Source organism: Thamnophis sirtalis, unplaced genomic scaffold, assembly GCF_051295495.1.
Source record: "Thamnophis sirtalis isolate CommonGarterSnake01/CBP01778 unplaced genomic scaffold, rThaSir2_p1.2 scaffold_2, whole genome shotgun sequence".
NCBI lineage: Eukaryota > Metazoa > Chordata > Lepidosauria > Squamata > Natricidae > Thamnophis > Thamnophis sirtalis.
In genome coordinates, this window is record NW_028261382.1 from 10,033,630 (window position 1) to 10,176,881 (window position 143,252).

General features: G+C 45.7%; 3 protein-coding genes across 5 annotated transcripts in view; 1 reads left to right on the forward strand and 2 right to left on the reverse strand.

Annotated features, from left to right (window-relative positions):
• Positions 1–1,450: 1,450 nt before the first annotated feature.
• On the reverse strand, positions 1,451–92,937 carry HOMER2 (homer scaffold protein 2). Its single transcript, XM_087704251.1, has 9 exons — positions 92,621–92,937; positions 57,061–57,217; positions 27,270–27,401; positions 17,886–17,978; positions 16,996–17,135; positions 13,801–13,957; positions 11,939–12,049; positions 3,919–3,999; positions 1,451–2,734 (listed from the first exon to the last, which is right to left on the reverse strand). Exons 1-9 carry the CDS (start codon positions 92,740–92,742, stop codon positions 2,546–2,548), a joined length of 1,182 nt encoding a protein of 393 aa, XP_087560377.1. The 5' UTR covers positions 92,743–92,937; the 3' UTR covers positions 1,451–2,545.
• A 16,134-nt stretch (positions 92,938–109,071) lies between these two features.
• On the forward strand, positions 109,072–119,509 carry RAMAC (RNA guanine-7 methyltransferase activating subunit). Of its 2 annotated transcripts, none has more exons than XM_087704252.1 (4): positions 109,072–109,152; positions 111,569–111,716; positions 115,304–115,480; positions 118,936–119,509. In XM_087704252.1, the coding sequence occupies exons 2-4, from the start codon at positions 111,580–111,582 to the stop codon at positions 119,135–119,137; spliced, it is 516 nt and encodes a 171-aa protein (XP_087560378.1). In that variant the 5' UTR covers positions 109,072–109,152; positions 111,569–111,579; the 3' UTR covers positions 119,138–119,509. The 2 variants fall into 2 exon arrangements, with proteins under 2 accessions (XP_087560378.1, XP_087560380.1); XM_087704254.1 differs by having other exon boundaries at positions 109,087–109,148.
• An 18,155-nt stretch (positions 119,510–137,664) lies between these two features.
• The window catches only part of CUNH15orf40 (chromosome unknown C15orf40 homolog), a 5,745-nt gene continuing 157 nt past the window's right edge, over positions 137,665–143,252 (reverse strand). Inside the window, exons 2-5 of one of the 2 annotated variants that reach the window (XR_015695423.1) lie at positions 141,387–141,513; positions 140,359–140,486; positions 139,623–139,780; positions 137,665–137,753 (exon numbers count right to left, since the gene is read on the reverse strand). Coding sequence is in view for 1 of the 2 variants with exons in the window: in XM_087704255.1 (XP_087560381.1) it covers positions 139,688–139,780; positions 140,359–140,486; positions 141,387–141,513 (348 nt within the window). In the remaining variant the exon portion in view is untranslated. Of the gene's footprint in view, positions 137,754–139,511; positions 139,781–140,358; positions 140,487–141,386; positions 141,514–143,252 lie in introns of those variants that run through there. The other variant, XM_087704255.1, reaches the window with a different exon arrangement.

Consider the following 143,252-nt stretch of genomic DNA (forward strand, 5'->3'; position numbering starts at 1 on the left):
GATGGAATTGAATCTGTTGATCAACCTGGAGGTCATGCAGTTGCAAGAGGACCAGGTTTTGAAGGTCTGCCCTCCAAAGGGCAAAATTCCTATCATAGATAGCTGGATAGCCAGTTACAGATAGAAGATAGATAGATAGATAGATAGATAGATAGATAGATAGATAGATAGATAGATAGATAGATAGATAGATAGATTCTATACACACACACACACACACACACACACACACACACACACACACACATGATAGATAGAGATGATGGATAGATACTAGATATAGATGATAGATAGATACATAGATAAATAGATATAGACATACAGAGATAGCAAGAGGCATAATAGATAGATAGAATGAAAAATATAAAGAGATACTGGAGATGATAGATAGATAGATAGATAGATAGATAGATAGATAGATAGATAGATAGATAGATAGATAGATATGATAAACATAAATAGATATAGACATACAGAGATATAGACATGCAAGAGGCACAATATACAGATAGAATGAAAGATATAGAGATACTAGAAATGATAGATAGATAGATAGATAGATAGATAGATAGATAGATAGATAGATAGATAGATAGATAGATAGATTGATAGATTGATTGATTGATTCTACACACACACACACACACACACATGATAGAGATGATGGATAGATACTAGATATAGATGATAGATAGATAAATAAATAGATATAGACATACAGAGATAGCAAGAGGCATAATAGATAGATAGAATGAAAAATATAAAGAGATACTAGAGATGATAGATAGATAGATAGATAGATAGATAGATAGATAGATAGATAGATAGATAGATAGATAGATTAGATAGATAGATAGATATGATAAACATAAATAGATATAGACATACAGAGATATAGACATGCAAGAGGCACAATATACAGATAGAATGAAAGATATAAAGATATACTAGAGATGATAGATAGATAGATAGATAGATAGATAGATAGATAGATAGATGATAGATAGATAGATAGATAGATAGATAGATAGATAGATAGATAGATATAGACATACCGAGATAGCAAAAAGTACAATATATATATAGATAAATAGAATGAAAGATATAAAGAGATACTAGCGATGATAGAAAAGATAGATAGAAGAAAGAAAGAATGATGATAGATAGATAGATAGATAGATAGATAGATAGATAGATAGATAGATAGATAGATATGGAATTGAATTTTAAATGCCACATCCTCAAAACATGTGTTCTGTCAAGAAACTCCAATTTCTTACTCTAGCTACACAGCTGCTATACTTTATAGTTATTCTGTGTGAAGAACAAGATTTTCCACCTTATTTTCCCTGTCTCCTATCATTTTGTCGCTGTGATGTTTATTAGATATTTTAGATCATCATGAGTAAATCTACTTGTTACAAGCTAGGCAGGTCATGAATGTTCTTAAAAAAAAATGCATCCAAAAATTCTGCTCCAGCCTTTTGTGATGGACGGTGGTTCCTGGGCCACTCCTGAAGAGTACCTCTTGATCCCACCTTCATTATTTGGGGGGAATGCGTTAAAAGTTCAACTATACTGTAATAGCTAATATATCATCCACACTTCTCGAAAAATTCACCTGGGGCATTGCAAAGTGCACATTCATTCTGTCCAAAGTGACAGGGGAATCTTCACTTAATACATTGTGATCTAAAAAAAAGGGGGGGGTTAAGTGCACATTATTGAACATGGCAAATCCTCTAGAAAAAGGCATCGCAGGTATTTCACAGAGGAGCAGGAGGAGGAAGGAGGAGGAGGAAGAAGAAGGAGGAGGAGGAAGGAGGAAGGAGGAGGAGGAGGGAGAGTAGTATGAGGAGGAGGAAGGAGGAGGAGGAACAGGAAGGAGGAGGAGAGAGAGTAGTATGAGAAGGAGAAGGAGGAGGAAGAAGGAGGAGAAAAATGAAGGAGGAGGAGGAGGAAGGAGGAAGAGGAGGAAAAATATGTTGCAATACGGACATTTTTTAATGTGGCTTTTCTCATTTACTCCTTAAGGCTCGGAAGATCTAGTTGCTACTCTATGGTTGCTCCTAAAGTCCCTGTTCCATCTTCACCGCTGTCTGCACTATAACATGAGGCATAAATCAGCAGCAGCTGAACATTTTGGAAATGTCTCTATTCTACAGTTGCAAGCAGGCCTTATATCAAAATCCCCACAGCAAGCGAAACTTTACTTTAAGGTAAACTGAGGTTCAGATCTCCTGAGACAAGAGAATTCCCACCTTTGTTTTTAGAAACCCAGAATGGGCTAGAGCAGGAAGATTTACAAAATTGTCGCCTCTTTCTTTAAAGAAAGGAAGGAAGAAGCAAGGAGAAAATTTCAGAAGGAACAAAAGAAGTGAAAAAAAAAATCTTTAGCTCTCTATGTACAAATCACATTGTTAAGGAAGAACACCCATCTTTTCACGTTTTGTAAAAACATATACCTAGGTTTAGAACATGTACACACACACACGCACACACATACACACCAAATATTTTGGAGTGGGGGAAAAATGGCTGTCCCCTAATTGTCGACACCCAGTTTCGAGAGTCCTTGCCGGAAATCCTGCAATTCATCTATCTTTCCATCTAGTACATCTAAAAAAGTTTGTAACTCCGTCTTCAAGTTACTCTGCCTGTGTTTGCTCTCTTCTACATCCGTCCGTAGAGCCCTGACTTTCTCTTCCAGATCTTTATTCCTTTTCTCAGCCGCCTGCAAAACAGAAAATTCGTTTGAAGAAGAACAGTATGACAAGATAGCCTGCAGGCCGCTATATCTCCTTCCGCTTTGCAAGGCAATGTTTTTTTTGTAAACAATCTGCAATCAAATTCCCTACATTCGTTTTAATCTGAGCAGAGCATAGAAACATGCAGATGTCGTCAACACAACTAACCCCTTTGCAAGGAATTGTGGTTGCAATTTCTTTTGCAGTTGATTACAATTTATGTCATGCGCTCTGCATGTGTCCTCCTCATCCTCATCTATGAGTCAACGTGTCTTGTTTGTGAATTCAAGTTTTTAAAATTTAAAATCAATACACTTAAAGTTTTATTGGTTAATATGAATAAAGGCAGTGATGCGAATTAATGTCCTCCAAGGTAATGGTGGGGGATGATGGGAGTTATAGCTCAGCGATGCCTAGAGGGCTAGTTTTGGGGCAGCAGATTCGGGCAGTGAAGAGGTTGGGGAGGAACATGGGCCAGTCTTGGAATCTGGGGAAGGCTCTGATGAGGACTCTGTGTCGGAGGCAGAGAGGGGGCCAGAGCCGTATGCCAGTTATCAGAGTCAGACATCAGTGAGGCAGATGAACAGCTGGAGCCTGTTCCCAGTGTGCGCATGCGCAGAGTTGCCAGACGAAGGGAACAGCTAAAGAAAAGGGGTTGACTTGGGAGAAAGGCCACAGGTGGACGATGAAAATCCCCTCCCAGAGGAAATAAAAGAGGGGCGAAGGGGGAGTGGAGTTTGCAGGAGATAATTAGTTTGCTTAATTGGTTCATGACTCTCCAAGACTCCTTGCCAAGTTCTACAGATATCAGCCTGGCAGCTCTCCAAGCCAGATAAGGTCTGTGACTGTAAATCCTCCCTAGAAAAACTTTGCTGGATGTGAATGAGCAGAATTCACAGTCAATTAATCAAAGGGTTTTTTTGTTGGGACAAGGAGTTTGTTTCATGCTCTTGGGAAGCCTCGGTCAGAATAGCTACCTATTCTCAATCTTTACTCATGGAGTTGGCTTCACCGAGAGCCTATTTCATTCTCCCAACTTATATCAGAATGAATCAAACTCCTTGGCCCTGTCTCCTGCCTATTAAGAAAAAGATATTGGCTGTAGATTTGAAGCAATATTTTATTTAAACCGCACAATGTTTTTTTACCAAAGATTAATAACTATTCGTACCTGCAATTTCTGAGAAACCGTTTCACATTCTGTCATGAGCTGAGGTATAATTTCACCCTGTTTCCGTAGATCTTCCAATTCCTAGAGAAATATGCATGCCACGAAATTATAATCACAGACACCCTCACCTTCCCTCTTTCTTAAATATATACAGTATTTAAGGCGTATTTAAGGCGAAGAAAGCATTAACACCTGAGTGCCTGGGGAAGTTTCTACTGTCAAAGGAAATGAATCATTAAAATGTTAACTTAAGGGGAAAACATGTCTCCTTGCTGTGCTTTACTGCAAACTTAGCAATAATTCCAACATTTAATGATACCTTCTGCTTTAATAAATAGTCCAAATACGCAGATATGTTTATGCATTAATATGTTGTGCTACCCTCGGGTGGCGCGGGGGAAGAGAATGAATTTAAATAGCAACATCCACTCCAAGCAAAGATTTTGCTGGAAAATAGGGTGATTCTTAGCTTTCAAGGCAGTATCTTGAAGAAGGGAACCAGAACGGTTGGAATGGAAGGGATTTCATTGAAAAGTTGCTCCATTACCAATGTTTGGATGGAATGGCTCCTGAAAAGCTCTTTCCCAAAGAAATCAGCAAATCAGCACCAACCAAGTGGATAGCGCCAACTAGCTATAAAGTGTATTATAACTGCAAGATAGAAGGTAGGATTTTTAAACAGCAGGGGAATACTCTTTTTATTTATTTATATCCTGCCATTGTTATTTTTTATAAACAACTCAAGGCAGCTAATATCTACAACATACATTCTTCCTCCTCCTATTTTCCCCACCACAACAATCCTGTGAGATGGGTTGGGTTGAGAGACAGAGGGACTAACCCAAATCAGCCAGCTGGCTTTGATGGGTAAAGTGGGACTAGAACGCAAGGTCTCCTGATGATTGGCTCAAAGCACCCAGATGGCTTTCATGGTGAGGACGGGACTAGAATACATATCTTCTGGTGATTGGTCCAAGGTCGGCCAGCTGGCTTTCGTGGCTAAGGTGGGGCTAGAACTCACAATCGCCTGGTGATTGGCCCAAAGTCACCCAACTAGTTTTCATGTCTAACTAAGGTGAAACTTCCTTCCTTCCTTCCTTCCTTCCTTCCTTTTTTCCTTCCTTCCTTCCTTCCTTCCTTCCTTCCTTCCTTCCTCCCTTCCTTTCCTTCCTTCCCTCTGCCCACTGCCAGCAGTTTGATTCTCACCAGCTCAAGGTTGACTCAGCCTTCCATTCTTCCGAGATTGGTAAAATGAGGACCCAGATTGTTGGGGGCAAGAGGCTGACTCTGTAAACTGTTTAGAGAGGGCTGGAAAGCACTGTAAAGCAGTATATAAGTCTAAGTGCTATTGCTGTTGTCCTTCCTTCCTTCCTTCCGTCCCATCCTGTCCTGTCCCGTCCCTTCCTTTCCTTTCCATCCTTTCCTTCCTTCCCTCTGACAACTGCCAGCAGTTCGATTCTCACCAGATTCAAGGTTGACTCAGCCTTCCATCCTTCCGGGGTGGGTAAAATGAGGACCCAGATTGTTGGGGGCCAGAGGCTGACTCTGCTTAGAGAGGTCTGTAAAGCACTATGAAGCAGTATATAAGTCTAAATGCTATTACTGTTGTCTGTTCTTCCTTTCCTTCCTTCCTTCCTTCCTAACTTCCTTCTTTCCTTCCTCCCTTCCCTCCCCTCCCCTCCCTTCCCTTCCCTTCCCTTTCCATCCTTCCCTCTGCCTTCTGCCAGCAGTTCGATTCTCACCAGACTCAAGGTTGACTCAGCCTTCCATCCTTCCAAGGTGGGTAAAATGACAACCTGATTGTTGGGGGCAATAGGCTGTCTCTGTAAATCGCTTAGGGTGGGATGTAAAAGCACTGTAAAGCAGTATATAAGTGCTATTGCTATTGCTATTGCTATTGCTATTGCTATTGCTATTGCTATTGCTATTGCTATTCCTTCCTTCCTTCCTTCCTTCCTTCCTTCCTTCCTTCCTTCCTTCCTTCCTTCCTTCCTTCCTTCCTCTCTGATTCCCTTTCTATATATAAGAATATCTGCAACCAAGGAGGAAGGACAACGTTTTCTCTCTCTCCTGCTACCTTCTCCTTCTGGCCTTGCATCCCCACTCAGGAAGCCCCGGTTTCGAACGGGCTCCTTTCACCCTGTCCCACTTTCTGCGGGGAAATTCACACCCTGGGCTTGTCTTGCAAAGGCGAAATTAGCTTTCTGTCTGGCACTCGCTGGGGCTTGCTAATGCCAGGGCGGTGCCTGAGAAGCAAACACAGGGCATACCTTTGCCAACAAATGAAAAGGCAGCTTATCAGATTCACGAGTCTTACAAAATACTATGACGGGGCTGGGTGTGTTTCCCTCCCCTTTGAAGCTTATTTGCAGAAGATGTTTGAAAGTGGGCATCAACCTCTATACACCTGAATTGATTCGGTGTACAGGTAGTCCTCTCCTCATGACCGCAACTGAGCCCCAAATTTCTGTTGCTAAGGGAAACATTGATATAGTGATTTTGGCTCCTTTCTTGCCATGGTTGCTAAGTGAATCCCTGCAGTTGGGAAGTCAGTAACATGGCTGTTAAGTGGACAAAGTCCTTCCCTCTGGACTTTGTTTGACTCCCGGGACACTGCAATGATCATAAATATGGCCAAGACTCTGAATTTTGATCATATGACCAAGGGGATGCTGCCAAGGTCATAAAAATAGTGATAGGTCCCTTTTGGCAGTGCTATTGTTGAGTTTGAACGGTGCTAAACGAAAACTGTCGTAAGTCGAGGACTACCTGTATTGGAAGTTCTTTCACTCAGTGAAGCAGCTGAAGTGATGTGCCAGTGCCTGGAGGCTGTCAGGGTCTGGATGGGAGCGAACAAGCTTGCACTCAATCCTGACAAGACCGAGTGGCTATTGATGTTGCCTCCCAAGGATGGTCTTGACATTCCACCTCTTAGCCTGGGGGGCGAAGTTATTCACCCCTCGGAGAGGGCCCACAATTTGGGTGTCCTCCTGGATCCACAGCTGACATTAGAACACCATTTGTCGGCTGTGACCAGGGGGGCCTTTGCCCAGGTTCACCTGGTGCACCAGTTGCGGCCCTATCTGGACCGGGAGGCACTTCGAATGGTCACCCACGCCCTCGTCACCTCAAGACTAGATTACTGTAATGCACTCTACATGGGACTGCCCCTGAAGAGTGTCCGAAGACTACAGCTGGTCCAGAATGCAGCCGCGCGAGTGATAATGGGTGTACCTAGATACACCCATGTTACACCTATCCTCCGTGAGCTGCACTGGCTCCCCATTGGTCTCCGGACCCGCTTCAAGGTGCTAGTTGTTACTTTTAAAGCCCTACATGGTATTGGACCTGGCTACCTGAGAGACCGCCTCCTGCCATTCACCTCCCAGCGACCAATAAGATCACACAGGTTGGGCCTCCTCCGGGTGCCGTCGACTGGACAATGCCGGCTGGCGGCTCCCCAGGGGAGGGCCTTCTCTGTAGCTGCACCGGCCTTGTGGAACGAGCTACCCGCAGAGATTCGGACCCTCACCACTCTCCCGGCCTTCCGTAAAGCGACCAAGACCTGGATGTTCTGGCAGGCCTGGGGCTGTTGATTAATTTCCAGCCCCACTTGATGGAATGGATGTTGTATTAATTTTAATATTGTATTTTTAAAATATTTTAAATGTTTTTACTTTGTTGTGAGCCGCCCAGAGTCCCAAGGGAGTGGGCGGCATACAAATCTTATTAAAGTTGAAAGTTGAAAGTAAAGAGGCAGGTGTTGTTCAAAATACCAGTGCACCAAAACCTAGAACACTCCTGGTTTACACGCGCTTCTTTTCAGCAGCTGAAAACGAAGGCAAAATTTAGCAGAGATTCTCTGGGGAAAGGTTCAGTCTGGTGTGGGCCGCCAGTGGCCAGCAGAGCTGGCAGCAGATTCAAACAGTGAGGAGGTTGGGGAGGAACATGGGCCAGTGCTGGAGTCTGTGGAAGACTCGGACGAGGACTCTGCGTCAGAGGCAGAGAAGGGGCCAAGGCCACCTGGGAGTTATTTGCTGCCTCCGGAGCCTCCAGAGTCTGACATCAGCGAGGCAGAAGAACAACGGGAGCCTGTTCCCAGTGTGCACATGCGCAGAGCTGCCAGAAGGCAAGAACAATTAAGAAAACAGGGATCGACTTGGGAGTAAGACTTGGAGATGATTGGCCCCTCCCATAAGACGTAAAAGAGGAACGAACAGGATGTGAGCTTTTGCAGGAAGCAATTAGTTCATCTGGTCCGTTCAAGCTTTGAAAAGTTCTGTTTGACTCTGTGCTAAGTTTGGCTTTGCTCTGTATTTGGAAAATTAGGTTTCTGGCAGCATTCCCAGGGAGATAAGGTGGAGTGTTTATCAACATTTCCCCGAAAGACTGTGGCAAACCAAGCAGACATCAGTCAGAACCTTCACAAACTCTTTGTGAAGCCTTGCGGACTGTTCATAGTGACCATAGTTTGAAGCCGTTATCAGCTGCCTTCAGAGTCAGACATCAGTGAGGCAGAGGAACAGCTGGAGCCTGTTCCCAGTGTGCGCATGTGCAGAGTTGCCAGACGAAGGGAACAGCTAAGGAATAAGGGTCGACTTGGGAGTAAGGCCTCAGGTGGATGGTGAATGGCCCCTCCCAGAGGGAAATAAAAGAGGAGCGAAAGGGGAGTGGAGTTTGCAGGGGACAATTAGTTCATTCCTGCATTCTTGCCAAGTATTGCAGCATCTGAAAGATATCACCCTGGCCACTCTCCAAGCCTGATAAAAGTTCGGTAATGGTGAACCATCTTGAAAGTCTGTGGGAGAGGAAAGACTTTGCTGGAGAGGAATTCCCTGTCAATTAAATAAAAGGGGTTTATCGGGACGAGGACTCGGCTTTGTGCTGCTGGGGAAGCTTGGATCAGAACACAGCCCTTTTTACAACCAGAGTGACATTCAAAGAGGAAAATCTGAGTTTGGAAGAGATTCAGAATGATTGCCTAGGACCACATTCCATTATGCTGAGATAATGGCTTTTATATGTAGTTATTGTATAATTAATGCCTTTTATTGTGACTTAATACATCGGGAACAGTTATGTTTTAATGCTTTCCGGTAAATTTGCAGCATGTCTGTTGGGAAAATGGGAAAGGATAAGGAAGAGGAAGAGAAAAATAAGGGATTGTAATTCAAAGGTGTCCTCAAATAACTCCTAGCTGTCACTCCAGCATGGCTAATAATGAGGCATGCTGGGAAGAGTAGTTCGGAAGGATCTGAACAGAGGTAGTATTCAGCAGGTTCTGACCAGTTCTGGAGAACCAGTTGCGGAAATTTTGAGTAGTTCGGAGAACCGGTAAATACCAGCTCTGGCTGGCCACGCCCCTTCTATTCTCTGCCTCCCAAATCCAGCTGATTGGGAGGGAATGGGGATTTTGCAGTAACCTTCCCCCGGCATGCCCACCAAGCCACGCCCACAGAACCGGTAGTAAAAATGTTTGAATCCCACCACTGGTGTCACGTCTCCCATCTCCCCGCCTTCAAGCTTTCACATGTTCTCTTCCCCCATGTCTGCTGTGTCTTTACGACAGTTTTCTGCCATTTACCATTATTAAGAAGTCTTAAGAACAGGGCCCACTTAGCTGATCCTGGATGGAAACACCTGGAGTCAACCTGATTAATCTCCTGCTGCAGTCAAAACTGGCTCAGAAAATTAATCTGCTGGCTTCAAACGCCAGAAATCTTCTTTCTCATCTTCTAAAACTGCTTATTACGGTAGAATAGCATTCAGCTTCTTCTCGTTACTTTAAAAAAAAAAGTCTAGAGCAATAATGTTTAAAAGATACAATACAGTAGAGGTATTATCAAATTGTGGTCGTAAGCCATGATGGTTGTAACCAAGCTAATTTTATAACCTCTTTTGCTGTGGTCATCAAGCAAAGCAACGGTTCGGGCTGAGCCGGTTTTGCTAAAAACTGGAAATAAATGATGGGTTTTGGTGAAACCACCATAAGACGTGGCCACGTGTCTGCAGGACGTAAATATGGCCCAGCTGCCAAGGGTCAGAAGTGTGATCAGGGGGGTGGGGGGGGGGAAGCGTGGCACGACAAAACCGTGCTCGTCAAAATAGCGGCGACAAAACGGCGTCGCTAAAGCCGCAATGTCATCACCACGACGTCATCACCGCGGCGACAACAGCGTGGCAACAGAAGGGCGCTTTAAAACAGTGCGGTGGCAGAAAGCCAATTTAAATTAAGGTAAGGGTTAGGATTAGGTTTAGGGGTTTGGTTTAGGGTTAGGTTTAGGGTTAGGTTTAGGGTTAGGTTTAGGTTTAGGTTTAGGGTTAGGTTTAGGGTTAGGTTTTGGGTTAGGTTTAGGTTTAGGGTTAGGGTTAGGTTTAGGGTTAGGTTTAGGGTTAGGTTTAGGGTTAGGGTTAGGTTTAGGGTTAGGTTTAGGGTTAGGTTTAGGTTTAGGGTTAGGGTTAGGTTTAGGGTTAGGTTTAGGGTTAGGTTTAGAGTTAGGTTTAGGGTTAGGTTTAGGTTTAGGTTTAGGGTTAGGGTTAGGTTTAGGGTTAGGGTTAGGTTTAGGGTTAGGGTTAGGGTTAGGGTTAGGTTTAGGGTTAGGTTTAGGGTTAGGTTTAGGGTTAGGGTGCTGAGTGCTTCGGACGGCGCGGATTTGCCCTCCGCGCTTATGTCAGCGCAGATAAGGACTTTGCGGTATTGTGGGTGAACCGGGGGGAAGGAGGTGTCAGGCACAGGAAGCCAGGATAGAGTTCAAAAGGAATGTGAGTTTATTCCATGCTATCTAGAAACAAGAATCCGAACTGCTAATGGTCAAGGCAAATTGGTGCCAGATAAGAGTCAATGAACTTCAAAGAGAATGGACCTAAGTCTCTTTTGAGGGCATAGGGGCTTCAGACTGATGATGGCTAGACCCCCACCCTCCGGCTCAGCCTGGTCATCTCCTACAGGAGGGTGACCAGCAGAACTTCAAATCCAGGTTGTAACTGCGAGCCGTGGTGACGCAGTGGCTGGAATGCAGTACTGCAGGCTACTTCTGCTGACTGCCGGCTGCCAGCAGTTCGATTCTGACTGGCTCAAGGTTGATTCAGCCTTCCATCCTTCTAAGGTGGATAAAATGAGGAGCCAAATTGTTGGGGGCAAGAGGCTGACTCTGTAAATGGCTTAGAGAGGGCTATAGAGCCGAGGTGGCGCAGTGGTTAAATGCAGCATTGCAGTCTACTTCAGCTGACTGCAGTTCGGCTGTTCAAATCTCACCGGCTCAGGGTTGACTCAGCCTTCCATCCTTCCGAGGTGGGTAAAATGAGGACCCGGATTGTTGTTGGGGGCAATATGCTGACTCTGTAAACCGCTTAGAGAGGGCTGAAAGCCCTATGAAGCGGTATATAAGTCTAACTGCTATTGCTATTGCTATAAAGCACTGTGAAGCGGCATATAAGTCTAACTGCTTTTGCTATTGCTATAAAGCACTGTGAAGCGGCATATAAGTCTAAGTGCTATTGCTAGCTCTAGGCAGATTCATCATAATTTCAAACAGTCGTTAAGCAACCATCATACTGTAACTCAAGGACTACCTGTATAGCCAAAGCCTTTCTTTCTTTCTTTCTTTCTTTCTTTCTTTCTTTCTTTCTTTCTTTCTTTCTTTCTTTCTTTCTTTCTTTCTTTCTTTCTCTTTCTTTCTTCCTTTCCTTTCCTTTCTTTCTTTCTTTCTCTCCCTCCCTCCCTCCCTCCCTCTCCCCTTTGTCTTTCACTGGAAAGCTATGAGACAATCATTCACTCTCTTAACCAAAGCTACCTCAAAGAGTGGTTGAAGTGGTGATAAAACTGGGAGAGCAAATATATCGATTATGAGTTTCTGAAGACAAAGTCAAGCGGGCGCAAGGGAATGAAGGCGGGAACGAGACTGACCCAATGCAGTAATTCTTCCCCAACAAATCTTACGTTGGCATCTCTACTTTCCCCAAAGATTCGTTTTGACCAAGCGTACAATAGCCTTTTCCTTCCGTTCATAGCTTTACCTACCAATTCCTTATCCTGAAGTTCTGTTTCCAGATCCTGAAGACGCCTGCTAAGCTGTGCGTTCCGGTCGCGCTCCTTATCGATTTCGTTGCACTGTTCTTCCAGCTCCGTGATCTTAAAGAAAGAAAACACAGGGCCTCTTTAAACTTTGTCCCTGAAGGAGACTCTCGAATGGAGTTTGAGAACGTGGTGCTATACATCCCTTCTTATAATGAGCCCCGGTGGTGCAGGGGTTAGAATGCAGCATTGCAGGGGGCTAACTCTGCCCAAAGCCAGGAGTTCGATCCTGATCGGCTCAAGGTTGAAAGCACTGTGAAGCGGTATATAAGCCTAAGTGCTATTGCTATTCCTTCCTTCCTTCCTTCATCTCTGATTCCCTTTCTCATTCTCCTTTCTCATGGTGCAGTGGTTAGAACGCACTATTGTGGGCTAACTCTGCCCACAGCCAGGAGTTCGACCCTGATCAGCTCAAGGTTGAAAGCACTATGAAGCAGTATATAAGCCTAAGTGCTATTGTTATTCCTTCCTTCCTTCCTTCCTTCCTTCCTTCCTTCCTTCCTTCCTTCCTTCTTTCCCTTCCTTCCTCTCTGATTCCCTTTCTCATGGCGCAGAGGTTAGAATGCACTATTGCAGGCTAACTCTGCCCAAAGCCAGGAGTTCAAACCTAATCGGCTCAAGGTTGAAAACACTGTGAAGCGGTATATAAGCCTAAGTGCTGTTGCTATTCCTTCCTTCCTTCCTTCCTTCCTTCCTTCCTTCCTTCCTTCCTTCCTTCCTCTCTGATTCCCTTTCTCATTCTCCTTTCTCATGGTGCAGTGGTTAGAATGCACTATTGTGGGCTAACTCTGCCGACAGCTAGGAGTTCTACTCTGATCGGCTCAAGGTTGACTCAGCAAGTTGTTCCACTCATTGTTCTCACTGTCAGGAAATTTCTCCTTAGTTCCAAGTTGCTTCTCTCCTTGATTAGTTTACACCCATTGCTTCTTCTCCTGCCCTCAGATGCTTTGGAGAATAGCTTGACTCCCTCTTCTTTGTGGCAGCCCCTGAGATATCGGAACATTGCTATCATGTTCTACATGGGGCTGCGCCTGAAAAGTGTTCGGAGACTACAACTAGTCCAGAATGCAGCCGCGCGAGCGATATTGGGTGTACCAAGGTACACCCACATCACACCTATCCTCCGCGAGCTGCACTGGCTTCCCATTGGTCTCCGGGCACAATTCAAGGTGCTGGTTATCACCTTTAAAGCCCTACATGGCCTAGGACCCGGATATCTGCGAAACCGTCTTCTGCCACATACTTCCCAACGACCGATAAGATCGCACAGGGAGGGCCTTCTCCGGGTGCCGTCAGCCAGACAATGTCGGCTGGCAACTACCCAGGGGAGGGCCTTCTCTGTAGCCGCTCTGACCCTCTGGAATAAACTGCCCCCCGAGATCCAGACCCTACCCACTCTCATGGCCTTCCGTAAGGCTCTTAAGACATGGCTATTCCAGCAGGCCCCGGGCTGTTGAACTCACGATTGAGTTCCAGCCCCGATCAGACTGGGTGTATGTTGTGGTCTTTTTAATCTATGTTTTTGTGCTTTTAACTTCTATTTTTAAATGTATTGTTGTAAGCCGCCCGGAGTCCTTCGGGATTGGGCGGCCTATAAATTTATTAAACATCAAACATCAAACATGTCTCCCCTAGTCCTTCTTTTCATTAAACTAGACCTACCCAGTTCCTGCAACCGTTCCTCGTATGTTTTAGCCTCCAGTCCCCTAATTATCTTCGTTGCTCTTCTCTGCCCTCTTTCTAGAGTCTCCACATCTTTTCTACATCATCATACATTTTCTACAGCTTTCATTTGCGGCATCCTGTACCTTACTCCGCAGTTGATCGTTTTCGTCTTTGCTGATGGAAAACTGCTTTTTCCAGTGTTCTATGCTAGCCGCAGATTCCTGCAGAGCCGTGGTGAGCCTGGCGTTGCTCTCTCTTAATGCCTGCAGTTCTGTTTCCCATTTCTTCACATTGGAGCTACTGAAGATGAGAAAATGCACACAGGCAGCCTTGAAATTTGTCAGTACAAGCTGAATTGTGAATTGCTTTTTTTTCAAAAGTAACAAAAGAGCAATGCCCTTCCTTGATTCCACCTGTGCAATTAACGGATTTTTCCGGGCTAAACAAAATAAATGAGTGTTATGTATCGCCATTAGGTTCCTCGTTTTGTTGCATTCCTACCCTCTTGCAAATTAAAAGAGGGCACTCTCATGATTATTTAATATTGTTTAGTCCCCTCAAGATGCAAAAACAAAAGAAAAAAGAAAAAAGAACCAGGGTTATCCAAACATGTCTACAATTTGCCTTGTACATTGTAAAGTTAATTTACATCCTTCTCGGAAGGAGGGAAGGAAGAAGAGAAGGAGAGAAGAAAGGAGGGAAGGAAGGAGGGGATGCAGGAGAGAAGGAAGGGGGGAAGGAAGGAGGAAAGGAAGGGGGAAAGGAAGGAGAGAAGGAGAAAAGAAAGGAGGGAGGGAAGGAAGGAGGGAAGGGGAAGGAGGGAGGGAAGGAAGGGGAGTAGGAGAGAAGAAACGAGGGAAGGAAAGAGGGAGGGAGGGAAGAAGAAGTAGGACCGAAGAAGAAGATAAGATGGACCTATGGGATGTTAAAAAAAGCAATCTTCAAGTATATTGTTAACAGTAGGGAAAATTGTTATAAATACATATTATTAATAACAGTTATGAGATCATATAATTGTGAATGTATATATGAAATTGATAAAATAAAATAAAATTTAAAAAAATTACATCCTTTTGGTTAGAAAGAATTCTTGTAAAAGAGGTATAGAATAGCAGAGTTGGAAGGGACCTTGGAGGTCTTCTAGTCCAACCCCCTGCTTAGGCAGGAAACCCTACACCACTACAGACAAATGGTTATCCAACATCTTCTTAAAAACTTCCAGTGTTGGGGCATTCACAACTTCTGGAGGCAGGCTGTTCCACTGATGAATTGTTCTAATTGTCAGGAAATTCTTCCTTAGTTCCAAGTTGCTTCTCTCCTTGATTAGTTTCCACCCATTGCTTCTTGTCCTGCCCTCAGGTGCCTTGGAGAATAGCTTGACTCCCTCTTCTTTGTGGCAACCCCTGAGATATTGGAAGACGGCTATCCTGTCTACTCTGGTCCTTCGTATAAATATGCCCTAACTTGTATCAATCTGGTACGAAATAAAATGTGTGAATCTGTGCACTGTGTAAGGCATGAACTCTTCTCCGAGGACAAAAACTGAAAACAAACTGAAAAACATTTTGCTATGTTGGACTTGTGAAGCACCATATGTGGCCACCAGATGCTGGATATTGGCCCTCAAAAGCTCTTGGAGCAAGCAGAAACTTTCACCGTTCAGAACATGCTCACATCATGGAGCTGCAGTTATCATCGATCTCCCTCCAACGGTGGCATCAAAAATGGATACGTTCCAATTGTGCCATTTGGTTTGATTTTAGGGTCCTACCCTCAATCCAACCCTGCAGGAGGAAAGGGCCTCTCGCCACAGTGGAGAAGCCGATCGTGGAGAAAGTAGAACTTGCCAAAAAAAAAAAAAAAATGGCTGGCTTGACTTGTTTGATTAGGGATAGAAAAAATTGCAATTATTTTTTATTTAAGATTGGTAATCCTCTTTGGATTATTATTATTATTATTATTATTTTTGCTGAAGATGGATAAGAATAAGCTGGTGATTTCCAGACTGAAAGGGGAAAGCATATAGGGAAAAGGGACCTATATTATGTAATTTTGAGAGAAGAAAATGATATTAATAGTCTATAAATGCAATAAAGTTGCTTCTTTAAAGATTTTTTTCCTTTTTCTTTGTTATGGTTTTTTTCCTTTCCTTTCTGCCCCTCCCCTCCTCCCTCCCTCCCTCCCTCCCTTCCTTCTTTCCTTCTTTCCTTTCTGTCATTGATTTCATTGGGTCTGTTACTTGGACCCTTGACACTTTCTTTCTTTCTTTCTTTCTCTTTCTCTTTCTTTCTTTCTTTCTTTTTTATTTCTTTCTCCTTCCTTCCTTCCTTCCTTCCTTCCTTCCTTCCTTCCTTCCTTCCTTTCTGTCATTGATTTCATTGGGTCTGTTACTTGGACCCTTGACACTTTCTTTCTTTCTTTCTTTCTCTTTCTCTCTCTTTCTTTCTTCCTTTTTTATTTCTTCCTTCCTTCCTTCCTTCCTTCCTTCCTTTCTGTCATTGATTTCATTGGGTCTGTTACTTGGACCCTTGACTCTTTCTTTCTTTCTTTCTTTCTCTTTGTCTTTCTCTTTCTTTCTCTTTCTTTCTTTCTTTTTTGTTTCTTTCTCCCTCCCTCCCTCCCTCCCTCCCTTTCTTCCTTCCTTCCTTTCTGTCATTGATTTCATTGTGTCTGTTACTTGGACCCTTGACACTTTCTTTTTTCTTTCTTTCTTTCTTTCTTTCTTTCTCTTTCTTTTTTCTTTCTTTCTCCATTCCTTCCTTCCTTCCTTTCTGTCATTGATTTCATTGGGTCTCTTACTTGGACCCTTGAGACTTCCCTTCCTTCCTTCCTTCCTTTCTTCCTTCCTTCCTTCCCATGTTCCTCTTTTAACTTTTAACTTTTCAAAGCCGAAGAGCCAGTGTTGTCCGAAGACGTTCTTCGTGGTCATGGGGCCGGCATGACTAAACACCGAAAGCGCACAGAACACTGTAACCTTCCCACCAAAGGTGGTTCCTATTTTTCTACTTGCATTTTTTAATGTGCTTTCAAACTGTTAGGTTGGCAGAAGCTGGGACAAGGAACGGGAGCTCACTCCATTACATGGAGCTAGGGATTCAAACTGCCGACCTGCTGACTTTTCTGATCGGCGTCTTAGCCACTGAGCCACCACGCCCCTCCAAAGTTTATAAAAGAGAAAAGAACTCTTTACATGTCCCTAAACAGTGGATAACATTTCCTGATGAAAAGAACAGTAGCTTTCTCCCACTTTCCTCCCCGCAATTTTTTTTTTGTGTGCTGCCAGATCTTGTCACGAGAGTCACCCATGATTCATGAATGACTCTTGAAAATTGCTTCACCTCTGGGCAAGAGCAATCCTGAGTTTGTCGTTTTCCATTTTTAGCTGCGCATCACTGGGACCCCCGTGTGAGCTTTTCTCCTCATCCGTTCCGTTCACACTGGATGTTCGGGTAGAACACGGAGTTTCACGGCCCGATTCCTGCATGATAAGATTTCAAGAGGGCAAAAGAAAAGAAAAAACATCGTAACCAAAGCATTCGTTTCCAATGTTTAAACTCAGCCAATCTACTGGGAATTGTTTTGTTTTTCCCCTCGGTCAATGCTTTAATTTAAGTTCATTTCAAGATCTTAAAAGCTTTCATATAGAGGGAAGGAAGGAGAGAAGGAGAGAAGAAAGGAGGGAAGGAAGGAGGGAATGTAGGAGAGAAGGAAGGGGGGAAGGAAGGAGGAAAGGAAGGGGGAAAGGAAGGAGGGAAGGAGAGAAGAAAGGAGGGAAGGAAGGAGGGAATGTAGGAGAGAAGGAAGGGGGGAAGGAAGGAGGAAAGGAAGGGGGAAAGGAAGGAGAGAAGGAGAAAAGAAAGGAGGGAGGGAAGGTAGGAGGGAAGGAGAAGGAGGGAGGGAAGGAAGGGGAGTAGGAGAGAAGAAACGAGGGAAAGAAAGAGGGAGGGAGGGAAGAAGAAGTAGGACCATTGTAAGATAAGATGGATCTATGGGATGTTAAAAAAGCAATCTTCAAGTATATTGTCAACTGTAGGGAAAAATTGTTATAAATACATATTATTAATAACAGTTATGAGATCATATAATTGTGAATGTATATATGAAATTGATAAAATAAAATAAAATAAAAAAGCTTTCATATAAAAACTTGCCATTTTGTCTTTCGCAAGCTTGACGCGACCAATCAGTCCTTCCCCCATCTTTGAATAGAGAACCGATCGTGACTTACCTGCGAATGGTTACTGGAAGTTTCCATTTTTTCTTGTGACCGGTCTCTGGCCAGTCGAGCGGCTTCCTTCACCTCCTGGAACTTCTCAGCAAACTAAGCGGGAGCACAAAGATCAAAATGTTGCCTTAATTTTTGGATTCTAGAGCTGTGTAACTGGGGAAGTGCATTTTACAGTGGGTTATCAGGGGTGAAATCCAGCAGGTTCTGACAGGTTCTGGAGAACCGGTAGTGGTAATGTTGAGTAGTTTGTAGAACCGGTAGCAGAAATTTTGAGTAGTTTGTAGAACTGGCAAATTCCATCTCTGGCTGGCCCCAGAGTGTGGTGGGAATGGGGTTTTTGCAGTATCCTTCCCCTGGAGTGGGGAGGGAATGGGGATTTTGCAGTATCCTTCCTCTGGAGTGAGGAGGGAATAGGGATTTTGCAGTATCCTTCCTCTGGAGTGGGGAGGGAATGGGGATTTTGCAGTATCCTTCCTCTGGAGTGAGGAGGGAATAGGGATTTTGCAGTATCCTTCCTCTGGAGTGGGGAGGGAACAGGGATTTTGCAGTATCCTTCCTCTGGAGTGGGGAGGGAATGGGGATTTTGCAGTATCCTTCCTCTGGAGTGAGGAGGGAATAGGGATTTTGCAGTATCCTTCCTCTGGAGTGGGGAGGGAATGGGGATTTTGCAGTATCCTTCCTCTGGAGGGTGGGGAATGGGGATTTTACAGCATCCTTCCCCTGGAGTGAGGAGTGAATGAGGATTTTGCAGTAACCTTCCCCTGGAGTGGGAATGGGGATTTTGCAGTAACTTTCCCCTGGAGTGTGGTGGGAATGGGGATTTTGCAGTAACCTTCCCCTGCCACACCCACCAAGCCACGCCCACCAAGCCACACCACGCCCGCCACACCACGCCCACAGAACCGGTAGTAAAAAAAATGAATTTCACCCCTGTGGGTTACATCTTGGTCTCATAAGCAGCTGCTCGCGAACTGCTATAAACGTAGGCATACACAGACATAAGACATGTTGAGTTGTCCAATTCAGAATTCATCTCCATGAATAGGAAAAGAGTAGGAAAGGGGGGGGGGAATAGACATTGGAAAAAGGGTAAATAGATGCACTTTCTGTTCCTCTAGAACCGTGACGGCGAACTTATGGCACAGGTGCCAGAGGTGGCATGCAGCGCCCTCTCTGTGGGCCCGCGAGCCGTCACTCTAGTTCAGCTCTGCCACGCATGCATGCATACCTCCCACTGGCAAGCTGGTCTTTGGGTCTCTGCCATGCATGCACAGAGGTGGGAGGTGCATGCAGGGGCTGCACATGCATGCACGGGGGCAGAGTGCATTCGGGGGGCACGCATGCATCGCATTTTGGGGGTTCAGGCCCTTTGGACACTCGGTCTGGTAAAGGTTATCTATCACTGCTCTATAAGAAAGTGTTGTACAGCACCTTACAGTCTCTAACTGTTTTAATGTAGCATTTGTTGGCTTTTAAGAATTTACCCAATAAGATAATCCGTCATTCAGTTTTTGCTTAGCCTGCAGCTTGCAAACCATGGTTTATGGTTTATTATATGCAAAAACACCAGTAGTTATTCAGCAAATCCTGATTTCCCACCCCTGCCCTGAAAATCTATGAACCATGCAGTTTATTACCACCTACTCTTATTTACTTTTCTGTTGTTGGTACGTGGTAAGGAGCAACACTGCCCCCTCCCCCTATGTGAATGAAAGCCGCACCTTTAGTTCAAGAGTACTACAGAGTATTGGGTTTTTTTGCTGTAGGTTTTTGTCCTGACCCCCTCCTCCGTCCAGTAACCAATGCCGAGACAAGCTTAACTGGAATTTCACAGCACTTTATTAGCAAGAAACCAAAACCTCGGTGGCTGAAAGCCAAGCGTAATAAACAGATAAGAACCTTGGCAGCAACTCAGACTTCGACAGATAACAGCTTCTCCAGCGTTAGGAATGACGTTGAATCCTGCAAAACCAGGCCCCTCCCAGTCTCTCCTTAAATACTATCTTGAGAGGAGCCTAATTACAATCACCTGGGTCCAATTATCTTTTGTAACTGCGTAGCTGCTCTCTATGTCGATCTGCCCGGCGTTGCCGGGCATCCAGGAACAACTCCCTTAGCTCCTCCCCACTGCTCCAATGCATGACGTCTGGATCACACTCCCTTGTCTCCTCCGCACTGGTCCAAGGCTCAGGCTCCTCCTGGTGGCCAACCAGCCTCTCTGCACCCTGCTCGGAGTCGGAACCCTGTCCAGGGTCCTCCACATCCTCCAGAACCGACTCATAGAGCCCCTCGCTGTCGGAGTCTGGTGGCAGCTCCAATGGCTCCTGCTGGGCCACAACAGGTTTTTATGCCAATAAGTATAATAAGTTGCTGAAAGATAAGATCTGGATGCAAATTAGTGCCAAATGCAAAGCCCAAGAGCCACACCTCCAGCTGTACTCTAATGGATACCAGTGGATCTCTGTTTCGCCACAAGACTGGATAATTCCAAATTTAAGAATATTAAGAGAGGCAAAAGCAGGTGTGCAGTATATTGCTGAACTGAAATGGAATATTCTTAAAAGAGGAGAAGAAGGAAGAAAGGAGGAGGAGAGGGGGGAGGAAGAGGAGAAGAAGAGGAGGAGAAAGAAGAAGAAGAAGAAGAAGAAGAAGAAGAAGAAAAAGAAGAAGAAGAAGAAGAAGAAGAAGAAGAAGAAGAAGAAGATGATCATCCTTAGTGCTCTCTGAGCTTGCTTGTTTTTTTACAGATGTTTCATTACCCAAACAAGACAACATCATCAGTGAAGGAGAAGGAAACAGAGAAGGAAAAGAAACAAGAGAGAGGAAGACAAGAAAATGAAGGGATGGAGGAGGAAAGAAAGGAAGGGAAAGGAAAAGGAGAAAGAAGAGGGGAGATATGAGACTGAAAATGAATTGAGAGGAGGAAAAAGAAAGGAGGAGGAGAAGGTAGAAAAAGGGTAGAGGTGAAGGTCAAAATAGAGGGGAGAGGAAGAAATGGAGGAAGGAGAAGGAGGATGAAGGAGGAAAGGAACAGGAAGAGGAAAGAGATGAAGCTGAAAGTAAAGAGGAAGAAGAGGAAAGGGAGGAAGGAAAGGGAAAAGAAGAATGAGGAGGAAAAAAGAAGAGATGAAAATGAAAATGAAAAGGAGGGTAAGAGGAAGGAGAAATGCATAGAACAAATGCAAAGGAAACAATATTTAACCCCCTACTCATCATTTCATGATCCCTCACACACCAACCTACAATGTCAGAGGGAGGGAAGGAAGAGCAATAAAAGAGCAGATAAAATGCAAAAAGGAAACCAAAAACATGTTTTTCTTTCAACTGAAGTGCAAATATGCATTATCATTATTTTTTCCCCTCCCTTTGGCTGTGGGCCTCTTCCACCCCTCCAATTTCTTTCCCACCAAAGCATCCTTTTATTGGCTGTAACAGGGCAGGGCGAAAATGGGAATAAATATTCATTTGAAAGCAAGAGCTATAAATCCTGGCTGTGAATATAATTTGTCAGTTAGCCTTACAGTAACCCTGTGGCTGAGATCACATTTAAAACTTAGATTTGCGGTAATCCATCACTGAAAGTTATTGCTAGATTTGAGGAGGGGGAAAAAAGAAAACAAATATCCTATTTTCCCACCCCCATTATCTTTGCAAAAAACCAGCCAACATGGATGCTGCGTCAGAGCTGCCCTCTTTGCTGTTTCAAGATAATTAAAATTAAATGAAACGAGTTCATTAAGGACATTATTACACGTTCCTAGGTTTGATCATTTTCCTTCTGGGTCATCTTAAACATTCATCGGGTGGTGGGAAGAGAGGCTTTGTGACTCATAAAATAGACATGGATTGTGAAGTGAGAATTCGTCAAAGTGGGTTGGAAAGCAAGACTTTCTTCAAGGTATTATTTCCCTGAGAATGCCATCTCAAGACGGTGGACTGCAGCTCCCATCAGCCCTGCTAATGAAGGCAAAATGCTCCAATATATCATTTTGGGGGGAAGCTGTCGAATGATTTGATAGTTGACTATTTCGTGGTTGCAGAACAGAGGTGCAAAGTCTTGGATGTTGTCTTAAGAAGTGGCGTTTATAAGTCTCTTAATTGGATGCCTGTCAGAGAATGTCTTGGGGGTCGTTGAAATTCAGGCCTGTGTTTCAGGAATGGGTGCTTGTGCATATTTACGAAGCCAGCTTGGTCTGCCCTACAACATTCTTTTTATTTATTTTTCATTGTTGTAAACGGCTTTTCCAGTTAGAGTTGAGGCATGTGACAATGGTAAAGGTAAAGGTTCCCCTCGCACATATGTGCTAGTCATTCCCAACTCTAGGGGGCAGTGTTCATCTTCACTTCAAAGCCAAAGAGCCAGCGCTGTCCAAAGACGTCTCCATGGTCATGTGGCCAGCATCACTAAACGCCAAAGGTGCACGGAACGCGGTTACCTTCCCACCAAAGGTGGTTCCTATTTTTCTACTTGCAGGAGCCGAGGTGGCACAGTGGTTAGGGTGTAGTACTGCAGGCCACTTCAGCTGACTGTTATCTGCAGTTCAGCGGTTCTAATCTCACCAGGCTCAAGGTTGACTCAGCCTTCCATCCTTCCGAGGTGGGTAAAATGAGGACCCAGACTGTGGGGGCGATATGCTGACTCTGTAAACTGCTTAGAGAGGGCTGAAAGCCCTATGAAGCAGTATATAAGTCTAACTGCTATTGCTATTGCTATTGCTATTTTTTATCTGCTTTCGAACTGCTAGATTGGCAGAAGCTGGGACAAGTAACAGGAGCTCACTCCATTACGCAGCGCTAGGGATTCGAACCGCCGAACTGCTGACCTTTCTGATCGACAAGCACAACATCTTAGCCACTAAGCCACCACATCCCTGAGTGACTATGGTATTCACAGCTAATTCTTCTTAGACCCTTAACCCTTAAGAGCAGATGTGGCGCAGTGGTTAAATGCAGCACTGCAGGCTACTTCAGCTGACTGCAGTTCTGCAGTTCGGCTGTTCAAATCTCACCGGCTCAGGGTTGACTCAGCCTTCCATCCTTCCGAGGTGGGTAAAATGAGGACCCAGATTGTTGTTGGGGGCAATATGCTGACTCTGTAAACCGCTTAGAGAGGGCTGAAAGCCCTATGAAGCGGTATATAAGTCTAACTGCTATTGCTATTGCTATTAACCAGAACCAGTACATTTTCCCCTCTATCATTCTCCTCTACCTGAGATTGATTGGAAAAATAAATAACTTCTTGTTTTTCTTCTGAAAAGCCTAAATGAGGCTTCCCGGTTCATCTAAAATGGATCGTGGTACTTTTCCAAGTGATTTCCTACCATTTTCCGTGGCCACCTCGGAATTCTCCATTACCCATAGAAAAGAATATTCGTAGTTCAAGATTTCTCCCGCCAGCATGAGTTCATCCTCCGTACATATTGGAGGACATCTTGTGAGATGGTTTGTCCTCCACATTCACACCGAGTGTCTTCTAAGCCCCATTTTCTTGGATTGCCCTTTGTTCCCCCTACTCCAGCTCAGTCTTGAATGTTACACGTCTACAATTTGCAGGGGTTTTTAAAACAAATAAAGAGAAAGCTCAAGATTGCAGACCTTTCATTAAACCTCGTTGGGTAAAATTGGGGCAATGAAATGTCTGCAAGAAGATAACCAAGCTCAGAGAGCATCAAGGACTCCACAATTTTCCATTAGACACAGTTCCCTCCCGCCTCCATTTCAGTAGGACTACGTAGATTCAGTTCTACAGAGGAATTATTTAGTCTGTCATCTGCACCAAACAAGACAAACATAGACTTCAACGGATAATTAGAACTGCAAAACAAAAACAAAACCACCACATTTGCTACCAACCTGCCTTCCATTGAGGACCTGTATACTGCACGAGTGAAAATATCTACAGAACCCCTCGCATCCTGGACATAAATTGTTTCAACCTCTGTCCTCAAAACGAGGCTTTAGGCCACTGCACAGCAGAACAACTAAACATAAGGACAGGTTTTTTTTCCCCAAACGCCATCACTCTGCTTAAGAAATAATTCCCACAACACTGTCAATAGTTTACCAAGAATGTATTACTATTATTCTTCTCTTCCTTCCTAGTATCTATCTTTCCCCACTTATGCCTAAAACCATGTTGCTTGTATCTTCCAATTTATATTGTTTTATTTGTTTCCTAGTACGATTTGATAGCTTATTAGTAACCTTGACTATCACTATCAAGTGTTGTATCTTTTTATTCTTGATGGATGTATTTTATTCTCCTTATGTACACTGAGAGCATATGCACCAAAGACAAATCCCTTGTGTGTCCAATCACACTTGGCCAATAAAGAATTCTCTTCTAAAGTGGACATAACCTAAAAGCAAACATGGATTCTCCTTATTATTATTATTTTGCATTCAAAATAATTGCTTCTGGACTTTGGGACTTCCAGATGTTTGGAATGGCTCAAGATAGGGTTTTCTGAAAACTATTACCCAATTGCCACGCCTCTCTTGTTGGAAGGGGGAGGCAATTAAATATGCCATGGATTTAATGTTGAATGAAATCAAAACAAGACGTGCAAATGTGAATGAAGACAACTACAGTTTACTGATTGTGGCATAGCTGATTGTCTGAAGTGCAAAAAAACACCAGGCACCATTTATCATATGTGGTGGACATGCAATGAGGCAAAAAGATACTGGAAAATGATAGAATCATGGTTGGAACCAATGGTGAGAGATCAAATTTTGTTCAAACCAGAACACCGGATGGGCATAAGAAAGATGTGCTTTATCTAATTATGTATTAACTGCGGTGTGTATAATTTATTCCCAGTATTGGAAAAAAGAAAATACACCATCAAAGTTAGACATAATCAGGAAAATTTTGGCCTGTGTGCGGAAGCAGACAGGCTGACCCTCAAACTAAAAAATAAAGGGGAATCAGAATATTATGAAGTTTGGAAGAGATTTTATTCTTGGTATAACACAAGGTGACAAGACTGGAACAAATTATAAATAATGTGATTGGATAGAAGGATAGATAATGTATTAAGTAGGCTAATAGCTACTGGATGAGATTATCTGTATATAATGTGATTGTATGGTCAGGTCTGCATTTATATTCCTTTTAGAATTTTGGCCTGCCACACTTTCTCTTATTTCATTATGCTGTTTCTTTAGTATAGTCGATGGGAGGGGGGAATAGAAGGAGTAGGATTGTGGAATGTATTGTTTTCATTCTTTACTAGAAGCCAAGGTCATCCTTTGTCTCCACACTTTCACACCTGACCGGAAGCAGCTGGGTGGAGACGCCAGCGTGGAAAAAGAAGATTGGACCATGTGATGGACTGTGGGTGTGGGGACAAGATCATGAACTTTTAACTGGGTGGGATTCTGATGTAACTTCCAGAGTTGGAATCCCACCGCACAATGCCAACATGTCTGCTTTATTAAATTGGAACTTTAAGCATAGTTTTGCCTTCGACTCTGATTTAATTCTGCATGATATTTGGAATGCTGACATCCGTGGTGCTGCACCGTTTTAAATGTAAAAACAATAAAAATATTATTTTTTTTAAAAAAGAAGCTTTTTCTGCAAAGGTAAGTAGCACAGCAGGGGGGAGGGAACAGCTGTTCCGCGCAATTTAGATTTGCTATAAATCAGAATTCTAGCAAATATAAATCACAGGGCACAGCTGATTGTTGCACAGCTGTTCGTCGGAACTACCGGTTCGCCCGAACAGATAGTAAAAAAATGCTTTCAAAAGTTTTTTTTTAAAGTCCCGACGATCAGCTGTGCTACAATTAGCTGTGCTGCATGGTTTCTACCATTTAAGTTTACTGCCGGTTCCAGTGAACCAGCCCAAACCAGTAGGATTTCACCCCTGATACAGGGAGGAAAAAGCATGGCTAAAGACAGAATATCCATGGACAATGTCTCAGTCCAATGTATTTCACAGGGTTGGCTTTCGGGAGATAAACCTCACCAAGGAAGCATCTGAGTTCCTGGAAGAAAGATGGACTAGGGAACTAACTAAAAGAATGAATCAAGTAATTATCTCCTTCCGTTGATAAGCAAGATTCCTTGATAGTTTTCCACCGATCGTCAGGGAAGGGAGAAGAATTTAAAAAATCAAGTCTACCCCAATGAATCCGTCTTGGGATGGACTAGAGCAGGCGTGTCAAACTCACGGCCCGGGGGCCGGATCTTGCCAGCGGAGCCACCTGGAAACAGCAAAGGACCAGCACGCAGTGCAGTGGTGGGATTCCAAATCTTTTCGTACTGATTCTATGAGAGCATGGCTTGCGCTCCCGCTTTGCGCGGATGCCTAACGTGCGCTTCACATGTATGCGCAACACTCAAAGACCGCGGTTGGTGTCAGCGCTGGTGAGCTCAGCTGTTTGTTTGTTTTTTTGCTGTGTAAATCAGCTGAGCTAAAAAAAAACCACAAGGGACTATAAGACAGGAAACAATGGGGGTGGGAGGACGGGGCCAATCAAGAGGTGGCGCAGTGGTTAAATGCAGCACTGCAGGCTACTTCAGCTGACTGCAGTTCTGCAGTTCGGCTGTTCAAATCTCACCGGCTCAGGGTTGACTCAGCCTTCCATCCTTCCGAGGTGGGTAAAATGAGGACCCGGATTGTTGTTTGGGGCAATATGCTGACTCTGTAAACCGCTTAGAGGGGGCTGAAAGTCCTATGAAGTGGTATATAAGTCTAACTGCTATTGCTATTGCTACTCTGAACTACTCAAAAATTTCTGCTACCGGTTCGCCTGAACCAGTCCGAACTAGCTGAATGGGTGGGTGGCCCTTCCAGGCTCTATTTACACTGGCAGAGGAGTTGCAGGAAGCCGTCGCAGCTGAAAATGGAGCTTGGGAGCCCGTTTTCACTGGCAGAGTGCTCGGGCCGCCACGGGCACCCCCGACACAAGTGACCACACCCACCCTATTCCCCCCAAAGTCAAACGCAACCCTGATGCGGCCCTCAATGAAATCGAGTTTTGACACCCCTGGACTTGAGAAATAAAGAGATCCGCATACAGCGATTTGCAGGGGCAGATTATTCCAAAGAAGGGGTAGAGCATCAGGCATCCCCAAAATAATTAAAATAGAAAAAAAAAGATCATTAGCACCACCCACAAGCCACTTCCCACCCACTAATTATAGGAAATTAATCACCTTCCCAGGGAGAAGTTGCTTGATAATTAAGGGGGGGAAATGGAAGATGTTCCAATTTATCAGTAAGACTCCCACTGGATCCATATGCCTCTTCTTTTAATTTGGTGAGATTATTGCAGTGTTTACCAAAAAGATTTTTTTTAAAAAAAAACCACACACCCTGGCAACCACCGCCGCCCCCAAACGCATACGAAAGTCAACTCCAATTTCCCTACCTTTGTCAGCTGCAGTTCAGAAGAAAAACCCAGGCCGAAGACGGTGTTGGCTCTGCTATCAGCCCACTGGCCAAACTTCTGGGAGGTTTTTGTGAAAGTCATGTTAGGTGTGATGGTGCTGTTTATAATCACCTGAAAAGGAAGACACACAAAACAGACAAAGAGTATATTATTAGAACAAGATAACAAGTATGTTCTTCATCAATGATTTGGATGAGGGAACAAATGGGGAACTCATCAAATTTGCAGATGACACCAAGCTGGCAGGAATAGCCAACACTCCAGAAGATAAGCTTAAGATACAGAAGGATCTTGACAAACTTGAACATTGGGCACTATCTAATAAAATGAAATTCAAGGGTGAAAAGAGTAAGGTTCTACATTTAGGCAAGAAAAACGAAATGCGCAGGTACAGTATAGGGGGTACCTTGCTCAACAGTAGTACCTGTGAAAGAGATCTTGGAGTCCTAGTGGACAACCATTTAAATAGGAGCCAGCTGTGTGCAGCAGCTGCCAAAAAAGCCAACACAGTTCTAGGCTGCAGAAACAGAGGGATAGAATCAAGATCCCGTGAAGGGTTAATACCACTTTATAAGGCCTTGGTAAGGCCACACTTGGAATACTGCATTCAGTTTTGGTCACCACAATGTAAAAAAGATGTTGAGACTCTAGAAAGAGTGCAAGAGAAGAGCAACAAAGCTGATTAGGGGACTGGAGGCTAAAACATATGAAGAAGGGTTGCAGGAACTGGGTATGTCTAGTTTAATGAAAAGAAGGACTAGGGGAGACATAATAGCAATGTTCTGATATCTCAGGGGCTGCCACAAAGAAGAGGGAGTCAAGCTATTCTCCAAAGCACCTGAGGGCAGGACAAGAAGCAATGGGTGTAAACTAATCAAGCAGAGAAGCAACTTGGAACTAAGGAGAAATTTCCTGGCAGTGAGAACAATTCATCAGTGGAACAACTTGCCTCCAGAAGTTGTGAATGCTCCAACACTATAGATTTTTAAGAAGATGTTGGATATCCATTTGTCTGAAGTGGTATAAGATTTCCTCCCTAAACAAGGGGTTGGACTAGAAGACCTTCACGGTCCCTACCAACTCTGTTATTCTATTCTAAGAATGTTAGGCCTGCCTGCTATCATGGGAGCAACGAGTTGATTGCAAAGAGTAAACATTTAAATGAATTTTCAACACCACTCTTGATGGAGCCAGGTGATTTTCGAATCCTGAATTACAAAGAGGAAAATCCTCAGCATCCAGCTGGACCGCAAATTCACAGCGCCTCGATCTTGATGTCGTTAAGCTGGAGTCTATTTTGCCCCCATCCAAATCTCCCCAGCAACAATGAGGCAGGACTTCAGTGTCATCATTTAGTTAGCCAGGGGTTGAGAAGGATCACTGAGTACTATCAATGTATAGATGGTACCTACTGTGGTGGCCAGCCAGAAGCCAGCAGAGCTGGCAGCAGATTCGGACAGTGAGGAGGTTGGGGAGGAACCTGGGCCAATCCTGGAGTCTGGGGAAGGCTCTGATGAGGGCTCTGTGTCGGAGGCAGAGAGGGGACCAGAGCCGTGTGCCAGTTATCAGCTGCCTTCAGAGTCAGACATCAGTGAGGCAGACGAACAGGGCTGGAGCCTGTTCCCAGTGTGCGCATGCACAGAGCTGCCAGGGGAAGGGAACAGCTAAGGAACAAGGACCGACTCAGGAGTAAAGCCACAGGAGGACACTTTGTCTGTTATTACGAACATAATAAGGCCCAAAACAAAAAGGGGATAGTATGTAAACTCATCGCGACATCCCACGGCTATGGAAAGCACATCCATCTAGCTTGAGCTAACTCTCTCTACTTCAACTAATTCTCTATTAACTGGCTCCATTCTCTATTTAAAACTACACACCAATTCTCTTTACCACGAGTCACCGAGAGAAGGATTGGCTGCCGTAAGGCATTCTACAAGGATGCCAAGAAATTGCACATAATTGCACACTTTAATACACCTCCCAGGTTGCCAACAGATGTGCAAAGCCTGAATCGGAACCAATATTCCAGGAAGACATCAAAATTAAGTATATTGCATACCGCAGCTGCTATAATAATTTCTGTACTTCTCCTGATGTGTTTGAAATGACTGCAGTATTGGATGTTTTTCAGTTTTATTTGAAAACAAAGGCAATTGCTTTTTGGCAGTTTGGATTCTACAGGTGTATGCTTTTTTGGTGTGCGTGTGCGTGTGTGTGTGTGTGTGTGTGTGTGTGTGTGTGTGTGTGTGTTTGTAAAGCCTCGCAGCACTTTTAACATTGTGGCATTTCTTTTTTCTTTTTCTTTTTTTTTTTTGCAGAAATCAGGTTTTTAATGTCCTCTTTTGCTTTTTTTCAGTCTTCCTCAAAGGAGACTAAAATCATTTGACATGGAGAATAAAATGCAACAGAATTTCATTATACAGGGAAATCTAAATTGAATGACCCAAAATAAAAGGAAGAGAAGTGTGGAACCGCCATTAATTTCATTTTTTTATAATCCTTATGTAAATTTTCTATAAATTACATAAGATGTATGCATTCAGACTTGGGCTGGTCCGTCTGTAACCTGCTTAACCAGTGTGCATTTGTGTGTGTGTCTGTGCGTGAGACAGAGAAAAATAAAGTCAAGGTTTTAGGTTGTTAAGAATTCTAGGAACGATCTACATATATGGAGAAGGTGAGTGACAGTGAAGGTTATTCTACAGCATTTCTCAAACTTAGCAATTTCGATGGTGGAAGAGATGCACAAAAGCTTTTTGTAACCAGCTGATATACTTTTTACAATATATGTTTGTTTTGGAAATAAGTAAATAAATATTTTTTTTAAAAAAAAAAACTTAGCAATTTTAAGATGTGTGGACTTCAACTCGCAGAATTCCCCAGCCAGCAGGTTTATATGCAGATACAAAACATCTGGCCCACTTAATGCAGATGTCAATGTCAGGGTTCCAAGTAACACCCCCAATGAAAGAAGACTTTGAGGCTTGAGGTTCCTCAAAGTTCCATTTGATTAGAGATGTCATATTGGCACATCTGAGAAAACCCTAATCTGAAAGCTTCCAGGTTTTGCCCACCCCAAAGAAAGTCCAAGCCCCTTCTCCCTGCACCCACATGTTCATTGAATGGTCCAATCAGGCACCATCCAAAACTGGAGATGCCTCCCAGTCACACCATCACAGCTGCAGGGCAAGACGTCCTTGACTCTCTGAGAAAGGAATGTTGTTTTGGCTATATATATCTCACTCCATATGATTTCCCCCCTCTCAGTTTCCTACAGCATTAATAGTGGCAGGCCTGAAGGCCTAATGCAAAAGATTCACATTCACAGGAAATATCCCCCATATTTGTCTATGGAGATTCTCAATCATCCAGGCCATGGTTTGTCCCAAAGGTGCTTTTTCTAAAAGTTAAATGCACTTTAAAAAAAAATCACCTCTCATCTAAGAAGCTTCTTTCGTTCTTAAGAACGAAAGAAGCTTCTAGGATCAGAAGCGAAAGATTTTGAAAGGAAAAAACCCAAGACATTCCAGCTGCCTTTTGGAAAGAGCACTTTTGGGGGTCCACCATCCTTCCAAATAATCAACTTAAGAACTGTGGTGGTGCAGTGGCTAGAATGCAGTATTGCAGGCTAATTCTGCTGACTGCCAGGAGTTCGATCCTGACCAACTCAAAGTTGACTCAGCCTTCCATTCTTCTAAGGTCGGTAAAATAAGGACCCAGATTATTGAGGGCAATATGCTGTAAACCACTTGTTGTTGTTAGTTGCAAAGTCATGTCCGACCCATTGTGACCTTATGGACAACGTTCCTCCAGGTTTTCCTGTCATTTACCATCCTCTGGAGTCCACTTAAACTCATGCCAACCTGTTATTCAACAAAAAATTGGATAAGAACTTTAAAAGTCATATTTTAAGAAATGCTTTATTGCGGGTCTGGAAGAAATATCAATATAAATTAAATGACAAGATACCCATGTGGGCAATTGCTAGACACGCAATTGAAAATATGAATACAGCACAAAAACAGGACAGAATTACCTACAGACAGCTTCTTACCTCGGAAAGGGGGGTATTACAATTAAAATCTTTAGAGGTATTAAAAGAGGAGAAGGTAGTTCAAACATGGTTCCAGTATGGGCAATTACAGGCTAGGTGGAAAATAGATCAAAAAATTGGTTTTATTCAAGTTGAGGATAACTTGTTTAAACAAATAAGAGATCAAAGCTTAATGCATATAAAGAGGATATATAATGTATTAATACAGATGGATTCGGAAACAGAATTAGTTAAAGATTGTATGATAAAATGGGCTCAAAATATTGAGGAACCAATAATGTTGGATACATGGGAAAGAATCTGGGTAAGAAATGTGAAATTTACACAAGCTCAAAATCTGAGAGAAAATTTTTACAAGATGTTCTATAGATGGCATTTAGATCCTAAAAAGTTGGCTTCTATGTATCCGAATGTACAGCCTAAATGTTGGAGATGTGGTTCTCTCGATGCTACATATTATCATATATGGTGGACCTGCCAAAAGGTTAAAGCATTTTGGATAAAAATATGGTGGGTCATGCAAAATGTTTTTAAAAGAAGGATAAAGTTTAGTCCTCAGCTATTTTTACTAGGTATATGTACTGACTTTACAGTGGTAGAGACCAACTTGACTCTTCACCTGATAACTGCAGCAAGACTGTTGGTGGCGCAATATTGGAAGAAGGAAGACTTGCCTACAATTCAAGAATGGACATTGAAAGTAACAAACTTAGCTGAAATGGCTAAAATATCGGCATATCTCAAAGATCATTCAAATGAGAGATATAAACGAGACTGGAAAAAATGGATTGACTATATACAAAATAAATACGGGACTAAGAAATTCCAGTTAGCCTATGCTTAAGATCAGGAATGATTTAAATTGTTTAAAGTTAGTTCAGTAAGAAGAAGCTAAGGTCAATCTAGAATGTCATTAATTTCTTTATTTCTTTTTTCTCAATAGATTTTAGACTGTGTTAGTTAAAATTCTATACCGTGTACGGGTTCTGGGAAGTCGGGGCGGGGGGGGAAGGAGGAGGGGGGGTGGGGGGGTGGAGGGAGGGAGGGGTACACACACACAAAAAAAATTGTACTTCAATGTTTTAATGATTGACAAATGATGACATATTTGTGTTTTTTTTAAAGAAAAAAAAATAAAATAAAAAAGTTCTGTTAAACTCATGCCAACTGCTTCAGTGACTCCATCCAGCCACCTCATTCTCTGTCGTCCCCTTCTTTTGCCCTCAATTGTTCCCAGTATTAGGCTCTTCTCCAGGGAGTCCTTCCTTCTCATTAGGTGGCCAAAGTCTTTGAGTTTCCTCTTCAGGATCTGGCCTTCTAAAGAGCAATCAGGGTTGATCTCCTCTAGGACTGACCAGTTTGATCACCTTGCAGTCCAAGGGACTCGCAGGAGTCTTCTCCAGCACCAGAGTTCAAAGGCCTCCATTCTTTGGTGCTCAGCCTTTCTTATGGTCCAACTTTCATAGCCATATATTTCAACTGGGAAAACCATAGCTTACTAAGTAAACCACTTAGAGAGGGCTGTAAAGCATTGTGAAGTAAGTAAGTAGAAGTATAATCTTTATTGTCATTGTACTTAAATACAACAAAATTGGGTTTAACCTCACTGGTGCAAAATTATAGCAGAAAGAAAGAAAGAAAGAAAGAAAGAAAGAAAGAAAGAAAGAAAGAAAGAAAGAAAGAAAGAAAGAAAGAAAGAAAGAAAGAAAGAAAGAAAGAAAGAAAGAAAAACTAGTGTGTGCATGGAGTGATTTTGGTTGTATTTAAAAGTCTGACAACCCAAGGATAGAAACTATTTTTAAACCTATTTGTTCAGCTGGCTATACTTTGATGTCTTCTGCCCAATGGTAGAAGTGCAAAGAGACACTGACCAGGATTTGAATAATCTCTGAGTATCTTCCTTCCTTCCTTCCTTCCTTCCTTCCTTCCTTCCTTCCTTCCTTCCTTCCTTCCTTCCTTAAAGTGCTATTGCTATTGCAATTTTTCCTTATTTAATACATTGAAAATATTCTCTAGGCTGCCAAACTAATGCCTAGCAAGGAAGCCAGAAACACCTCCCATGCTTGCTGACAGTTGTGTAAAATTCCAGATTGGCTAATACAAAATAAAGGCATATTTTTATTCATTGCCAAAGGAAGACACCAATGGATCTTTTTCAAAAGTGAACGGCAAAGAGGCATTTCCAAGAAGCCCACGTTATACTCAGCAAAGTAGAACTTCTCCCCACCCCCATCTATGCTGGGGCTTTAATACAGTTGATAAATGACAGAAGGGTTCAGGTTAGACTTTATTGGATTCTCACATCCATCTCCCGTTTCCCAGATGTATTGCCAGTTATTGCTCGGGAAGTTCCTGGCACAGTGGAGTTCCAATTATCAAGGAAAGATTTAGCAAGATGTGTTCCACTTTCGATATCTAAGTATCTTCTTACAAAGGGGAGTTTCAGTACGAAGCTCCATGGTCCCAATGAATATGATGTGGCTTCGGAGTCACCAAGCCCTAAAGTTTTTAAATTGCGGGTGAATTGGAAATCATTTATCAATGTAGATCATGCCTTCCTACCTTAAGTGCTTAAGATAAGGTGACCAGACGTCCCGCTTTTGGCGGGACAGTCCCGATTTTTAATAATTTGTCCCGCGTCCCGTGGCTTTTTTTAAAAAGTCCCGATTTTCGTAGAAAGGGTGCCCCGCCCCTTTTTTGGATCCACCACATGGCTTCCTCTTGCAAACATTTGCACTCATTTTTCCAGGTCTATCTTTGTCTATAGTGGCTGCGCGCCAGGAGGGCGGCCTGCGGGGCCGATGGCTGCACACTGCCGAGCACTAGCAGGAGTTACGGGGCGGCTGGCCGAGCGGCCTCGCATGCAGCTTGCCTCGCCGCCCGATGGAGGCTGCCTGGCTGCTGGCGCTGCTGCTGCTAGCGCTGCTGCGCCTCTGCTCCGCCGCCGAAAATGCTACCGCCACCCCCTCGCCGGCTCTTCCCGCCCGGATGCCCACCGCCCAGGAGCCACCCGAAGCCTTCCAGCCCACCCGGGGTGAGACAGCCACAGTGCAGCCGGTGCTGGGCATCAGCCAGAGGGTGAAGATGAGGCCAGGGGAGAAGAAGGACCTGGGCATGCTGGGCTACGTGTTGGGTACCCCTTTGATTCCCCCTCCCACTTTTCTCCGTGAGTATTGAACTAGGTGGTGAGTATTTTAACTTGTTGCACCTAGAATGTCATATCAACTTCCATAGACCAAATTTTTAATCAACCCCCCCCCCCCGGTCAATGGTGTCCCGCTTTACCAATTTTAAAATCTAATCACTTTAGCTTAAGAAGACCCATGTTACCTGAAATAAAAGCAGGGGTGGACTGCTGGGGGTTTGCAGGGGTTTGGGAGAAACTCTAGCTAAGATTCTATGCAGTTTGGAGAACCCCCAAATCCCACTGCTGGCTGGCCCTGCCCACCCCTCTCCTCCCAGGAGTCCCCACACAGTCCGTTTTGGATGCAGGTAAGTGCAGGGAGTGTACGGAGGCTTGGAGAGGGCAAAAACAGGCCTATTGGAAGTTCGGGAAGGCCAGGAATGGGCTGTCAGGCCTGCAGCCATCTTTTCTTTTGGATCTTTGGCCTGCCACACTTTCTATTCTTCTACTATGCATTTTCTATTGTGGGAAAATGGGAGGGGGGATGGTACGGAGTTATATACTATGTAGCCATAACAAAATTCTTTCTAGAAAGCCAAGGTCATCCTTTGTCTCTGCACCGCTGCACCTGACCGGAACTGGATGGGTGGAACTGCCAGTCTGGCAGTGGGAGATTGGACCATGTGATGGATTTGTTTGGGGGGGGGGGAGATCTTGAACTTTCAACTGGGTGGGGAAACGAGGGAAGCTTTCGGATTTGGGTTTTCCCAGATGTGCCAACATGGCTCTCTAATAAATTGGAACTTTGAGCAATACTTTGCCTTGGACTCTGATTTACTTTTGGATGCTCTTTAGAACCCTGACACGGGCCTGTTTCTAGCCTCCAGAGGGCCCAGGCAGTTTTTACCCTCCTGGAGGCTCGAGGAAAGCCTCCAGAGCCTGGGGAGGGCAAAAACACACACCCCCGTCATGATGCAAGAGGCCAACTAGGCCATGCCCACCCAACAACCAGGCAGAGAATCCCTTGCTAAAATTTTTGAAGCCCATCCCTGAATAAAAGCATATATAATTTCACAGAAGATAACTAACATATCATTTGGGAAAACAGCAGTATCAGTTAAAAAGCTAAATCGGCCAGAAATCTGCAGGAAAGGCCAAAACTCCTCCTGAATAAATACTTTCTGTGTTTGACAAAAGAAGTACAAGCAAATATGTCATTAGCTAGGCAACCCTTGGCAGAGAGTCTCAAATCTTGGAAACAGCCACTGGAAAATATAAGTTGTCCCAATTCAAATTTCACCTCCTGCTATTCTCCCATGAAGTGACCTTTGCTTTGGTAAGGGCCTATTTTTAGTATTATGACCTGCAATACGTATTAAACTACATCCTTCTTTGCAGATTTGTCTATCATCTATGCAAACCCTCAAAACGGTTGTACAAATAACAAATTATTATTAGTGAAGAATCAGCAGTGAGAAGATTGCTGGGATCAAAGGTGGGTTCCTACCGGTTCGCACCAGTTTGGTAGAACCGGTTCGTCAAATCTACTGAACCGTTTAGAAGAGGTTCCACCAGTGGACCCGGAAAGCAGGCCACACCTACAGAAGAGGTTCCACCCACTGGTCCTCATTTTACCCACCTCGGAAGGAGGGAAGGCTGAGTCAGCCTTAAGCTGGTTAGAATCGAACTCCAGGCTGTGGGCAGTGAGTTAGCCTGAAGTACGGCATTCTAACCCCTGTGCCACCATGGCTAAGCAACCCACATTAATGGTCAAGGTGTTCAGCTTTCCTGAATCCACCATGTATTCATCAGGAGAAAGTGGGGGAAGGAAGGAAGTCAAGTTGGCAGATGGCTAACCAACAACATCTGCTTCTTCTTCCCGAATGCCATCTTAAGACTGGAACTAAATATAGCGACTCAAAAATCAAGCCAGCTTCCCACCCACGACAACATGCTTAATATCTGACTTGGAGAATCAGATCTGGAGAAGTTGGAGATTCTGTTCTCTTGCTCCACGGAATTTGGATTGGTTCCAATGAAATGTCCAGCCATTGAGCTTGGAGAACAAGTCACATTCTTGCTCACCTACCCTGTTTCCCTGAAAATAAGACCTCCCCGGATAATAAGCCCAATCGGGCTTTTGAGCGCATGTGCTAAAATAAGCCCTCCACCCAAAATAAGCCCTCCCCAAAAATATTTAACCACCTGCACAGCCGGTCCCTGCCATTTCCTAGGGGAAAGGGGGGGGACATGCCCCATGCATCCCAGATGCACCTGCCATCCATGCGGAACGGCCTTGCAGAGGCCACTCCCACAAATGCTAGCTACCACGCCCCTTCTCTTAGTGGCGGTCGCAAAAAGAGCAGAAGGCCCAGAGACGCTAGGGCTGGCAAGAGTGTGCCAGAAACAGAGACAGAACTTCCGGCCCTCTCTGGATCAGCTGATGTGCAGGATTGCGGGCCGAGGTTAAGGGGCCTCCCCCTTAATAAGACCTCCCTGAAAATAAGGCCAAGTGCTTATTTCAGGGGTCAAAAGAAAATAAGACCCTGTCTTATTTTCAGGGAAACACAGTAGCCAAGCCAGTGGTGGGTTCCTACCAGTTTGGACTGGTTCAGTTGAACCAGTGGTAGCTTGGTGGCCTGGGTCACTGGAACCGGCAGCGACCCAGGTCTGCCACGCCCCCTAACCTGTTCTCCTGGCAGTGCCATAGGCTCCACCATCTTGTTTCTTGCTTCTGCGCATGCGCAGAGCCATTTTAGTTGTACTGCGCATGTGCACGCACCGAACTGGCAGTGGTCTCTACCGGAACCCACCACTGAGTTGAGCCATAACTACCGATGCCCATACTGTGTTTCACCCCAAAGGACAGTCTACAGAAGCCACCACAGAAGCTACAGGAAAGGAGAAAGTGTCCCTGGACTGACCTTGGAAATCTAACTAATGTACAGACCTTCACCTTTGTTTTTCCTGGCGTCCTTCCGTGAAACCGAGTGAAGACAAAAGAATGGTGGAATTTACCGACAACTTTCCTTCTTTGAGAGAGACGTTGAGAAGTGATCTGGCACCAAACCAATCAGGATGCATCTGTTGCAGAGGTGGGTTCCTACCAGTTCGCACCTATTCGGTAGAACCAGTTCGTCAAATCTACTGAACCGGTTAGAAGAGGTTCCACCGGTGTTCCCGGAAAGCAGGCCACACCTACAGAAGAGGTTCCACCCACTGGTGGGTGTGTAATGTCCCGCAGTTATCTACGCTTTAATAATGATCTAGTAATATTTCCTTATACATTTTAGGGACCTTTCCTTACATAATTGGTGTTTTCTTTCATACTTTTGGATTTCTAATTTCTGTTTCCGTTAGTTGGCAATTGCTAAAACCAATCCCACGTGAAAAAGTATTCAAAGCCTTCTTGATTTTAATTGTCAATTTATTTATTCCTGCACATTGTAATATTTATTCATTTACATCTCTCTGCTTTTCCACTGTTGTGCAAACACAATTCCAGCAGCTGCTAACATGTGTAAAATTAAATATATATTATAATCCCTTTCAAATAGCCAACAAAATATTTCTGGTTTTAATTCCATATCTTGCTTTACGATTGCTTCTAACCACTAACTTCTGAATAGCTACTTGGACCGACCTAAGTACTAATTCATAATTTCATATCGGGTCACATGGGCGGCAAGCCACTCCCATCCGGTCACATGGGTGGCAAGCCACTCCCACAAAGGAAGCCACACCCACAGAGTAGGTTCCAAAAATTTTTGAAACCCATCACTGATCTGTAGGAGCCAAGGTGGCACAGTGGTTAAATGCAGCACTACAGGCTACTTCAGCTGACTGCAGTTCTGCAGGTCGGCTGTTCAAATCTCACCAGCTCAGGCTTGACTCAGCCTTCCATCCTTCTGAGGTGGGTGAAATGAGGACCCAGACTGTGGGGGCGATATGCTGACTCTGTAAACCGCTTAGAGAGGGCTGAAAGCCCTATGAAGCGGTATATAAGTCTAACTGCTATTGCTATTGCTATTGTTTGGCCAAATCTCAGCACCTGCTTGGGTGGAACATATAACTCCTTGCTCCGTTGAGTTCCGGGAGTTTGGGCTGAGAAAACGCAAGAGCCAAGGTGGCGCAGTGGTTAAATGCAGCACTGCAGGCTACTGCTAGATCAGCAGGTCAGCGGTTCAAATCTCACCGGCTCAGGGTTGACTCAGCCTTCCATCCTTCCGAGGTGGGTAAAATGAGGACCCAGATTGTTGGGGGCAATATGCTGACTCTCTGTAAACCGCTTAGAGAGGCCTGAAAGGCCTATGAAGCGGTATATAAGTCTACTGCTATTGCAAGGCCTCCAGTCAAACTATACCCATTTCCCAGAAGAGGAACGGATGAGGTTTTTCTCTCTGCCACCAATTTTTATTTGTGTTGCAAATTCTGCACTGCAGCCAGCCATCATGGTTATTTTCTAAAGCCACTCCTGAGGCTTAAGATGAACTTAAGAGGCAAGCTTGGAATAGCTCTCTGTTTTATCTATGGGTTAACAAATGTATTGACCATTAAAGAAAAATGAGAATCAAATAAAACAGAAAACCTATCTCCTGCTCTGGTTTACAGTATAAATATTTTAGGACTTGTGAAAAACGGCATGACAGGAAGATTTGATTAGAACAAGAAACAGTTTGTTTAACCACAATTTATTAAATACATTAGGCCCCCAACTGACTGGTTTGGTTAATAAATTGTCACAAGCCTTGATTTATCAACCACATTAATCAAGTTCACATGTTGCATTAAGCTACAAAAAGCAGATGATCATCAAATCTGCCCGTAACTCAGAGCAATATTTCTCAACCTCAGCAATGTATATGAGGTGCGTGGACTTCAGCTCCCAGAATTCCTCAGCCAGCATGGTGGCTGGGAATTCTGGAAGTTGAAGTCCACTCGATTTAAACTTGTTGGGGTTGAGAAACTCTGACTTGGAACAGTGTGTGAGCCAGGAGTTATTATAGTTTTCTAGAAAATATCACTTCCGTGTAGTCAGGAAGCCAGTAGACATAGGAAGTTCAACTGCCTACTTCTCTTTGAAGGAAACCATCAGTTGGAGAAGAACCTTAATAAATGGCTTAAGGAAGGAAACAAATGAATTGATTTAGAAATCAAATGTCTTTTTAGAAGTCAGACCTTGCCTTCGTTGTCATTCACATTGATGAAAATCTCATCCTCAAAAGTTCTTCATGAAATTGTCATTGAATCTAAGCGACTCCACCAGTGGTGGGTTTCACATTTTGTTGCCACCAGTTCACCTCGCGGGCGCATGTGCCCCGTCTGTGTATGCGCCCTGCCTTCTGTGCATGCGCTTTGCTCATGCGCGTGCCTTCAGTGCATGCGCCTGGCCTCAAAAATGTGCCTAAATAGGATGGCGCAGAGCTGGGGTGGATGGGTGGGCCCACTTACCACTTGCCAATTACCTCCCAAAGACCGATTCGATCGCACAGACTAGGTCTTCTCCGGATTCCATCTGCCAGCCAATGTCGGCTGGCGACCCCCCGGGGGAGGGCCTTCTCTGTTGCAGCTCCGGCCCTCTGGAACAACCTCCCCGTTGAGATCCGGACCCTTACTACCCTCCCGGCCTTCCGTAAAGCTACTAAGTCCTGGCTGTTCCGGCAGGCCTGGGGCTGTTGAAGTATCCAGCCCCACTTTAATTATGAATGTTGTTGTATTTTAAATTGTTGTATTGCCTTATTTATCCCCCTTCCCTTTTTATTGTAAGCCGCCCGGAGTCCTTCGGGAGTGGGCGGCATACAAAACTAATAAACTAAAATAAACTAAGAGCCGAGGTGGCGCAGTGGTTAGGGTGCAGTACTGCAGGCCACTTCAGCTGACTGTTATCTGCAGTTCAGCGGTTCAAATCTCACCGGCTCAGGGTTGACTCAGCCTTCCATCCTTCCGAGGTGGGTAAAATGAGGACCCGGATTGTTGGGGGCAATATGCTGACTCTGTAAACCACTTAGAGAGGGCTGAAAGCCCTATGAAGCGGTATATAAGTCTAACTGCTATAACTGCTATAATAAACTAAACCTGCAATTTCCTAATCCTAACCAGCTGAAAACCACCTCTGGACTCCACCACAAAACATTCATTTTATCATTACTGATGTCTTTTTTCTCTCTCAGCCTGTTCATAAAACGTTGTCTTATTTGCTTGCTCTTGCTAAACACTCTTGGGGCAGAAGGGAAACTGGTAATTTTAAAGAGTAATAATCTTGTTGCTCAGTTAACACCTAGGAAATTCATTACAGCAGCAGCATTCAAAATTTAAAGCACCGCAGGATTCTTCATTTATTTTATATTGTACTTTACGACATGTGACTGATTCAGCAACTCTCTCTCTTTAAAAAAAAAAAATCAGCTGGACAGACCACTGGGAAATACACACTATAACCAGAAACGGGTAGTATCATATCGGGCTGAATGAAGAACTGAAGAGGTCACCTTTGCTCTTACAAAGAGAACACTTAGTATTTTAGTATTTATTAATACTTATAGGCCGCCCTTTTCCCTGAGGGGACTCAGGGCGGCTTACATAAAATGAGTGGAAGGGATATACAAACAATAACACATACAATACATGAAGTAAAATAATAAGCAACATTCATTCATCATTCGGGTGGGGGCAATTATCTTTGTCCCCAGGCCTGACGGGCTAGCCAGGTCTTGAGGGCTGTGCGGAAGGTCTGGACGGTGGTGAGGGTACGAATCTCCACGGGGAGATCGTTCCAAAGGGTCGGAGCTACTACTGAGAAGGCTCTCCTCCTTGTAGTTGCCAGTCGGCACTGACTGGCAGATGGAACTCGGAGGAGGCCTAATCTATGTGATCTAATTGGTCGCAGGGAGGTAATTGGCAGGAGGCGGTCTCTCAAGACTTGGGTCATGGCACAAAATTAGCATTGTTCAATAAAAATCTCATGGGTCAACCTGACCAGCATTCCTTCCCCATTCTGTCTATCTTTACCAATAACTCTTCGGGATCAAACTTTCCAGTAGGTACAATCTGAGTAAGTAAGGAGAACAAAATGCTGTCATTTTGATTCCAGGCAAAGAAAGGGCCTCTTTGAAGGCAACTCAAGTGTTGTATGCAGTGGTGGGATTCAACTAATTTAACCACCGGTTCTCTGCCCTAATGACCAGCTTGGTAGGCGGGGCTCAGTGGTCATGTGACTGGGTAGGCATGGCCAACGCAATGTCACTCACATCGATGGGTGCTTGGCCTTAGCTGTTACAATGGAACAAGGATTAACCGGAGAGGCAGTTTCTGTAAGCAGGGCAATAAAGATGAGGCTAGAAATAACACCAGAATCTTTCCTTCCTGCCTTCCTTACAGGATTAGCCCTGTAAAGTGGGGGAAAAAACAACCGGTTCTCCAAACTGCTTAGAAAGTTAACAACCGGTTCTCCCAAATAGGTGCGAACTGGCTGAATCCCACCACTGGTTGTTTGGTGAGGTGGTTTTGCTAAAGAAGGCCTGAATTCTGGAATAGGGATTCGAACCACTGAACTGCCGACCTTTCTGATCGACAAGCTCAGCATCTTAGCCACTGAGCCACCACATCCCTTTAGAAGCCTAGTTTCAGCTCTCGAATCTCTTTCTCTCTTTGGGAAAACGAAACACACAATGCCAGCATGGACCATGAAGAGACACCGAGGGATGTTCTGCATGGCAGCCAGGTGATTCAGAGAACGCCAACATCTGCTTTTCCAAAATTCCACCCCCACCCCCCCACTAAAGTTGCTTCAAAGTAGTTCGCCCAAGAAGCAGAAGGAGCTTTTAAAAGATTTCCTGTGGGTTGCAAAAGGAAGAAATTAAAAAATTCAGGGCAGGGGAAATAAATTTAGCAAGTGGGGGGGGGGAGAGAGAGAGGGGAAAAAATCAGAGGAAGCAAAATCAACACCCATTCTTGTAATTATGAGCAATAGCTACAGCTTGTAGTCAAAAGCAACCAACGTTTGAAATCAACAAGGGAAGAAAACGGGACATTTGTAGATTGGTGATAATGGAAGGGACAAAAAGCAGATTCAATGGGTGTGAATAACTCCTCAGCATCCAAGGGTCACATGCCACTTATTTGGGGGGGTGGGGGGGTGGAGGCCACATTGGATAAGGTAGGCATGCAAAATCGGTGGGCCAAATCACAAATAAATCAAATTTCTGTTTCCTTTCTGGCTGGTGGGTCGGCAGCAGAGGTGGGTTCCTACCAGTTCGCACCAGTTTGGTAGAACCGGTTCCTCAAATCTATCGAACCGGTTAGAAGAGGTTCTACCAGTGGACCCGGAAAGCAGGCCACACCTACAGAAGAGGTTCCAAAAATTTTTGAAATGCACCACTCACACACACACACACACACACACACACACACACACACACACACACACAGACTCACACAGAGAGAGAAAGAGAAAGAAAGGAAGAAAGAAAAAAGAAAGAAAATGTGAGAAAGAGATGAAAAAAAGGAAAAAGGGACAGAGAGACAAAAGGAAGGAAACAAGAGAGAGAGAGAGAGAGAGAGAGAGAGAGAGAGAGAGAGAGAGAGAGAGAGAGAGAAAACACATGGCCGGCAAGCCACTCCCACCAAGTCACATGGCCGGCAAGCCACTCCCACAAAGGAGGCCACACCCACAGAGTAGGTTCAAAAAATTTTTGAAACCCACCACTGGTCGGCAGCTGTACCTTTGTCGTCTTTGTTCAACTTATTTTAGAACACACTGTGATTGGTGTTCTCAAATGAGAGATCATGCCCTGATTTAGGTCATTGTGATTGGAGGAGAATCCAGACACTATAAAAGAGAGAACGAGGCCACATCTATTCCCAAAGCTTAGGCTGTTGTCCAGAATTTGATTAGTCCTGGATGATTAAGCAAACCGAATGGATTACAAGCAATACTCAACTACAGTGCCTGGTCATAAGGCTTATCTGGCTTCCAGAAGTCATGCTGGCTTTCCCCCATGTGGATGTAGGGAAAACAACATCAAAAGGAGTTGGGTTCAGGCAATAAATATCAACGTGAATTCTCCGGATTGGTTTTGGCTTAGCATGTTGCGCGAATGCAGCTGTTATAACTACTAAAACCAAAAGCATGGTTTAGCAATAGCAATAGCACTTATACACCGCTTCACGGTCCTTTACAGCCCTCTCTAAGCAGTTTACAGAGTCAGCCTGTTGCCCCCAACAATCTGGGTCCTCATTTTACCCACCTCGGAAGGATGAGTCAACCTTGAGCTGGTCAGGATTGAATTCCTGACTGTGGGCAAAGTTAGCCTACAATACTGCATTCTCACCACTGCACCATGAGAAAAGAGAATGAGAAAGGGAATAAGAGAGGAAGGAAGGAAGGAAGGAAGGAAGGAAGGAAGGAAGGAAGGAGGGAGGGAGGGAGGGAGGGAGGGAGGGAGGGAGGGAAGGAAGGAAGGAATAGCAATAGCAATAGCACTTAGACTTATATACCGCTTCATAATGCTTTTACAGCCCTCTCTAAGCAGTTTACAGAGTCAGCCTCTTGCCCCCAACAATCTGGGTCCTCATTTTATCCACTTCGGAAAGATGGAAGGATGAGTCAACCTTGAGCTGGTCAGGTTTGAATTACTGACTGTGGGCAAAGTTAGTCTACAATACTGCATTTTCACCACTGCACCATGAGAAAGGAGAATGCGAAAGGGAATAAGAGGAAGGAAGGAAGGAAGGAAGGAAGGAAGGAAGGAAGGAAGGAAGGAAGGAAGGAAGGAAGGAAGGAAGGAAGGAAGGAAGGAAGGAAGGAAGGAAGGAATAGCAATAGCACTTAGACTTATATACCGCTTCATAATGCTTTTACAGCCCTCTCTAAGCAGTTTAGAGTCAGCCTCTTGCCCCCAACAATCTGGGTCCTCATTTTACCCACCTCGGAAGGATGGAAGGATGAGTCAACCTTCAGCCTAGTGAGATTCGATCTGCCGAACTGCTGGCAGCCAGTGATCAGCAGAAGTAGCCTGCAGTACTGCACTCTAACCACTGCGCCACTGCAGCTCATGATTTGTTGAACGTATCTTTGCAGCGTCTTCCATTATACAGGTAGCCCTCAAAGTACAACCACCTTTGAGCCCAAAACCGACGTTGCTAAGAGAGGAAGTGGTTCAGTGAGTTTTGCCCCATTTCACGGCTTTTCTCGCCACAGTCGTTAAGTGAATCACTGCAGTTGTTCAATTAGGAGCCCGGTTGTTAAGGGAACCTGGTTTCCCCACTGACTTTGCTCAGAAAAGATGTGACACCCTCCCCCCAGGACACTGCAACCATCATAAATGTGAGTCAGTGGTCAAGCATCCGGATGTAAACCACACGGTTCCACCACAAATGCGCGTACGACAAAAGCGCGTGTGACTAAAGCGCGGTGACAAAACCGCGCCGTCAAAACCGCGGAGACGAATGAGCACTGAAGCATGCCGACAACAGCGCGCCGACAGAAGCACGCTGTAACATAACCCTAAACCTAACCCTAAACCTAACCCTAAACCTAACCTTAACTTAAATCGCGCTTCTGTCGGCGCGCTGTTGTCGGAGCGCTGTTGTCAGCGCGCTTTTGACATCGCGGTTTTAGCGCCGCAGTTTTGTCGGCGCGCTTTTGACGTTCGTGGTTATGTCGTGCCACGAAACCACACAACCATGGGGATGCTGCAACGGTCCTAAATGTGAAAAATCGTTATAAGTCATTTTTTTCCAGCGCCGTTGTAACTTCGAACAGGTCACTAAGTGAACTAAGCAACTCCCTGTACTATTTAAAGCAAATGCAGTCTTAGTGCAATGGATGAAGTCAACAAATGTTGATGCCAAGGACACAGCACACATATATCAATGTTTAAAATACACATATCGGTATCTCCTTCCTCTTCAACACCATTGGATCAGTGCATGTTCTCAAACACTCAGCAACTATCTATTTATATCCACATTTTAAGCACATCTATTCTTCGATTATGAAAGCACGTGATGTGTGCTGACTGCCAAAGGAAAAAAAAGAACCTGAGATAAACTATTTGCGGATTTGACAGACTTTTTTTTTTTTGAAGTTGCACTAGGGATCTTTCCCCAAAAATATTTCTTCCAGGCTCTGCAACAACTGCTTTAATGCGCCAGTTAGGTTTTCTTTATTTCTGCTTCCATTCAGCTAATGAAGAGCAAATCAACTCCTAAGTTGGCCGTGGCACGACAAAACCGCGGTCCACTAAAGCGCGCCCGATTAAAGCGCGTCGCTGACGTCATCAGCAGCGCGACAACAACGACCGCGAAGAAAAAAGGGCGCTTTAAAAAGCGCTTTTAAAGCAAGCCGATTCACGTTAAGGTAAGGGTTAGGTTTAGGGTTAGGTTTAGGGTTAGGTTAAGGTTTAGGGTTAGGTTTAGGGTTACGTTAAGCGTTAGGGTTAGGGTTAGGGTTAGGTTAAGGGTTAGCGTTAGGTTCAGCGTTAGGTTAAGGGTTAGGGTTAGGGTTAGGTTTAGGGTTAGGGTTAGGTTAAGGGTTAGGATTAGGTTTAGCGTTAGGTTAAGGGTTAGGGTTAGGTTTAGGGTTAGGGTTAGGTTAAGGGTTAGGATTAGGTTTAGCGTTAGGTTAAGGGTTAGGTTTAGGGTTAGGTTTAGCGTTAGGTTAAGGGTTAGGTTTAGGGTTAGGGTTAGGTTTAGGGTTAGGTTTGGGGGGGTTAGGTTTAGTTTTACGCGTTAATTTTAGCTTTACCGCTCACAGCGTGCTTTTTTCGTCGCACTGTGATGATGTCAGGTACGCGGTTTCGTCGAGCGCGCTTTAGACGACCGCGGTTTTGTGGTGGAATCCTTAATTTAGGGAAGGCTGAACTGGGGTTTCTACAGCAGTGCATATTCATTTTTTTAAAAAAAACAACTCAAAATTGAGGACAAATTAAGGACAACGTAAGAGCAGGAGAGGGACGTGGTGGCTCAGTGGCTAAGATGCTGAGCTTGTCGATCAGAAAGGTCGGCAGTTCGGCAGTTCGAATATCCCTAGAGCCGCATAACGGGGTGAGCTCCTGTTACTTGTCCCAGCTTCTGCCAACCTAGCAGTTCGAAACCACGTAAAAAACGCAAGTAGAAAAATAGGCACCACCTTTGATGGGAAGGGAACAGCGTTCCGTGCGCCTTTGGCATTTAGTCATGCTGGCCACATGACCATGGAGATGTCTTGGGACAGCGCTGGCTCTTTGGCTTAGAAACAGAGATGAGCACCGCCCCCTAGAGTTGGGAACAACTAGCACATATGTGCGAGGGGAACCTTTACCTTTAAGAGCAGGATTGAAACCACACCGAACTCCAGCCAAATAGAGCAATCAACAGAAATAATACAAAATGTAATTTAAAAAAGAACATCTATTGATACAATATATACACAGAGCAAGATTGTGTTCCCTCTGTAGGCTGCAAATTGGTGGAAGAGAAAGACCAGAAGCCTCCCAGCATCCCCAAATAATCTCTTCGTGACCCAAATAAATGAAGTTGTTAAAAGCCAAGGAAACCTTAGACTGTTGATATGTCACCACTGATCCCTGGAGTAGATATTACAGGGGTGAGCTGCTGGCAGTTCGCAGGGGTTTGGGAGAACCTCTAGCTAAGATTATGTGCAGTTTGGAGAACCCCCTAAATCCCACTCCTGGCTGGGTCCTCCTACCCCACCCAGGAGCCCCCACGCAGCCCGTTTTGGATGCAGGTAAGTGTAGGGCAGTGGTTCCCAAACTTGGCAACTTTAAGACTTGTGGACTTCAACTCCCAGAATTCTCCAGCTGGCTGGAGAATTCTGGGAGTTGAAGTCCACAAGTCTTAAAGTTGCCAAGTTTGGGAACCACTGGTGTAGGGCATGCCCGGAGGCTCGGGATGGGCAAAAAACGGGCCTACCGGAAGTTCGGGTCTTTGGATCACATAACCACAGTCGTAACTGCGAGGACCGGTCATAAGTTGCTTTTTCCAGCACCATTGTCACTTGAATGCATGTTAACCCAAGAGCCGTAAGTCGAATATTAGCTGCCTCAAGCCAGTTAAGCTACAGAACTCTTGTGTTGTCCATCACAAGCTTTCTTGGAAAGGAATAAAATATAAGGTGGTCTTGGGTCTTCACACAGTTGCTGCATGTCAAACTCCCTGAAATTCACTGATGTAGCTACAGGCATTAACGGAATAACAAAGTTGGAAGGAATCTTGGGGGTCTTCTAGTCCAACCCCCTGCTCAAGCAGGGAGACCTGATACCATTCCACACAAATGGCTCTTCTTTAAAACCTCCTGTATTGGAGCACTCACAACTTCTGGAAGCAAATTGTTCTATTGATTAATTGTTCTAACTGTCAGGAAATTTCTCCTTAGTTCTAAGTTGCTTCTCTCCTTGATTAGTTTCCACCCATTGCTTCTTGTTCTACCCTCAGGTGACTTGGAGAATAGTTTGACTCCTTCTTCTTTGGGGCAGCCCCTGAGATATTGGAAGACTGCTAACATGTCTCCCCTAGTCCTTCTTTTCATTAAACTAGACATACCCAGTTCCTGCAACCGTTCTTCCTATGTTTTAGCCTCCAGTCCCCTAATTATCTTTGTTGCTCTTCTCTGCAGTCTTCCTAGAGTCTCAACATTAGTGTCACACATCTTAGTATTTTGGCTTCTAGCAAGGGCCATTGTGGGTTGAAAAACAGGGCATTTTTCCCATCGCACAATTCCAGTGGGTTGTAATAATGAACAAGCAACGTCTTTTGCAGAAGAAAAATAATATTCCAGAGCTTCCTCCATCATCTGGGAGAAATGAGATCCTGTGGCTGGTACACAAAGTGATTGGTAGGAAGGAGCAAAGGAGAGTAGGATCTCACACGTACAAAAATCAATCTAGGAAGCGATGAATCTGATCCGTCAAAGGTCTTCACACATTCTCACTCGGCACATCCCAGGCCTGCCAACTCAACACCCTCCATCCGCTGCAGCGGTACAGCAGAGTACAAAGACACGCTCCTCGGATGTGACTTTGCACAGAGGTGAATGCTGGGCCTCCTTTTTAAAATAGCATTAGCAATAGCCTCTAGGTTTTGATACTTTACAGCCCTCTCCAAGTGGTTTACAGCAGGGGTTCCCAACCCCTGGTCCGTGGACCGGTAGCAATACGTAGCATGCGAGACCCCGGTCTGTGCAAACAAGCGAAACCCCATCTGTGGGACACAGGCAGCATGTGAAACCACACCTCCTCCAGTCCACGGGGAAAAAAATTCTCCATGGAACGGTTCCTGGTGTCCAAAAGGTTGAGGACAGTGGAGGGATTCAGACGGTTTGTACCGGTTCAAACAAACCGGTTGTTAAATTATCCCCCACCCCACTCCCGCTATCTGGGCGCTGCACTGGGCTGGAATGGAGAAACGGGCAACAGAGTGGTCACCAGGAGGGAAGGAGAAAGCTGCTTTCCCTCTTTCTTCTCTTTGCTTCTCCTCCTTCCCTTGTGCCGGACGCTTGGTAACTTGGTTTCTCCATTGGAGCGGAGAACCCAGGTTCTACGTTGATAGCGGGGCTGGGTAATTTAACAACTGGTTCACTCAGGGTCAGGTTGGCTATCATGGGGGTCTCATCCCGCATGTATGGCAGAGCTGGAGGATGGGGATGGCTCACACCTCCCACCACAGCCAACTTGACCCTAGGCAAAAAGGTTCTTGAATTACTTGAATCCCACCACTGGTTGGGGGAAGGGGCACTGGTTTACTGTGTCAGAGTATTGCCCCCAACAATCTGAATCTGGTTATCACCTTTAAAGCCCTACATGGCCTAGGACCCGGATACCTGCGAGACCATCTTCTGCCACATACCTCCCTTAGACCAATAAGATCGCACAGGATGGGCCTTCTCCGGGTGCCTTCAGCGGGACAATGCCGGCTGGCGATGCCTAGGAGTAGGGCCTTCTCTGTTGCCACTCCGGCCCTATGGAATGAGCTGCCCCCAGAGATCCGGGCCCTACCCACTCTCATGGCCTTCCGCAAAGCTATTAAAACCTGGCTTTTCTGGCAGGCCTGGGGCTGTTGACCTCTTGACTGAGGTCCAGCCCCCCTCTTATTGGGTGTATGTTGTGTTCCTTCTTTTAACTTTGTTGTGTCCTATTGTTTTTAAATTCTTTTTTAATATTTTCATTTCTGTAAGCCGCCCGGAGTCCTTCGGGATTGGGCGGCCTAGAAATTCAATAAATGAAATGAAATGAATCCTCATTTTACCGACCTCGGAAAGATGGAAGGCCGAGTCAACCTTAAACCGGTCAGGATCGAACTCCTGGCAGCCGGCCTGCAAAACCGCATTCTAACCACTGCGCCAACACTTGTTCTAAACTGAAGCACACCAAAAAAAAGGCAGCCAAGGCAGCCTTACCCTCTTCAGCTTTGCAAGTTGCTTATTCCAGCAAAAGGAGAAGCTTCTGCAAAGTTCAACCTTTGCATTCCTCCCGAGGGAGCAAGAAGAGAACTGCTGATGCTCTGTCAACCGTCATTCTTTTGGGTCGCTGTTATTCTGGAGGGATACCAATCTAGGTTAATTGTAATGAGCTGATCTGTACTTTTTTCTTAACATCGTGCAGTAATTGTTATGATCGGGCACTTTCACACCCCCAGTGCAATTGCCCTGATAGCTTTTTTTTTTTTTTTAATGCAAACCTATATAACTCCTTATCAAGGACGGGGTGACTCAGTGGCTAAGACCCTTGAGAGACCGCCTGCTGCCAATTACCTCCCACAGACCCATTAGATCTCACAGGGTTGGCCTCCTCCGGGTGCCATCTACCAGCCAATGCCACCTGGCTATTACCCGGGGGAGGGCCTTCTCTGTGGCAGCTCTGGCCCTCTGGAATGAACTCCCCGCAGGGATTCGGACCCCCACCTCTCTCCAGGCCTTCCGAAACGCCGTCAAAACTTGGCTTTGTTGGCAGGCCTGGGGTCGATGAGTTCCCTTCCCCTCTCGACATGTATGGTTGTGCGACTGTTGTTTACTTTTATTATTTGTATTTTGTCTTTTATGTTCCCCCCCTTTTTTTCCCCTTTGAATTGTTCGCCGCCCTGAGTCCTCCCGGAGAAGGGCGGCATACAAATAATAAAATACCTAATACCTAATACCTACCCTTTGAGCCAAGGTGGCGCAGTGGTTAAATGCAGCACTGCAGGCTACTGCTAGATCAGCAGGTCAGCGGTTCAAATCTCACCGGCTCAGGGTTGACTCAGCCTTCCATCCTTCTGAGGTGGGTAAAATGAGGACCCAGATTGTTGGGGGCAATATGCTGACTCTCTGTAAACCGCTTAGAGAGGCCTGAAAGGCCTATGAAGCGGTATATAAGTCTACTGCTATTGCTATTGCTATTACCCTGAGCTTGTCGATTGGAGAGGTCGACAGTTCGGCGGTTCGAATCCCTGACAAATGTGTCCAGCTTAGGGAATCATCCAGCGAGAATTTGTGATTCCTGCGGCCTCCCAGGCTTCCTATATATCTCACCACGAAGGAATACAATTTCCATTTTTTTTTCATCCTAAACTACTATCTTCAGGGTTTTTTTTCCTATCTCCTTTCTATGCAGATTTAGGCAAGCTTATTTCTACTCTAGTGAGATGCGGAGGCTCAGTGGCTAAGACGCTGTGCTTGTCAATCAGAAAGGTCGGCAGTTCGGCGGTTCAAATCCCTCGCGCCGCGTAACAGAGTGAGCTCCCGTGACTTGTCCCAGCTTCTGCCAACCTAGCAGTTCGAAAGCACGTAAAAAATGCAAGTAGAAAATATAGGAACCACCTTTGGTGGGAAGGTAACAGCGTTCCGTGCGCCTTCAGCGTTTAGTCATGCCGGCCACATGACCACGGAGACGTCTCCGAACAGCACTGGCTCTTCGGCTTTGAAACGGAGATGTGCCCCGCCCCCTAGAGTCAGGAACGACTAGCACATATGTGCGAGGGGAACCTTTAACTTTTTTATATAACTCCTTTTTCTGGACCTTGTTGTTGAAATCCAACCAGGAGGAAGATGTACAGAAGAATCTTGACTTATGCAAACACAGCTCTGCATTTTGAACTACCGCGGCGCTACTTCTAACCAACTACCTAGGGGATGAGATTATGAAAGGCAGCATGCAAATTTGTCCTGGGGCTTTTCTTTCTTCTTCTCCAAGGCTAATAAGACGAGGGCAGGAATGCTTCCTCAGGACCACAGCTGGTGAAAGGGGGATTAAACCACCCTTTACTGCGTGCTGCAGCCCCAGTGAAAAACCAGATGCTATTCATGTATTTATTTAACAGATTTCTAGACTACCTAACAGCCACAGCTTCCTGCTGGGCAAATGAATTCATTAAAAATAGACACAATAATGCCAAACATTATAAATAATAAAAGCAAGCAGTGTGGGGGAGATTTTTTTTTTTAAAGCCACAACTACAGATCACAAACATAGCAGATATAATAAAATGGGCAACAGAAAAAAAACATGCATTCGTTCTGGAGTGGCTTCCTAATATGTTTGGGGAAACATAGATTTCTTTAATTGGGGCTAGAAACACCCCTATTTAGAGTAAGGGTCAAGTGAGCCTTTTTGGGGTGGGTACTCCCCGAAAACTGCTTAGAGAGGGCTGAAAAGTCTTATGAAGCAGAAGGTAAAGTCAAAGGGACACGGTGGCTCAGTGGCTAAGACGCTGAGCTTGTCAATCCGAAAGGTTGGCAGTTCGACGGTTCGAATCCCTAGCGCCGTGTAATAGAGTGAGCTCCCATTGCTTGCCCCAGCTTCTGCCAACCTAGCAGTTCGAAAGCACGTAAAAATGCAAGTAGAAAAATAGGGACCACCTTTGGTGGGAAAGTAACAGCATTCTGTGCGCCTTCGGCGTTGAGTCATGCTGGCCACATGACCACAGAGACGTCTTCAGACAGCGCTGGCTCTTCAGCTTTGAAATGGAGATGAGCACCACCTCCTAGAGTCGGGAACGACTAGCACATATGTGCGAGGGGAACCTTTATCTTTATTCCCCAAATAGCCCAACCCCATCACAAAGCTCCTTTTTTGTGGGGAAATCCACCTTATCTTGTCAGAGGAAGAACTCGATAAAGTCCTTCAAGAGAAGATTCCATCTCCACTGAGATAAGAGCTAAAGATCATAGCTGTGTTTCTAACTGCCTGTAATCCTTTGATTTAGGACCACCAAGGAGCCCAAAACGTCTGTTGCTAAGCAAGAGTAAGTTTTGGCCCCATTTTACAAATCTTTTGTCAGGCCTGCAGTTATATCCCTTTTAGGATCTTTGGCCTGCCACACACTCTCTTATTTCATTATGCTGTTTCACTAGTGTAGTAGTTGGGAGGGGGGAATAGAAAGGAGGAGAATTGGGATAATGTCGGCGTTCCAAGTATCATGTAGAATTAAATCAGAGTCCAAGGCAAAGTGATCCTTAAAGTTCCAATTTAATAAATCAGACATCTTAGCACATCTGTGAAATCCCAATTCTGGAAGTTACATCGGATTCCCACCCAGTTGAAAGTTCATGATCTTGTCCCCACATCCACAAATCCATCACATGGTCCAATCTTTGTCTTCCACGCTGGCATCTCCACCCAGCTGCCTCCGGTCAGGTGCAGAGGTGCGGAGACAAAAGATGACCTTGGCTTCTAGAAAAGAATGGCAACAACACATTCCACAATTCTACTCCTTTCTATTCCCCCCCCCCTCCCAACGAGTACACTAGTGAAACAGCATAATGAAATAAGGGAGAGTGTGGCAGGCTAAAGATCCTAAAAGGGATATAACTGCAGGCCTGACAGGCGGACTCTCCTCAGAAGAAAAACGTTTCCTGAAAAGAGAATAACATCTTTCTTGCCACAGGGATTCACTGCCGTGATTAAAAGTTAGGAATACGTTTGTAAATACGAGCCAGTCGCCAAGCATCTGAATTTTGATTATGTGACCCTGGGGACGCTGTAACGATTGTGTGAAAAACGGTCACACCTTTGTGCCGTTGCAACTGTGAACGGTCCTTAAAACGAATGATTGTAAGTCCAGGGCTACCTGTATGCTGTCGTATATCATGCAGGAGTTGGGTTTTCAAAACTGTCTCTACCCTATGAGTTTCTTCCTCTGTTTTTTTCCCCCCACTTGCTCTACTCAGTATACGGTAAGTACATGTACACATTTATTCACTAACTACACGGCTTCCTTCCATGTTCCATTTCTTATTCAATAGTCTATCTGTCAATATTCTGACTCTGTACTACTGAGGCCGGAGAACTGCTTGTAAAGAAGAAAATGCCATTCATTTCCCCACAACTGGTAGGAAGCTGCTCCCAAGCCATTAAAATTAAATGTAACCTTATTCGTTTTTTCTTTTTCCTTAGCGCCAGAAGCCAATGTAAACACATATCTACAGCCACAAGAAGTTGCTACTCTGCTCTCCAAAATCAAGAAAGCCACATTCTTATTTAATCCCTTCCTATATCCCTGCTTTTACCAAACTGGTTCTGGCTGCCAAAGTACACTGAGAACAATTATTGTGCATGAAGAGATTGCCTACCGGTTGCATCATTCGGTTAACCTGGAAACTGATTCTCAACCTATTTGCTCCCCAGGTTGGAAACAAAACTGTGCAGAAGACAAATAACAACCGTCCAAATCATGAACACCCTACAATAAAAAGATCATCTGGTGAACTGTGATTTTACTGTATTTCACCCTAAATCCCATAATCTTGGATTCAGGAGTGGGCAAATTACGGTTAGGATTAGGATTAGGATTTATTTCATTTATATGCCGCCCTTTTCCCCGAAGGGGACTCAGGGCGGCTCACAACTCAGTCAGGAGGTACAAACAGGGGATTAAAAAGACAAACAAACAATACACAATTTAAAACACACAACAACCATACCATTCAAGAAGGGGGGGGGCAGAAGCTCTTTAGCCCCAGGCCTGTCGGAATAGCCAGGTTTTAAGGGCTTTGCGGAAGGTCTGGAGGGTGGTGAGGGTTCGAATCTCCACGGGGAGTTCGTTCCAGAGGGTCGGAGCAGCCACAGAGAAGGCTCTCCTCCGGGTAGTCGCCAGTCGGCATTGGCCGGCGGATGGAATTCAGAGGAGGCCTAATCTGTGGGATCTGATCGGTCTATTGGAGGTGATTGGCTGCAGGCGGTCTCTCAAGTACCCAGGTCCAATACCATGAAGGGCTTTATAAGTGACGACTAGCGCCTTGAAGCGTATCCGAAGACCAATAGGCAGCCAGTGCAGCTCGCGGAGGATAGGTGTTACGTGGGTGAACCGAGGTGCACCCACGATCGCTCGCGCGGCTGCTTTCTGGACAAGCTGAAGTCTCCGAATGCTCTTCAAGGGCTGCCCCATGTAGAGCACATTGCAGTAGTCCAGTCTAGAGGTCACAAGGGCACGAGTGCCAGCAACATCCAGAGATAAAATCCTGTAAAGATTCTCAGTCATCCAGGTCATGGTTATCCCCAAGGTGCTTTTTTCAGGGGGGCAATTGGACGTTCTCGTTTATTCTTTTGAAGAAGTTTCGCTTCTCATCCAAGAAGCTTCTTCAGCTCTGTCAAGATGGTGGGGAATGGAAGACCTTTTAGCTATGCAATTTGGGATGAACACACCCTTTGAATGGTGTGGGAGTAGGAATGGACTTCCAGAGGAAAAATCGCAGGCTACAGGGACCAGGGGCACCACTCCGGTGACCCTCAGGACACAGATAAACCTCCAAGCGCTCCAACGACTCTCTAAAAGGATGCAAATGACCAGCTGTCTGCAAAGAATATGAATCCTTCCATTCCCCCTTATCCTGTCAGAGCTGAAGAAGCTTCTTGGAGGAGAAGTGAAACGTCTTCAAAAGAAAAAAAACAAGGAAGTCCAGTTGCCTCCTGAAAAAAAAGCACCTTTGGGACAACATCCCGAGATCTTGTCAAGAGCCACCATCCTAAATTGTTAGTCCGGCATTTTTTACATTATTATGAACTTATCACTTGTGCTTATTGATTTGTTAATTTGATCTGCCATCATGTTCGCACGACCGTATAAATCATAATATTCAAAGACTCCTATACACATAAATACCATTAACACCTTTCATTACAATACAATGATAGCGTAATCTAATAATCCAGCCCATTTCTACACACATACACACACACACACTCACACACTTTTCTTCTAAAACTATACACATTCAACCCAGTGGTGAGTTTCAAAATTTTTTCGAACCTACTCTGTGGGTGTGGCCTCCTTTGTGGGAGTGGCTTGCCGGCCATGTGACCTGGTGGGAGTGGCTTGCCGGCCATGTGTTCTCTCTCTCTCTCTCTCTCTCTCTCTCTCTCTCTCCTTCCTTTTGTCTCTCTGTCCCTTTTTCCTTTTTTTCTTTCATCTCTCTTTCACTTTTTCTTTCTTTTTTCTTTTTTTCTTTATTTCTTTCTTCCTTTCTTTCTCTTTCTCTCTCTGCGTGAGTCTGTGTATGTGTGTGTGTTTGTGTGTGTGTATATATGTGTGTCAGTGGTGGGTTTCAAAAAAAAATTGGAACCTCTTCTGTAGGTGTGGTCTGCTTTGTGGGAGTGGCTTGCCGGCCATGTGACCTGATGGGAGTGGCTTGCCGGCCATGTGACCTGGTGGGAGTGGCTTGCCAGCCATGTGTTCTCTTTCTCTCTCTCTCTCTCTCTCTCTCTCTCTCTCTCTCTCTCTCTCTCTCTCCTTCCTTTTGTCTCTCTCCTTTTTCCTTTTTTTCTTTCATCTCTCTCTCACTTTTTTCTTTCTTTTTTCTTTTTTTCTTTATTTCTTTCTTCCTTTCTTCCTCTTTCTCTCTCTGCGTGAGTCTGTGTGTGTGTGTGTGTGTGTGTGTGTGTGTCAGTGGTGGGTTTCAAAAAAAAAATTGGAACCTCTTCTGTAGGTGTGGCCTGCTTTCCGGGTCCACTGGTGGAACCTCTTCTAACCGGTTCGGTAGGTTTGACGAACCGGTTCTACCGAACTGGTGCGAACTGGTAGGAACCCACCTCTGATTCAACCTCACTTACTGCATTTGGAAAAACACACCCAGAGTCCACTTTCTGCCACACATTTACTTATACCTTCGGTACATTAAAACATTACACACGCCTTCAGATGTTCCCCCCCGTAGCCTGCACATGACTGTTAGCGCCAGGAACACATCACGTGATCTAGATTCCACCCCTCTGTTAATGCAGCCTAGTACACGCGACTCCCGTTAGGTATGAGGGGTCCCAACCAGGGGTGGATTTCAACCGGTTCGCGGCGGTCCCTGCGAACCGGTTGGTCGGCGAACCCGGAAGTAAGTAACTTCCGGGAACGGCGAAGGGCCCGCCCGCCCACGGTCCTTAGCCGGTTTTGACGAGTTCTGCGCTTCTACGCATGCGCAGGACACATACAGCGCCTGCGCGATCCTCCAGGAGCAGCTGGAGCGTCGCGCAGACGCTAGTACGCATGCGTGCACCGTGCGCGTGCACGAGGACACCGCCGGCCCCGTTCCAACCGAATCGGTTGGAACGGGGTGAGAAACCCAGCCCTGGTCCCAACCAAGTGACATCCCCAGTTCTACAAGGCACGCCAAAGGTGATCGGGTTTACCTTGGTTCCGTCCACGCTGATGATTCGGTAGCTGTTCCTTGTGCCGTCATAGAAGTAGGAAACGGTCACCGCTTGTTTGCTTGCAGGGACCCAGTTCTTCTTGGTGGCGGGGTCAATTTGGAAGACGTGTGCTCTGGTGGTGAAGATGGGCTGCTCTCTGGAAGAGGGAGGGATGGGAGAGATGGAATGGAGAATGAGTTTGTGACAGGTGAAAATGCCGGCAGTCCAGTGGTGGGATTCAAATAATTTAACAACCGGTTCTCTGCCCTAATGACCAGCTTGGTAGGCGGGGCTCGGTAGTCATATGACCGTGTGGGCGTGGCCAACTCAACATCTCTCAGGTCGATGGGCGCTTGGCCTTAGTTGTTACTATGTCATAAGGGTTAACCGGAGAGGCAGTTTCTGTAAGCAGGGCAATCAAGATGAGGCTAGAAATAACACCAGAATGTTTCCTTCCTGCCTTCCTTACAGGATTAGCCCTGTAAAGTGGGAAAAAACAAAAGGAGATTTCTTCTAACAACTGGTTCTCCGAATTGCTTAGAAAGTTAACAACCGGTTCTCCTGGATAGGTGCGAACCGGCTGAATCCCTTCACTGCTGCAGTCCTACCTCCTGAACAAGGATTTTGGGTTACGTCAACCCTAAAATATGGGTGGGAGACAACAGTTCAGGATAAAAACTCAAGAGTAAAAGCAAAAGAGCCAATGATTCTGAAAGTAGTCCTTAATTTAAACTGTTCATTTAGTGACTTCTTGAAGTCACAACAGGTCTGAAAAAGGGACTTATGACCGTTTTTCACACTTACAGCCATCGCAGCATCCCCTTGGTCATGTGATTCAAATTCAAATGGTTGGCCACTGACTCATATTTATGACAGTTGCACTGCCCCAGGGTCATGTGATTTCCCACTATGCAACCTCCCGACAAGCAAGGTCAACGGAGAAGCCGGATTCACTTAACAACCTTGTTACTAACTTAACAACTGCAGATGTCTACGGAGAGAATCTCTCAAGTCATCCAGGTCCTGGTTGTCCCAAAGGTGATTTTTCAAGAGGCAACTGGATTTTCTGGGGTTTCTTTGAAGATGTTTCGCTTCTCATCCAAGAAGCTTCTTCAGTTCTTCATCCAAGAAGCTAAACGTTTTCAAAGAAAAACCAGAAAGTCCATTTGCCTCTTGAAAAAGCACCTTTGGGTTAACAACTGCAGTGATTCACTTTGAATAGAATAGAATAAAAATGAATAGAATAGAGAATTAGAATAAGAATAAGAATGAATATAGAATAGAATAAGAATGAATAGAATAGAGTAGATAATAGAATAGAATAGAATAAGAATGAATAGAGAATAGAGAATAGAGAATAGAGAATAGAGAATAGAGAATAGAGAATAGAGAATAGAGAATAGAGAATAGAGAATAGAGAATAGAATAGAACAGAATAGAATAAGAATGAATAGAATACAGAATAGAATAGAATAAGAATGAATAGAGAATAGAGTAGAATAAGAATGAATAGAATACAGAATAGAGAATAGAACAGAACAGAATAGAATAGAATAAGAGTGAATAGAGAATAGAATAAGAATGAATAGAGAATAGAATAGAATAAGAATGAATAGAATAGAGAATAGAATAGAATAGAATAAGAATGAATAGAATAGAATAAGAATGAATAAAATAGAGAATAGAATAGAATAACAGTTGGAAGGGACCTTGAGGTCTTCTAGTCCAACCCCCTACTTAGGCAGGAAACCCTACACCACTTCAGACAAATGGTTATCCAACAGCTTCTTAAAATCTTCCAGTGTTGGAGCATTCACAACTTCTGTAAACTTAACAAGTGTGTCAAGAAAAGTCGTAAAATGGAGCAAATGCTACTTAACAAATGTCTCACTTAGCAACAGAAATTTTGGGCTCAATTGTGGTCCTAAATTGAGGACTACTTGTATTCTGAGACATCATCACAATATGATCCCAATGATTCTGGTGTTTTTTTTTTAATATTTCCCACAAGATTAAGAAAAACCAAATGCCACAGACAAATACGTCAGCTCTGTCGCTCTTATTTCAAACTTCCAGCTGTTTCTGAATTCACGATTTCTTTGAACTGCAGAAATCCTCCTCCTTCTTCCTTACTTGTATAAGATAATCTTCATTAATTTCTAAGGCTTAGAATGAATGCAGATTTTCTCTTATCTTAGCTTTCACACCATGCAAATAAGCTCACACATCCAGCTAGCCAAACGTGTTTTTTTGAAGGGTCTATCTTTAGAATCTGCCCACTAACTGTGTGGCACTGCCTGTACAGTACTGTAAATCTCACTATATTACTACTGGGCATGTCACAACACCCAGAATTCATGCTCTCGCAAATTTTTGTACCACCAATTATTTCAGGTCTCTGTACTAGCTGAGTGTACATTTCAGTTTGCATCCCAGATTCCTGTTTGAGGCTGCCAATTAGGTATTCTATGAAGTTTGCATCACTGTTTTTTTAGAATAGAAAAAGAGAGTTGGAAGGGACCTTGGAGGTCTTCTAGTCCAACCCCCCTGCTTAGGCAGGAAACACTACACCACTGCAGACAAATGGTTATCCAACATTTTATTAAAAACGTCCAGAGTTGGAGCATTCACAACTTCTGGAGGCAAGTTGTCCCACTGATTAATTGTTCTGTCAGGAAATTTCTCCTTAGTCCTAGGTTGGGTCTCTCCTTGATTAGTTTCCATCCATTGCTTCTTGCCTCAGGTGCTTTGGAGAATAGCTTGACTCCCTCTTCTTTCTGGAAGCCCCTGAGATATTGGAAGACTGCTATCACGTATTGTATTATTGTATTTGTATTTATTATACTGTATGCTACCCTATTCCCGGGGTGGACTCAGGGCGGCGAACAAACACATGGGGAAGGGGGCAATACAAAAACAAACGAGACAAACAGGATACAAAGACAAATTAAAAACTACACAACAATCAACAATTCGAGTGGGGCTGGAACTCATCAGCCCCAGGCCTGCCGGAACAGCCAGGTCTTGATGGCTTTGCGGAAAGCCTGAAGGGTGGTGAGGGTCCGAATCTCCACCGGGAGATCGTTCCAGAGGGCCGGAGCAGCCACAGAAAAGGCCCTCCCCCGGGGGGTCGACAGTCAACATTGGCTAGTTGATGGTATCCGGAGGAGGCCTAATCTGTGGGATCTGATTGGTCGAAGGGAGGTAATTGGCAGGAGATGGTCTCTCAAGTACTCAGGTCCGATACCATGTAGGGTGTCACCCCTAGTCCTTCTTTTCATGAAACTAGACTTATCCAATTCCACCAACTGTTCTTTGTATGTTTTAGCCTCTAGTCCCCTAATCATTTTTGTTGCTCTTCTCTACACTCTTTCTAGAGTCTCCACATCTTTTTTACATCGTGGTGACCAAAACTGAATGCAGTATTCCAAGTGTAGCATTATAAAGTGACATTAACACTTCACGGGATCTTGATTCTACCCCTCTGTTTATGCAGCCTAGAACTGTGTTGGCTTTTTATCTTCTTACAGAAGGAAACCTTGAGATTTCCCAACTACAGAAATGATCAGCTTCACACATGCTTACTAAACCTGGATCGAATGTCGATCAAACTACAGAGGAAACCTTCAATTATCTCATCTACCTTTCATCTACCTTAACAATAACGAGTGATTTACATAAGACACTACTTTAAAAACAAGTCATATTCTGCTTTTTTCATAAAGTGGGACCCAGGCGATCTTTGGTATGTTTTGATTCACCAAAGCTTCAGAAATTAGCTCTTGAGCACCCCAGAGTAGAACGAAGGTAAAAGTTCTCCTCGCACATATGTGCTAGTGATTCCCAACTCTAATGGGCGGTGCTCATCTCCATTTCAAAGCCGAAGAGCCAGCGCTGTCCGAAGACGTCTCCGTGGTCATGTGGCCGGCATGACTAAATGCTGAAGGTGCACAGAACGTGTTACCTTCCCACCAAAGGTAGTTCCTATTTTTCTACTTGCATTTTTTACTTGCTTTCAAACTGCTAGGTTGGCAGGAGCTGGGACAAGTCACGGGAGCTCACTCCATTACGTGGCGCTAGGGATTTGAACTGCCGACCTTTCTGATCAACAAGTTCAGCATCTTAGCCACTGAGCCACCACGTCTCACTAGAGTAGAATTAAGCTTGCCTAAATCTGCATAGAAAGGAGATAGGAAAAAAAAAACCCCTGAAGATAGTAGTTTAGGATGAAAAAAAAAATGAAAATTGTATTCCTTCGTGGTGAGATATATAGTGAGCCTGGGAGGCACCAGGAGTCACAAATTCTCGCTGGATGATTCCCTAAGCTGGACACATTTGTCAGCCTAAACTAAGTCACTGTGTGGTTGTTAAGGGAAAAGAATAAAATAAAATGAGACTCGCGGAGCTCCTTCGAAGGATGGCAATGTAATAAATGTGTCAAAAACATTTAGGATCAAAAAAACATGAGGCTTCTACAACCGTCCTTTTTCAGGAAAAACACCCAACCATTTGAGAGACAGAAGGAATTCTAGAAGAGTTTAAGAAGCGCCAATTGTGAATGTATATGTTGTGGCCCGCCAGCAATCAGTGGAGCTGGCAGCAGATTCGGACAGTGGGGAGGTTGGGGAGGAACCTGGGCCAGTCCTGGAGTCTGGGGAAGGCTCTGATGAGGGCTCTGCGTCGGAGGCAGAGAGGGGGCCAGGGCCGTCTGACAGTTATCAGCTGCCTTCAGAGTCAGACATCAGTGAGGCAGACGAACAGCTGGAGCCTGTTCACAGTGTGCGCATGGGCAGAGTTGCCAGATGAAGGGAACAGCTAAGGAGCAAGGGTTGACTTGGGAGTAAGGCCACAGGTGGACAATGAATGGCCATTCCCAGAGGAAATAAAAGAGGAGCAAAAGGGGAGTGGAGTTTGCAGGAGACAATTAGTTCACTTAATTGGCTCATGACTCTCCGAGATTCCTTGCCAAGTTTTGCAGATATCGGCCTGGCAGCTCTCCAAGCCAGATAAGGTCTGTGACTGTAAATCCTCCCTTGAAAGACTTTGCTGGATGTAAATGAGCAGAATTCACTGTAAATCAATAAAAGTTGTTTTTGTCGGGACAAGGAGTTTGCTTCATGCTCTTGGGAAGCCTAGGTCAGAACAGTACATCAACGAAATGCACGCACACACCAAAATCATTAGGACCAACCCATTAAAGTATCCAGAGTCATTTGGCCAAAAAGATCGGGAGGCAACCCATGCCAAACTCTTCCACCAAAGCTGCCACCGAATTATAACCAGGGGACAACTTTGGAATGTGTCAGAAGGAGGATATTACTCCTAGAGACGCTGCAGGATGTGTCCCTGTTAACGGCATTTAATTCATGTCATTTAATTCAATCTAAATGCAAATTAAACTATACCCCTGGCCCTTTCTGAGCACAATCCTTGGCAAGCTGCTCGGAGATAACTGGACCCTTGGCCCAAAAAGATGGGACTACGGAACTATTTCTGACAACTAGCGGGCCTGAGCAGAGAAAAGCAAAGCAAATCCATTTCGGAAGGAAGGGAAATCTCTGTTTATTCGCCTTAAGACGTTTCTGGATTGGTAGCTGAAAGGCTGCAGAATGCCAAATTATGGTGAAGGCCAAACCAGCAGCCATTTTGCTAAAGGATGCAAAATCATCCCTTCACTCCGATTTTCTCTTGTGGAACCCAAGTTAGATTTGGAAGACGAATCTAATGTACCCCTTTTCTGTAGCCTTCTTTCACTCTTTTGGTTTTGTTTTTTTAATTCACTCTTCCATGTGAATGAGTCCCGTTTCGGAGTTTTCGCACCATACGTTAAAAACAGGAGCCCCCAAACTTGGCAACTTTAAGACGTGGTGGACTTCAGATCCCAGAATTCTGTGATGAATTCAGGATATGGCTGCTCTGGCTGGGGAATTCTGGGGGTTGGAATTCACTCGTCTTAAATTGGCCAAGGCTAAGGACCCTTGCATCAAACCATAAATGCGATTCCCTCAATAGGCTAACCCTCTTCCCCCAAAGTGACGAAGCCTGGTGCTATCCAACCTCACCATTTTTATAGACATGCAGCTGCTAAATCTTTCAGTGATCTGATTAAATAGGCTGTATAACAGTGAGAACAGTGTCGGAAAGATGTGATGGTTGTATCGACGGCATCTGATAGCAGTCGGGGTGACATCAAAATGACAATACGTGTGCCGTGACATCATCCCACAAATGTTGAAGAAATCTATGTCAGTGGCCAGATGATTTCCTGAGCTTCTGATGCAAATAAGTCATGTAAGTTATTTTCATGATATGCTGGTGCCATTTGCTCCCCTATAACCCAGTACACTGTCAAGGCCCCCATCAGACCCTGAATCTGCGGGGGGAAGATGAGCTGGAACTGGAGCCGACAGAGATTGAGGGGGCAGCTTCGTTGGCAAATGGGGAGGAGCAAGGCCAGTCAGGCCAGGGTCTATCAGAATTAGTATCGCTTGTAGGTGTTGTACCATAGTTGCAGAGCCACGCTGAACCACACAGGAGAAACAAACTCCTAAAACTCCATAACATCCTGATAGTGCATAACATAACATCCTGAGATGTGCCCTACCAATGACGTCCAGGATTTGACCATATATAGACAGAACTTCTCTGAGCAGTAGATTAGAAATTGTACTTTTACAGGCTGTTTTTAATCACATGCTATTGCTCCTCCTGCCTTTGTCCTATCTCAATAAAAGGGGCTCTCAGACCCTCAATCTGGGTCGCTCCATCCCGAGAAAGATCGTGTCCTGTCTTTTCTCCACATTGGCCTCATGGACGAACCACGGGAACGTTACATGTAGGCAGGGAGGAACAGAGGCAGGATGACCAAGAGAAGGTAAGCAGTGAATATTAGAGACAGAGGTCAGGCGATGAGCAAGGACGACCCTCTCCTGATCCGTGAGGATGGAGAGTGGAGAGAAGGCGAGAACAGCATAGACTGACCCAGCTACCTGGGAGGAAAGTGCCCTGCTCCTCTTCACAAGGCACAATAACAATAACAATAACAGTAGACTTATATACCGCTTCATAGGGCTTTCAGCCCTCTCTAAGCGGTTTACAGAGTCAGCATATTGCCCCCAACAACAATCCGGGTCCTCATTTTACCCACCTCGGAAGGATGGAAGGCTGAGTCAACCCTGAGCCGGTGAGATTTGAACCGCTGAACTGCTGATCTAGCAGTCAGCCTGCAGTGCTGCATTTAACCACTGCGCCACCTTGGCACACCCTGAGGACTGAGACTTAAAGAGACACTGTAGGGACGGGTGTTTGTTGGGAACAAACACTGAATTCCTGGAGTGTTGAGTGCCTGGATTCTTGGCATTCTTTCTAGATTTCTGGATTACTTGCTATGCTCCCTTGCTTCCTGGACTCTTTAACTTGCCCTGCTGGATTTATTGCTGTGCAGCCATGGGATTCACAGTGTTGGGCTGGACTATTTGCAACAGTGGTGGGTACGGTGCAACGGAGATGGGCGTCCACCACATGTGCAGCATGCACACAGCATGTGCATGCATACTTACTGCCTGTCATGCTCCGTGGCACTCCAGCTGCTCAGTGGAGCATTGCGCAGGCGCCATACCTTCTGTGCACATGCCAGAAATCCCCGATCGGCTCAAATACAGGTAAGGAGGGCAGACGGGGGACGGGCCCTCTGGAGCACCATACCAGAACGGTACCTGGTGCTCCCAGCAGGCACCGGTATGTGCATACCGGGGCATACCAGTCGTATCCCACCACCGATTTGCAGCTTGAGGTGTGTGTATTTGTCATCACTTTGCTCTGGGACTTGCCAGAAAGGTGGGAGCCTTTGGGGAAATTTGGAACAATAAAGCGGCGGGTTGAACTGCCAGCTGCCTGTGTTATCTCGGTGCCCTGCCCCAGGTCATCACATATGCATTTATAGCAATAGCAATAGCAGTTAGACTTATATACCGCTTCATAGGGCTTTCAGCCCTCTCTAAGCGGTTTACAGAGTCAGCATATTGCCCCCAACAACAATCTGGGTCCTCATTTTACCCACCTCGGAAGGCTGGAAGGCTGAGTCAACCCTGAGCCGGTGAGATTTGAACAGCCGAACTGCAGAACTGCAGTCAGCTGAAGTAGTCTGCAGTGCTGCATTTAACCACTGTGCCACCTCGGCTCTTCTCCTGACCCTCTCACTGCTCATTTTAACTCACCATGTCCATCTTGACATCCAAAAGATTGTCCCCCAAGAGATTGAGACAAGTGGGGGCGGAGGGGGGGACCTGTATCTACTCTTGATTTACACCGACTGGTAAACGCTCCCTAAGGTGCCTGGATTTCATTGTTCTATTCTTCCCTGGAGAGGCCAGAGAATGTGACCTTCAGCCAGCCAACGGCACCTCTGAGCAATCACCTTCTCCCCATGTTTAGCCGTGGAAGAAGAGGCTAAATTTAGAACCGTTTGCCCATTACGAAGCTATGAAAACACATAAAGACCTATACAACGTCCTGATTTAAAGCAGCCAAGAATGCATTCCACAAATGTTAGCCGCCTAATGGATGAATCTTAAGCTTCGATTTGTGCCTAGCAAAGTTCTGGTTCATTGAACTAGAGCAAAGGGGTGAAAAGAGTAGCTTTTTGTATTATTGGTCTGGCTCTCTTTCTCCAAACATATTGATCCTCACAGGTGAAGAAAAAACAGGGAGGCAAGCTCAACCCTTCTTCTTACCAGCAAGACATCAACCCCAGGGATGCAAATCATTATCAACATCATCATTTAACAACCCCATAATCTCTTGTGGGGTGAAGGAAGCTAACAGAGCATTTTTTCCTAACCTCAGTGGTGGGATTCAGCAGGGTTCACACCTATTCGGGAGAACCGGTTGTTAGCTTTCTAAGTAGTTGGGAAAACCAGTTGTTGGAAGAAATCTTATCCCCCACACACACTTTATAGGGCTAATCCTGGAAGGAAGGAAGGAAGGAAGGAAGGAAGGAAGGAAGGAAGGAAGGAAGGAAGGAAGGAAGGAAGGAAGGAAGGAAGGAAGGAAGGAAGGAAGGAAAGAAACATTCTGGTGTTGTTTCTAGCCTCATCTTGATTGCCCTGCTTACAGAAGCTGCCTCTCTGGTTAACCCTTATTCCATTGTAACAGCTAAGGTGAAGCACCCATCGACCTGAGTGACGTAGAGTTGGCCATGCCCACCCAGTCACATGACCATTGAGCCACTCCCACCCAGCTGGTCATTAGGGGAAAGAACGGTTGTTAAATTATTTGAATCCTACCACTGCCTATCCCTAACCCTAACCCGAACTGCTAGTGCCAAACTCTAGATGGGCCCCACTCATCCAACCTGGCTCCAAAATGTCCTTATGTAGCCTCATTTTTTACACCGCGCGCATGCATGCAGGCCACATGTATGAGCAAAGCCCATGTGTGGAAGGCCGCAGGCCAGAGGTGGGTTCCTACCAGTTTGCACCTATTTGGTAGAACCGGTTCGTCAAATCTACCGAACCGGCTAGAAGAGGTTCCACCAGTGGACCCAGAAAGCAGGCCACACCCACAGAAGAGGTTCCAAAAATTTTTGAAACCCACCACTGGTCCTTGGATATGATTATTCTACACTATCATGCTCCTATTTATAAAACTCAGTGTCTCTGTGAAAGGTAAGGATGACTACTGCGTTTGTGGTGCAATCAGAACATGGCGTGTGTTGAAGTTGTTTTAAGGCAAACCAAAGATGCCTTTAAAAAAACAAGTTTACATCCTATTCTTATGCATGCCAGTGCTGTGTGTGAGGGAATTTAAGGTGGTTCTGACAAGTGTCGTCGGCATCTTCATATCCGGTCACATGGGTGGCAAGCCACTCCCATCTGGTCACATGGCTGGCAAGCCACTCCCACAAAGGAGGCCACCCCCACAGAGTAGGTTCGAACAATTTTTGAAACCCACCACTGCCGCAGGCATGCATGGAAGGTGTCAAAAACGAGGCTACCTAGGACGCACCCACAGTTGCAAACCGGTGGTAAACCTAAGTGAATCCCACTGTTGGGGGAAGGAGTATTTTCCCACTGCTGCCTTCTCTCCTTGGAAAAAGCCCCCACCCCAAGTCTTTCCTTCAAATCATCTTCCGGAAAACTGCTCAAATATGGCTGTTCCAACGAGCCTTGGAGGTTAATATCTGTGCTTCTCCTGCCATCTGTTTTGGCAGAATGCTTTCTCCGTTTTCTGTTCCTTTGTAACCAGCATCACAGTGAGGATTTGGGGCTCGGCTCTTTTTAAGACTTCGGCTTTGGGGGTGGCTAAGAAAGTGATGGCTGTGAGATAAGTAAATCTCTTCTCTACATGTGCGGTCAGCTGCAACTCCGATACATCTGGAAAACACATCGAGGCTGTGGGGGGGTGGGGGTGGCTGAGATTTGCATTCATCCCCATTTCTGCAGTCAAACAAGGCTGGCAGGTGCTTTAAAATATGCTGAAGCTGCTTTGACTGCAGAAAAGGGCAGCCGAAGACAAACCTGTACAGACCATGGGGCTGTTTCTTAAGTTTGGCAACTTGAAAGTGTGTGGACTTCAACTCCCAGAATTCCCTGGGAGTTGCAGGAGAGGAATTCTGGGAATTGACGCCTACACAAGTGGCCACCAAGGGCTGGTTCTGTGAAAAAAGGTTTTGCTGTGGACCGGACGGAATGTGGCTTCACGTAGCATCTCTCGTGGATGCGACTTCATTGGTTTGTGCAGCCTGGTTTCTGGAATGCTACACCCTGGTGCCGGTCCATGGATCGGGGGATGGGGGTTGGGGACCCCTGGTCTCAGTGGTGGGTTTCAAAAATTGTTCGAACCTACTCTGTGGGTGTGGCCTCCTTTGTGGGAGTGGCTTGCTGCCCATGTGACCGGATGGGAGTGGCTTGCTGCCCGTGTGACCGGATATGAAGATGCCGATGACCCTTGTCAGAACCACCTTAAATTACCTCACACACAGCACTGGCATGCATAAGAATATGATGTAAACTTCTTTTTAAAAGGCATCTTTGGTTTGCGTTAAAACAACTTCAACACACGCAATGTTCTGATTGCACCACAAACGCAGTAGTCATCCTTACCTTTCACAGAGGCCCTGAGTTTTATAAATAGGAGCATGATACTGTAGAATAATCATATCCAAGGACCAGGGGTGGGTTTCAAAAATTTTTGGAACCTCTTCTGTAGGTGTGGCCTGCTTTCCGGGTCCACTGGTGGAACCTCTTCTAACCGGTCCGGTAGATTTGACGAACCGGTTCTACCGAATAGGTGCGAACTGGTAGGAAACCACCTCTGCCTGGTCTACACATCTTCAGGTTGTCTAGATTGAGAAACAGTACTGTCCAGGACAGATTCAAACGTTGTTTAACTTCCAGCGGTTAAACATTTAACTTCCGCTACCTTTGCAAGTGATTTGAAAGACCAAGGGGAAATAACCAGGTTCAAGAATTACTACGATTACTACTGCCGCTACTACTATGCAGAGGTGGGTTCCTACCAGTTCGCACCTATTCGGTAGAACCAGTTCATCAAATCTACCGAACCGGTTAGAAGAGGTTCCACCAGTGGACCCGGAAAGCAGGCCACACCTACAGAAGAGGTTCCAAAAAATTTTGAAACCCACCACTGGTCCTTGGATATGATTATTCTACACTATCATGCTCATATTTATAAAACTCAGTGCCTCTGTGAAAGGTAAGGATGACTACTGCATTTGTGGTGCAATCAGAACATTGCGTGTGTTGAAGTTGTTTTAACGCAAACCAAAGGTTGGGGGAGGGAATGGGGATTTTACAGTATCCTTCCCCTGGAGTGGGGTGGGAATGGAGATTTTACAGTATCCTTCGCCTGGAGTGGGGAGGGAATGGAGACTTTACAGTATCCTTCCCCTGGAGTGGGAAGGGAATGGAGATTTTACAGTATCCTTCCCCTGGAGTGGGGTGGGAATGGAGATTTTACAGTATCCTTCCCCTGGAGTGGGAAGGGAATGGAGATTTTACAGTATCCTTCCCCTGGAGTGGGGTGGGAATGGAGATTTTACAGTATCCTTCCCCTGGAGTGGGAAGGGAATGGAGATTTTACAGTATCCTTCCCCTGGAGTGGGAAGGGAATGGAGATTTTACAGTATCCTTCCCCTGGAGTGGGGAGGGAAGGGAGATTTTACAGTATCCTTCCCCTGGAGTGGGGTGGGAATGGAGATTTTACAGTATCCTTCCCCTGGAGTGGGAAGGGAATGGAGATTTTACAGTATCCTTCCCCTGGAGTGGGGTGGGAATGGAGATTTTACAGTATCCTTCCCCTGGAGTGGGGAGGGAATGGAGATTTTATAGTATCCTTCCCCTGTAGTGGGGAGGAAATGGAGATTTTACAGTATCCTTCTCCTGGAGTGGGGTGGGAATGGAGATTTTACACTATCCTTCCCCTGGAGTGGGGAGGGAATGGAGATTTTACACTATCCTTCCCCTGGAGTGGGGAGGGAATGGGGATTTTACAGTATCCTTCCCCTGGAGTGGGGAGGGAATGGAGATTTTACAGTATCCTTCCCCTGTAGTGGGGAGGAAATGGAGATTTTACACTATCCTTCCCCTGGAGTGGGGAGGGAATGGGGATTTTACAGTATCCTTCCCCTGGAGTGGGAAGGGATTGGGGATTTTGCAGTATCCTTCCCCTGCCATGCCCACCAAACCATGCCCACAGAACCGGTGGGTAAAAAATAATTGAATTTCACCACTGTCCTATTCCACTCTTTCCCATTCCAATTATCCTTAACAGCACAAAGTTTTAATTTCAATTCGCTGAACTGAAGTGGGAAGCAGCTGAAGTGTGGGCTGAAAGAATGAGCAGAAACGTTTTGGAGGACTGGATCTGATTCTCAGACCACAGATTGTGCACCAGGGCTCCGTTCAGCAATAGAAAAATGACAATTCCTGCATATGCTGTAGAGAGTTCACAAGTCTTACCCACATTTAACACGACATTTCAATATGCCACCAATTTTTCATGCTTTTTTTATTTTTTCTCTTGTACACTTTTTTTTTTACAAAATTAGTAGTGTGGATTAGGTATTCACATGCCTACTCTATGAAGCCAAGAATATCTTTATTGTATATGGATGCATTCCGATGATTGGAAAATTTGAAAAAAATAATAATTAGAACCCCTGGTAGGACAGTAATATGTCTCTTTAGCAAACTAGGTTCCCTTATCTTCTGCGGAAAGGTGATTTCGGGATATGCCATCAATCAATCAGAACAGGGAAGGGACCTTGGAGGTCTTCTATTCCAACCCCCTGGCTCAATTGAGACAAATGACTGTCCAGTCCAGAGCAGTGGTGGGATTCAAACAATTTAACAACTGGTTCTCTGCCCTAATGATTTCTTCCAACAACCAGTTCACCAAACTGCTCAGAAAGTTAACAACCGGTTCTCCTGAAGTGGTGCGAACTGGTTGAATCCCACCACTGGAAGGAAGGAAGGAAGGAAGGGAGGGAGGGAGGGAGGGAGGGAGGAGGGAGGGGTGGGATTCAAATATTTTAACAACTGGTTTTCTGCCCTAATGATTTCTTCCAACAACCAGTTCACCAAGCTACTCAGAAAGTTAACAACTGTTTCTCCCGAAGTGGTGCGAACTGGTTGAATCCCACCACTGGAAGGAAGGAAAGAAGGAAGGAAGTCTTTCTTTTCTCTAGATCAGTGATGGCGAACATTTTCAGAACCGGGTATCCAAACCAGAACACGCATGCATGCGTGCACCAAAAACCCAAAGACCAGCTGGCCGGTACCCATGCGCGCACTGGCCTGCTGGCCTTTGGGGTTGTGCCACATGCATGTTTCCAGCACATGCATGTGCATCAGCCAGCTGATCTTTGGGTTTCTGCCACATGCATGTTTCCAGTGCATTAATGCACACAAGCCAGCTGGTCTTTGGGTTTCTGCCACAAGCATGTTTCCAGCGCATGCATGCGCACCAGCCAGCTGGTTTTTGGGTTTCTGCCACATGCATGTTTCCAGCGCATTAATGCACCCAAGCCAGCTGGCCTTTGGGTTTCTGCCACAAGCATGTTTCCAGCGCATGCATGCGCACCAGCCAGCTGGTCTTTGGGTTTCTGCCACATGCATGTTTCCAGCACATTAATGCACACAAGCCAGCTGGTCTTTGGGTTTCTGCCACATGCATGTTTCTAGCGCATTAATGCACACAAGCCAGCTGGTCTTTGGGTTTCTGCCACATGCATGTTTCTAGCGCATTAATGCACCCAAGCCAGCTGGCCTTTGGGTTTCTGCCACAAGCATGTTTCCAGCGCATGCATGCGCACCAGCCAGCTGGTCTTTGGGTTTCTGCCACATGTATGTTTCCAGCACATGCATGCACACCAGCCAGCTGGCCTTTAGGTTTCTGCCACATGCATATTTCCAGCGCATGCATGCACACCAGCCAGCTGGTCTTTGGGTTTCCTGGCGCTGTGCGCGTACCCACAGAGAGGGCTCTGCGTGCCACCTCTGGCCCTCCTCCCATAGGTTCACCATCACAGCTCTAGATTAGCCAAACCCAAATCCTGCCATCGTCCTTCCTATGCTTTAGTCTCCAGGCCTTTAATCATCTAAGTTGCAGCTCAATTTCTCATTTGATTAACTGGTGAGGTTTTACACGTTCCACAACCCTGAGAACATTGTCTGGAGCAACGATCTAAGCGGAACTGTCAGCTTTAAGGAAAGTTCTTCAAAGAAATAATAACTAAACGCTCCAATCCTAATCGCTGCCTAGCTGAGCTTCTTGCAAATGCTAAATTCTGGAAAGGCGTTTAAAGAAACGCGGGAGGAGTGCTGACTATGTTTTAAACTTGGAAGGCTTCGTTGCAGTTATGCTAGGGTGCAAACAAGATATATATTTTGTTTTAAGATGGCCCAAGGTCTTTTATTTATAACTCCGCGCTCTTTCTGTTTTAATGCTAAGATCACCTCATCTTCACCCACTTTGCTTATTTGGATATAGACAAAGAATGAATGCAATATTGGACTAAGAACCAGGCAAGGTGCCAAAAAAAATGCTAACCAGTACATTTGCATTTCCATAGCAACCCTTCACATGAAGGAATGCACAGAACGGTGAAGTTTTTAAAAATAACCCCGCACTCCGCCCAAATATGCATATATACATATTGTGTTTTAAAAATATGAATTGACATGAGCAGTCCTTCTTACCCTGTCTCTCCCACCCTTGCTGACGGTCCAACCAAGAAGCGTCAGGACCACAAGGCACCATCCAGATGAGGTCAGGATGGGAACCATTGCATGAGGCTGAGAACGAATAGATGCTGTTGATTTTAAAGGAGGGGGTTGGTGCAGAGCAGGGGTGGGTTTCAACCGGTTCGCGGCGGTCCCCGCGAACCGGTTGGTCGGCGAACCCGGAAATAAGTAACTTCCGGGAAGGGCGAAGGGTCTACCCGCCCGCCCACGTTCCTTACCCGATTTTGACGAGTTCTGCGCTTCCACGCATGCGCAGGACGCATACAGCGCCTGCGCGATCCTCCAGGAGCAGCTGGAGCATCGCACAGACGCTAGTACACATGCGTGCGCTGTGCGCGTGCACAAGGATGCCACCGGCCCCGTTCCAACCAAACCGGTTGGAACGGGGCGAGAAACCCACCTCTGGTGCAGAGGTGGTATTATACCGGTTCGGGAACAGTTTGCCCAAACCGGGAGCGGAAATCGTGGGTGGCTCCACCCACCCCGGCATCCCATTTGGGTCCTTTTTGTTTTGCTAAAAGCACATGCATGGAAGGTTGTGCACATGCGGAGAGGTCAGTGGTGGGTTCCAGATCCTGGTGCAACCAGCACAGTGCAATGGGGCCCTGCGTCCCCTACATGCATATGTGCAGCACGCGCATGAGTCCTTACCTCTGCGATGCCTCCGCGACACTCCAGCTGCTTGGCGGAGCATCGCACGGGCACCGTACGCCCTGCGCACTGGCGCGGAAGCGCTGAAGAACTCAAATACAGGTAATCTGAATCTATCTAAGATGATCAAAGGCCTGGGGGCTGACACATACGCTGGATGAACGGTGGCAGGAACTGGGCATGGCTGGTCTAGTGAAGAGAAGGACCAGGGGAGACAGGATAGCAGTCTTCCAATATTTGAGGGGCTGCCACAGAGGTCAAGGGGGTCAAGCTATTTTCCAAAGCACCTGAAGGCCAGACAAGGAACAATGGATGAAAACTGACCAAGGAGAGAGTCAACCTGGAAATAAGGAGGAACTTTCTGACAGTGAGAACAATCAACCAATGGAACAGAAGTTGCCTTCGGAAGTCGTGGGGAGCTTCATCACTGGAGGCTTTCAAGAAGAGGTTGGGCTGCCATTTGTCAGAAAGGGTATAGGGTCTCCTGTTTGGGTGGTGGGGGGTTGGACTAGATGACCTTACAAGGTCCCGTCCAACTCTGTTACTCGGTTAAAGCAAAACTCTGTTAATCTGAATCTATCTAAGATGATCAAAGTCCTGGAGGCTGACACATACGATGGATGAATGGTGGCAGGAACTGGGCATGGCTAGTCTAGTGAAGAGAAGGACCAGGGGAGACAGGATAGCATCTTCCAATATTTGAGGGGCTGCCACAGAGAGGAGGGGAGTCAAGCTATTCTCCAAGACACCTGAGGGCCAGACAAGGAATAATGGATGGAAAATGAGCAAGATTCAACCTGGAAATCAGGAGAAATTTTCTGACAGAGAGAACAATCCACCTGTGGAACAGAAGCTTCATCACTGGAGGCTTTCAAGAAGAGACTGGACTGCCACCTGTCAGAAATGATGTAGAGTCTCCTGCTTGGATTGGGGGTTGGACTAGATGACCTAAATGGTCCCTTCCAACTCTGTTAATCTGAATCTATCTTTTTATTTATTTATTTTTATTTTATCAATTTCATATATACATTCACAATTATATGATCTCATAACTGTTATTAATAATATGTATTTATAACAATTTTTCCCTACTGTTGACAATATACTTGAAGATTGCTTTTTTATCATCCCATAGATCCATCTTATCTTACAACGGTCCTACTTCTTCTTCCCTCCCTCCCTCTTTCCTTCCCTCGTTTCTTCTCTCCTACTCCCCTTCCTTCCCTCCCTCCTTCCCTTCCCTCCTTCTCTCCTTCCCTCCTTCCTTCCCTCCTTCCTTCCTTCCCTCCTTTCTTTTCTCCGAATCTATCGAAGATGATCAAAGGTCGGGGGGCTGGCACATACAATGGATGAACGGTGGCAGGAACTGGGCATGGCGAGTCTAGCGAAGAGAAGGACCAGGGGCGACATGATGGCAGTGTCCCAACATTTAAGGAGGTTCCATAGAGAGGAAGGGCTCAAGCTATTTTCCAAAGCACCCGAAGGGCCAGACAAGGAATAATGGATGGAAACTGATAAAAGGAGAGATTCAACCTAGAAATAAGGACAAAATTTTCTGAAAGTGAGAGCAATCAACCGATGGAACAGAAGTTGCCTTTGGAAGCTGTGGGAGCTTCATCCCTGGAGGCTTTCAAAAAGAGACTGGACTGCCATTTGTCAGAAATGGTGTAGGGTCTCCTGCTTGGGCCACGGGGGTTGGACTAGATGACCTATAAGGACCCTTCCAACTCTGTTAATCTGAAGACCCCCGTCATCCGTTGGGCCAAAAGCGTGGAAGAAATACCAGCTCCAAGGCTGTTTCCGAGACAGGTACAGTGAGATGGGGAGGGGTGGGGGGGAGCTACAAGCCTTAAGGGGAATGTTGTTCCGGTTGTGTAGAACACTGTCAGAGGAGATTGTCTCATGCCGGAGAATGAGTTACGTCTCAGGGCTTTGCCTGGGAAAAAAAAAACTGTCAGCTTTTAATCAATGTCCCAGATCCCTGGTCAATTTCATGCAAAGCCAGACTGACAAGAAGCAGCCGTGACTCATTTCTTTAAAAAAAAAATAATGTCTGTGCACCATCACAACCTCAACTTCACCCTGCTTGCTGACTAGGAGTTACGTGTGAGTTGTAATGCCACCCATTAACAAGGGCTGCAGGAGGCTTCCGTAAGTGCCTCTTCTCCGGCCAAGACCTGCTCTGACTCAGCTTCCCAAACACGACAAACTTTCTGAAGTTAATTCAAAGTTTCCTTTATTTGGAGTGACGGCAAAACGTTTCTTTCTCACCACAGGCTAACAAGTCCACCCAGCTGGAAGATGAATAGTTTTCTGCCACAACTATTCATCTCCGCCCCCTGCCTTTTAGCCCCAGAGCTAAGGTGGGGCTTCACTAGCAGCGGTGGCTCTTCTGTCCCAAGGACCGGCCCATAGATTTACACTGCTCTCCTCTCCTCTGCCACATCTATTCATTTCTGCTCCTGCCTTTTATCCCCAGAGCTAAGGTGGGGCTTCACTAGCAGCGGTGGCTCTTCCGTCCCAAGGACCGGCCCATAGATTTACACTGCTCTCCTCTCCTCTGCCACATCTATTCATTTCTGCTCCTGCCTTTTATCCCCAGAGCTAAGGTGGGGCTTCCCTAGCAGACGTGGCTCTTCCGTCCCAAGGACCGGCCCATAGATTTACACTGCTCTCCTCTCCACTGCCACATCTATTCATTTCTGTCCCTGTCTTTTATCCCCAGAGCTAAGGTGGGGCTTCCCTAGCAGACGTGGCTCTTCTGTCCCAAGGACCGGCCCATAGATTTACACTGCTCTCCTCTCCTCTGCCACATCTATTCATTTCTGCCCCTGCCTTTTATCCCCAGAGCTAGGGTGGGGCTTCACTAGCAGACGTGGCTCTTCCGTCCCAAGGACCGGCCCATAGATTTACACTGCTCTCCTCTCCACTGCTTTCTGTGCATCAGGCATGATTCCTCCCCTTCCTCAGCCACCTCCAGACCTGGGGGCTGTTGACATTCCATCTGAGGGCTGGTGGACGGCCCAGATGCCGTCTCTCTCTCTGTCTCTGTCTCTCTCTCTGTCTCTCTCTCTCTCTCTCTGAGAGCTCCATTCCCTCCGCCCCCTCGGAGCTCTCAGGTTGCCCTGATGCTGACCCTGATTCCCACACTCCTCCTCCTTTGATTTGGCTGCTGGAGGGGCCGGTGGGCGACAGGCCACAACCCGACCACCTAGCCCAGGAGTCCCCAAACCCCAATCCGTTGTCCGACACTGGTCCGTGGCATGCCAGAAACCGGTCCATGCAAACAAGTGGAAGCCCCATCCGTGGGATGCAGGCAGCACATGAAACCACGCCCCCTCCAGTCGATGGAAAAACCTCTCTCCATGGAACCAGTCCCCGGGGCCCAAAAGATTGGGACCCACTGAGCTAGCTTAAGTCAGCCGAGGCCCCAAGAGCACAAGGCAGACATATTTCCGAGTTGTGAGGCTGCCTGTGGCCGAAAGGGAGAACATGCAGAGGCCTATTTATAATTCACAGGCAAGCCTCTAAGGGCTCTTCGTAAAGCAGAAGCATTAACAGAAAAGCACTGGTTAAGGTACCAGCCACACCTGAGGCCCAAGAGAAAGATGGCACGAGAGGGAAAAAGTCTGAACTGCGAGCAAAGATCAGAATCAAGCCATCTTTCCTGGGAAAGATGCTTCTTTTTCTTTGCTCTTCTGTTCCCAGCAATACCGTGTTTCCCCAAAAATAAGATAGGCTCTTTTCTTTTGACCCCTGAAATAAGCCTTTGGCCTTATTTTGGGGGAGGTCTTATTATTTTTGAGGTTCAGGAAGCAGCAATCTGTGGCTCTGGAGCCACATGTGGCTCTTTCATCCCTCTGTTGTGGCTCCCTGTTGCCAGTCGGCGCCACAATTTTGAGAGGATCTTCCGGTTGAGCACGGCCCGCCAGGAGGAGGCTCAATGGCAAGGAGCTTTTTCCGGTCAGCTCCACAATTGATAGAGTTTTTAGTTAGGATGGGTAGAGGAAAAAGAATGCCATGCTAGGAGGAGACTCTATGGTGGGGGGAACTGGACTTCCGGTCAGCTCCAGAATTGAACGGGGGGCTTCCGGTTAGGAGCTTTGTGGCTCCCTGTGTTTTCCTTTCTGTGGGAAATGGGTCCAAATGGCTCTTTGAGTGTTTAAAGTTGCCCTGGGTTAAAAGTACCTATCTTGGTTACCAACCAGAAAAACCTTCTGAATGTCTCCAAAACACGACGGGCTCAAAATGTTCTCCATCACCTGAAGGTCTGAACGACAGAACGTTCAGGGACTCAGGCCCGTCAATATTGTTTTGCCCACTCAACATGTGTCACTGGAAAGAGGAACGTCGGTGCTTTCAAATGATAAACCCCTTGAGGAAGAAATTATGTCCTTCTCCCAATCCTGGAAAGTGACTCTACTCCAACTGCCAAAGGAAAATGTCACGAGGAAGTCATCCCGATTGTCAACCTGCCACGTTCCTTTGGCGCGGAATGCCGCCTTGGAGTATCTCTCCTTTGGCTCCAAACTGGGTTATTTTCCGGAGAATAGAACTGGCAGGAGGAAGGACGCATGTTGAGTAGTGTTCCAAAGCAAGGGGTGCATGGGAGGAGACTCGCTTTGCACGCAAAAGATCCATCCAGTCTTCCGGTGTCTCCAGTCCCAGGAGAACCAAAGGGATACAGCAGTGGTGGGTTTCAAAAGTTTTTAGAACCTCTTCTGTAGGTGTGGCCTGCTTTGTGGGAGTGGCGTGCCAGCCATGTGACTGGGTGGGAGTGGCTTGTCAGCCATGTGGCTGGGTGGGTGTGGCCAACATGTAAAATGTGGTGAAACTCACTTAACAACGCTCTTGCTTAGCAACCAAAATGTTGGCTCAGGAACTCTGGCGTTTGAAGCACGCAAGTCTTAAAGCTGTCAAGTTACAAGACCCTTGCACCCCTAACCCTTTAGGAAAAAAACCCAGAGGTGTTCAAAGTTGACAGCTTTAAGACTTGTGGACTTCAACTCCCAGAATTCCTCCTCTCGCTCTTCATCTTGATGATGTGCGGACGGGCGGGGGGAGGGAGCTGGAACCAGTTCTAAACGGCACTGTAGATTTGTGGAACCTCTTCTATAGAAGAGGTTAGAACTGGCAGGAACCCACCCCTGGGATACAGGTAGTCCTCGACTTACAACAGTTTGTTTAGGGAGTGTTCAAAGTTGCAACAGCACTGAAAAAAGGAACCTTTGACCAGTTTTCACACTTACGATCATGGCAGCGTTCCCCATGGTCACGCGATCAAAATTTAGCCGCTTTGCAACTGGCTCATGTTTACGATGGTTGCAGAGCCCTTTTGCAACCTTCTGACCAGCCATGTCAACGGGGAATCCAGAGTCACTTAACAACCACGTTACTAACTTTAACCGCTGCAGCGAATCGCTTAGCGTCGGTGGCAAGAAAGGCCGTAAAATGGGGCAAAACTCACTTAACAAATATCTTGCTTAGCAACAGATGTGGATCAATGTCCAGCCCCACTTAGACTGAATGGATGTTGTGTAATTTTAACAATTGTATTTCTTTACTTTTAAATTTTTAAATGCTTTTTTATCTGTCTGTAAGCCGCCCAGAGTCCCAAGGGAGTGGGCGGCATACAAATGTTATTAAATTGAAATTGAAATTGAAAAGGTGTTTAGGGGGTAACCTTGCTTTATGTGTAACATGAGGGCCCTCCTTGAGTCAGGGGATATACATGTAAACATTCAAAGTCACAGAAATGGGATGAAAAGCCCATTCAAAGAGAAACCTCAACGTCAAACCAAGGTTTTTGGACTCCTACATGGGCAAAAAAACCTTTTGCCTTTTGGACCAGTTCAAATCAAATCAAATCAAACCTTTATAATCATCAAAAGTTACTCAAAACACAAGCACTATACAGATAGGGCGAATTTCAACTGAGGAGACGTTACTTCCATGAAGGAAAGTTTAACCTTATAAACTTACTCTGAAAAAAAAAAAAAACAGCTCTGTATTGCTGTATTGCTAAAACCTGCTCAGTTTTATTTCTAGCAATGAAATGAGATTTCCAAGACAGTTTGAAAATGAAAGCAAGTTAAAACTTTGCTTATCAAAGCTAAAGTTTTCTTTCTTGTTTAGCTTCAGCAGAAATAGAAGCAAGCAATCCCATAGTTCACAGTAGACCCAAGTCCTCCAAACACAAGATTTTCTTTGTTTAAGATGACGTTCACCTATTTTGATTTTGAGTGCAGTATTGAACTGGTGAACTGACATCTTTTTTTAAAAATCAAGTACTCCTTTTCAGTTCAACACTCTTCGAAATATACTTTTTTATTTTCCATTTTCATAACATACAATCACATGTATTACATAACCAATATCCTATTGTATTAAGTAGTAATTACATCAGTTCCTCTTGTCATCAACACCCAGAAAGATAAAAAAACCATTATTAGCTCTTCTGCTCTCCATACACCTCTTTCTTCTATCTCTCTCCTACCTCCTTTCTTCCCTCCGTCATCCTTTCCTACTCTACTTCCCCTTCCTTTCTTCTTCTCCTCTCTCTACATTCCACTCCTCCTTATCCTCCTCATCTTCCCCCCTTACCCTCTCTCCTATCCCTCTCTTCCCATCTTTCTTCTCTCCTCTGTTTCCCACTCTTCAACACTCTTCAATCTCTCTTCCCTTCAGCTCCTGGAATGCCCCCTTTTCTGCCCTACAACTAGCATGAGGGTTGTTCACAACTCAACTCAACTTTATTTATTGATTAGCCCTTGGGCCATATCAAAAGTGCAAAGTTCCAGAAACATATTACTACCAATATTTGATAAAAGCAATTTAAAATGGAATTGGATAAAATACAATTTAAAATGAAATTGGAATAAAATACGATTTGAAATGAACCTGGAGTCAAATGCAGTCTAAAATGTAGTTGGAGTAGAATACAATAATTTAAGATGTAGATAACATATGATAAAATTATATTTCGGTATCACCCAATCAGTCTCACATATGCAGAACTTAACCGAACCATTTTGCTTAAATATTGTGCTGTGTGAAATGTTATTTTCCGGTTCTGGCTGAACATAAGGTAAGTTGTTTTGATGTGGGGATCCCAATGGGTCCTTTGTTTGGTATATAGATCAAGGTAGCTGTCTCTTATCCACTTATACAGGTAACAATTAAATAGGATGTGTGCCAGATCTTCTACCTCTTCTACAAATGCAGAGACGTTCATTGTAGGGTATAGAATGGGATCTCTCAAATCTGACCATTGTGTCGAGCTGCTCAAATCTCGCTCGGGTAAATACCTCCCATAAGGGCTGTTCCATTTCAATGATCATATCTAAGGCATTATTGAATAACATTCCTCAAAGGTATGCAGAAGAAGAACACACTGCTAGCCTTGGGTTTCTAATAGGCATTCCTGAATTTACAAATCTGCTCGGCTGTATAGGTTCCTAGGAGCAGGATTAAATGATAGTTATAGCAGTTAGACTTATATACTGCTTCATAGGGCTTTCAGCCCTCTCTAAGCGGCTTACAGAGTCAGCATATTGCCCCCACAGTCTGGGTCCTCATTTTACCCACCTCGGAAGGATGGAAGGCTGAGTCAACCTTTGAGCCGGTGAGATTTGAACCGCCGAACTGCAGCTTAGCAGTCAGCTGAAATGGCCTGCAGTACTGTACTCTAACCACTGCGCCACCACGGCTCTGATGAAATGATGTTTGTGTCACGCACAAAACACAGTGGGCAGACCAGCTGTGGAAGATGGGAGAGGCTAGTCCTGTTGAACAGCCAGTCTTAAAAGCTAGTTCCAATTATGATTAATTTCAGCTTGAAGCTTTGCTAAAATCCTCAGGTTTAAAAAAAAAAAATTCCTGGAAAATGCAAATCTGAATTCTGATTAAGGTAAAGGTTCGCCTCGCACCTATGTGCTAGTCGTTCCTGACTCTAGGGGGCAGTGCTCATCTCCATTTCAAAGGCGAAGAGCCAGCGCTGTCCGAAGATGTCTCTATGGTCATGTGGCCGGCATGACTAAACGTTGAAGGTGCATGGAACGCTGTTACCTTCCCACCAAAGGCAGTCCCTATTTTTCTACTGGCATTTTTTGCGTGCTTTCAAACTGCTAGGTTGGCAGAAGCTGGGACAAGTAACAGGAGCTCACTCTATTATACGGCGCTAGAGATTCGAACTGCCAAACTGCCGACCTTTTTGATCGACAAGCTCTGCATCTTAGCCACTGAGCCACCACTGATTACTTACACGCAAATAGCTCCACCATCCAATTGTCCAACATGCAGCAATTAGTTAATGTGAATTGACTAATTAAAGCACAGAGGGAACTGGAAATAAATCCGTAGCTTCCAAGTTGCTTTTTAAATATTCAGAAGGATTATCCCTGTGTGGCATTTTACTTTGTCAGCTTGTCAAGGTGTGTGGGCAATGTGGTTTTTTTTAAAAAAATAATAATAATTTGTCTCAGGGACACATGTTAATAAAACCAGGAATGCTGTTTAAAGATTTACCAACCTGGAGTAAGATTATAATCATTAGGTTTCGTTCCAATATACTGTACTTGGATGGTGAAATATACACATTAAACTTATTGTTAAAGTGTTTCGAGCTTTACAGGTTACAGGTCTGTCCCTGACTTACAGTGATTCATTTAGTGACCGTTGAAAGTTACAATGGCACTGAAAAATGACTGGTTTTCACTGTTATGACCTTTGCAGCATCCCCATGATCACATGATCAGAATTCAGACGCTCGCTATCTGTTGGAAATGCAACCAACAGCACGGAACATACTACCATATGTGGTGGATGTGCACATCTGCGAAAAAATATTGGGGAAAAAAAATAAAAGATTGGCTGGAGGAGATTACCACACACCAAACTGAACTAAAACCGGAATTATTTCTGTTAGGAATTATAAAAGGAAATTCTGAAAAAAAAATATTAGATACTTAATTCTACCCATAATCACAGAAGCGAGAATTACATTCGCACAAAACTGGAAAAATCATTACACACCAACAGAAGAAAATGTAATAAAGAAAAATATTGGAATGTGCAGAGATGGATAGGCTCACAAAAGAATTAAAAGAGAAAGAAGAATCTGAATATTACTCCATATGGGATTTATGGTATAATTGGCTAGAGGAAAGGAGTGAAATGCATGCAAATTTAGCACTAGCAACAGCACTTAAAAGTTATGTACCACTTCACAGTGCTTTACAGCCATCTCTAAGCGGTTTACAGAGTCAACCTCTGGCTCCTCATTTTACCTACCTTGAGTTAATTGTAATTGTAATTTAATAAATTTATATGACGCCCAATCCTGTAGGACTCCGGGCGGCTTACAAATTACAAGAGTAAAAATAAAAAAGTTAAAATATAGGGAAAGAGGAAACAGATTTAAAAACAACACACCATACACTCAACCTAGGTGGGGCTGGACCTCGTTCATGGGGTCAACAGCCCCAGGCCTGCCGGAACAGCCAGGTTTTAGTGGCTTTTCGGAAGGCCGAGAGAGTGGGGAGGGTCCGGATCTCTGCGGGTAGATCGTTCCACAGGGCTGGAGCAGCTACAGAGAAGGCCCTCCCCCGGGGGTCGTCAGCCGGCATTGTCCGGTCGACGGCACCCGGAGAAGGCCCAACCTGTGAGATCTTATCGGCTGTTGGGAGGTATGTGGCAGGAGGCGGTCTCGCAGATATCCGGGTCCTAGGCCATGTAGGGCTTTAAAGGTGATAACCAGCACCTTTTTTATATATATATAATTTTTTTTTTGTTACATAGACAACATATACACACAACAATAGAAAGAAAAAAGAAAAAAAAACACAAAAGAAACAAAAAAAACAAAGCCCATCATCACATACAGTATGTCGTTTGGTTACAGGTGTTTTAACATTTATCATTCTTATACATTTATTGTTTCATTTAATAGATTATAATTTAGTATCGTTTCTTATTCCCCTACCTGTGGCAATCCATCCCAACTACATTTCCCCCACACACACACACCCCGTATCTCTCTATTATATATTTAATAGACACAACAATAAAATAAAAATAAAATAAAACACAAAAAGGAAAAAAAACCATCATCACATACAGCATGTCGTTCGGTTACAAGTGTTTTAACATCCACATCCTCGAATAATATTTACCATCTGAAACTTTTCATCTAGTATAACTAAAAACCTCATTTTCATTCTATAATATATATTCAGTTACCATTAGTATTATTTTTTCCCCAGAAAATATACTTATGTTCATTATTATCCTTGTACTTCATACCTTCAAACAGAGATCTTATTCCTTCATTTTTCAACAAAATGTCACTGCATATATATATACCAGTTTTCAATTATTCCCTTATTAAAATTGTTTTATCAGCAGCGGATAACCAGCACCTTGAAGCGCGTTCGGAGACCGATGGGAAGCCAGTGCAGCTTGCAGAGGATAGGTGTAACATGGGTGTATCTAGGTACACCCGATATCGCTCGCATGGCTGCATTCTGGACCAACTGTAGTCTCCGAACACTCTTCAGGGGCAGCCCCATGTAGAGCGCATTACAGGATGGAAGGCTGAGTCAACCTTTGAGTCTGGTGAGATTTGAACTGCTGAACAGGGAAAGAGGGATCCATGCAGGGATGGGTTCCAGCAGTCACTACTGCTGGTTCGATCGTGGGCGTGCACACATGTGCGCTTGATGCACGCTGCATGCCCATGCGCACTGCAATAAAAATTGTTCTGCGCATGCACAGAAGCAAAAAACAAGAGAGAACCGGCTTGGGGGTGTGGCAGACCCAGGCCACCAAACCACTACCAGTTCCAAACTGGTAGGAACCCAACACTGGATCCATGATGTGCCAAAGTCCAGAAATTTGCAAAGCTCATGCTTTTTCCTTTCCCTTCCCAGATATTGAACAGGGAGACATCCTTCTTGGAATCAGCTTTGTTTAACTCTCCCTTTCTTTGACCAGTTACTCTGACAGGTTGGAAGCATTTGTAAGGATAAAATGAGAAGCTTTGGGGAGTCTGGGAAGGAATGAAAGCCGAGGAGATATAAATAATCAAGAAATAAAAGGCGAATCTGTCAGCGCTTATCTTAGAAACAGCAACTTAGCTCAGGTGAGAAGAAAGCCGTGAAGAAGCTTTGCAGATTGTAAGGAAACCTCCGCCTTAATGGACTTAACTATATTAAAAAATCCCTTTTTATGACTCTAATTTTGGGGTAGAGTTAAAGCAACTGGATGGAGTTCAGCATTTACTGGCTGGATGCCCTTCCTGACACCACATGGAGTTCACAGCAGATGTTTTTTTTCTTTGCGCCCGGGGACAGAGAAACATCTGCCGCTACCTAGAATTGAACTCTCAGCCTTCCGAACGGGAGGCTATTAGCTTCACCGCCAGGCCACCACGACGCTCTAGGGACTTTATAAAGAAGGGTTGGAAATTTCTCTTGACAGGTTTTCAGGAAACAGTCATAAAACAGGGCAAAACTCACTTTAACACGTTTCACTTAGCAACAGAAATTCGGGGCTCCATTGTGCTCGTAACTCGAGGACTACCAGCATTTAAAAACAAGGCTTTTTGAAACAAAATGAAAGAGAGAGAAAAAAAACATCATCTGTTTGAGGTAGTCAAGTCAAGAAGCAGACACGCTAAATGTTGCAGGAATGCTTTTTATAAAAACAACCAATTTTGAAATCCTGTTTGTGTGTCTCTCTGTCCCGCCTTATATTAAGCAAATTCAAAATGGGGCTATTCTGAGTTTCTTTCTCACCCTTTTTTTTCCACTTGGGATTTTGTCCTCTTTTTTCAAAATCCCAAGTGTTGTGGCCCGCCAGTGGCCATCAGAACTGGCAGCAGATTCGGACAGTGAGGAGGTTGGGGAGGAACATGGGCCAGTCCTGGAATCTGGGGAAGGCTCTGATGAGGGCTCTGCATTGGAGGCAGAGAGGGGGCCAGAGCCGTATGCCAGTTATCAGCTGCCTTCAGAGTCAGACATCAGTGAGGCAGAGGAACAGCTGGAGCCTGTTCACAGTGTGCGCATGGGCAGAGTTGCCAGATGAAGGGAACAGCTAAAGAACAGGGGTCGCCTTGGGAGGAAGGCCACAGGTGGATGATGAATGGCCCCTCCCAGAGGGAATAAAAGAGGAGCAAAAGGGGAGTGGAGTTTGCAGGAGACAATAAGTTCACTTAATTGGTTCATGACTCTCTGAGACTCCTTGCCAAGTTTTGCAGATATCGGCCTGGCAGCTCTCCAAGCCAGATAAGGTCTGTGACTGTAAATCCTCCCTTGAAAGACTTTGCTGGATGGGAATGAGTAGAATTCACAGTCAATTAATAAAAGGGGTTTTTTGTCGGGACAAGGAGTTTGCTGCAGGCTCTTTTGGGAAGCCTAGGTGAGAACACCAAAGTCAGATTTGTATTCTTTCAGACACTAAGAAAAATGATGGAAGTGGGACAAAGAAACCCCTGCAAAACCATCCCACTGCATTGCCACGATATGTTTTTACCACGTTTTTAATTGTGTGCAAAATGTTAGCAACTCAACCGTCCCAAATTCAAAACGCCCTGTTCTTCATTGCGAAAGTCCTGCTTTGCAACCAAAATGGGAACGCAACTTCAAATTGGGGTGGTTTCACACCCGAAAACCTTCATTTGTTTGAACTGCTCTGCTTGTTTTGAGGCTAGGGGGGAAAAGATCTGATTAAGTCTGCATCATTTTGCCTTTGAAAGCAGAGCTATAGGAACCAGCCAAGCAACGAGAAATCCCAAGGGCTTCTTGGTCACCCCAATAACAAGGCATTCAACCAGCCAGTAAAAAAAATCAAGCCATCCAATTATCTGAATAGACATTGACTTCCGCATCAAGGATCCTTATTCAGGAAACCAATATTTTTTCGTGACCCGACAAATGCGTGCCCGACAACAGCGTGCCCAACAAAACTGCGGTGGTAAAACCGCGGCGTCGACAGCGCGCCCACAAAGCCAGCTCCACAATTGACAAAAGAGCATTGACAGAAGCGCGATTACGGTTAAGGTAAGGGTTAGGGTTAGGGTTAGGGTTAGGGTTAGGGTTAGGGTTAGGGTTAGGGTTAGGGTTAGGGTTAGGGTTAGGGTTAGGGTTAGGGCAGGGGTGGGTTTCTCGCCCCGTTCCAACCGGTTCGGTTGGAACGAGGCCGGCGGCGTCCTCGCGCACGCACATGGCGCACGCATGCGTACTAGCATCTGTGCGATGCTCCAGCTGCTCCTGGAGGATCGCGCAGGCGCTGTATGCGTCCTGCGCATGCGTGGAAGCGCAGAATTCGGCAAAACTGGGTAAGAAGCGGGAGCGGGCGCGCATGGGCGCGCGGGCACGGGGGGGGGCCTTCGCCGTTCCCGGAAGTTACTTACTTCCGGGTTCGGTGACCAACCGGATCGCAGAAACCGCCGCGAACCGGTTGAAACCCACCCCTGGGTTAGGGTAAGGGTAAGGGTAAGGGTTAGGGTTAGGGTTAGGGTTCAGTTTAGAGCGCGCTTCTGTCGGTGCGCTGTTGTCGGCGCGCTGTTGTCGGCGCGCTTCTGCGCTGATTCATCAGTGCAATTTCAAACTCGCGTTTTTTTCCCAGCAGCTTTGTCGGCACGCTTTTGTCAAGCGCGCATTTGTCGGTGAACCATATTTTTTAGCCCTGAGAACCAATTCAGTACTCACACCAGTGGTGGGTTGCAGGTGGTACGCCCCGGTCTGGACATACTGGAGCCTGCCCGAAACACCAGATACCGTTCTGGTACGGTGCTTGAGAGGGCCCACTCGCCCACCCAAGCTCCTTACCTGTCCTTTAAGGCTTCCACGCTTCCGCGCACGGCACGTACAATGCCTGCGTGACACGACACTGAGCAGCTGGAGCGTCGTGGAGGCTCGCAGAGGCTCACGGAGGTGGTAAGACGCATGCGCGCGCCGTGCGCGTTCATGTGGACGACGTCGGGCCCGTTCCAACCATACCGGTTGGAACAGGATCCAGAACCCAGCACTAACTCACACCAACACATGCCTGCACTTGACAAAACAACACAAACTGCAGCTGGCCAGTCATTTTTATTAGGTGTAGTAATCAAGGGATATTTATTTTAGAAAACCTGCCATAAAACAGACGATGATTGCCATTATCCTTAGTCTGATCCAAACGGAAGTGGAAGTGCAATCAAGGGGAATCCAAATATTTGTCAGCTGCCCCTTATTCAGACTTTACGTCTATATTCCAGGAGCTCCGGGCAGAAATAGATTAGACTTGAGATCTCAGCTCTAAAACCCCTAGAGAGCAGGCATTGCGCGTCGCACACTGAGTCATGGATTTTGATCAACAAACCACAATACCTGGATTCATGCAACCACACCTTAAACTGCAGATCAGCAAACAAAACGGGTTCGGCGACTGGCAAAAGTTCACCAAAGAGTCAGTGGATTGACCCAGCATTTCCCCACTCTTAGTTCAACACAACTTTAATGGCCTAGTGCAGGGATCAGCAATCTTACAACACTCAAAGGGCCACAAAGGTCCTAACTGGAAGCCCCCCGTTCAATTCAGGAGACAGCTGTAAGTCCGGTTTCCCCAACAATAGAGTCTCCTCCTAGCGCGTCCTAATTGACAGCCGATCAATTGTGGAGCTGGCTGGAAAACCCACCCCTTGCCATAGAGTCTCCTTCTGGCATGCCATGCTTCCCCCCCCCCAAAAAAAACCCCAGAAGCGCCTCTCAAAATTGTGGTGGCGACTGGCGACAGGGAGCTGCAGCAGGGAGATGAAAGAGACACATGCGGCTCCAGAGCCACGGGTTGCTGACCCCTGGCCTAGTGCCATGATGGCGAACCAAGTCGCCGCCCCAGCTCAGCTCCACCGCACGCACACGCACATCTCCCGCTGGCCAGCTGGTTTTGGGGTCTCTGCCGCGCATGCACAGGGTGCATGTGGGGTGGATGTGCATACGCGTGCGCAGGGGGATGGGGCACTTGCAGGGGGTCGCAGGACAGAGGGCATGCACGGGGGCAAAGCACGCATTGCATTTTGAAGGTTTGGGCACATGGAAAAGGTTTGCCATCACTGGCTGAGCGATTCCCAGTTCATAGCTTTAAAACTTCCTTAAACCGTTGTTTGTAGCAAGAAGAGGCATAAGATCTGAGAAGTGCCCATCCAAATATAAATTGCCTAGGATATAATTCCTACAAACGTAATTGCTACAGATACACCTGGCTAAATTCATATATGTGTGTGTGTGTGTGTGTGTGTGTGTGTGTTTTATTTGTGCTGATAAATAAATAAAGGGAGACTAGTATAGATCTATTTCAAGCTATTTAGCTCTCATCAGCTAGCCATACCCTTACTGGGATTCGATCCTGTGCTGTATTGCAAACGTCTTAGCCATTATGCCACAGGTCTCCTCCTTATCAGCTGAAGCCAGGGAAGAAGGTATATATTTAGTGTCACAACCCCTGGTAAGCCCCAACTATGGGAGGAAGCTAACTGCTTCCATCATCTGTCAATCGGCTTGTCACAAGAGTCCATCACGAGAGAAACCCAATATTTTTACTGTTGCCTTTGTTATATTTGTGTTTTATTTGTGCTGATAAATAAATAAAGGGAGACTAGTATAGATCTATTTCAAGCTATTTAGCTCTCATCAGCTAGCCATACCCTTACTGGGATTCGATCCTGTGCTGTATTGCATCTTAGGCAAACGTCTTAGCCATTATATATATGTATATCTCGCTGATATATAGCTATATATATGAGAGATTCCCAGTTCATAGCTTTAAAACTTTCTTAAACCGTTGTTTGTAGCAAGAAGAGGCATAAGTGGCTAATATAACTGCCTGATATGTAATACAGCCCAGGTTTGATTCCCAATAAGGCTATGGCTAACTGATGAGAGCTAAATAGCTTGAAATAGATCTATACTAGTCCCCCTTTATTTATATTTATTTATCAGCACAAATGCAACACACACACACACACACACACACACACACACACACACTTTTGCAAGCTACCGTGAAAAGTTTGGGAACTGCATTGCTTAGATTGGGGGGGGGGAAAAGAACCAGTTGAGAAGTCAAGAGTCCTAAAGAGAATCTAAAGAGAACTTAATGCTTTTAATGTTTTGGTTGCTGCGCTTTTATGCCATTGTAAGCTACCCAGAATCGTTTTGGATATCGGGAAGCAGATGGCACACAATTTAATTAATAAATAAACTCGAGGGTGACAGTCTGCCGTTAAGTTTTCGTCCAGCACGATGCACAGCTCATTTGTATGCCTGTTGATTTGGAAAGAAATCGGATTGCATCCCAGGGCTACTGCAAGTCAAGTAGGCTCGGCAGCCTTTAACAAGCTGGCATTCTTCAAAGACACGAGGACACGCGCAAGTTCGGAGAACCCGTAGCCAGCTTTGCAAGTCCTGGCTTGCCATAACCGGAAGTGGCAGCCTAATCCCCCAAATTTAGCTAGGATTGGTAAACCAATACCGTAACAACAGAGAGCTGCGGTGCTAAATTGGAATTCTGCAGAAAGGCATTGCCTCAGGGGAGATGCCAACCTTGGGTAGGGGAATTACAAAAGGGAAGGATTCAGTCATCAACCCCTCCTGGACAGAGAGTTAGTAAGGACTCCCCAAAGTCTCCTCCTATTTAAAACTCACAGGGTGAATTCAGACCAACGATGGTGTCTTACTACTGCCTACTGCCAATTACCTCCACTAGGCCAATAAGATCCCATAGATTAGGCCTCCTCCGAATTCCATCAGCCGGTCAATGTCGACTGGCAACTACCCGGAGGAGAGCCTTCTCGGTGGCTGCTCCGACCCTATGGAACGAACTCCCTGTGGAGATTCGTACCCTCACCACCCTCCAGACCTTCCGCATAGCCCTTAAAACCTGGCTGTCCCGACAGGCCTGGGGCTAAGATTTCAACCCCACCCGAATAGTATGACTGTTGCGTTTTTTAACGATGTACTGTTTTATGTGTGTATTTTTTGTCTTGTATTCCCCTCCCCCTTGGATTGTGAGCCACCCTGAGTCCCCCCAGGGAAAAGGGCGGCATATAAATAAAGTAATCCTAATCCTAATCCTAATCTTAGCCTAATCTATTTTACGAAGATGCTGTGGGAATAATATATAGGTAAAGGTAAAGGTTTCTCTCGCACATATGTGCTAGTCATTCCCGACCCTAAGGGGCGGTGCTCATCTCCGTTTCAAAGCCAAAGAGCCAGCGCTGTCTGACGACATCTCCATGGTCATGTGGCCAGTATGACTAAATGCCGACGGCGCACAAAACACTGCGACCTTCCCATCAAAGGTGGTTCCCATTTTTCTACTTGCATTTTCACATGCTTTCGACCTGCTAGGTTGGCAAAAGCTAGGGGACAAGTAACGGGAGCTCACTCCATTATGCAGCGCTAGGGATTCGTACTGCCGACCTTTCTGATTGACAAGCTCAAGGTCTTAGCCACTGAGCCACTGCGTCCCAGGGAAGAAAGAGGAAGAATCATATACCCTCAATGCATCGATGCATATTTTAATGAGAGACTCCAGACTATAACACCACATAACACCTACCCTCCGCGAGCTGCACTGGCTACCTGTTGATCTCCGGGTACGCTTCAAGGTGCTACTTGTCACCTACAAAGCCCTTCATGGTATTGGATCAGGGTACTTGAGAGACCGCCTACTGCCAATCACCTCCACTCAACCAATTAGATCCCACAGATTAGGCCTCCTCCGAGTTCCATCAGCCAGTCAATGTCGACTGGCAACCACGCAGAGGAGAGCCTTCTCTGTGGCAGCTCCGACCCTATGGAACGAACTCCCCGTGGAGATTTGTACCCTCACCACCCTCCAGACCTTCCGCATAGCCCTTAAAACCTGGCTGTCCCGACAGGCCTGGGGCTAAAGACCTTAGCCCTGCCTGAATAGTATGAATGTTGTGCTTTTAATGATGTATTGTCTTATATGTAACTTGGTTTGTCCTCCCCCCCCCCCTGAACTGTGAGCCGCCCTGAGTCCCCCCAGGGAAAAGGGCGGCATACAAATAAAGTATCTTATCTTATCTTATCTTATCTTATCTATGCCCGCTATCCCTATTTCACCCGGCAGCTACTCAATTTTCCCTCTTCCGCCCCCCCTTCCCACTGTTATTTAAAAGATGCCCACCTGGGCTTCAACATTGCATAAACCCATCAGATTCGAGCAATGCTTTGACTGCTGACTTATCTGTGGTACAACTAAAGGGATTCAATCGGATGACGCCTGTAATGTGGGGGTGTGGGAGAGATCCCACCCTTTCGATGACAGCCCTCTTCTCCGCCCTTCTTTCAGCTGTAAGGGAAGCACCTGTCTTCTTCACAGCTCTTTCCAAGCCCTAAGCATTTTTAAAAATAAACCCTGATTGAAGTAAGCCCTGTTTTAACCCTGGAGAAAGGTAAAGGTTCCCCTCGCACAGATGTGCTAGTCATTCCTGACTCTAGGGGGCGGCGCACATCTCCGTTTCAAAGCCGAAGAGCCAGCGCTGTCCGAAGACGTCTCCGTGGTCATGTGGCCCGCATGACTAAACGCCGAAGGTGCACGAGACGCTGTTACCTTCCCACCAAAGGTGGTTCCTATTTTTCTACTTGCATTTCTTATGTGCTTTCAAACTGCTAGGTTGGCAGAAGCTGGGACAAGTTAACGGGAGCTCACTCCATTACACAGCACCAGGGATTCGAACCATTGAACTGCCAACCTTTCTGATTGGCAAGCTCAGCGTCTTAGCCACTTGAGCCACCGTGCCCTCCTGTTTTGACCCTAGAAGGTTGAAATCTGCCGGAAGATGGCAAGGGGGGGCATGCAGCTCCAGAGACCAAGCCCTGAAGTCCAGTTGGCACGCTTGCCACTCCAAGGGTACTCCAGCACAGGGTGCACAGCCTTGGAGAGCTTGCCTTGGCAGAGCTGCCTCCTCCCCGGCAGCTGGCAACAGGAATAACCATCTTTTCTAAAGTTTCTCCATTGCGTTTAACCGTGGCTTGCCACCCCCACCCCCCTCCTCAAAACCTCAGGACGCCTCACTTCTTCCGGAGACTGTTTCAGCACCAGGGACCGTCAGCCAGGGGAAACCTGCGCCCTCCTCCCTCCAGATGTCGATGACCTTCAAGCCCCAGCATCTCTTCCGGGAGTTACCAGCCAGGGTGGTACAACATCTGGAGGGCCGCCGCCGCTGCTTTCCCGCCCGCCCATCTCCCGGGAATCCGGCTCGGATCCCCCGGCGGCAACCCAAGGCAGGCGCTCTTGGAACCGAACGGGAGGGACAGTGTACTTTTCAGGGCGGGATGATGGGAGTTGTAGTGGGTGGAGGGAATTTGGAAAGCCAGGGCTGAGGAGCTCCGCTGGCTGAGAGCCACAGGAACGGCGGTGAAAGCGGACTAAGGGCAGAGGTCTCCAGTTGGGGAAGGCAGCCTCCTGCCAACTCCGACGCAACTCCCTCCCCCGGAGGGTGGGGCAACCGGGAGGGCCCCCCTGCCGCCCAGGCTTGACACCCCCATTCCAGGGTCTGCGCCCCAAGCCGGGCGCCCAAGGAAGCGCGCAACCCAGCGGTTCCCCGCCGACGCGCTCCGGCTCAGACTCACCCCATCTCCCGGCACTTGTCTCCGGCCCCGAAGCTGGGCGGCGAGAGAGCGCTGGCCGGCGGGGTCTCCTCGCCCCCTCGCTCGCCGGCGCCCAGCGCCGGGCGCGTCCCGACCTCACACATCCAGCTGTCCGAAGAGCGCGCGTCCTTTCAACTGGGGACCCGGGCTCGCCAAGGAGGCGCCCCGCCGGCCTGGCTGGACTCTGCCCGCTCAACCCACTCGGGGGTCGCCTGCGGGGAGCCCCCCGCGCCGTCGGGAAGGGCCGGCTGGGCGAAGGGAAAGCAGGCAGGCAGGCAGCGGCTCCAGCGGCGAGTCCCACCTGCTTCGCCCGCAGCCGCCTCCCACTCGCGGGGCGGAGAGAAGCCGGCAGCACGCGGCGGGCAGGCGGAGTCAGGGGCGGGCAGGCCACGCCGGGTACCGCCGCCCAGCCGGGCGCTCTGGCTGCGCTCGATCCTGAAACCGCCACCCCCCCCCCGCCGCGCAGCTGTTTGGCAAGTTTCCTGATGCGTGGGATTGGGAGGCTTTCTCCTCTCCCCGGGCGTTGCGCAAGGGCAGAACCGGAGAAGGGTTTCCTTTGGGGGTGGGCAGGAAACGCTGTTGGGGGCTAATTATATAAGAATCCATCCGATTTGTAAGATGAATGTTTAACAGTGAGTGAGAGATGCATTTTCCTCTCTCTTTCTCTGTCCTCATCACCTCCCGCGCGGTGGGTGTTTTTGTTTTTTTTAATGCATATTGAATAGCAGTTAGCAATAGCAGTTAGACTTATATACCGCTTCATAGGGCTTTCAGCCCTCTCTAAGCGGTTTACAGAGTCAGCATATTGCCCCCAACAACAATCCGGGTCCTCATTTTAGCCACCTCGGAAGGATGGAAGGCTGAGTCAACCCTGAGCCGGTGGGATTTGAACAGCCGAACTTCAGAACTGCAGTCAGCTGAAGTAGCCTTTAAAAGGTGAAGGTTCCCCTCCCACATATGTGCTAGTCGTTCCCGACTCTAGGGGGCAGTGCTCATCTCCGGAGAGCCTGCGCTGTCCGAAGACCTCTCCGTGGTCTACCTGTACCTGTAGGAGAGAATATTGGTAGCTCAGGGTTGAAATGTGGGGTCCTTGATGCTCTCTGAGCTTGGTTGTTGGCTTGCAGAAGTCTCCTGACCCAGCTGGGTAACAGCATCTTAAATCAACCCCACCTGCATTGTGGTTTAACAGTTCTGAGTGATTCCCTCCCCCAAAGAGTCCTTAATGGCCTCAAAGCCCTTTTAATCATTCTTGTAGGAGCTTAAAGGAACAGAGGCCCCCCTGCCAAGATTCCTCATCTTTCTTCCCAGAGGCTAATGGAAAGAGCTAGATTATATTTACATTAGTTACATTAGATTAATATTTAGTCTACAAAATGTTCTCTGGTTGGCGTTTGCCACCAGCAAGAATGGCAAAAATGTTCCCAAACATATCACCAGGGTGTTGGAAATGTAAACAGGCACAGAGATCCTATCATCATTTGTGGTAGACCTATCCACCGGCGAATAAATATTGGTCAAAGATTTTTTTTAAAAAGGTGATTGGAAGAGATGATAGCATAATAAGGATAGCATAATAAGGATAAGCATAATAATAAGCATAAGGAGCCGAGGTGGCGCAGTGGTTAGGGTGCAGTACTGCAGGCCACTTCAGCTGACTGCTATCTGCAGTTCGGCGGTTCAAATCTCACCGGCTCAAGGTTGACTCAGCCTTCCATCCTTCCGAGGTGGGTGAAATGAGGACCCAGACTGTGGGGGCGATATGCTGACTCTGTAAACCGCTTAGAGAGGGCTGAAAGCCCTATGAAGCGGTATATAAGTCTAACTGCTATAATAAACAGACCTAAAACCAGAATTATTCTTAGGTATACTACCGGAGAAATACAGTAAAAGAATTATAGATCTAAAGTTACACGTAATAACAGCAGCTAGAATTAGGTACGCACAAAATTGGAAAAAGGGAAGGACACCTACAGATGAAATGGAAATAAAGAAAATATTAGAAAGTGCCAAAATCGACAGGTGAACAATGGAACGTAATGATAAAGGAGAAAGAGAATATTACTCAATAACGGGACATACGGTATAAATGGCTAGATAATAGGTGCAGAGATTAGAAAATCAGCAATGAAAGAAGATTAACAAATTGGAAACAAATGTAGGCATAAAAATATACATAAGAATATATATTGTAAGCAATAGTATTATCGGATTGTACACATTTGTTGGAAGAAACGTCCTTCTGGGTTCGGCTCCAAGTGGGGGAAAAGACACTGGAGACATGGAGGCTGCTTGGAAAGATGGTTTATTGGTAGACAAGACCACATGGCTTGAGCTCCTGAGCAGAAAAGGTGATCACATGCTTCAATGTTGGTGGAGAAGAAGAGAAGGGCTGAGGGAGGGGCTTGCTAGGCTTTTTATAATCTATTCAGCCCCACCTCTCTGTTTCCTGTTCCTGTGTAAGACATGTATTCTGATTGGTTGTCAGACTCCCCTGGGGCCATGCAGGGTCAACTCTCTAGGCTGTGTTTTGAGTCTCAAGTTTGGTTGAGTTCTCAGATGCCATATGATGAGTTGGGTAAAGGGCTAATACTATCATGCCTTAATCCCATCATGCTGGAGCTGAAGGGGAGAACTCCATGTCTCCAGTGTCTTTTCCCCCACTTGGAGCCGAACCCAGAAAGACATTTCTTCCAACACCATTAAGCAGACTAAGCATGTGCTTAGGGCACCAGGCCCAAAGCGGGGACCACAAAGTTGAGAAAGAAAAAAAAATAAAACCAATGAAGATTTGTACAGTATGCACCAAGATTTGTCATTGCTTAGGGCACCAGTAAACCTTAATCCGCCACGGCCTCTGGGCAACGAAAACAGAGCTTGGGGAAGCCACACACGGCCCACTCTGTTTTCATCCGTGATGGCCTTGTCCAGCCCTCTGCCAGTGAAAACGGAACCCGGGCAGGCCACACATGCCTTCCCCGAGCTCCGTTTTTGCTAGCAGATGGAGCCTCGAGTGATGTCTAGGTGGCCATGCTCTGCCAGCCACGCCCCTTGGCCATGCCCCTTGGCCACACATCCCCAGCCGTGGCCCCTCTGTCCCCCCCGCACAAGGTCAAACAGAGCCCTGATGCTTCCCTTTGTGGGAAGTTATCATCCAGCCCTCTCCCAGAAAAATGAAATATCCTAGGAAATATTGAAAAGGCAGAATATTTCTCTGGATGTGAAAAGGAAGAAACATGTTTTAAAAGACAGAATAGTTGCCTGTCGCTTCCTGCCCATCCCCACTTTGTCAATGGGCCATTAAGAAGGCCAAGCTAGTCCCTTTACACAATAAAGACTTCTCCACTGCAGCTCCAGGGGGAAGGGATTAAGGAACTTTACCCAACTGACCACATGGCATCTGAGAACTCAACCACACCTGGATTCAAAACACAGCCCAGAGAGTTGCCCCTGCATGGCCCCATGGGAGTCTGATAACCAATCAGAATACATTTCTTACACAGGAACAGGAAACAGAAAGGTGGGACTGAACATGTTATAAAAAGCCTAGCAAGCCCCTCCCTCGGCCCTTCTCTTCTTCTCCACCAACATTGAAGCATGTGATCACCTTTTCTGTTCAGGAGCTCAAGCCACGTGCTCCTGTCCAACAATAAACCATCTTTCCAAGCAGCCTCCATGTCTCCAGTGTCTTTTTCCCCACTTGGAGCCGAACCCAGAAGGACATTTCTTTCATCACCTTAACGAAATCAAGTTTGAACCCTAAGTCATTCAACCAGCAGCCTGCGTGGACAATGAAAGTAGCAGAGCGTGGAGGATCTTGTTCCGGTCCGGAAGCTAAGCAGGATTGGGCTTGATTAGAATTTGGATGGGAGTTTGTCAGGTTGCTAAAGGCTAGAGTGGGAAGCCAATAAAAACAAAGCACATCTGAGAATTTCTAAAGCATTTCCACGTTGTTGCCAAGAAAACTGCACTGACTTGTTGGGGAGGTCAGCCGGAATTCAGCTTGACTCGAAGGAGACTTTAAAGAGGTATTCGAGAAAAATATCTTTTTAAAAAAACCTGTTTCCCCCCCCACCCCCCACCCCTTGGTGCAATTCTAAACAACAACCCTTGTACATTCCTGGCACTCCAGAACTTCTCACTCATCAGAAGTTGGGTGCAGTCAGTGACAGCACCGGGTGCACAAAAGCAGCTTTCAAAAGAGAAACATATTTTTCAGCAAATCATGTCTTTCCAAGTAAGGTTGCTTTAAATTCAATTTTTGGTATGGAACCTGTGGCAATCAAAGAAGAATCTCTCGTGGCGACACGCAAGCAAAATCAATACAAAATCATGTTGCAGTAAAACAATAAACCGAGCTGCATTTAAAGGCAGCAGCTACACAAAGAAAATTTAGAAACACCGCAGCCGGATAAAGCTATTTGGAATCTGACATCTCGGAAGAAAAAAGTGTGGGGCAAAATTATTTCTGCCTAGGAGGAAACTATAATCTACCAGGACAACATGCATTAGACCCGTGATGGCGAAGCTATGGCAGGCATGCCAGTGGTGGCATTCAGAGCCCTCTCTGTGGGCATTGGCACCGTCGCCAGTTGCTCTTCTGGTTTCCAGCGTGCTGGTCTTTGCGCATGCCGGAGCACCGGAAATCTGAAGACCAGCTGGCATGAGCCAGACACCTGGTGCTCAGGTATCCAGTGCTCCAGTGCACGCATTTAGTTCTTTGTGTAGGTGTGAGTCACCCATGGCCCAGTTCATAACGGGGCATGCAGAGCCACGCTGAACCACACAGGAGAAAACAAACTCCTAAAACTCCATAACATCCTGATAGTTCATAACATAACATCCTGAGACCCTACCAATGACGCCCAGGATTTGACCATATATAGACTGAGCAGTAATTAGAAATTGTACTTTTACAGGCTGTTTTTAACCACATGCTATTGCTCCTCTTGCCTTTGTCCTATCTCAATAAAAGGGGCTCTCAGACCCCCAATCTGGGTTGCTCCATCCCGAGAAAGATTGTGTCCTGTCTTTTCTCCACATTGGCCTCATGGACGAACCACGGGAACATCGCAGACCAGCGTGCCAGAAACACGAAGACCAGCTGCAGTGGTGGGATTCAAATAATTTAACAACCGCTTCTCTGTCCTAATGACCATCTGGGTAGGCGGGGCTCGGTGGTCATTTGTCTGGGTGGGCGTGGCCAACTCAAGGTCATTCAGGTCGATGGGCGCTTGGCCTTAGCTGTTGCAATGGAATAAGGGTTAACCGGAGAGGCAGTTTCTGTAAGCAGAGCAATAAAGATGAAGCTAGAAACAACACCAGAATGTTTCCTTCCTGCCTTCCTTACAGGATTAGCCCTGTAAAGTGGGGGAAAAAAACAAAAGGAGATTTCTTCCAACAACCGGTTCTCTGAACTACTTAGAAAGTTAACAACCAGTTCTCCCGAATAGGTGCGAACTGGCTGAATCCCACCACTGACCATCTGGCAGGTGAGCGCATGAGCACCAGCCACCTGGTCTTCGGGTTTCCAGCGCTCCGGGCGTGCACAAGTGCACAAACGCACATTCTGGTTTGTGCACTCGGCGGCGAAAAAGTTCACCATCACCGCCTTAGGCTCAATCAGTGTTTCTCGACCTCAGGAATTTTAATCTATGTGGACCCGCAACTCTCAGAATTCCCCAGCCAGCGTAGTTAAACCATACGGTGCTTTCAATATGATGCAAGCACAAAATCTTTGTAAAATGTTAGACCTAGTTCGCTTGAAAAGCCCCGTGACCTTTATCTCCAAGATTAATTGATGCAGAGACTCAAGTGGCAATTTCAGAGGACAGAAAGAGTCGCTGGGATTATTATTATTATTTTTGAAGAATGCAGGGTATCTGGTGGGACAGATTCTAAACATTAAACGTTGAATCCTGAAAGAATTCCAAGATTTTTCTCGTCGTTATGCCGAGACAAAGGCTGAGTTCATGCGCGATGCTAAGTCCTGACTGGATACGTTCCATTTTGGAAGTATGTTGTAATGGGAACCCAACTGAACCACTTCCACATGATCTGCGCCCGTAGAATACCGAGGATCTGGTGGAAGGACAAGGGGCCGGACAGAGAGGTCCTCTCCAGAGCAGGCCTGACATCAGTTCACCCCTTGCTGATGAAAGCACAGACACGCTGGGCAGGCCTTGTTGCAAGGATGCCAGCGTCAGGGTTCCAAATAGCATCCAAAAGTAAATCAGGGTCCAAGGCAAAGTATTGCTCGAAGTTCCAATTGATGAAGAGAGAGCCATGTTGGCACATTTGGGAAAACCCGAATCTGAAAGCTTCCCAGTTTTCCCCACCTCCCATGAGGCCATACAGGGGTAACTTTGTAGATTGTCATTTGAGTCCCAGACTTGTTTGAACCTTGCTGGGTGATGCAATCTCCCTAGTTGCCATGTGGTGAGTTCTGTTGCTAGATGGGCAGAGGGCTAATCCTATCATGTCCTGAGGGCCTTGTCTTAATCCCATCACCCTGGAGCTGGGGTGGAGAGGTAGGGAGCTGCAGGGAGCTGATGTCAGGGTTCCAAATAGCATCCAAAATTAAATCAGAGTCAGAGGCAAAGGATTCCTCAAAGTTCCAATTTATTAAGAGTTGGCACATCTGGGAAAACCCGAATCTGAAAGCTTCCCAGTTTCCCCCACCCAGTTGAAAGTTCAAGATCTTGCCCCCACACCCACAAGTCCATCACATGGTCCAATCTTCCACTGCCGTGCTGGCAGCTTCCACCCATCCAGTTCCAGTCGGGTGCAGAGGTGCAAAGACAAAGGATAACCTTGGCTTTCTAGAAAGAATTTTGTTATGGCTACATATCATCTAACTCCTTACAATTGCCCCCCTCCCCATTTTCCCACAATAGGGAATGCATAGTAGAATAATAGAAAGTATGGCAGGCCAAAGATCCAAAAGAAAAGATGACAGCCAGACCATTGAATTCCCAAACAGCTCCTCTATGGTGAGCTGCCCCAAGGAAAGTGATGGCACGGGAGGCAAAGGAAGTGGTACAAAGACACTGTCAGCATTCCAAATACCATGCAGAATTAAATCAGAGTCAAAGGCAAAACTATCCTTAGAAGACCAATTTAATAAAACAGGCATGTTGGCATCGTGCTGTGGAATTCCAACTCTGGAAGTTACATCAGAATCCCACCCAGTTAAAAGTTCATGATCTTGTCCCCACACCCACAATCCATCACATGGTCCAATCTTCTTCTTCCACGCTGGTGTCTACGCCCAACTGCTTCCTGTCAGGTGTGAAAGTGCGGAGACAAAGGATGATCTTGGCTTCTAGTAAAGAATGAAAAACAATACATTCCACAATCCTACTCCTGTCTATTCCCCCCTCCCATTGACTATACTAAAGAAACAGCATAATGAAATAAGAGAAAGTGTGGCAGGCCAAAATTCTAAAAGGAATATAATTGCAGGCCTGATAGACATGCTGAAAGCCTCTCTCCAGTCCCTGGAAATTGACACCCCCTCCTGGGAAAGACTGGCACAAGACCGATCGACATGGTGCACGCCGATCAAACAAGGATGCCAGACATCTGAGGACGGAAGGACAACCATGGCACAAGAGAAGTGAGCACTCTGCAAAGCCGGAGCGGCAAATGCTGCAACAGCGGTGCCCACACTTATCTGCCCGACATGTAGCAGAACATTTCATGCCCGTAGAGGCCTTACCAGCCACCTGTAGACACACTGTGGACAGCCCCACAATCTGTTAGATGTCAAGGTCCTCTTTGAACAAAATGGATGAACATCATGGGCACTGTGAACCCAACCAATGAAATGTTCAGTTTAGGGATGTTGGGTTAGTCCTTGGCTTGCAACACCTAATTTAGAGACCATTCAAAGTTACTCATCCCAGATCTTCTCATCCAAGAAGCTTCTTCAGCTCCGAGGGTGACTTGTAACAACTCGGTTCCTAAGAGGAAGCCAATTTAAGTGATGGCATCAGAGGGTTTCTAAGGGATAGCAGAAGTGGACTTTTTGATTATGGCCATCTGAATCAGGGGTCCCCAAACTTGGCGCCTTTAAGACTTGTGAACTTCAACTCCCAGGATTCTGGCTGGAGAATTCTGGGAGTTGAAGTCCACAAGTCTTAAAGGCGCCAGGTTTGAAGACCCCCCTGATCTAAATAATGGTTGTCCGCTTCCCAGCAGAATAATTTCTACCGCTCCTAAAAATGCATAAAATCCCACTCGTGGCCAGCAGGCACGTGGAACCTTAAACAGAAGGATAACAGGCCTTCTGCTCACAGTGCAATTTAAAAGGGAAATTCTATCCCAGGCATGATATCACAGTCCACCTCAGGGAAGTTCAGCCGTGTTTCATATCACCGGTGCCATCGATGTAATTACATCCCCTCCTCGGGTTACCAAGCCTTCAGACGTTTCAAGCCTTACTGTGAAGCGCAGCTTGGAACCGAAATATCTAGTTAAAACCGTGAAAAGCATCCAAGACAACCAATTCTAGACTTGGGGCAATTGTACAGGGAGACCTTGATGTATGACGAAAATTGAGCACCAATGCTTCTGTTCTGTAAAGGTTCCCCTCGCACACATGTGCTAGTCGTTCCCGACTCTAGGGAGCGGTGTTCATCTCCGTTTCAAAGCCGAAGAGCCAGCGCTGTCCGAAGACGTCTCCGTGGTCATGTGGCTGGCATGACTAAACGCCAAAGGTGCACGGAACACTGTTACCTTCCCACCAAAGGTGGTTCCTGTTTTTCTACTTGCATTTTTACATGCTTTGGAACTGCTAGGCTGGTAGAAGCTGGGACAAGTAACAAGAGCTCACTCAGTTATGCGGTGCTAGGGATTCGAACCGCCAAACTGCCAACCTTTCTGATCGATAAGCTCAGCGTCTTAGCCACGGAGCCACCACATACTTGTAAACTATTTACAGAGGGCTTTAAAGCATGATAAATTGGTATATAAGTGCTAAGTGCTATTGCTTTTACAGGCTAACCCTGCCCACTGCCAGGAGTTTGATCCTGATCAGCTCAAGGTTGACTCAGCCTTCCATCCTTGCGAGGTGGGTAAAACGAGGACCCAAATTGTTGGGGGCAATATGCTGACTTTGTAAACTGCTTAGAGAGGGCTGTGAAGCCGAAGAGGCAGCGCTGTCTGAAGATGTCTCCGTGGTCATGTGGCCGGCATGACTACCTAAACACCGAAGGCGCACGGAACACTGTTACCTTCCCACCAAAGGTGGTTCTTGTTTTTCTACTTGCATTTTTACGTGCTTTTGAACTGCTTTTGGTAGGAGTCATATAATAGGCTAAGATGGAAACAAGGAGATCATATTATAATTTAGCTGTTCCACACAGGAAGATATTCTTTAAGAGGCCTTCGGATTTCTCGAGCCTCTGTATTATCCAGAATGTTTTGATAGACAAAAGCAACTAACAGCAGAAGAACAAACTAGAATATATAAAGGAAAAAACAGCACTGTGCAATTTTGGAAGAAGCCAGCCTCATTTCCAAGCTAATTAAATAACAAAATCATTTCATGCTGCAAAGTATTTTTTTTTCCCCTTCACATACGCCTGTAATTTGGGTGTTTTGAAATCTCAGCCTCTTGTCACTCAAATCCCCAAGCCTGAGAAAAATTGCAGACATCTGCTTAAAATATCCATCTCTGTGTCATCAGAGATTCATAATCCAAATTCATGTAATGAACAGACGCCTATATTTCAAACCAACTAGACAGTTTAACATTTTAATGCTTCCTTTTTTTACAATTTCGGTGGACATCGTCCGGCGCGCGGGCAAAGCCTGGGTACTGCAAATTGAAATGCTACAGATTAATTTTTAATACCGATTCATTAATTATCTTTTACGTTCGCGGCCCTGAGCATGTGTCTGAGGGTGACGTACGTTATCCATGACCATTATAAATCTATAAAGACCACATAATAAAAACAAAGCAGGAAAAAAAAAACAGAATCCAGAAGAATGATGGACAAATTTAGAGCTGTCCAAGGACAAAACTCACCCCAGATCAAATGCTTGGAAAAACAACAACAGATCTTTCATGCTTTCTAAAACAGTCACGCAGGGTCAGGGCTAACTAAAACCTGGAGCTGATATTATTCCAGACCATGAGAAACGGGAGAGAGAAAGTCTTGTTCCTGAGTCCTGCCAGATGACATCACCAAACCAGCAAGTCCAAAAGTTTGATCTTTGATCCTACTTGATCAAAACTTTGATCTTGTTGGATGGGTTGATGCCATTGGAGGTAGATTGTCTTGTAAGCCATGAAGCCATGAAGATGTTGTGGCCTTCTAGCAGCCAGCAGAGCTGGCAGCTTATTCAGACAGTGAATAATTCAGCCAGTCCTGGAGTCTGGGGAAGGCTCTGCTGAGGGCTCTGTGTCGGAGGCAGAGCGGGGGCCAGAGCCGTGTGCCAGTTATCAGCTGCCTTCAGAGTCAGACATCCGTGAGGCAGACAAACAGCTGGAGCCTGTTCCCAGTACGCGCATGTGCAGAGTTGCCAGATGAAGGGAACAGCTAAAGAACAGGGGTCGACTTGGGAGGAAGGCCACAGGTGGAGGATGAATGGCCCCTCCCAGAGGGAATAAAAGAGGAGCGAAAGGGGAGTGGAGTTTGCAGGAGACAATTAGTTCACTTCATTGGTTCGTGATTCTCCAAGACTCCTTGCCAAATTTTGCAGATATCGGCCTGGCAGCTCTCCAAGCCAGATAAGGTCTGTGACTGTAAATCCTCCCTCGAAAGACTTTGCTGGATGTGAATGAGCCGAATTCACAGTCAATTAATAAAAGTGGTTTTTGTCGGGACAAGGAGTTTGCTTCGTGCTCTTGGGAAGCCTCGGTCAGAAGAGAAGGGCTTTGTAGTTCCAAGAAAAAGACCTCAAACTGCACCCCGAAATGCATTGATACAGCTTGCAGGTGACATTATGTGGATGTACCTTGGTATTTCAGCATAACATGTCTGCGTATGTAGTTGCATGCACTGTTGTATTCTGGAACATTATTAGAGTGGTTGCCAAGGGGAGTCCCCTGTAAAGAGCACTGCAGTGATCCAAACCCAAGGTGACTATGTCATGAGTGACTATATGCAAGAGGCAATTGCTGAAATTACCCCTTCAAGAACTAGGAAATGCACAGTTGGCTTCCATGTCTAAATAGAATAGTATTACAGAGTTGGAAGGGACCTTGGAGGTCTTCTAGTGCAACCCCCTGCTCAAGCATAACGTTCCAGGCCAGTGGCTGTCCAGGTTCATATATAAAGATTATATTATGTCTTTACCTTGTATGTGAAGGGACGCGGTGGCTCAGTGGCTCAGACCCTGAGCTTGTCGATCAGAAAGGTCGGCAGTTCGAATCCCTAGCGCCGCATAAGAGAGTGAGCTCCCGTTACTTGTCCCAGCTTCTAGGAACCTAGCAGGTCAAAAGCATGTAAAAATGCTAGTGGAAAGATAGGGAGCACCTTTGGTGGGAAGGTAATAGTGTTCTGTGCACCTTTGGCATTTGTTCATGCCAGCCACATGACCATGGAGACGTCTTCGGATAGCGCTGGCTCTTCGGCTTTGAAACGGAGATGAGCACCGCCCACTAGAGTCGGGAACGACTAGCATGCATGTGCAGGGGAATATTTACCTTTTATCTTGTATGTATTGTGTTCCCCACTCTCTCTACAATTCTCTCCCACTCTCTCCCACTCTCTCTGTCTCTCTCTATCTCTCTCTCTCTCACACACACACAGCCATTGTCTGTTTTTCTTTTCCAATTGGGTTGAGGATAAGTTACTTCGATTTTTGTTCACCCAGTAGGAAAGTAATGTTCACCCAACTCTTTAAATACGTCCAAGTCCATCTGCTATATACTTGGCTCAGCTTTCCCGTTGCTTTGTCCATCTGTTTTAAGTGTACTTCCAAAATGCCTCATGACTTTTTCCCCTTATGCACACAGTCAACATCAGTTACCTTCAACCTGTCATTTTCCAGATATGTCTGGACAGTTAGCGCTGAGAAATTATTCTTCCAAAATATGGAAAGGACATCACATTAAAAGACAATTGTTCTTGATGGGGGTGGGGGAGAAAATTGCATGGATTTGGCTCATGTATTTTCAGGTCCAGAATGTGATTCTAGATGGATTTTTTTTTCCCTATCCTGCCTTTATTATTATTTTTTATAAATAATGCAAGCTGGCGAAGATATTTAAAACAACTTCCTCATCCCATCCTATCTAGCTGTGATGGCATAGCGATGCCATAGTTCGTATGATTTACTTTTTATATTGAGTGCGATTCTCAGGCTGAGCCTTACTATGCTTCTTTTAAATGTGATGTTCAAATCTTAACTATTAAATAACCTTTTTTTTTCAGGAATGCAAGAAAAAAAGTGAGAAAAGCTTCTATTTGCAACACGTTTACTAGAATCTGATGAGGATGTGTGTGCATATGTGTGTGTGTGTGTTATTTATTATTTTTTAAAGAAGAAATTGAACAAATCAGTAGTAATATAAGAAATTTTCCTAGGAAACGTAGATAGGGGAAATAGCATACTGATGGGCTAGGAATCTGTTGGCGAAGTCCATTTTGCTCTCCAAATTCATGGGGACCTAACCCTAACCCTAAGGGGGTTTTCCCCCTATGCGATTTTCCCGTGTATTTTACCAGGCGAGCTCAAAAAGTCAGCACCCTCCTACGCATACTGATAATGCTATGAAGCCATTGGTGACATCTTTTATAGTATTTCTATAGCAAGAATCACACAACAACAACAACAACAACAACAACGGCATCCTTTGCTTAGCAGAGCATCCCCTGAACATGCTACTTTAACTTTGGATCCTGAGCCCACATTCTGAAATCAAACATATTATTACATTCATTATACTTAAACCTTGAATGAGGGCTTGAACCTTCAGATGTAAATCCTCTCTTATAGAGCATCATCTGTGAAGTGAAGCATCCATGTTCTACACTGGGGAAAAAAAACACCCTACAATGTCGGAACCAGATCTGAGGAATTAGCATCCAGAGAGCAGGTGTATAGGCAACTCAACTCATAGACTTAAATCTTTCCTTCTAATGGTGCAATCAGAGGTGGGTTCCTACCAGTTTGCACCTATTTGGTAGAACCGGTTCGTCAAATCTACCGAACCGGTTAGAAGAGGTTCCACCAGTGGACCCGGAAAGCAGGCCACACCTACAGAAGAGGTTCCAAATTTTTTTGAAACCCACTACTGGTCCTTGGATATGATTATTCTACACTATCATGCTCCTATTTATAAAACTCAGTGCCTCTGTGAAAGGTAAGGATGACTACTGCGTTTGTGGTGCAATCAGAACATTGCGTGTGTTGAAGTTGTTTTAACGCAAACCAAAGATGCCTTTTAAAAAACAAGTTTACATCATATTCTTATGCATGCCAGTGCTGTGTGTGAGGTAATTTAAGGTGGTTCTGACAAGTGTCGTCGGCATCTTCATATCCGGTCACATGGGCATCAAGCCACTCCCATCCGGTCACATGGACAGCAAGCCACTCCCACAAAGGAGGCCACACCCACAGAGTAGGTTTGAACAATTTTTGAAACCCACCACTGGCTGCGATGCTATATATTTTTCACCGTATCATTCACTAAAACAAGGGATCAACGAACACATACAATGCAAAGACTGTAACAGCAATCATGTTGGAAAGAAAGGCAGGAGACCAGCACATAACATCCGTGAACTCTTAACAAACAATCAGAAGACACGAGAATTTCTAAAGTTCACAACATGGTCTCAACCATAGTTTCAGCTGAGGAAGTGTGAGCATTCTAGACCAGGAGTCAGCAACCTTAAACACTCAAAAAGCCACAAAGGTCCCAACCGGAAGCCCCCGGTTCAATTCTGGAGATGATTGGAAGTCTGGTTCCTCCACCATAGAGTCTCCTAGCCTGGCGCCCTTTTTCCCCTACCTGTCCTAACCGAAAGCCCTATTAATTGTGGAGCCAATGGGCAACAGGGAGCTGCAGCAGAGGGATGAAAAAGCCACATGTGGCTCCAGAGCCGTGGGTTGCTGACCCCTGTTCTAGACCAAGCTAAATCTAAGAACATTAGAGAATTCCTGGAAGCTTGGCACTCAGACAAATTAGCCATCCACAGAAACACAGAGATAAAGCAGATTTACACGCTATTCAAATCGGAAATAAAACAGCTAAGAAGAAACATGAAGATCAGATCACATCTACTCCTAGTAGCCTACAGTCTTAGCTTTTTATTATCACTCTTGAATGGTTTGTAAATCTAATTTATCTGTCTATTGATGGATAATTTGTCCGGGTGCCAAGAATTCCCTTTTTTGGATTTGATTTTATCTTGATGTAAATGACATCAGTTACACTGTAATAAAGTCAAATCCAAAAAATGTACCAAAAATGTACCCAAATCTTCAAGAAGAATTGCAATCTGGAGTGATCTAAATTAAGAGTTCTTGATCAACTATTAGATTCTCCCATGTTTCCTACCTTAGTTCAAAACATTATGTGGGGAAACAATATGCCAATTTAGTAATGCTGTCCCCAGCGGAACATTATTATCACTATAAGGGAGGAAACATTTCTAAAAACAAAGGTTCTAGAAATGCATTTTAAAAATGTCTGCTCTTCAACATAAAAACAACTTTTAAAAAGCACAGGCAGTTAACATTTAAAGGTCAGGGTTAAGAAAGGTTCTTCTAATAGGCATTGTTTTGGAAATTCAGTCCATCACAGGCTAGGAATTTTTCGTTTGTTTAAGAAATTGAGGTAGTTTCAGATTTTATTTTCCTGGGCTCCAAGATCACCGCAGATGGGAACTGCGGCCAAGAAATTAAAAGACGCATGCTCCTGGGGAGGAAAGCTATGGCAAATCTAGACAGCATGCTAAAGAGCAGAGACATCACCCTGCCAACAAAAGTGCGTGTAGTCAAGGCGATGGTTTTCCCAGTTGCAACGCATGGCTGTGAAGGCTGGACCATAAGGAAGGCTGAGCAGCCTTTGAACTATGGTGCTGGAGAAGATGGTAGAGGACAGGAAGGCCTGGAGGAATGTTGTCCATGGAGTCATGATGAGTGAGACATGACTTTATTTTTTCAGAAGTCATAGAGTTTGATGGAAATGGAAAATAATATAAACAGATCAAATAAAACTTTTTTTTTTTTAAAAAAGCAGTCTTTTTAATTTTAGCAGCCCAGGACCAATGCCAAAGACTCCGCTTTAGCTTAGAGCTGGTCCTGCTCTTTAGTCAGCCTTCTCAGAGGGCATTGCTGTCCTTTTTCTAATTTTAAGGGGAGCCATAGGACAAACTCCAGACACCAACACTGCACTTCAAAAGAGAGCCGAGGTGGCGCAGTGGGTAGAGCGCAGTACTGCAGGCCACTTCAGCTGACTGCTATCAGTTCAGCGGTTCAAATCTCACCGGCTCAGGGTTGACTCAGCCTTCCATCCTTCCGAGGTGGGTAAAATGAGGACCCGGATTGTTGTTGGGGGCGATATGCTGACTTTGTAAACCGCTTAGAGGGCTGAAAGCCCTATGAAGCGGTATATAAGTCTAACTGCTATTGCTATTGCTAATTCCTGTAACTTTTAGAAAGCTAACTTGCTCAGTTGGGCTGAGGAATCTTACTTCTCAAATGCTTAAATAGAAACCTAATTGCATCGAATTCCTAACTTAACCAGACAGGCTACCTTTCCACACACAAGAAAACAAGCCAGAATTAAAACTAGCCATGCTTCGCATCTTCATGCTAGGTCTTCTAATGTGCCCAGATGGTGCCCCTTTTGCCAACTGGCAGCATAACATTTCCTATTTCTGCATGCTTACAGGGGTGGGGTGGGGGTGGGGATCTCCTGCTTCTTCCCTGGAGCAGAGGGGGCACTTTTCTGAATGGGTATGGGGAGACCCTTCTGGAGGGGGCTGGGATCAAGAACCCACTTCCATCCAGGTTCTCTTTTGGATTCTCCAGTGGGAAGCTCCTTGCCTCCCAGCAAGTCCCAAGAAATCTCTGCCAACCGAATGGCAAATGGGGGAAGAACATGAAATGGTGTAGTTTCCTACCTAAGCAGGGGTTGGACTAAAAGACCTCCAAGGTCCCTTCCAACTATTCTACTTCTCCTACTACTATTACCTCTACTTTTACTCCTACTTAAAATTAAAATTCTATTCTAATTCTTATTTCTCGCTGGAACGGAGGCTTATCCCTAAAGCTTTCCAGGAAAGAAAGCAAAGCAACCAACGAGGCGGCGGCGGTACCACGACCGCTGCCAGCATCCACCCGAATGAACCGCTCGCGTGCGACGGGCCTGCTTTTTATACAGTGCCGAAGCTCCGCCCACCGTCCCGCCTCCAAGCCCGCCTCCAAGAGGGGGGGGCGAAGCGGAACCGGAAGTCCGGGAAGGAACGGGCGGAAGGGAGGGAGGGAGGCGTCGCCCGGCATTGGATTGACGGCGAGGGGGCATCTCTTCCCTTTGCCTCGCTTTGTGGGTAATAAGATGCGATGCTGATGATAATAATAATAATGATAATAGTAATAATTGCTTATTTTAAAGCCTGGGAGGGGGAACCTTTAAAAAAACAGCCTTCCGGGCGTTCACTGGCGTCTCCTCTCTTTTTTTTTCTGGATTGTTTTGATTTTTGCGCCAAGGCGCTAGTCCTCTGGACCTTGCAAGGATTCTGCAGCTCCCAGGAGCGTTTGGAGGGGGAAGGGCAGGGTGGAGCGGGATCTGGCTGAGATCAGATCAGGGTGGCTTTCTTTTTCCCTCCCTCTGATCTTACTATTCCCCCCCCTCCCCCGCGGTGACTCGTTGTGTAATTGTGTGATGATGACAAGCCCGTTGTGTAATTCCTGGATCGACAGCAGCGGCTCCGGGTCTTGGGGAGGGGGAAGCAAAGACAGGAAGGCAACCACTTGCTGCCCCATCTCTTCTTTTGCAGTGGTTTAAAGAGCCCGGTTGCCTCCGATGCTGGCATAAATGATAATAAACTAAGAAGTTCCAGTTTATCCTCAATGTTCCTATTTCTCTGTGGTGGTTCTTTGATATAATATTTGCACTTATTTTTTTTCTACTTTGGATTTGAGCATTCTGGTCAGAGTTGCAAGTTGTGTGTCAATAAGACTTTGTACTGGGTTTGTAAACAGGTGGTTATTTAGGGTTAGCACTTTTAACATTAAGATTTTCTTCTTTCAGAGCATGTATAAGTAGGCAAACAATATAATAACAGCAGTTACACTGATCAGGGGAAGTTTCCAAAAACACCCATGTAGAACTATGCATTCACTATGCTTTCTTTCCAGGGCTGGGTGGGAGTGAATGGCCCAAAGTTTAAGGTTTAAGGTTTAATTTTATTTATAGGCTGCCCGGGCAGCTTACAGAAGGGGAAAGAAAGGAAATAAAAGAAAATAAAAATAAGATAAAGTGATCCAGCTGGCTTTGTCTCCAAGGCAGGAGGACTACAACTCACTGTCAGGCCTGCAGTTATATCCCAGTTCTTCTGGTCTCTAACTTGATGCCTTAACTTCTACCATAGATCAATGCATCCTTTTAAAAATAGAAGATATTTGCTGGATATTTGCAAGGAGAGGGGAGGATGGCTAGACTTCCTGCTCTCTTGTGATCCATTGTAAATATTTCCCCTGCCCTTCTGAGGTTTCATCCTGATCAGATTTACTCAGAAGTGAATGGGCTTCCAGTAAACTCATCCCCAAGGCAACAGAAGTTTCTCCATGGCTATAGTTGAAGGGGAAATGAAGTCTTTTGCATTGGCTCAAAAGCTGCATTTCTTTTGCGTCCGAGTATTCCATTCCATTCCTTCTCTGCTTTGATTCAAACATTTTTTTTTTCTCTTGGGGTTGACGGTTACTTTCAATTATTTTTGTTGGGCAGCTCTGACAATTTGATAATTTGCCTTCTGCAATGTCTCCTGAGATTGTCCTGATATCTCATTGCAGCAATGTGTCTGAAGATGATGTATAAGGATAGTTAAACAATACTTTAGTGTTGGTTTTGCTCTTTTTTTTTAAAACAAAATAGTGTGTTCCATTAGTTACTCTTGCAGAATAAGTACGTGTTTTATGGGATCAACAGTCCTTAAAGGACAGCTATCACTTCATATAGCAATAGCACTTAGACTTCTATACCGCTTCACAGAACTTTACAGTCCTCTCTAAGCGGTTTACAGAATCAGCATATTGCCCCCAATAATCTAGGTCCTCATTTTACTGACCTGGGAAGGATGGAAGGATGAGTCAACCATGAGCCAGTCAGGATTGAACTGCTGGCAGTAGGCAGAGTTAGCTTGCAATAGCACTTATATACCACTTCATAGTGCTTGACATAGCAGTAGCATTTACACTTATATACTGCTTCATAGTGCTTGACATAGCAATAGCAATAGCACTTAGACTTATACACCGCTTCATAGAGCTTTACGTTCCCCTCTAAGCGGTTTACAGAGTCAGCCTCTTGCCCCCAACAATCTGGGTCCTCATTTTACCCACCTTGGAAGGATGGAAGGCCGAGTCTACCTTGAGCTGGTCAGGATCGAACTGCTGGTGGTAGGCAGAGTTAGCTTGCAATAGCCGTAGCACTTAGCCTTATATACCATTTCATAGTGCTTTATATAGCATAGCACTTAGTCTTATATACCTCTTCACAATACTTTTACAGCCCTCTCTAAGCAGTTTACAGAGTTAGCCTCTTGCCCCCAACAATCTGGGTCCTCATTTTACCCACCTCGGAAGGATGGAAGGATGAGTTAATATAGAAAATATTGCTTATGTTGAACTGGTTTTCTATGGCCAGCTTGTCGATAATATCAAATGTAACATATTACACAGGTGTTTTGTTTTCAGGAAATAACAGATGGTGGGATTTATATATATATATTTATTTTTTTCCAGGGAATTCCAGAATGGCTTCCACCACTGACGTGCTTCAGAATTATGAAAGTATGTTTGCTCATCGATACACTACAGAGGATAAGGAATATCAAAAATACCTACAGTGTTCTTCCAATCCACCTCCTATAATTGAAGACTGGGTGAACAGGTCTGTCTGTTAACATTTTCCTTATCTTAAAATTTTTTTGGATGACTGTGGGTGTGTGTGTGTCACAATAATGCAGTGTATGCCATAAAAGCAAAATACCAAACCAAGATAACAGAATGCAGAGCAAGCCATAAAGTCTAAATATAACTAGCTTCTCAGTGGTTAACGCCCATTTATCTTAAATGACTGAATGTGTATGTTTCAGGATTAAAAAGTATTTGTTTTTGTGCACATCATCCTGAAATAGCTTTATACATCAACATGCAAATTCCTTCCACATTTTTCCCCCGATAAAAATGTGGTTATGGGCTTTTACCTATGTTAATGGTTTACAGATGTGGTACGATGAGAATTTATAAAAGTTTATCTGCCCATGTTATTCTGCTTGCTCAAGTGCGTAAAGACAAGAAACCAAATATTATGTCTAAGATTAGAGAGACAATTTCCAGTAATTGAATTGGCTGTCCTACAGTATTTGCTACATCCTGACCTGGGCAATGGGTATAATAACAACTTGATTTATTTATAGTGCCCCTAATATGTTTACCACAATATCTATTGCTTTCCTGTCCCTGTTTATACATTTCAGTTACTTTTTTTTTTTTAATCATTTTATTTGTAAGCTGCTCTCCAAATGCTGTTGTTTTTAAGAGCACGTGGTTTCCATAGGGGAAAATTGAAAAACCTTTATATAAATGGTAATGTGAATAAAACTGTAAACAGCTGTAGATGTTTATGGATGACTCACGGCTTATTTATCCATGCTTTTGAATAAACTAATGTAGTCTAGCTTTGCAAACAGATTCATGGTTTAAGATCGAGGTAGCTAAGTTCATACAATATACGGACATAACCAGACAAGCAATATTAGGCCTATCAGTCTAGTGGCTAAGGCACCAGGTTAGAAAGCAGGTGTTGTGGCCCACCAGCAGCCAGCGGAGCTGACAGTAGACTCAGACAGTGAGAAGGTTGGGGAGGAACCTGGGCCAGCCCTGGAGTCTGGGGAAGGCTCTGATGAGGGCTCTGTGTCAGAGGCAGAGAGGGGGCCAGAGCCGTATGCCAGTTATCAGCTGCCTTCAGAGGCAGACATCAGTGAGGCAGACGAACAGCTGGGGCCTGTTCCCAGTATGTGCATGCACAGATTTGCCAGACGAAGGGAACAGCTAAAGAACAGTGTTTGACTTGGGAGTAAGGCCACAGGTGGACGATGAATAAAGGAAAATATTTGTAGCTCAGGGATGAAATGAGGGGTCTTTGGTGCTCTCTGAGTTTACTTGCTTTCTTGCAGACGTTTCATTACCCTAACTAGGTAACATCATCAGTGCTAGTAAGGAGTGATATTTGCAAGGAGGAGGAGGATTTGGTGGTCTCTGAGCTTGGTGCTTTTCTTGCAGATGTTTCACTATCCAAGCTAGGTAGTATCATCAGTTGCTAGTAAGGAGTGCAGTTTGTTGTTTATATTCTACTGTCTTGTCTGTCTGTTCATCCCACCCACGTACATAGGCAAGATACCAAAATATAAACTGACAGCAAACAACACTCCTTACTAGCAACTGATGATGATAACTAGTTAGGGTAATGAAATGGCTGGAAGAAAACAAGCAAGCTCAGAGAGGACCCCGCAACCAAAATATATTTGAAATGTATTAGCTTAAGGTGAAGGTAAATGTTCCCCTTGCACATATGTGCTAGTTGTTCCCGACTCTAGGGGGCGGTGCTCATCTCCGTTTCAAAGCCGAAGAGCCAGCACTGTCCAAAGACATCTCCATGGTCATGCGACCGGCATGACTCAACGCCAAAGGCGCACGAAACACTGTTACCTTCCCACCAAAAGTGGTTCCTATTTTTCTACTTGCATTTTTTACATGCTTTCGAACTGCTAGGTTGGCAGAAGCTGGGACAAGTAACGGGAGCTCGCTCCGTTACGTGGCGCTATGGATTCGAGCCGCCAAACTGCCGACTTTTCTGATTGACAAGCTCAGCGTCTTAGCCCCTGAGCCCCAGTGTCCCGATGTATTAGCTTACCTTGGAAATGTAATCGCAAAGATGAGTTTACAAGATCGCAACAAGCTAAAAAGAGCTGAGTGACCAGACCATGCTTTAGAAATAACCTAGAGATTACAACTTTGTGGGTCACAAACTGAGATAGTAACCTTGTTTTCTAGGAAAGCCTTTCTATAGCAGTTGTATGAATAGCCCGCCCACAATTGCTGAAATCCTTTCACATTGTTGAAAGCTGCAGAAGATGAAATGTCAAACATGTCACCGACTCCCTGTGACTCGAAGCACAGAAATACATTTTAGATTGTGTGGGGGTTTTTTTTTTTCCTATTCCAGGTCTACATTAAATCCATCAGGCTTTTAGGAGACTGAAATGCTGTGACTACTTGCCAAACCTAGTTTATCTCAGCTAGAACAAAACTGTATATTGTAGATTGGCTGTGTTGTGCCCTGCCAGTGGGGAGCAGAGCTGGCACCAAATTTGGACAGTGAGGAGGTTGGGGAGGAACCTGGGCCAGTCCTGGAGTCTGGAGAAGGCTCTGATGAGGGCTCTGTGTTGGAGGCAGAGATGAGGCCACAGCCCTATGCCAGTTATCGGCTGCCTTCAGAGTCAGACATCAGTGAGGCAGATGAACAGCTGGAGCCTGTTCCCAGTGTCCGCATGCACAGCATTGCCAGCCGAAGGAAACAGCTAAAGAACAGGGGTTGATTTGGGAGTAAAGCCACAGGTGGATGATGAATGGTCCCTCCCAGAGGAAATAAAAGAGGAGCGAAAGGGGAGTGGAGTTTGCAGGAGACAATTACTTCGCTTAATTGGCTTGTGACTCTCCGAGACTTCTTGCCAAGTTCTGCAGATATCCGCCTGTCAGCTCTCCAAGCCAGATAAGGTCTGTGACTGTAAATCTTCCCTTGAAAGACTTTGCTGGATGTGAATGAGCAGAATTCACATTAAAATTAATAAAAGGGTTTTTTGTCGGGACAAGTTTGCTTCATGCTCTTGGGAAGCCTCGGTCAGAAAACACATGACCATGAGGATGCTGCAAAAATCATAACTGTGAAAAATAGTCGTAAGTGACATTTTTCAGTACCGTTGTAACTTTGAATGTTCACTAAATGAACTGTTATAAGTTGAGAACTACCTGTATTTCCCAAAAGCGCTCCCTTTTCAAAGGCTTTACAGCAAGAAATTTAAAATTTCAAAGAAGCAGATTTTCTATTTATAAAGATCTAAAGGGTAAAAAAAGGGTTTAGGAAGATGCAGGTGGCAAACTCTAAATCTGTTGGTGCAATCACCTGCCAATGTTAAGTTGATTTTTTCCTAATAAAAAACCTCCAGAAAGAACAGCTAGTGAGATAGAAAAATGGTGCACTGCGTAATAAAAGCACAATTCACCTTTGGGGCATAGCAGTACGGCATAAAGTGGTCATCTGTTTATAGTTGCTGCCATTTCCAGCAGGGAAGCGATTCTTAAATTAGAAGCAAACAAGTTTGCTTCATGCTCTCCGGAAGCCACAGTCAGAACAGTCGGTAACTTTAATGTCTTAACTTTTACAGACTTTTCATAAGGTCCTTTCTGAATTTTCAGAGACACGAGTTTGCCATCGGTGTCGGAGATCCTCCAGAATTACGAAAATAAGTTTGGCCATCGATTCACCTCTGAAGATGAGGAGTACCAGAAGTATGTTCAACGCCCTGCTGACCCACCTCCCTTAGTAGAAGACTGGCGAAGTAGATCTGGCGGTAACCAGCGATACAGAGATCGGTATTACAGCTGCTTTTTTTCTAGAGGGGAAAAAAAAGTTTTTATTGTATGGATGGGAAAATGTGGACATTGTACAGGGAGGCCTCGTCTTACAAACACAATTGAGCCCAATTGTGCTCAGTGAAATGTTTGTGAAGTAAGTCCCCCCCCCTCCCGTTTTCCAACCTTTTTTGCTGCTTTTCGTTAACTGGATCACTGCATTTGTCAAATTAGTAACACGAGCGTTAAATGAGTCTGCATTCCCCACTGACTTTGCTTGTTGGAAGGGTTGCGACAGAGCATCCTTAGGTATACTACCAGAGGGCTATGATAAAAGGGACCACATATTTAGTTTTTAGCTAAATATTTAGCACAGTGGTTAGAGTGCAGAACTGCAGGCTACTTGGACCTGGGTACTTGAGAGACCGCCTGCTGCCAATTACCTCCCACAGACCCATTAGATCGCACAGGGTCGGCCTCCTCCGGGTTCCGTCCACCAGCCAATGCCATCTGGCTACCACCCGGGGGAGGGCCTTCTCTGTTGCAGCTCCGGCCCTTTGGAATGAACTCCCCGCGGAGATTCGGACCCTCACCTCTCTCCAGGCCTTCCGGAAAGCCGTCAAAACCTGGCTGTGCCGGCAGGCCTGGGGTTGATGAGTTCTACTCCCCTCTTGACTTGTATGGCTGTATGACTTTTGTGTATTTTAATTACGTGTATTGTGTCTGTGTCCCCTTTTTCCCCTTCGGAGTTGTTCGCTGCCCTGAGTCCCTCCCGGAGAAGGGCGGCATACAAATAAACTAAATCTGAATCTGAATCTGATCACCGGCTGCCAGAAGTTTGGCAGTTCGAATCTCACCAGGCTCAAGGTTGACTCAGCCTTCCGAGGTCGGTAAAATGAGGACCCAGATTTGGGGGGGGGGCAATAGGGTGACTCTGTAAACTGCTTAAAGAGGGCTGTAGAAGCACTGTGAAGCGGTATATAAGTCTAAGTGCTATTGCAATCATACGGCGATAGTTGAGACTGATATGAAGAAGTTAGATGTTGGCTTCTTTCTGGTGGTGCCACCGCACTGTGTGGGAGCGTAGATGATGTCAACCAAGACGTGACATGGAGTCTTCAGAACAACTGGTTTCTTGGCTTTGTCTCTCTAGAACAAGGGCGGATAAGGCGTGGCCCTTCAGAAGTTTGATAGTGTTTTTATATCATTTTTGTCTGTTAGCCAGCCTAGCTTTTCTTGTGAAAAGAGCCAAGATCTTGAGAAGACCTTAACAAGTTGGGATCTGCCAATGTGAAGGCATCAACCCTGCCCAGCAACTCCTCCCGAGCTTGTTTGAATTGAACTGCCTTTTCTGCCTGTCTCAGAGGGGAAGAACGTAGAATAATAGGGTTGGAAGGGACCTTGGAGGCCTTCTAGTCCAATCCCCGGCCCAAGGTGGGAGATCCCATAGCATTCCAGAGAAACGACCATCCCGTCTCTTCCTGAGAACTTCCAGTGTTGGAGAATTCACAGCTTCTGGAGTCAAGTTGTGCCAATTGTTCCAACTGTCAGGAAGTTTCTCCTTAGTTCTAGCTTGAATCTCTCTTTGATGATCTTCCACACCTTATTTCTTGCCCTACTTCTCAAGTGCTTTGGAGAATCAGTTGGCTGCCTCTTCTTTGTGGCAGCCCTTCAAGTTCTGGGAGACTGCTATCATATCACCCCTAGTCCTTCTCTTTGTTAGACTGGAATATCCCTAGTTCCCCCAATTGATCATCATATGATTCAGGGGCTGCCCCAAAGAAGAGGGAGTCAAGCTATTCTCCAAAGCACCTGAGGGTAGAACAAGAAGCATCGGGTGGAAAGTAATCAAGGAGAGATCCTTCCTTCTCTCCTCCCTTCCTTCTCTCCTTCCTTCCCTTCTCCTCTCCTTCCTTCTTTCTCTCCTTCTCTCCTTGCTTCCTCCCTCCCTCCCTTTCTTCTATGCTTCCTTCCTTCCCACCTTTCTTCCTTCTCTCCTTCCTTCCTTCTTTCCTTCCTTCCCTTCTCCTCTCCTTCCTTCTCTCCTTCTCTCCTTGCTTCCTCCCTCCCTCCCTTTCTTCTATGCTTCCTTCCTTCCCACCTTTCTTCCTTCTCTCCTTCCTTCCTTCTTTCCTTCCTGCCCACCTTCTTTCCTTCCCACTTTCCTTCCTTCCAGTATCTCAGGGGCTGCCATAAAGAAGAGGGAGTCAAGCTATTCTCCAAAGCACCTGAGGGCAGGACAAGAAGCAATGGGTGGAAACTAATCAAGGAGAGAAGCAACTTAGAACTGAGGAGAAATTTCCTGACAGTGAGAACAATTAACCAGTGGAACAACTTGCCTCCAGAAGTTGTGAATGTTCCAACACTGGATGTTTTGAAGTAGATGTTGGATAACCATTTGTCTGAAGCAGTGCAGCTTTTCCTGCCTAAGCAGGGGGTTGGACTAGAAGACCTCCAAGGTCCCTTCTAACTCTGCTATTCTATTTTGTTGTATTGTGTTATGGTTTAGCCCCCAAGATTCCTCATCAGAACCAGGAAAAGATGTTTTGCCCCACCACTCCTTGTGCCAATGTTTACTTTACTGTCCCTTTCCCTTTTTAATTGAGGTCTTTTCTGGATGTCTTTTTTTGGGGGGGTGGGGACGCCGTGGCTCAGTGGCTGAGCTTGTTGATCAGAAAGATTGGTTTGAATCCCTAGCGCCGCGTAACAGAGTGAGCTCCCGTTACTTGACCCAGCTTCTGCCAATCTAGCAGTTCAAAAGCATGTAAAAAATGCAAGGAGAAAAATAGGGACCACCTTTGGTGGGAAGGGAACAGCGTTCCGTGCGCCTTTGGCATTGAGTCATGCCGGCCACATGACCATGGAGACGTCTTTGGACAGCGCTGGCTCTTCGGCTTTGAAACGGAGATGTGCACCGTCCGCTAGAGTCGGGAATGACTAGCACATCTGTACGAGGGGAACCTTTACCTTTCTCCAGGGTTAAAACAGGGCTTACTTCAATCAGGGTTTTTTTTAAAAAAAAAAATGCTTAGGGCTTGGAAAGAGCAGATCTCCCCAAAACAGGCCCATTTTTTGTCCAAAAAAAGGGCAGGCGTAGCCTTTAGGAGGCTTATAGAGTGCACCTAGGAGTTGGGGGGGCAAAAACAAGCGTTTTTCACTCATTTCTGTCCTCCCCAGCCCCCAGGAGCTCTTTGAAAGCCTTCTAAAGGCTATCCGTGACCATTTTTGCAAAGGGGGCGGGGTTTCGGGAAGCCAAAAATGCTGTATTCTGTGTATAAGACACACCCAGATTTTCACCCTTTTTGAGGGAGAAAAGAGTGCGTCTTATACTCTGAAAAATATGGTATATATCACCCACACTCTGTAGAATCCCCACTCCCATTTTCCCACAGTGGTAAATATGGCAGGCCTGAAGTCCCAAAGGTAAATATGGCTTCCAGCTCTGACATCACCGTGCCGTGTTTCCCTTTTTGCAGATTCAGAGATAGCCGTCAATTCCGAAACAGGGGACCCCGATACGACCACTCGGGGGGCTACAGATCTGAGCAGTGGCACGAAAAAGGCTACGGCAGTAACTACCAGCAGCACCATCACGGACAGCCGTCCTACCCTCAACATGGCTGGCCGCAGCGCGGCTACGGGTCCTATTTCCAGGAGCCGCGGTACGGCCGTTACTAGCACGCCAGCCTGCCTTGGCCCTTCCGGTGTAACCGAGCGCAGCCGCGGGGCTCTCTAAAGGCAGCCTTCATTTTATTACATTGCAAACGTTCATACCTTGTGCAGAAATCTTTTGTGTGTTTATAGGCAACACGTTTAACCCAGAAGACAGGAGACGGTGACGTTACAGGAGAACAGCTAAGCTGCGAGTCCGTTACTCCGCTGTTTTTTTTTTTAATCTTTGACGCCTGTAATTTGCTAAGAAGAAAACGGGGCCATTGGGAGAATCCGACTTTGGCCTAGGGGAGCTGATCTTTCTTCCTGACTCGTGCAGTTTTGTTCCCAATGACGAACACCGTGATGAATATCAGTAATATGTCATGATGGGGGGGGGGGGAAATACTCGGTTGCATTTGTGGTTTTTATTTTCTTTATGCTCCGGCTTGTTCCTGTGTTTATCCGTGCAAGGCGATTACCCTTCCAGTTTTAATTTGCAAGCGATTTAAGCAAAAATGTCACACAAACAGGGAGATGGTTGTAAAACGTGCAGCATCGAAAGCCTGCTTTGTTTTTTTTTGCATTAAAGTAAAATTTGTTATAATTCCATGGCGTCCCGTTGTATCTGTGTTCGAATTTCAGCCAAACTGGGGTGATTCTCATACATGGAATAAGACACAAAAAAAGGGCTGGATTTTTTTTCTTTTTAATTCGACATGCAACCTTTTGTTAGAGAGCCAAGGTGCCGCAGTGGTTAAATGCAGCACTGCAGGCTACTTCAGCTGACTGCAGTTCTGCAGTTCGGCGGTTCAAATCTCACCGGCTCAAGGTTGACTCAGCCTTCCATCCTTCCGAGTTGGGTAAAATGAGGACCCGGATTGTTGGGGCAATGTGCTGACTCTGTAAACCGCTTTAGAGAGGGCTGAAAGCCCTATGAAGCGGTATATAAGTCTAACTGCTATTGCTATTGTTCTGCTCGGCGGAATTCTTGAAGCAAAACAAAGGCCACAGCTGGAGAAGGTAGTCCTCGACTTACAACAGTTCATTTAGTGGCCTTCCAAAGCTACAAACGCCACTGGGAAAATTGACTTGTGGCCACTTTTCACACTTACGACCGCTGCAGCATCCCCATGGTCACCTGATCAAAATTGAAACCCTTGCCAATCGACTCATATTTATGACGATTGCAATGGCCTGGAGTCACGCAATCAACGTTAGCAAACTTCCGACAAGCAAATATCGATGGGGAAGCCGGATTCACTTAACAACCGTATTACTCACCTAATAATTGCAGCTATTCACTTAACAACAGCCAAGGACAGGGCCATGTACTCTCCCAAAGCTACAGAAGTCACAACATGTCTCACAGAGGAGGTGGGCAAAAGTTTTGGCGTGCCTAACCGGCAGTAACCCCTTGTGTGGCCAACTTGACGTCACTCTTTCCCACCCACTCACATGATCCCACCCAGCCATGACTACCCAGGTTTTGTGGCTCCTGATGTTTTCTGTGAGAAACAGGTATCTCTCTGTCTCTCTCTGTCTCTCTGTCTCTCTGTCTGTATCTGTATCATCTCTCATGTCAGGCCACGCAAAGAGTGACTGGAAGGAGAGGGCGAGGGGCAGGGCCAGCCAGTGGTGGGTTCAGCCGACAGGGAGCCACAGCAGTGTGTGTGTCTCTCTCGCTCTGTGTCTCTCTCTAGCTCTGTCTCTCATCTCTCATGTCAGACCACATGAGGAGTGACTGGAAGGAGAGAGCGAGGGGCAGGGCCAGCCAGTGGTGGGTTCAGCCGACAGGGAGCCACAGCAGTGGGACGAAAGAGCCGCATGTGGCTCTGGAGCTGCAGGTTGCTGGCACCCGGTCTATCCCATTAAGCCACAACATGTGCTGCTTGGAGTGATGGGTTGTTTAAACCCCCAAAGGGTTATCTGCCATCTTCTGCTTCATGGCTTACAACGCTCACACTCCAGCAATTTATTTAATGGAGCGCTAACTTAGCAAAATGGATGAACCAGGTCTGTTTGACACACAGAAAAATGCAGAAAATCCCATTAGCAGCTCTGCCTTGAAATAAAAATTGCAGAACAACTTTTTATTACCCTTTCGTACGACATCCAAATGGGATGGCTAACTAAAGGTGCCTTGACTGATACAAGACCGTGATTTAACCAGGGAGCAGAGAGCTAAAGTCTTACCTGCCTTATTATCAAGAGATGCCTAGATATCCTTCGGTTTCACAGCCGATCTGATAAAGCTCCATTAGTGTGGGAAGAACGGAGCCTTTTAATGCCATTTGATTAAGTTCCTCAGCAGGAGGCATCGCAAACAGATTTGCTGGGGCCCTCCGAGTATAAATGCCATGATGTACTGCCGTTGCAGCAAGAGAAGGATTTTTAAAAAGGGGGGGGGAAGGCTGCTGTATAAACAAGAGAAAATGAGAAACACAACCCTCCCCTTATAAAAGAATGACTAAAAAAGCTTTTGGTTACAAGTCAGGCTATGTTTACAAGATGTATGCGCTGTTCAAAAGAGCATTAGGGAAGCTGGGAGCTGTGTGTTCTGCTTAACGTGTGGTCTTCTCCCTTCACAGATCTCAGCTTAATTTCGAGACAGGATTTGGAAGTGCAGGCTATCAGAGGCTGACCAGCAGGGAGATCAGAGGTGGGTTTCAACCGGTTCGCGGCGGTCCCTGCGAACCGGTTGGTCGGCGAACCCGGAAGTAAGTAACTTCCAGGAACTGCGAAGGGCGCGCCCGCCCGCCCGCGGTCCTTACCCAGTTTTGACGAGTTCTGTGCTTCCACGCATGCGCAGGACGCATACAGCGCCTGCGCGATCCTCCAGGAGCAGTTGGAGTGTCGCGCAGACTGTAGTACACATGCGTGCACTGCACGCGTGCACGAGGACGCCGCCGGCCCCGTTCCAACCGAACCGGTTGGAATGGGGCGAGAAACCCACCCCTGAGGGAGATGAATAGTTGTCTGCCACACCCATTCTTTTCTGCCCCTTGTCTTTTATCCCCACAACTAGGGTGGGACTTCGCTAGGAGTGGTGGCTCTTACTTCCCAAGGACCAGCCCATAGATTTCCACTGTTCTCCTCTCTTCTGCCTTCTGTGCATCCATGCGTCAGGCACTGGACTCAGCTGTTCCTCCTCTTCCTCATCAGCCCCTCCAGACCTGGGGGCTGTTGGCTGTCCATCTGAGGGATGGCAGACTGCCTCTGTCTGTATCTCTGCCAGCTCCACTGAGTGACTATGGATGTTGCCCCCGAAGGACAGCGCAAACAGTCCATCCTTGATCCTGGGGGGTGAAAACTTACACCCCTCAGAGAGGGCTCGCAATTTGGGGGTCCTACTGGATTCACAGCTGACACTGGAACACCATTTGTCGGCTGTGACCAGGGGGCCCTTTGCCCAGGTTCGCCTAGTGCATCAATTGCGGCCCTACTTGGATCGGGAAGCACTCCAGACTGTCGCTCACGCCCTAGTCACCTCAAGGCTGGATTACTGCAACGCATGGGGCTACCCTTGAAAAGTGTTCGGAGACTGCAGCTAGTCCAGAATGCAGCTGTGCGAGCGATATTGGGTGTACCTACATACACCCATGTTACACCTATCCTCTGCGAGCCGCACTGGCTACCTATTGGTCTCCGGACACAATTCAAGGGGTTGGCTATTACCTTTAAAGCCCTACATGGCTTAGGGCCAGCATACCTGCAAGACCGCCTACTGCCACACTCCTCTCAACGGCCGGTAAGATCCCACAGAGTGGGCCTCCTTCAGATGCCGTCAGCCAGACAATGTCGGCTGGCGGCTCCTCGGAGGAAAGCCTTCTCTGTGGCTGCTCCGACCCTTTGGAATGAGCTATCCCCAGAAATCCGGACCTCACCCACTCTCATGGCCTTCAGAAAAGCTGTCAAGACCTGGCTATTCCGGCAGGCCTGGGGCTGTTGACCTCGTCATTGAGGTCCAGCCCCAACCGAAATGAATGTATCTGTGTTGTTTTTAACCTGTCCTTCCTTTTTTTTTTATTCTTATTTTCTTTTATTATTTTTCTTCCCCTCGCTGTAAGCCGCCCGGAGTCCTCCGGGATTGGGCGGCCTATAAATAAAATTAAACTCAAACTCAAACTAAACTCACTCCCTCTTCCCCCTCGGAGCTGTCAGGTTGCCTTGATGCTGACCCCCACGCCTCCTCCTCCTCCTCATCTGATTTGGCTGCTGCGTGGGGCAGCGGCCGACAGGCCCACAAGATGGTCACCTGCCATCTGTCTTTTACAAACAGTTTTCCCCCCAAAAATCCTAAATTTTGGACAGACAGGGCGCAGAAGCCAGCATGGTATCGAAACGACGTTCCACAAAAGGCAAATCGTTTTAAAAAGGCAATAAAGATTATGGAGCAGACCATCCTTGTGGCTTCTTTCCAAGTTATCGGACAGCTGGGCTTGTTCAAATTCGTGCTCACAATTAGCCTAAAAGTGGTTTGGCTGAGCTACGGCGACTGGAGCAGCAACTGAGGTAGTTTTCTTCCCATAACCCAGGCCGAAGTCCGTCTGTTTCCGCAATAATGCCTTTTAACCTCGAGGAAAAGTAAGAACGTTCTGCTTTCTTCAATTTTCTCCCCTTTAGAACGCAAAGGAGACAAATTAAAACCTTAGGCGAGAGCAGGCACTCACTGGTCCTTCCCGCATGCCTGGAATTGCCCTTACCAGCTATATATAATTATATGCAAATGAGTGCTAAATCAGGATACTCACTCCAAGCTTTTCCACCCTGAATGGCTTTATTTTATTTTATTTTATTTTCTTCTAGAAGCGGTGCCAAGAAAGTCATTTCCTCTAACCTGTCTCCATTATTTCGAAAACATGTAGAACCTACCCAGCGTTTTATTCAAACAACCGCTTAAAATATTTCTGTCTCGTGTTCTATTTTTAAAGGCAATCAAAGTGTTTTTCTGGGCACTGACCTTCAAGGACCGGAGTAGCAGAGTTCCTTTTGACAACTTTTTTGTTTTTTTTTAAAAAAAGGAAAACTAAAAGTTTTATTTTCTGAAATCAGAATGTTGGCCTCCAAACCTGTGTGGTGGATGCATGGATGCAAGAAATCCGAAGCCTGCTCTTCTCATTTGCATCCCATCTTGTGTGCGTACCGTTTTTTGTTTTTTTTGGTTCCCGTTTTTATTCCACATGGACACAGGATAGTCTAGTCTAATGTCAACTGGTCCAGAATGCGGCTGCGCGGGTTATCATGGGGGCACCTAGGTGTTCCCATGTTACACCCCTTTTAGGCGGCCTGCACTGGTTGCCGGTTGTCTTCCGGGTGCGATTCAAGGTACTAATTATGACCTTTAAAGCGCTCCATGGCTTAGGCCCAGGGTACCTGCGAGACCACCTACTGCCACCGGTAGCCTCCCACCGTCCAGTGCGATCCCACAGAGTTGGCCTCCTCAGGGTGCCGTCGGCCAGACAGTGTTGACTGGTGACCCCCAGGGGGAGACCCTTCATTTTGGATGCGAGGTAAGCACAGGGCCTGCACAGAGGCTCTGGGAGGGTGAAAATGGGCCTGTTTCCAGTCTCCAGAGGGTCTGTGGCAGTGGTGGGTTTCAAAAAAATTTCGAACCTACTCTGTGGGTGTGGCCTCCTTTGTGGGAGTGGCTTGCCGGCCATGTGACCTGGTGGGAGTGGCTTGCCAGCCATGTGTTTTCTTTCTTTCTTTCTTTCTTTCTTTCTTTCTTTCTTTCTTTCTTTCTTTCTTTCTCTCACTCTCTCTCTCTCTCCTCCTTTTGTCTCTCTGTCCCTTTTTCCTTTTTTTCTTTCATCTCTCTCTCACTTTTTCTTTCTTTCTTTCTTTTTTTATTTCTTTCTTTCTTCCTTTCTCTTTCTCTCTCTGTGTGAGTGTGTGTGTGTGTGTGTGTTGGGTTTCAAAATTTTTTGGAACCTCTTCTGTAGGTGTGGCCTGCTTTCCGGATCCACTGGTGGAACCTCTTCTAACCAGTTCGGTAGATTTGACGAACCGGTTCTACCGAACTGGTGCGAACTGGCAGGAACCCACCTCTGGTCTGTGGAGCCCAGGGGAGGCTGTTTTCGCCCTCCCGGAGGCTCAAAGAAAACCTACGGAGCCGAGGGAGGGCAAAAACGCCCCCCGCCGTGGTGCAGAAGGCCGACCAACCATTCTCACCCAGCAACTGGGCAGAAAACCGGTTGCTAAAATTTTTCAACTCCACCCCTGTGTGTATCCTGCTCCATCAACCATTACACAAAACAACAAGCTCCCAGAAATCGCACAAAAGCGAAAGGGACACAATCCAAAGTTTCTGCAACCTTCCTCCCTGCTTGGATCCTGAATTACTGGGGTTTTTTTTTTTCATTGGCTTCTGGGATTTTAGCCGTCAAAAAAGGAAGGGAGGGAAATTCGGGATGGTTTTCTTCTGTCCGCTGAGCCGACGAGGAATCAGCGGAGAAGAACCTCAGGGAAGGGCCAGGACAGGAGCACTAGGACTTTTGGCATTTTAAATGGGTACTAGGATAAATCATTAATGCCCTGTTTTATTTTTATCCTTATCCTTTGTTTGCTTCACCTCCTGAGATAGATTTGCTGCCGAAAGGCGGCTTATAAATATTTCACCAGCACCATTGTACACAGTATTGTTAAGCCTCTTCTACCTTCTGAACAGGTGAGCAAGGGAAGGTCACCTTCAAAGCCACAGGCCCCAAGACAAGGAGAATTACAGCAAAGGTGAGCAGAACAACATGTAGGAGGGGTGGGGGTTGTAAAACAATTGTGGCATTTAAATATCTCTTGTATTGTGTGTTGCGGGGGGGGAGTGTACTAAGGGAGGCTCGGCCCATCTCAGCGTACACGTTGCGCACTGCCAATAAAGGTTTGAAATTAGGTTTGAGATGAAATTAAAAAAAACAAACACCGTCAGCATTTAAGTGCAGAGAATAAAGTAAAGGAAGATTAGACATTCGAAACAAAGGAAGAAAACCCTGAAATTGTCAGGATGGTGTCAAGTTTGTGTGTCGGTTCCCCATCTTCTAAAAAGAGCCAAGGTGGCACAGTGGTTAAATGCAGCACTGCAGGCTACTTCAGCTGACTGCAGTTCTGCAGTTCGGCTGTTCAAATCTCACCGGCTCAAGGTTGACTCAGCCTTCCATCCTTCCGAGGTGGGTAAAATGAGGACCCAGACTGTGGGGGCAATATGCTGACTCTGTAAACCGCTTAGAGAGGGCTGAAAGCCCTATGAAGCGGTATGTAAGTCTAACTGCTATTGCTATTGCTATTGCTTCTGCTCTTCTACTCTCACCCGGTGCATCCAATCCCGGCCTTTAAAGAAATTATTTTTTTTGTACAGGTAATCCTCGACTTACGACCACAGTTGAGCCTGGAATTTCTGTTGCTAAGTGAGACATTGGTATGTGAGATCCGCCCCCCCATTTTACGACCTTTCTTGCCAAAGTTGTTAAGTGAATTGCAGCAGTGGATCAGTGAGTAACTGTTGTGGCCCGCCAGTGGGGAGCAGAGCTGGCAGCAGATTCGGACAGTGAGGAGGTTGGGGAGGAACCTGGGCCAGTCCTGGAGTCTGGGGAAGGCTCTGATGAGGGCTCTGTGTCGGAGGCAGAGAGGGGGCCTGGGCCATCTGACAGTTATCAGCTGCCTTCAGAATCAGACATCAGTGAGGCAGAGGAACATCTGGAGCCTGTTCCCAGTGTGTGCATGCACAGAGTTGCCAGACGAAGGGAGCAGCTAAAGAACAGGGGCTGACTTGGGAGTTAAGGCCACAGGTGGACGATGAATGGCCCCTCCCAGAGGAAATAAAAGAGGAGCGAAAGGGGAGTGGAGTTTGCAGGAGACAATTAGTTCGCTTAATTGGTTCATGACTCTCCAAGACTCCTTGCCAACTTTTGCAGATATCGGCCTGGCAGCTCTCCAAGCCAAGGTCTGTGACTATAAATCCTCCCTTGAGAGACTTTGCTGGATGTGAATGAGCAGAATTCACAATCAATTAATAAAGGGTTTTTTTGTCAGGACAAGGAGTTTGCTTCATGCTCTTGTGAAGTTTCAATCAGAAAACACATGACCATGAGGATGCTGCAAAAATCATAACTTACAGTCATAAGTCACATTTTTCAGTACCGTTGTAACTTTGAATGTTCACTAAATGAACTGTTATAAGTTGAGAACTACCTATATTTCCCAAAAGCGCACCCTTTTCAAAGGCTTTACAGCAAGAAATTTAAAATTTCAAAGAAGCAGATTTCCTATTTATAAAGATCTAAAGGGCAAAAAAAGGGTTTAGGAAGATGCAGGTGGCAAACTCCAAATCTGTTGATGCAATCAGCTGCCAATGTTAAGTTGATTTTTTCCTAACAAAAAACTTCCAGAAAGAGCAGCTAGTGAGATAGAAAAATGGTGCACTGCGTAATAAAAGCACAATTCACCTTTGGGCCATTGCAGTACGGCATAAAGTGGTCGTCTGTGTATAGTTGCTGCCATTTCCAGCAGGGAAGCGACTCTTAAATTAGGAGCAAACAAGAAGAAATCAGCTTGCGGGGAATGACATCAAGAATTTCAGAGGTACCACAAATGACAGGCGAAGGGAATGATTTTGAAGAGGATACTTGATTGGACGTATAAAAGAAACTAACTGAAGCTTTAAAAATCAAAGGGGAAATACAAATGACAAACCAGGAGAATGGAACTGGAAAATGTTTTCTTATTGAAATCGACAAGAGGTTCGTTAAACCTTTGGAGAAAAAAAAACTAAAGGGAAATCCAACCCTGTGACAATATTAGATTGGGTTAAAGATTTTTAGAAGGAAAAGGAACAAATATAAAGTTGGTTTATTTGATCAAGACTAAAATAAGACATTTTTTTTTGCAAAGTTCTGCCAATCTTTTTTTTTGCTGGAAAATTGATGTTTCATGGATTTGCTTATAGATAAAGGATGAGATATAGGATCAAGAGATATATGTTTGTAGCCTGACAAAAGGTACAGGGGTAATAAGTTATTTCATACAGGTAGTCCTTGACTTACAACAGTTCACTCAATGACCGTTCAAAGCTACGTGGCACTGAAAAAAGTGACTTATGATCGTTTTTCGCAGTTATGACCTTAGCAGCATCCCCACAATCATGCAGTCAAAATTCGGATCCTTGGCAACTGACTCATACTTACGACAGTGGCAGCGTCAACTGTGGCAAGAATGGTCATAAATCTCACTTAACCCATGTCTCACTTAACAACATAAAGTTTGTGGTCATAACTCAAGGACTGCCTCTACTTGCGATGATGGGAAGTCACTTCTTCATATGTTTTCGTTTTCAATATTCTATTCCTTTTCTTTCTTCCTACACTTCTTTTTTTTCTGGCTTTTTCTCTATGCTTAAGATTGTATTTGTTATTGTTGTTGTTGTCGTAATCAAAATTCCTAATAAAACCAATTTTATTTCATTTTATACATTAAAAAAAGGAATTTGGGAGGCGTTTCTTTTTAAAATGAAAGTATTTTGCTCAAAAACAACCAGCAGGGTATTTTTAATGAGAGAAACGGCACAAACAATAAGGGAAATAAAAGGGAGGGTGGGAATGGGATGAAATCCCATCTCAAAGCCAAGACAGCGGATGAGAGCTTAAAATAAGAGGCCGGGAGTCAATTTTCCCTTGGCAGGGAAAAGACAAATGCAGATTGCCTTGCGTTTGTCACGAGAAGCGGCTTCTCACTGTTATTCTTCGAAATATATTTCCACTATCAGGGGTAATCAACATCATCACTATCTTGTGTGTGTGTTTTTTTTTCATTGGGCAGCTTTTTTTTGACGGCAGAGGAACAGTTGGAGCCTGTTCCCAGTGTGCGCATGCGCAGAGTTGCCAGATGAAGGGAACAGCTAAAGAACAGTTGTCGACTTGAGAGTAAGGTCACAGGTGGACGATGAATGGCCCCTCCCCGAGGAAATAAAAGAGGAGCAAAAGGGGAGTGGAGTTTGCAGGAGACAATTAGTTCGCTTAATTAGTTTGTGACTCTCCAATAGCAATAGCAATAGCAGTTAGACTTATATACCGCTTCATAGGGCTTTCAGCCCTCTCTAAGCGGTTTACAGAGTCAGCATATTGCCCCCAACAACAATCCGGGTCCTCATTTTACCCACCTCGGAAGGATGGAAGGCTGAGTCAACCCTGAGCCAGTGAGATTTGAACCGCCGAACTGCAGAACTGCAGTCAACTGAAGTAGCCTGCAGTGCTGCATTTAACCACTTCCTTGCCTGCTTTTGCAGATATCGGCCTGGCAGCTCTCCAAGCCAGATAAGGTCTGTGACTGTAAATCCTCCCTTAAAAGACTTTTCTGGATGTGAATGAGCAGAATTCACAGCAAATTAATAAAAGGGTTTTTTGTCGGGACAAGGAGTTTGCTTCATGCTCTTGGGAAGTCTCGGTCAGAACAGGCGCATGAGTGCTCACATTTGCAAACCAGTAGGGAAGGGAAGTGTATACCACCCCTGCTACAGATCCAACCATTACCCTTACATTTTCGTTGTATTTGAGTACAATGACAATCAAGATTATACTTATACTTACAAGCTCTAGTAATTTGGAACGATTCCTCTTCACCACACTGCCTAGAAACCAACCTTCAATGCAGTTTAGGTATCCATGGCTGAACATGGATGTTCCCAGAGCGAAAGGCATCATGCTCTCTTCAAACGGAGTTAGCAATTTAGCACCATGGGAATGGCGGGAAGTTTTGCAACCTTTGGCATCCATCCGCCTTTGCGAAGAGCCTCTCCTCTCCCCCCCCCTTTCCCCCCTCCCCTCGGCTTGCTTGGCTGGAAGAGCAGAGGGACTCCGCCAGCCTCTCACAGTAATTACAGGGTGTTAGTTTTGCCTCGCTGCAGAAGATAACAACTCCCCCACACATTGGGAGCATGATTAGGGCTTGCAAATACCAAGAGCATCAGATGAATCAAGTAGAGTACTAGATTTGGGGCCACGGGGGTGGAAATGACAGAAGAAGGGTGGCATTCTGGAGAAAGGGCCCCCTTTAGTGGAGTAAGTAATGGTGGGACCTCTTTTTCTGCACTAGATGTAGAATCTAGAGCAGATGATAATTTACACAATAGCAATAGCAGTTAGACTTATATACCGCTTCATAGGGCTTTCAGCCCTCTCTAAGCGGTTTACAGAGTCAGCATATCGCCCCCAACAACAATCTGGGTCCTCATTTTACCCACCTCGGAAGGATGGAAGGCTGAGTCAACCTTGAGCCGGTGAGATTTGAACCGCTGAACTGCAGATAACAGTCAGCTGAAGTGGCCTGCAGTACTGCACCCTAACCACTGCGCCACCTCGGCTCTTAAATACACAAGTATTTAACATCATTTGGATAGAATAGGGATAGGACAGAACAGAACAGAACAGGAATAGGAATAGAATAAGAATAGAATAACAGAGTTGGAAGTGACCTTGGAGGTCTTCTAGTCCAACCCCCTGCTCAGGCAGGAAACCTTACAACACTTCAGACAAATGGTTATCCAATCTCTTCTTTAAAACTTCCAGTGTTGGAGCATTCACAACTTCTGGAGGCAAGTCGTTCCACTGATTAATTGTTCTCACTGTCGAAAATTTCTGCTTAGTTCTAAGTTGCTTCTCTCCTTGGTTATATAGCAATAGCAGTTAGACTTATATACCGCTTCATAGGGCTTTCAGCCCTCTCTAAGCGGTTTACAGAGTCAGCATATCGCCCCCACAGTCTGGGTCCTCATTTCACCCACCTCGGAAGGATAGAAGGCTGAGTCAACCTTGAGCCGGTGAGATTAGAACCGCTGAACTGCAGATAACAGTCAGCTGAAGTGGCCTGCAGTACTGCACCCTAACCACTGCGCCACCTCAGCTCAGTTTCCACCCATTGCTTCTTGTCCTGCCCTCAGGTGCTTTGGAGAATAGTTTGATTCCCTCTTCTTTGTGGCAGCCCCTGAGATATTGGGAGACTGCTATCATGTCTCCCCTGGTCCTTCTTTTCATTAAACTAGACATACTCAGTTCCTGCAACCGTTCTTCATATGTTTTAGCCTCCAGTCCCCTCATCATCTTTGTTGCTCTTCTCTGCACTCTTTCCAGAGTCTCAGCATCCTTTTCACATCCTGACAACCAAACCTGGATGCGGTATTCCAAGTGTGGCCATACCAAGGCATTATAGTGGTTTTATAAAGTAGGGAAGCCATGGAACATGTTTTTGTGCGGGTCCTTAGACCGGAGTTTGTGGACCCCTGAACTAGACAGAGTGAGATGCCATAAAGGCTGTGAAATTTCTCCCAAGGAGCTAACCATAATAGCAAAGGGCTCAATGTTAACTGAGAGCTGTAAGAGGTTCTGTGCAGTCTAATTTAAGCTCAGCGGGGTTTTTTCTCTCTTTGCTTCTAAGGGTGTAGATCAATCTACTTATTCGCTGCTCCAGATCTCTCTCACGGCAGGGGACCCCAAGCAGTGATATCAACTTCACAGTCTCTCATCAAGCTTAAGAACTTTTTACCCAGGGAAGAGATACATTTCATCACCATTTAATAACTTGGGCAATACAAGAGGTTCTTGACTTAACCACCATTCACGTAGTGAGCAAAATCAAAACGGCACTGGGAAAAAAGGGATTTATGACTGTTTTTCCACACTTTAAAAGAGTCGTGGTGGCGCAGTGGTTAGAATGCAGCATTGCAGGCTAATTCTGCCAACTGCCAGCAGTTCGATTCTGACCAGCTCAACGTTCACTCAGCCTTCCATCCTTCCGAGATCAAGCTAAATGCTTGAGTTAAGTATCTGGAAAGCTGAGATACTGCTCAACCTCCCTCCCTCCTCAACCTGTCAGCTCCTATTGGAAAAATAATTCAGTACCGTATTTTTCAGAGTAGAAGATGCTCCGAAGTATAAGCGCACCTAGCTTTTGGGGAGGAAAACAAGAAAAAAAAATGCTTCTGCCCCCCAGCAATTTGCCTCCTTATAGCAAACAGCCAGTTTCAGTTTCAGCACAGCCTGATTTAGCACAAGCAGCTGATTGTCGGGCCTCCTGACGACCAACTGTTTCAGGCAGCAGGGATTGCCATAGCCTATCGCGACCCGTTTTCAGCCTCTGTGCGCCACATTTTCCACTCGTTACGGGCGGCGGGGATTGGAATGGGTGGGAAATGGGGCGTGCGGAGGTCGAAAACAGGACATGCAGAGGCCAAAAGTGGGATGTTGAAGCCGGAAATGGGGCGCGTGTAGGCGGCAATAGGTAATGGCAATCCCTGTAGCCTGAAACAGCTGATGGTTGGGAGGCCGATCCAACCAACAATCAGCTGTTTGTGCTAATCAGGCTGTGCTGAAGCTGAAACAGGCTGTTTGCTGCAAGGAGGCAGAAGCCAAAGCATGGGGGACGGTGGGTGGGCAGGGCCACATTCGGTGTATAAGACACACTCAAATTTTCACCCTCTTTTAGGGGGGGTAAAAAGTGCATCTTAAACACCAAAAAATACCGTACCTGTTCCGACCCCCCCCCCCCTCTTTGTTCGTTCACACACGACAGTCAGACAGAACTTCAAAGGAAATATCTTTATCAGTCCTGGCTCAAGCTGGCTGCGAGCCCCAAAATAAATGTAGATAAAGTCTCTGGCAAAAAGTTACACAGCAAAAGCAAACACAAAAAGCTCTTACAGCAAACCAGGTTTACAGAAAGCAAATCACTTATCCAAGTGCCTCTTTGAATCAGGTTTACAGAAAGCAAACCACTTATCCAAGTGCCTCTTTGAATCTCGAAACGATGAACCACACACGACGAACCACGAACGAACGTTGACTTCTCCCACTCAGGCGTGGCACCATCCGTCTTTTATCCGCAGAAGACGACCCTAACAAGCAACAGCTGCTCATTATTCCTGCATCCCGACGCAAGTCACAGCAAGCTGCTGCTGAGTCACAACAGGTACCTCTTGCTACATCTACCCACTGAGGTTCACAGGCAACTTTTATGGAATTGGATCTCTCCTTCTGTCTTCATTCATGAGACCAAGTATCTACCCTCCCTGCCTGACAAGAGGCCTCCAAGGAGACCGATGATCTGCAAAGATTAGCGTAGAAAGGTGTTGTTCGAAAGACAAGATCAAGCAGGCTGGGGAACAGGAAGGTTCCGTGTGATTCTGACTTTGCTGCGCCACCCAGTCGAGCGTGCCCTAACACCTTCAGATGGCTGTGGCATCAGGGTGGGAGATGATTCTCAAAGGAAATAGCTAAGAGGAATCTTTAGCCTGGGAAAGAGATTCAACTGTCAGTCCTGCCAGATAACGCCATCCGTGGGTATTCTGTAAGCTCTTGCGAGATTCCTTGCTCAATCTGTATCAGGCGTGAAGAATCAGGACCACACGTTAAGTTTTTTGGGGGCTCAATTGTGGTCATAGGTTGAGGGTTACCTGTATTCTTACCAACCCTAAAATGGATGATTTTGATTTTGATTTTATTGTATTTCTATGCCGCCCTATTCCCAGAGGGACTCAGGGCGGCTCACAAACCAAGTAAGGGGGGGGGGGTACAAACAGGGAAAAAAAAGACAACGGTCAAACAACACCACAATTTAAAAACAATCAACAGCCACACAATTCAAGCGGGGACAGGAACTCATCAGCCCCAGGCCTGTCGGAACAGCCAGGTTTTAAGGGCTTTGCGGAAAGCCTGGAGGGTGGTGAGGGTCCGAATCTCCACGGGGAGCTCGTTCCAGAGGGCCGGAGCAGCCACAGAGAAGGCCCTCCTCCGGGTAGTAGCCAATCGGCATTGGCCAGTGGATGGAATTCGGAGGAGGCCTAATCTGTGGGATCTAATTGGTCTGTTGGAGGTAATTGGCAGCAGGCGGTCTCTCAAGTGGATGGATTGGTTCTAGAAAATTGATTGGTTCCAAAGCACCAGAAAGCAAGACAAGAAACAATGGATGGAAACTAATCGAGGAGAGAAGCAACCTGGAATTAAGGAGAAACTTCCTAACAGGGAGGACAATTAACCAGTCGAACAGCTTGACTTTCAGAAGTTCTGGACGCTCCATCCCTGGAGGTTTTTAAGAAAAGACTAGACAACCATTTATCTGAAATGGTATAAGCAATGGGGGGATTCAAATTATTTACTACAGGTTCTGTGAGTGTGGTGTGGTTTGGTGGGCGTGGCAGCAGAAGGATACTAAAAAATCCCCATTCCCTCCCCACTGCACTCCAGGCAAGGATACTGTAAAATCTCCATTCCCTTCCCACTCCACTCCAGGGCAAGGATACTGTAAAATCTCAATTCCCTTCCAACTCCACGGGAAGGATACTGTAAAATCTCCATTCCCATCCCACTCCACTGCTTTCTAGCTCTGTTCTCTTGTGCAGGGCAACAGAAGAAGACCTAGCTGATCAGCCGGGATTCAGAAGGCAGAGAATAGACAAGGGGCGGGGCCAGCCAGAGATGGTATTTGCCAATTCTCCAAACTACTCAAAATTTCCACTACCAGTTCGTTAGAACCAATCACAACTGGCTGAATACCATCTCTGGTATAGGGTCTCTGCTTGAGCAGAGGGTTGAACTAGAAGACCTCCAAGGTCCCTTCCAGCTCTATTGTGATTGATATCCCAAACTGGAATGCAGGAGAAACTTCCTAACAGTGGGAACAATTAGTCGAATGGTTTGCCTTCAGAGGTTGTGGGTGCTCCATCCACCGGAGGTTTTTAAGAAAAGACTGAACATCCGATTGTCTCAAATTGTATAGGGTCTCCTGCTTGAGCAGGAGGTTGGACTAGAAGACCTCCAAGGTCCCTTCTAGCCCCATTCTGATCATGTAGATTCACATATTTTGTAAACCCAGCCTCAGTGGTCTTCTCAAAAGACCCAAAGTGAGCAGTAAGCATGGGACTAGCATCAACAGTATGTTTGTTTGGGGGAAAAATGTATTTTTTTTTGTCTTTCTTAACATCTGGGCGCAGGTCGGATAAGATTTACTTCAGGAAGCTGAATGCCGTTTCCAGGCCATCTGGCTGCTTTCCACCTCAGATAATGTCTTTGTTAGAAAGTGGAGTTAGACATTTATGTAGATGCCCTTGGACTGGAAATAGCTTTGCGGGAGTAGCAACCTAATTTCTGGAGCAAGATAAATGGGCTGAAATGAAACAATCTGATTAAGTAGAAATTAGCTGGATCCAAGGTACTCAATGAGCAATTCTTGAGAGAGCGAGTTACTGGTCCAAAATCTTCCAAACGGCTACGAGCAGAGGTGATATTCTTCCAGTTTGGACCGGTTTGCCCAAACCAGTAGTGGAAATGGTGGGTGGCCCTGCCCTTCCGCCCCAGCTCTATGGCATCCCATTTAGGCCTTTTGCGCATGCACAGAAGGCGGAGCACACACGCACGCTCACATTTGCAAACCGGTAGGGAAGGTGTTCTGGCCTCCACTTTGCCCGTTCAGAAACTACAGCCACACAAAGCTTGCAAAGGAATGTCTTTATCAATCCCGGCTCAAGCTGGCTTCGAGCCCAAAATAAACATAGATAAACGGCTCTTACAAAAAGTCTTCACTCAAACTAAATACCAAACAGAATTACGTGAATCCAGACACTTAGCTAAAGGCTTCTCTCAATGGTTACACACGAACGGAGAACGTTGACTTCTGCAACCAGGGCGTGGCACCATCAGTCCTTTTATCCGTAGGAGAAGACTCTTAACGAGCAACAGCTGCTTGTTATCACCTCCTATGAGTCCTCAATTGTTCGTCGGTCAGCTCTTCTCCTACGTGCATCCCGAAACAACTCACAGGAGGGTTCTTTGTCAGTCTCTCTTGTCTCCTCCCCACTGATCCAAGGCTCAGTCGTTACCTGGGGACCAACTAGTCTCTCTGAGCCCTGCTTGGAGTCAGAACCCTGTCCAGAGCCCTCCTCCTCTTCCAAACATGACCCATCGGGCCCCTCGCTGTCAAGAGTCTGATAACAGCTCCAAAGGCCCCAGCCGAGCCACAACAGGAAGGTAAGTGAATCCTGCATATTCCCTGCTCTACCACAAAGGCTCTCGTTTTACCACATCTTGGAGATGTCACTAATCAAAAAGAAGCAGCCCCTCTGAATTGCAGTTTGGTGGCTCCAGGGGGCTCCTTCACCATAACGTCCTTCAAGACTGCAGCCCACCTGGGTTTGAAACCCAATTTGGAAGCCCCCTTGCTCTTAAGTAAGAGTAAGCGGTTAAGATTACGGGTGTCAAACTCAAGGCCCTGGGACCAGATCCGGCCTGCAGGGTGCTTAGATCTGGCCCACGGGGCCACCCTGGAAACAGCAAAGGACTGGCCTGCGGTGCCTCGGCCAGCAAAAACGGAGCTCGCTCACGGCCCACCCAAGCTCCATTTTCGCTGGCAGAGGCTTGCAGGAAGCCGTTGCAGCTGAAAAGGGTTGCAGGAAGCCGTTGCAGTTGAGTGCTGGGGCCGCCACAGGCACCCCCGACACAACTGAGGTCGAGCTGGCCAAGCTCACCTTGGATAGGTCCCTCCTGCCCCCCCCCCCCCCCCACGGTCAAACAGAACCCTGATGAAGCCCTCAATGTAATCGAGTTTGACACCCCTGGGATAGATGGGACAGCCTGTTGATTGATCAATGCATCATCTTAAGTAAGGAGGGGGGAGGACCTGTTAACCCGTGAGAACAAAGCGGAACAAGACAGAGCTCACAAACACCAAGTGAGAATAATGAGGTGGAATGAAGAAGCTTTTTGTGGTTGTTTTGTTGCTGCTGATGTTGCTGGCGCCCAGAGGGAAACTATGGCTGCGTTCCTGAAAAAGGCTTTTATCTCTTGGGATGATTTGGATTTATGGCGCTGACGACGGAAGGCTCATGGATGCCTTCTGAGGATGGAGGAGCAAGACCGGGAGGAAAAGGAGCAAAACGAATCATTTCTTTTCATTTGCCAAGAACTGAAATGCAAATCTAGGGCCTTTAGGATAAATTACACGGGACGAAGCAAAGAAGCACAACGAGGAGGAAGAAATAGAGTTTAAGTCAAAAGAACAACATCGAATGTTCCCTGAGTTAAAACCAGAGGTGGGTTCCTACCAGTTCGCACCTCTTCGGTAGAACCGGTTCATCAAATCTACCGGACCGGTTAGAAGAGGTTCCAAAATTTTTTGAAACCCACCACTGGTCCTTGGATATGATTATTCTACACTATCATGCTCCTATTTATAAACCTCAGTGCCTCTGTGAAAGGTAAGGATGACTACTGCGTTTGTGGTGCAATCAGAACATTGCGTGAGTTGAAGTTGTTTTAACGCAAACCAAAGATGCCTTTTAAAAAACAAGTTTACATCATATTCTTATGCATGCCAGTGCTGTGTGTGAGGTCATTTAAGGTGGTTCTGACAAGTGTCGTCGGCATCTTCATATCCGGTCACATGGGTGGCAAGCCACTCCTATCCGGTCACATGGGTGGCAAGCCACTCCCACAAAGGAGGCCACACCCACAGAGTAGGTTCGAACAATTTTTGAAACCCACCACTGGTTAAAACCGAATGATTTCTCTCCCTGCCATGATTACCATAACTGGCAAGGAACCCAACGGGCTTCCAGTAATACGAATGGGAGTCTTGCAACCACAGGTCATCTGTTGCTTTGACAGACGGGCACCTGTATCGATGGAATAAAATAAAATGAAATGCAAATCGTAAAATCCAACGGACAAAATATCAGCCAGTTTTATTTTAAAAGGAGTGAGGTATTGTGTCTAGCATCAGGACGACAACAACAAAAAAACCACAACATGGTGAGAAGGAGAGATTTAAGGGACTCCAAATGTCTCCATTTCGAGTCCTGAGCTCCACCTTTTGAGGCGAGCTCCCCTTCTCACCCCAGTTCCTGTCAACCGAGCAGTTCAAAAGCATGCAAAGGCAAGTAGATAAATGGGTACCACTTTGATAGGAAGGTATGAGCGCTCTGTGACGTCATGTTGGTCAGATGAGTGCAGAAATATCTTCGGATAATGCCTCAATGGCTCAATTCCCTTGAGCTGAGCACCGCCCCCTATATAGTGCCGATTAGCAGAGTAATATCTGCAGGGACCCCTTTATTTCTAAATATTTAAGTCAAGATTCCTCCTGTGGAACGAGGGGGAGATGCAGGGGCAGGATGTTGCAAAACCAGAATCCAGACTGCCTTAAAAGCCTGATTCTCTCATTCAAAGGGGAGGCACATTATTGTTTCTTCCATGCGATGGAAACAAATTAAGGGACCGACAGTTTCACAAATGCAAATATAAAGCCGAAGACACATTTTCTGCATCCAATAATACAAAGCTCAGGTCTTGGCATGGGAGCAATGTAGGACGGGGGCAAAAAAAAACCACTGTACCTAACACAAAGTCAAAACAGAATTTTCATGTATTGTCCAAGCACTGCGACTGACAAACGTATCTGAACATGAAAAGTGTGCCCTGCATTTTTTTATTAACTCACGAGCCGATAACCTGGCATTGCCAGAGTATTTATTTATAGGGGGGGAAATGTCTGGACCAAATGTAATTTCTAATTTTGAAAGGATTTTGATTTTTAATGTTGAAATTGCTTGAGGTGTTCAAGTTATGCTGGAACACATATGAACACACATTTAGATAGATAGATAGATAGATAGATAGATAGATAGATAGATAGATAGATAGATAGATAGATAGATAGATAGATAGATGATAGATAGATAGATAGATAGATAGATAGATAGATAGATAGATAGATAGATAGATAGATAGATAGATAATGTATATGTATATGTATTTAGTGTCACAACCCCTGGTATGCCCAAATATGGGAGGAAGCAAACTGCTTCCATTCTCTGTCTATCGGCTCATCACAAGAGACCATCACAACAGAAACCCAATATTTTTACTGTTGCCTGTGTTACATTTGTGTTGTATTTGTACTGATAAATAAATAAAGGAAGACTAGTATAGATCTATTTCAAGCTATTTAGCTCTCATCAGCTAGCCATACCCTTACTGGGATTCGAACCTGTGCTGTATTACATCTTAGGCACATCTGGATAGATAGATAGATAGATAGATAGATAGATAGATAGATAGATAGATAGATAAAGATAGATAGATTAGACAGACAGACAGACAGACAGACAGACAGACAGACAGACAGACACAATGAGCTCTGGTTAAAGAGATGGGCAATAACCCACCAAGCCCATTTACAAAAGGTTCAAATAGATGAGATATCTATCACAGGTACATTATGCCTTTCTTGAATCACCTTTGATGCAGTGAAAATGACTATTTCCTCCCCGACCAGCTAAACAAACTAAACATCTTGGGGGAGAAAATGTCAAGATGGATTGAGGGAGATTACCTTCGGGTCCCAGTGAGGTTCTTTCAAATAACTCTGCACCTTGTTATTATGGTGTTAAAATAACCGAACCCTTTTTAATATCTTAAATTAAGCTTTACATCTTGCCTACGGATTTATTGCCTCCTTCACTTGTATTTGTGAGCTCTCGTACCCCGAAATGAAGTCATTCTTTGCGGCTGGAGAAACGACTTGTTAAGGCTTTGGTTAGGCCTAGCTTCAGCTGGAACTCTCTTTCCTCAGCTTCTCTAAAACGTCCTCTGGAGTCAGCGGGGCCAAAATTTTCACCACTTTTTCTCGAGATTTACTCCCCTGTTTTTAAAAACATAAGCAAGTGAGGTTTAGGGATTCCGAAATGGATTCTTTCCCCATTGAGGTGCAGAGGAAGGCTCAAGAACCCAAGATGAAGTACGCAAAGGACAGAAGGATAGTGTAAGGGCTCCTCTCCTAACTTAAGAAAGTGAAGACCCTGGAAAAGGATTATTTCAAAAGGAACCTTTAATTAAGAAGAATGGAAGCCATTAGAGGCAAAGCAACATCTCAATCCCTTTAGGCAATGCAAGTAGAATTAAAGTAATAGTGACCCCTCCTCTTTGTTGGAATGCAAATTCTAGCCAATACACAAGTGTGAAGATGTTTCCTTTATCAAGTGCTCTGAGAGCTGAATAAACATACATTCCCATAGCTATCTTCCGTTAGACATTAAAGTAAAACATCCCACGTGGCCATCATAAACATTCCCCAGAAGGTGATGGGATCTCAGGCCTTTTGGAGCCAGGAAACCAGTTGTAAAATATCAGTTGTCACAGGCACTGGCAATAAATTGACTCCAAGGCCCCCCCTCCTCCCAATTGAATGCCAGTATCACTTTTAGGGATCTGATAGCGTACCTTCTCCAACACCACATCATTCTTCTTGACTTCGAGGATTTTAGAGAGGTAGCGACAGAGCTCTGCATTGGCTTCCCCTTCGGATGGAGGAGCTGCGATGGACACGCTTACCGCATCAGTGGTCAGATCTGCAACAAGTATTTTAGGATGTAGCCATCACTACTGTTAAACTCCTGCCCTAGAAGACCTCTTTGGAATCTCTCACCTGGATGTAAGGTCAACATTAAGCTTAAAGATTTATAGACATAGCTGTGGAGTAGCCTAGCTGAAGCTCCTCTTAACCCATGATTGTTCTGACCCAGCTCCCCAAACACCACAAACCCTCTGGAATTAATTCAAAGATTCCTTTAATTAGGAGTGCCGGCAACCCCAGCAAAAAGTTTCTCTCTCAACGCAGGCTAACAAGTCTATCTGGCTAGAAGATGAAAAGTTGTCTGCCACATCTATTCATCTCTGCCCCCTGCCTTTTATCCCCAGAGCTAGGGTGGGGCTTCGCTGGCAGCCATGGCTCTTCCGTCCCAAGGATCGGCCCATAGATTTCCACTGCTCTCCTCTCCTCTGCCTTCTGTACATCTGCACATCAGGCACTGGACCCAGCTGTTCCTCCTCTTCCTCATCAGCAACGTCCAGACCTGGGGGCTGTTGACTCTCCATCTGAGGGCTGACGAACGGCCCTGGATCCACCTCTCTCTCTCTCTGCCAGCTCCACTCCCTCTTCCCCCTGGGAGCTCTCAGGTTGCCTTGATGCTTACAGGCCACAACAATGCTTTTAAGTGCCTCCAATACTTAAAAAAACAACGTCACCACTTCAAGGGTTTCTATTATCTGAAGTAGAGTGGGGGGAAAAAACCTCTTCTGTAGCTATTTACGCAATAAGCAAAGGCCTTGACACTTTTCCAAACTGTTTGGATTCATTCAGACAACCCCCATTCTCAAATCATTTCTCTGAGAAAAATTTGCTGGAGCACAGGGCAAATCTCTACCCAAAACCCTTTCAATGTTGCATGTGTACTTATGCTCTAACGTACCTGTTACAGCATTTTGTTTAGATCCTGGTTTGGCATGAACAGAAATAACAACAGAACCATTTTTATCCTTCGTCACTGGACCTGGAGGAGCAGAAGGCTTAACCAAGTCCTTCGTTTGTGCTTTCCCCTTAAATCAAAACACAAAATGAGTCCTTGACAGCGAAATGGGAAGCATATCAATTTAATTATTAAACAACCATCTTCCCCACCCAACATTCCTCCGTCTTTCTGTCTGTCTCTCATTTATTTGTTGCCACAGCTGTTTGATCATGGAGAAAATCAACATATAGCACGGCTTGGGGTTAAAAATGATGTTATGGCACATAACTACACAAGAGGTGAAACTCGTGGTGTCATGTTGCCATCATGTGATATATCGCAACGATTTCACCCCTTTGAGGAGTTGAGGTGGGCATGGCCTGTGCATGACACATCCACACCCACAGGCCGCCAGTTTGACAGCCCTGGATTAGCCGATTGAAAGGCAATTGGGTTATTTGTGTGCAAAGATTGTAGATGGGCCTTGCAGCAAAAATAACAAAAGAGACAAATGGCTCTCTTCTAAAGCAATAAATACGATGTTTACTTTAATATTTTGATGGCTTTTGAATTCTTGCTTTGAAAATAAGATGCAAAGATTGCAGTAAGTTAGAACAGTAGTTCATATTTTCTTGGGAAAAGAAAAAGAGCAAACCTGAAAGAATAGCAAATCTAAGAGATTTAGCGGGGGAAAACCTGATTGGCTTTGCAAAAGAAAATTTGAGAGCAAAACCAAGAAAACCATTAAATTAAATAAATGTAAGGAAAAATAAAGGACTGTCCTTTATAATAAAGGGTGTATGGTCACTGTACATATAATAATCCTCGTTGTTAGATTCGACTCAGCCTTCCATCCTTCTGAAGTGGGTAAAATAAAGACTCAAAATGTTGGGGGCAAGAAGCTGACTCTGTAAACCGTGAGCCTGTATATAAGTCTAAGTGCTATAGGTATAAAGAGAAGCATCTTTGCTGACTCCATAAACCGCTTAGACAGGGCTGTAAAGCCCTATGAAGTGGAATATAAGTCTAAGTGCTTTTGCTATAGAGAGAAGCATCTTTGCTGACTCTATAAACCACTTATAGAGGGCTGTAAAGCCCTGTGAAGCGGTATATAAGTCTAAGTGCTATTGCTATAGAGAGAAGCATCTTTGCTGACTCTATAAACCACTTATAGAGGGCTGTAAAGCCCTGTGAAGTGGTATATAAGTCTAAGTGCTATTGCTATAGAGAGAAGCATCTTTGCTGACTCTATAAACCACTTATAGAGGGCTGTAAAGCCCTGTGAAGCGGTATATAAGTCTAAGTGCTATTGCTATAGAGAGAAGCATCTTTGCTGACTCTATAAACCACTTATAGAGGGCTGTAAAGCCCTGTGAAGCGGTATATAAGTCTAAGTGCTATTGCTATAGAGAGAAGCATCTTTGCTGACTCTATAAACCGCTTAGAGAGGGCTGTAAAAGCACTGTGAAGCGGAATATAAGTCTAAGTGCTATGGCTATTGAGCAGGGAAGCATCAAATCCCTTTTTCAGTTCCCATGGAAGATGAGGGGCCCCTGCAGACCCCCCCAAACCCTGAGCAGGCTGCTTCCCCCCCCATTGCATTGGGGCCTTAAAATTATCCCAAGGGACCGTCCTCCCCAAAGGGACAGATTCTGCCCCTTTGCGCTTCATCATCCTGGCTACGTCTCTCTCTCTCTCTCTCTCCCAACCCGGAAGAGCAGCGTCTGCAGCAGCAGCACCAGACTACAACTCCCATCATCCCTCCAAGCGGGAAGCAAGGTAGGAGAGAAGAGGCTTGTAGTTCAAACGCGCGCACAAGGCCTGCAG

Excerpts from the sequence above, each read along its gene's own strand:
- HOMER2 (XM_087704251.1), bottom strand. The coding sequence starts at position 92,742 with ATGTGTGAGGTCGGGACGCGCCCGGCGCTGGGCGCCGGCGAGCGAGGG. Across the intron at positions 57,218-92,620 it reads GACAAGTGCCGGGAGATGGG|AGAGCAGCCCATCTTCACCA; the intron begins GTGAGTCTGAGC and ends TCCCTCTTCCAG. Across the intron at positions 13,958-16,995 it reads AGGATTGCTCTTGCCCAGAG|TAGCTCCAATGTGAAGAAAT; the intron begins GTGAAGCAATTT and ends TCTCATCTTCAG.
- RAMAC (XM_087704252.1), top strand. The coding sequence starts at position 111,580 with ATGGCTTCCACCACTGACGTGCTTCAGAATTATGAAAGTATGTTTGCT. Across the intron at positions 111,717-115,303 it reads ATTGAAGACTGGGTGAACAG|AGACACGAGTTTGCCATCGG; the intron begins GTCTGTCTGTTA and ends CTGAATTTTCAG. Across the intron at positions 115,481-118,935 it reads AACCAGCGATACAGAGATCG|ATTCAGAGATAGCCGTCAAT; the intron begins GTATTACAGCTG and ends CCCTTTTTGCAG.